The 118,836-nt window shown below is 44.7% G+C and overlaps 1 protein-coding gene across 1 annotated transcript; it reads right to left on the bottom strand.

Annotated features, from left to right (window-relative positions):
• Positions 1-29,674: 29,674 nt before the first annotated feature.
• Positions 29,675-78,948, bottom strand: DNAJC3 (DnaJ heat shock protein family (Hsp40) member C3). The gene is made up of 12 exons (XM_073664151.1): positions 78,737-78,948; positions 75,456-75,566; positions 74,626-74,750; positions 74,211-74,285; positions 52,416-52,568; positions 51,430-51,611; positions 50,295-50,414; positions 47,537-47,642; positions 44,919-45,039; positions 33,411-33,543; positions 32,409-32,557; positions 29,675-32,074 (listed from the first exon to the last, which is right to left on the bottom strand). The coding sequence occupies exons 1-12, from the start codon at positions 78,816-78,818 to the stop codon at positions 31,917-31,919; spliced, it is 1,515 nt and encodes a 504-aa protein (XP_073520252.1). The 5' UTR covers positions 78,819-78,948; the 3' UTR covers positions 29,675-31,916.
• Positions 78,949-118,836: the final 39,888 nt, after the last annotated feature.

Below are 118,836 nucleotides of genomic sequence, written 5' to 3'. Positions count from 1 at the left end.
GAGAAGATCTGCTTGGAGGAGTGGGCCAAGATAACTCCACAGACCTGTGCCGGCCTGATCAGGTCTTATAAAAGACGATTATTAGCTGTAATTGCAAACAAGGGTTATTCCACAAAATATTAAACATAGGGGTTGTATAATAATTGACCCACACTTTTATGTTTAAAATTTAATAAAATTCAACTGAGCAACATAACTTTTTGGTTTGTAAGATTTATGCTTCTGTTCATAAAACCTACTCTCGTTTGCAGTTTGAAGGCTCTAACTTATTTGCATCTTATCAAACCAGCTAAATCTGCAGGGGGTTGAATACTACTTGTAGGCACTGTAGGTGATACTGCAGCAATACACAGTTGCAGTATCACTTATCTATTGTGTAAATATAGCAGTCGAAGTATCACCTATATAATGTATATACTATTGTATATACATTATATAGGTGATACTGTGACTGCTGTGTATACACTGTATATACTGCAGTCTTACTATCACCTTTATAATATATAAGCAATACTGTGTTTGCTGTGTAGAATTGCACCATCACCTTTGTAACACATATACAACCGTATCACATATATAATGTATACACAGCAGTCACATTATCACCTATATATTGTATACAGACTGCTGTATATACATTATGTATGTGATAGTGCTACTGCTGTGAATACATTATATAGGTCATATTGCAATTATACACAGCAATCACAGTATCACCTATGTAACATATATACAGCAGTATCAACTATGTAATATATATACAGCTATCACAGTATCACCAATATAATGTATATAAACTGCTGTATATACAATATATAGGTGATACTGCAACGGCTGTATATAATCACAGTATCACATACATAATATATATAAAGCTGTATCATTTATATATTGAATATACAGCAACTGCTGTATATACACACATTAAAAAAGTTTCCATTTTGGGACTCGCTCAGCAGATCCCTGAGATGGAGGAGGATGAAGAGCTCCAGGTGGGCATTAGTGGATCCCTGGGATTGGTCAAGTGAGTAGAGTTTAATGCAAGGCCAGCCACAGCGCCGCAGACAGGGCCCTTCGCCGCCCGCCACAGCGCCGCAGACAGGGCCCTTCGCCGCCCGCCACAGCGCCGCAGACAGGGCCCTTCTTCGGATCTCCCGCACTCTGTGTCATGATGGCTGGTGACTGCGCATAGCGTGGTGCGTGACCCCGTCTGCTATACAGTGATGCCGCTGGCGGGGCACAGCAGCACGCAGGAGTACAGTGCCGGCCAGCGACTGCTAAGACTGCAGACCCCTCAACAGCTGATCGGGGACCAGCGCAGGCGCAGCCCTCCTCTGGTCATGTTGACGCGATGCTGACACAGTTAAGTGCGGTAGTAACAGGAGATCAGGGTCTGAGGCGCGACACCACTTGCACCAACAATGATGGCACACAAAACATTATAGTGAGGGCAATCTGGCCATCGGGGCCCCGGGCGGTAGCACAGATTGCCCTCATTATAATTCGCCTATGAAGCCATCGTTCACATGTAGCTGTATTACAAGATGCAGACTTGACTTTTCTTTCTCTCTCTTATTTTCACTCTAGAGGAAAATAGCCATATTGTGCAGAAGAATAATTGTTTTGAAAAAAGATCCCAATCTGCAGCTTATCGGTCCCCGTTGTAAAAGAGAACATTTCTCTGTTTCTCAGGTGCCATTGCAGGAAAAATGTTATTGATGTGTCTGTGCCTGCAAATAATACAAGAAGTGTAATTTATACTTTGTCCACTAGATGGTGTTTGTTTCAGATACGGCTTGTTACACCCAGAATTGGTTGCCCAGCACAAACTATTAGAGAAACAAAGGCTTGGAGATGTCACCACTGCATCAGCAAGGTGGAAAGGCCGGGTAACGGCTTAATTTATTGTTTTATACATCTACAGGCATTTCCTCAATTGATAGTTTATCCCAGACAGACCCTTTAACATAACTACCTGCTAGTAAAAGACTCCAGCAATATTGTGTATATAAACATGTGCCCTGATCATTCAATTAGGGGGAAAAGTAAGGAACTCAAACAGCCGAAGCACCAAAATGGGGGGATCCCGATCCCTTCATCTTCAAGAACATAAGAAGGCGTTTAATGGAGCTTCATTAAAAGTCTATGACACTAGTGCCATGGCGGAAGGAGGGCACATTCTCCACTACTGCTCCATTAAAGCCATGTTCACATGCAGCGTTTTTTTTTTTCTCCAGCCTAAATCTGCTCTCTTCACAGTAAACACAAAGTGTTCAAAACGTAGGTTTTGATTCTTTTTCACTGCTTTTTTGGTGCAGATTACACGTGTGTTTTGTCCACAGTACGTGTTTAATAAAATTCATTTTATTCACCAAAAACACAGCAAAATACATAGAAAAAATGTGAAAAAATTATTAAAAAACGCTGAAAGAATTGACATGCTGCAGATTAAAAAAAACAATTGTTATCAAATTCAAGGAAAAAAAAACGTGTACATTACTTTTCTGAAATCTCATGGCTTTGCTGGTATTGTAAAATGCATATAAAATAAAAACTTTGCATGTGAACATAGCTTTATACTTCTATCCTGCACATTTGCTGCTTGAGGGAACCAGGAATAACCCCATTAAGTCCCTTCCTATTCTGTGACACCAAAGTGTTGCAACGGTCTCCTGCATGAGTCGCGTACCTGCCCTATCTTCTAGAAGAAAACAGTCTGGCAAGTGTTTGTGTAGATTAGGCCGGGTTCAGACTACTGTTTTTCAAAAGTGTCCGTTTTGTTATCTGTGTGTCCTTTTTTAATAGCTAATAAAAGTTTAATACAGTTTACTATCTTTATAATTGTAATGTATCCAAAAAAAAAAACACATGACATACTGATGGTGACCTGTATGTGATCTATTTTTTGCAGTCATTGACTTACAATGGGCAAATCTGATCCAGAATACGGATCAAATAAGGGCATGCTGCGATTTCTTACATACGTGCAGCGTTACATGCGTGCAGTCTTGGGCGTCGTTCACAGTCTCAGTATTTGGTCAGTATTTTACATCATTATTTGTAAGCCAAAACCAGGAGTGGGGGAAAATTACAGCAGTGGTGACGTGTTTCTATTTTACTTTTCCTTTAATTGTTCCTCTCCTGGTTTGAGAGCACGTGACCCCCAGCTGCAGCCGGCTCTTGACGTCACGACAAGTGAGACGTGACTCAGCGCTGCGGTCCCCCCGGTAGCTGCTGGGTTGTGGGCGGGGTCATTCCCTGTGTGTCATACCCAGCATCCACCGCGCTTTCCCAGTGAATGGGAAGAGGGAGAGCGTGCAGTGGATGCCAGCAATAGCGCCGCTCACAGGCAGAAACAGCACCAGGGGGTAATTAGAAAGAAGCTTCTATTTATCATTAAAACACATTGGCATATTTTTAAAAGTACTGGACAACCCCTTTAATACCTGGCTGCAGGCTGTTAGAAAGAAAGAAACTGTGCTGTACTCACCTGATTGGGTCCATCAGCAAGTCTCACTACTGCTCTGTGTCCGGGATTGGCTGCAGTGCTATCGTCATGTTGACACCGCGACAGCCAATCGGTGAGCTCCGCATCTCGGAGAGAGGTATTTGTGTGTATACAGAACGCTCTTTTGAGAGCCACTGAGTTCACTGATCCAGACACCCAGAGCAGCGTCGAGACTTGTTGCTGGACCTGGAAAGGTGAGCACAGCGCAACTTTTCTTTATAAAATCCTGCATGTCTGAACAAGCCTTTAGACATAGAGGAGTGAGACATATAGGTGTACAGTGTTCATTTTAGGACATGTAGGACACTGTACAGGTGCATCTCACTAAATTAGAATATCATCAAAAAGTTAATTTATTTCAGTTCTTCAATACAAAAAGTGAAACTCATTATATAGAGTCATTACAAACAGAGTGATCTATTTCAAGTGTTTATTTCTGTTAATGTTGATGATTATGGCTTACAGCCAATGAAAACACAGAAGTCATTATCTCAGTGAATTAGAATACTTTATAACAACAGCTTGAAAAATGTTTTTAAAATCCGAAATGTTGGCCTACTGAAATGTATGTTCAGTGAATGCACTCAATACTTGGTCCGGGCTCCTTTTGCATCAATTACTGCATCAATGCGGCGTGGCATGGAGGCGATCAGCCTGTGGCACTGCTGAGGTGTTATGGAAGCCCAGGTTGCTTTGATAGCAGCCTTCAGCTTGTCAGTATTGGTACTTTTGTCAGTGTGGATAGGTGCCAAGTCCTGCTGGAGAATGAAATTTCCATCTCCAAAGAGCTTTTCGGCAGAGGGAAGCATGAAGTGCTCTAACATTTCCTGGAAGACTGCTGCGCTGACTTTGGTCTTGATAACACAGTGGACCTACACCAGCAGATGACATGGCTCCCCAAACCATCACTGATTGTGGAAACTTCACACTAGACCTCAAGCAGCTTGGATTGTGGCCTCCCCACTCTTCCTCCAGACTCTGGAACCTTGATTTCCAAATGAAAACTGGAACTCTGGGACCTTGTGGAGTGTGTCAATGACTGCCTTCTGGACATCTGTCAAGTCAGCAGTCTTCCCCATTATTGTGGATCCTACTAAAACAGATTAAGGGACCTTTTTAAACGCATCGGAAGCCATTCTAATTTAATGAGATAATGACTTTTGTGTTTTCATTGGCTGTAATCCATAATCATCAACATTAACAGAAATAAACACTTGAAATATATCACTCTGTTTGTAATGACTCTATATAATATGAGTTTCACTTTTTGTATTGAAGAACTGAAATAAATAAACTTTTTGATGATATTCTAATTTAGTGAGATGCACCTGTATATAAAACTGTCCCACATCCTCATCTCTGAGCATATTAATTTCTGGTAAAATGGATTTAATTCAGAATACACAAATTCTGCAAAATATTCCTCCATTAAGTAGCAAAATATATTTAGCGGTAATTTGTCTTTAATGTAATTATTCAGGGTTCATACTGTGGATTGAGTGTGATTAGCGCTGCACATTTCTTTACAGATTTCAGGGAAAAACATCTGAATTTCCAGCTATTTCTGAAATGACAAATGATTAGGTGTAATTGTGGTTGATGAGGCATTGATTACTTTAATTAAAAAACTTGAGTTCCGCTTCAGTGTCATGGTTGTGTAACATTTTACATTCATTACAACACTAAAACATTTACATCCTCAACATTTGGCTGAAGAGAAACTAAAATCTCAAGAAAATGTTTATGGAAAAGAATTTTACACTTTTAATTGCCAAAAGTTTGGAGCTTTTTATGGGATGCCTTATACTTGGAACTTCATGCACAAGCCTGTGCTAGTTCTGATTTGTAGCCAATATTGAACTACCATAAAAGTCCTTGGCAACTATACTGTTGTATACAAAGAAAGGTATAAAGAAGTTTTGGAATAATAAAAATAAAAATTCTCCTTGCTTCCTCAGGCTCCATAGGTATAGAGGTATTCTCCCCAGGGTAGGAGATCTCTGCACAAACTAAGCCCTACAACACCTGTCCCACCGCTCCATGTACAGAGCTCTACTATGTGGGGCTTCAAGTAGACGTTTTCATAAAAAGCTCCGTTTCAGTCAATAAGTATATATCATTGATCACATGACAGATATATTATATTGGCTTTCCATTGCTTTGCCGGTCAGAATAGAACAACGTGCTGTGCCCTATCAGTAAATATTAGAAATGTGATAAAACTTTAAAGAGTCAGTGGAAGAGGTGATGGAACTTGGCATCTGTGTAGATCCTATAAAAATAGTTGCCATGTTTGTTTCTCAGATGTATGATGCTATTAAATGGAAATTCATTAAACTACTATTTACACATTTCAGTTCTTTTTTAGACAAGTGAGCATTTACTGTGATAATTGAGTTAGTAAGAAATTTCAGCAGAGATCTCTATCCTGTTAGGCCACGTGCACACATTCAGCATTCGGTGAGCTTTTTTTTGTAATTCAAAACCAGGAGTGAATGAAAAATGCAAAAGTGGTGACGTGTTTCTATTCTACTTTCCCACTGACTGATTTCACAACTGATTTTGGCTTACACATGCTGACGTAAAATACTGTGCAAATACTGAACGTGTGAACGAGGCCTAACAGTCATGAAAAAAATTAACTACGCCCTATTTGAATTCTATGCTTTTACTTACAGTAGTGTTCAAAATAATAGCAGTCTGTTCAAAAACATGAGTTAAGCACTTTGCACACTGTTTTCTAATTTAAAACATGGAGAAATGTATGTAATTTTTAACTACTTTACAGAAAAGAACAAAAAATGAACATTTTGCTGTTCTAAAAAAAATAGTGTCTGCATCTGTCTTTACAAACTCACAATATGGATTCTCTTTTTTTGAGGATTTAGCATTCTTGTTAATCCCTAACCTAATATTTAATTGTATACCCACAGTTTTTTAGAACTGCTTCACATTTATGTTGCATAGAGTCAACCAACTTCTGGCACCTGTTATTCCAACCCAGGATGCTTTGACTACATCCCACAATTTTTTGGCGTTGCCTCAGAAACGGCATTTTTGATGTACCCCCCACAAGTGTTCTATCGGATTAAGGTCTGGGGATTGGTCTGGCTACTCCATTACCTCACTTTTGTTGGACTGGAACCAAGATTTTATTTGTTTACTGGTGTGTTTAGGGTCGTTGTCTTGGTGAAACACCCATTTCAAGGCCATATCCTCTTCAGCATAAGGCAACATGATCTCTTCAAGTATTTTAATATATGCAAACTGGTCCTTGATCCCTGGTATGCGGTATGCCTGGTCCGGCACCATAGTAAGAGAAACTTGCCCATATCATCATGCTTGCACCACCATGCTTCACAGTCTTCCGAGTGTACTGTGGCTTGAATGCTGAGTTTTGGAGTCGTCTGACGAACTGTCTTGGGCCCTTGGACCCAAAAAGAACAATTTTACTTTCATCAGTCCACAAAATGTTTCTCCATTTCTCTTTAGGCCAGTTGATGTATTCTTTTGCAAATTGTATCCACTTCAGTATATGTCTTTTTTTTTAAACAGTGGGAATTTGTGGGGACTTCTTGCTAAGTGATTAGCTTCACACAGGTGTCTTCTAACTGTCACAGTACTCACAGGTAACTTGAGACTGTATTTGATCATCCTGGAGCTGATCATTGGCTGAGTCTTTACCATTCTGGTTATTCTTCGATCCATTTAAATGGTAGTCTTCCTTTTTCTTCCATATCACTCTGGTTTTGCTTTCCATTTTAAAGCATTAGAGTTCTTTTAGCTGAACAGCCTATCATTGTTTGTACTTCTTTATAAATTTTATCCTCTCCAATCAACTTTTCATTCAAAGTACACTGTTCTTCTGAACAATGTCTCGACCCATATTTCTCAGGCTTTCAAGGAGAAATGCATGTACAACATGTGCTGGCTTCACCCTTAAATAAGGGCCACCTTATTAACACTTGTGTCTTCACAGAATGATTGACCTCACTAATTGAACTCCACACTGCTATTATTTTGAACACACCCCCTTACAATTTATTATTCAAATACACAGACTCAAAAACATGCAGATCATGAATGCGGAGTCTGTTGGTTTTCTTAGAATCTACTTCACCAACTGGTAAATTGCTTGACATGTGGTAATATAATTTATACCAAAAACAGTAAATTAATCTGGTTAATCATATTGGACTACTATTATTTTGAACACTACTGTATCAGGACAAATTAAAATAAAAAACAAACACATCTGGTCCTTAGAAGGTCTAAAAATTAGGGAAATACAACCTCAGATGAACAACTGAACATGATAAATTACAGCATGTAATTATTTACTTACCAAAAACCAGGACAAATTTAAGAAGCGATGTAAAAAATTAATTACTTACTCCTTCTATAGGAATGAAATTGGTACCATGTGCTTTAATGAAATACCCCTGACTAAATGTTCATCAGCAAATGTGACTACTTCTATAAGAGCAGAAGTTTGACTGCTTGCAGTCTGAAGCATTAAGGAATGCGTTCTGCACAATGCCAAGAACGAAAAACCTCAGTAATGATCTTAGAGAGATCATTACTGCTCATTGATCTGGGAACTGTTATAAGGCCAGCTCCAAACTATCATTATACAGTGAGAAAGATTTTAATTTTTCTTTTATGTCCTGATACATAAAAGCATTGAAATCCAAGCGTTTGTACAATTTTTTTTTCTCCTCATGACTATATTTTGGCTGCAGTTTACATTCCCTATAGTTGAAGAAAACAGTCCACAAATTTGGAAGAATCGTAGATGAAAGTTCTGTAATATGTCTAGATGGCTTTATAAAGTAGATTTAGGTGTTGACTGTTAAACAATTTATAATAGAAAAACTGAATGTTTAAAGGTTTTGTCCACTACACGGACAACCCCTTCTAAATTCATATTTTTCCCCTTGTAAAATAACACTAAGGCCACGTTCAGACGTTGAGTATTTGACGAGTTTTTTTTTACCTCAGTATTTGTAAGACAAAACCAGGAGTGGAACAGTCAGAGGAAAAGTATAATAGAAACACGTCACCACTTCTACATTTTCCACCCACTGAAGTATCTGTCCATACGACCACAATAAGCCGTACACTCCATAGAGGTGGCATTTATGGAAGAGTGGGCAGAAAAAAGCCTTTACTTACGCACACACATTGTATGGCTTCTTTTGAGTTTGCCAACTGACGTGGGAGACTCCCCAAATGTATGGAGGAAGGTTTTGTGGTCAGATTAGACCAAATTGAATTTTTTGGCCACCAAGGTAAACACTGTCTGGTTTCCAAACCAACACAGCTCATCACCACAAGAACACCATCCCCACTGTAAAACATGGTGGCAGCATCATGCTGTGGGGATGTTTTCAGCAGCAGGGACAGGAAAATGGTCTGAGTTGAGGGGAAGATGGACGGTGAGAAATACAGGGATATTCTTGAGCAAAACCTGTTTCAGTCTGTCAGTGATTTGAGACTGGGATGGAGGTTCACCATCCAACAAGACAATGAACCAAAGCATACTGCTAAAGCAATACTTGTGTGGTTTAAGGGTAAACATGTAAATGTTTTGGAGTGGCCTAGTCAAAGCCCAGACCTTAATTCAATTGAGAATCTGTGGTCAGACTTGAATATTGTTGTTCACCAAAGGGAACCATCTAACTTGAAGGAGTTGGAGCAGTTTTGCCTTGAGGAATGGGCAAAAATCCCAGTGGCAAGATGTGAAAAGCTCATAGAGACTTATCCAAAGCGCCTTGCAGCTGTAATTGCTGCAAAATGAGGCTCTACAAAGTACTTACTTTAGGGGGATGAATAGTTATGCACACTGAAGTTTTCAGTTATTTTGTCCTATTTTTGTTTGCTTGACTAAAAAGAAAACTAAATGTTCACAGTTGTAGGCTTGTTCTTTACATGAACTGATGCAAACCCTCAAAAAGACTGTGAAATTCCCGGTTGTAAGGTAGGAAAACCTGAAAAATGCCAAGGGGTGTGAATACTTTTGAATGAAGTCAGCTCTGATTGGCCCCAGAAATCACGTGACATAATGTTATGTGATCCCGGGAGAGCCACTGCTGACCATTTCCACCTGACATGACCTCACATATAACTGCCTATTTACAAACAGGTTCTTAGTCATTTTGGCTCCAAGTTTGCTCACGCATGCACCCAAGTGAAATCATTTATTTTGAAGACTTGTCTGATTCTTTTGTGGACACATGGTCCTCAAAAATACAGTGATGTCAGCTTTTAATGGATCTAAAGTAGTGAAAAACGAGGAGGACAATATATGCACAATCTGGTTTTATCCGAGAAATCAGTGAAGGAAAGAAGGATGCGATAACTGCTCACCTTGTGAGGTTGTGTGACCCACAACAAAAGTTAGCGCTAGTAATAAGGTAGTAAAGAGTGGGTAATTCTGTGCTGCTGATTCTATGTTCACAGTAAAGGTCTCTATGCAGTTTTAGTCTCAGCGCTTTTCAAAGTTGACAAACTTTATGTTGGATCTGTCATTAATGGGCAGTTCAAGCCTTGAACTGCCCATCGTGACAGATCTAGTGTTTGGAGGATAGGAGTAGTGATCTGCGTTGCTGACAATGTATTCACAATTAAGACAGAAGACTTTGTGCAGGAAAGACAATGCAGTTTATTCTCAATGCATTTCGAAGTTGGACTGAATTCTTCATCAGGAGAACCACAGTATTTTGCAAACTTCAAAATGCGTTGAGAATAAAACCATATAGATGTTCTGAAACGGCACTGAGACCTTTATTGTGAGCACAGAACTAGCAGCGCAGAATTACCCACTCTTCTCCACTACCTGAATAGCTCAAAAGTACCCATACAAGTCTATGAGTTCATGAAAATCATAGACCGCACATGGGTGGCATCAGTGTGCTTGTCCATGTGTTGTGCTTGATTAACATTGTAATGGCTAGGAGAAGCTTTGTCTTTTATTTCATTGTAATTTTTAAGCGCTATATACATTTTTCTAGTCGAGATATTCAATAACTGTTGCATTTTTTTCATGATGTATGGGGCCTAATTTTTTTTCTTTTTTATGACCACACAGGGCCACTAAAATGCATTGTAAAATGTGTTCCCCTTTCCATGACAATTTTTAGATATCAGAAAAAAAGTCTCTTTTTCAAATCGCAATTTGGATTGGCCTCTGTTTTTTTTTTTTTTATTTCCCTGGTTTTCATTTTTTTTTTTTTTTTTTTTTCATTTATCTCACACATTGTGCCCTCGACCATAAGTTCATAAAAGCCCTTTGGCAGCATTTCAACATTTAAATACATTTTTTTTATTTATCTTATTTCCCCTGCAGTTAGGGCTGTCATATTAGTCCCAGTTACAGTGGAAATTCAACCTCCTTCCTTCATAGCAGAGCTGACTGGGTCACCTAGGATCCAGCAGCTCCTTCTCCCGCCCTAAACCCAGCCATGATGTGATCATTGGATCCAGAGGAGGAAGCGCCGTTAGTACTGTCTGCAGAGTAGAATGCGTACTGCATGGATGTTTATAGTCAATTGGTGGTCCAGAAGTAGTTAACATTACATGGTGCCCTCCTTTTTAAGGCTGCTGCCACTATGTGGCCTATTGTTAATCCTCAACTATGAAAAATAGCCACAAGATTCTCGGACCATCCTATGCACAGTGTGCTTGGCATGGACCAATCCTTCTGATGCCTGACTCTACATGTTCGTTGCTCCAGCTGGATGTTTTAGATGCTCCATCTCAGGAGAAAGACAACATGGTAGATGTGAAGAGCAAGTCTCATAATGCAAGTATAAACATTGCTTTTTACCATGAACTATTGTTGCTTTTACAAGTTTTGGACCTTTATGGTCTTTTATATAATAAAAGCGTTAAAGACCGTTGTTATGAGTTTTTCAATAATGTTTTTTTTAATAAACTAATTTACAGACCGCTTTCCATTTGTAATTGTAAAGGGGAGTGTAACGGGGCCGGGAGGTGGAACCTCTGAGCTGCAATACAAGGGGGAAGTCCTTGTAAGGAAGCAGGTGACTCCCAGGGAAGGCAAGCAGGTAGCCACAGCAAGTGACGGGGACAGTCTCTGGGTAAGCAGGCCGGTGGTCACGGCAAGTGACGGGGACAGTCTCTGGGTAGACAGGCAGGTGGTCACGGCAAGTGACGGGGACAGTCTCTGGGTAGACAGGCAGGTGGTCACGGCAAGTGACGGGGACAGTGTCTGGGTAGACAGGCAGGAGGTCACGGCAAGTGACGGCAGGATCTCCAGGCAGGCTGGCAGAAAGCAAGCAGGTGCTCCCAGGAGAGCGGGCAGACAGACGAGGCGGATACCTGACAGGTAACTAGCGGGCGCTCCCAGGTGAGCGGGCTGACGGAGACAGCAGGTAACAGGCAGGTAACTGGTGGACGCTCCCAGGTGAGCGGTCTGACAGACGAGGCAGGTGACAGGCAGGTAACTGGTGGACGCTCCCAGGCGAGCGGTCTGACAGACAAGGCAGGTGACAGGCAGGTAACTGGTGGACGCTCCCAGGTGAGCGGGCAGACAGACGAGGCGGATACCTGACAGGTAACTGGCAGGCCCTCCCAGGTGAGCGGGCTGACGGAGACAGCAGGTAACAGGCAGGTAACTGGTGGACGCTCCCAGGTGAGCGGTCTGACAGACGAGGCAGGTGACAGGCAGGTAACTGGTGAACGCTCCCAGGTGAGCGGTCTGACAGACGAGGCAGGTGACAGGCAGGTAACTGGCGGATAACAGGCTGGCAGGCAGGACGAGAAGTCAGACTAGAAGCGGGACCTGAGGGCTGAAGCACAGGAAGACACAGTGCAAACAACTTTGCTCGGGCACCTCCATTTTGGAGGAGGTGCCTTCTATATGGGAGATCCTCCGGCAATTGGCCGGGGACTCCTTAGGACGGCGCGCGCGGCCCCTTTAAGAGAGAGGGAGCGCGCGCGCCCTAAGCACAGTGCCTGGGAAGCAGCGCGCGCTGCCAGCAGCGTGGGAGGAGGACGCCGAGCACGGAGCAGAGAGGTGAGGGGAACGGCGTCTCTGCCTAGCAGGGGGCAGAGACGCCGATGCTACAGTACCCCCCCCCCCTTTAGGCCCCCCCTTTCTTAGGCCAGAGAGAAATTTATCAAGGATGAGCGGGGCATGGATGTTCTCCTGGGGCTCCCATGTTCTCTCCTCAGGACCAAATCCCTTCTGATCCACTAGAAAAAAAGTCTTTCCTCTTACCCTCTTGATGGCCAGAATGCTCTCTACCTCAAACTCGTCTTCAGCAGAGACCGGAGCAGGAGGCGTACCTGTAGACTTGGAAAAAGAGTTAAGTACCACGGGTTTGAGGAGAGATACATGGAAGGAGTTGGGGATCCGCAATTTGGCCGGGAGTTTCAATTTATAAGCCACTGGGTTGATTTGCTTGATAACTTCCAGTGGGCCGATGAACCGGGGCCCTAACTTGTAGGAAGGAATCTTGAGCCGGACATATTTGGACGAGAGCCAGACTTTATCTCCAGGATGGAATTGGGGCGGATCCAGACGTCTCTTGTCAGCCTGTTTCTTCATCCGCTCGGAGGACTGAAGAAGTGCAGATCTGGTACTCTCCCAAATGGAGGAGAATTTGCTAACAAGAGACTCCGCGGCCGGGTTGTCCACGGAGGTGGAGATGGGAAACAGGATCCGGGGATTTTGACCGTAGACTGTAAAAAACGGGGATTTGGAAGAGGATTCACTCTCGTGATTATTATAGGAGAATTCGGCCCACGGTAAAAGATCCACCCAGTCGGAATGGTGGGCATTAACAAAGTGCCGGAGGTAACTGGTTAAAATTTGGTTGATCCGCTCTACTTGACCATTGGACTGTGGGTGATAAGCAGAAGTCCAAGGTGACCCCCAGCAGTTTACACGTGGCTCTCCAGAAGCGAGAGGTGAACTGGACCCCTCGATCGGACACGATGTGGAGAGGAAGACCATGGAGACGGAAAATATGATGAATAAAGTCCTTAGCCAACTCAGATGCAGACGGAAGATCCGGCAGGGGAATGAAGTGAGCCATCTTAGAGAAGCGGTCAGCGACCACCCAAATGACTGTACAACCAGCAGAGACAGGGAGATCCGTTATAAAGTCCATGGCTATATGCTGCCACGGGGCAGCAGGTACGGGAAGAGGCAGAAGGCGGCCGGCTGGCAGATGTCTAGGAACCTTGTTGCGAGCGCAGGATGCACAGGCCGAGACGAAGTCTATTACCTCCTTGCGCAGGGTAGGCCACCAGTAATGCCAGGTAATAAGCTGGAGGGTCTTCTTTTGGCCAGCATGGCCGGCTAGCTTAGACGAATGTCCCCAGAGCAGAACCTTCTCACGATCAGGTACTGTCACGAACGTCTTACCGGGTGGAAAACGATTCAGATCCACGGGGGCCACCTGCATTACCTTGGCGGGGTCGATGATGTGCTTTGGCTCCTCCTCAAGATCGGAGGACAGACAGGATCGGGGCAAGGCATCGGCTTTGATATTATTGTCTGCCGGGCGGAAATGAAGAATGAAATCAAAGCGGGCGAAGAACAAGGACCACCGGGCCTGGTGCGGGTTAAGTCTTTGGGCACTCTGGAGGTAAGCCAAGTTTTTGTGGTCCGTATAAGTTATTACCGGATGAAGAGCCCCCTCGAGCAAGTAACGCCACTCCTCCAGTGCCAACTTAACGGCTAACAATTCTCGGTCTCCTATAGAAAAATTGCGCTCAGACGAGGAGAAGAGTTTGGAGAAGAAGCCGCAGGTTACCATTCTCCCGGATGGCGACTTTTGGGTGAGTACCGCTCCGGCTCCGGAGGAGGAAGTATCTACTTCTAAGAAGAATTGTTTGTTGCAGTCCGGACGGTACAGCACAGAAGCGGAGGAGAAAGCTTGTTTCAAAGAAAGGAAGGCCTCCTCTGCCTCGGGTGGCCATTCTTTGGGACTAGCGCCCTTACGGGTGAGCGCGGAGATAGGGGCAGTCCGGGAAGAGAAATGCGGAATGAAGAGGTGGTAGTAGTTGGCAAAGCCCAGGAACCGCTGAATAGCTTTCAACCCCTCCGGTGTGTGGGAAGATCCGGAGAGAAGATCAAGATGTCGTCCAGGTACACCACCACGCAGGAGTAGAGAAGGTCACGGAAGATGTCATTGACCAACTCTTGAAAGACGGCGGGAGCATTACAGAGGCCGAAGGGCATTACGAGGTATTCATAATGGCCATCCCGGGTGTTGAATACCGTCTTCCATTCATCCCCCCGACGGATACGGACCCGGTTATATGCCCCACGGAGATCCAGCTTGGTGAAGATTCTGGCACCCCTCAGACGGTCAAATAATTCAGGAATGAGTGGAAGGGGGTATTTATTCTTCACCGTGATCCGGTTAAGACCTCTATAGTCAATACAGGGATGGAGTGAACCATCCTTTTTTTTAACGAAGAAGAAGCCTGCTCCCGCCGGGGAGGTAGATGTCCGGATAAATCCCCGGGCCAGATTTTCCTCGATATATTCAGACATGGCCCGGGTCTCGGCAGCGGACAACGGGTAAATACGCCCACGGTGTGGAGCAGCGCCGCGTACCAGGTCGATTGGGCAATCGTATGGTCTAGGAGGGGGTAATGTATCCGCTTCTTTCTTGTTGAAAACATCAGCAAAAGACCAATAAGGGACCGGTAGGCCGGGTAGATTGGCTGGAGAAGGAGAGGGACGAGCAGGACGAACAGGAACTAAACAAGTCTTATGGCAGTCCTACCCCCAGCGTAGGACTTCTCCGGTCTGCCAATTCAGCACGGGTGCATGTCTCTGGAGCCAAGGTAGGCCTAACAAAAGGGCGTGAGAGAGTCCAGGTAGAACATGGAAGAAGATGCTCTCAGAGTGCAGCATTCCCACCTGCAGAGTTATGGGTTCGGTGATGAGTTGGATGGTTTGCGGTAAGAGGCCACGGAGGCGACAGATAAGGGTTCAGCCAGAGGTTTAGTGGGAATGCGGTATTTCTCTACCAGGGACTGAGAAATGAGATTTCCTGCAGCTCCAGAATCAAGTTGAGCTAGTTCAAAGTAACGGTTCTCCCCACAGATGATAGAGACCGACAGCATCAGAGATGGAGAGGGTTTACTCTTGTTTAGGACGACCTCTCTGAGCGATCCTAGACACAGGCGTTTCCTGGCCTCTCTGGGCAGGCACGGATCCGGTGCTCCTTACTGCCACAGTAGAAACAGCTCCCCTCAGCATGGCGTGACTCTTGACGGGTTTTGACCATCTTGGTCTGGTCGACCTGCATGGGCTCTGGCGAGTGCGCCCGGGGAGTTACAGATGAAGAGACAGGTCTCTGGAAAGTAGGAGCAAGGCGGGGAAACTTCCTCTCACGGGTGACCTCTTTGGTACGCTCCTGGAACTGGATGTCAATCCGGGTGGCCAGTGTCACCAAGTCATCCAGGGTGGTTGGAATGTCCCGACCGGCAAGTTCATCTTTAATCCGGCCGGATAGGCCCTCCCAGAAGACGGACACCAGGGCCTCGTTATCCCAGGCAAGCTCGGAAGCAAGGGTACGGAACCGTATGGCATATTGGCCCACGGTGAGACTCCCTTGGCGGAGGCGTAGCAGAGAGGAGGCAGAAGAGGTCTTTCGTCCTAGTTCGTCGAAGACTTTCCTGAAAGCCGTGAGAAAGGCTGGCAAGTTGGACACCAGGGGGTCTCCTCTCTCCCATAGAGGATTTAGCCAGGCCAGTGCCTCCCCAGTGAGATGGGACATGATGAAGGCCACCTTGGCCCGGTCGGTGGTGAACTGGTGTGCCAAAAGTTCGAAGTGCAGGGTGCACTGGTTAATGAAGCCCCGTGCCAGGCCGGGGTCTCCACCAAAACGAGGCGGGGCGGAAAGGCGGGGACCGGGAAGGGATGCCATGGTATTGATGGGCAGCAACGCTGCCGCGGTAGTAGTTGTGCGAGTGGAAGCAGCTCCCGATGAGGCAGTCAGTGTGTCCAGACGGGAGTTAACACTACGCAGGTGACTCAGGATGGACTCCTGTTGGGACCTCTGACGGGATAGTTCATGGCATAGGTCCGAGAGTGAGGGAGCTTGGGTGCCACCGGGTTCCATGGCCCGAGCAAACTGTAACGGGGCCGGGAGGTGGAACCTCTGAGCTGCAATACAAGGGGGAAGTCCTTGTAAGGAAGCGGGTGACTCCCAGGGAAGGCAAGCAGGCAGCCACAGCAAGTGACGGGAACAGTCTCTGGGTAAGCAGGCAGGTGGTCACGGCAAGTGACGGGGACAGTCTCTGGGTAGACAGGCAGGTGGTCACGGCAAGTGACGGGGACAGTCTCTGGGTAGACAGGCAGGTGGTCATGGCAAGTGACGGGGACAGTCTCTGGGTAGACAGGCAGGAGGTCACGGCAAGTGACGGCAGGATCTCCAGGCAGGCTGGCAGAAAGCAAGCAGGTGCTCCCAGGAGAGTGGGCAGACAGACGAGGCGGATACCTGACAGGTAACTGGCGGGCCCTCCCAGGTGAGCGGGCTGACGGAGACAGCAGGTAACAGGCAGGTAACTGGCGGGCGCTCCCAGGTGAGCGGTCTGACAGACGAGGCAGGTGACAGGCAGGTAACTGGTGGACGCTCCCAGGTGAGCGGTCTGACAGACGAGGCAGGTGACAGGCAGGTAACTGGCGGATAACAGGCTGGCAGGCAGGACGAGAAGTCAGGCTAGCAGCGGGACCTGAGGGCTGAAGCACAGGAAGACACAGTGCAAACAACTTTGCTCGGGCACCTCCATTTTGGAGGAGGTGCCTTATATATGGGAGATCCTCCGGCAATTGGCCGGGGACTCCTTAGGACGGCGCGCGCGGCCCCTTTAAGAGAGAGGGAGCGCGCGCGCCCTAAGCACAGTGCCTGGGAAGCAGCGCGCGCTGCCAGCAGCTCGGGAGGAGGACTCCGAGCACGGAGCAGAGAGGAGAGGGGAACGGCGTCTCTGCCTTGCAGGGGACAGAGACGCCGATGCTACAGGGAGGTGTTGGATATACACGTGTGTATATATATATATATATATATATATATATATATATATATATAATAAATAAATATAGAAAAACAAGCACATGTATTTTATCTGCATGCATTCATGTGGGTAACAAGTCCTATTGTTTGTGATTAGTGATGTATGTTTTGTTAACCCTTTCGCCGAGTATACTCGGCCGAGCAACGAGTATTTATAGAATGCTCGGGCTTTAAGTTTTCGTCGCTCTGTGAACATGATTTGCAACTGTTTGACAGATTTAATACATGTGAGGAATGCCTGTTTTTCCAGCATTCCTCACATGTATTATATCTGTCAAACAGTTGCAAATCATGTTCACGGAGCGTCGAAAACTTAAAGCCCGAACATGCTATAAATACCCGGTGCTCAGTCGAGTATAATCGGCGAAAGGGTTAACAAAACATACTCGCTCATCACTATTTGTGATTCCTTTCACCAATGTTTGTAGTAGTTTGCAGGAAACAATTCCCCATTATTTGTGGTAGTATATGAAACAATACATACCCTATGGTTAGTGATATCCAGTCCGCCTATAAGATTGTTTGTGGGAGAAGGGATGGATGGTGGATAGAACTGGCTTTAAAAGAGGGCAGTTGTCCATGAGGAGGGAAGTGCAGTATAGTTTAGTGCAGGTTAATCCAATTGGAAGAGAAGAAGTCGTCCTGAGGTTTTCCAAGAGGCTTAAGAAAGAGAGTCCTCGTCATCCATCCAAGCCACTACATAGAGCGAAAACTAAGAACAACCAAGCCACTCCAATCACACGGAGTGTCCAACCCTCTTTTCCTTTCCCCTAATAATTCTGTCAGGGAAGGTTGAGACTTACGGGAAGGGACTATATATGTTTGTGTGTTTTAGATAACCGAAAGTGTAAGGCATAGTTACATAAAATACAGTCATTATCAATAGTAGAGAAGGATACCAATGGATCTCTATAAAATCAACAACTAAATTCAACCCTTTAACACTAATACTGGGGCTTACAGTTGAGACCAGAAGTTTACATACTTACACTATATAAAGACACATATGCATGTTTTTCTCAATATCTGACATGAAATCAGAATAAAGCTTTCCTGTTTTAGGTCAATTAGGATTACCATAATTTTTAATATTTGCCAAATGCCAGAATAATGAGAGAGAGAATGTTTTAAGGAATTTTTATTGCTTAGTGCAAAGTCAAAAGTTTACATACACTAAGATTACTATGCCTTTAAACAATTCTGGACTGCCCATATGATGATGTCATGTGTTTGGAAGCTTCTGTTTTTTTTTTTTAAAACATTGAGTTAATTACAGACACACCTGTTGATGTATTTTAATGCACACTTGAAACACTGCTTCTTTGTGTAGCATCAGGGGAAAGTGTAAAGAAATCAGCCAAGATATCAGGAAGAGAATTGTGGACTTGCACAAGTCTGGCTCATCCTTGAGTACAATTTCAATATACCGGAAGGTGCCTAGTTCATCTGTACAAACAATTATACGCAAGTACAAACAAGATGGGAATGTCCAGTCATCATACCCCTCAGGAAGGAGGCGGGTTCTGTGTCCCAGAGATGAATGTGCTTTGGTCCGACGTGCATATCAACCCAAAGACAAAAGCAAAAGACCTTGTGAGGATGATGGTGGAAGCTGGTAAGATTGTGTCAATATCCACAGTGAAAAGAGTACTGTATCAACATGGGCTGAAAGGCCACTCTGCCAGGAAGAAGCCATTACTCCGAAAGAAACATAAAAAAGCCAGATTAATGTTTGCAAATGCACACAGGAACAAAGACCTTAATTTTTGGAGACATATCATGTGGTCTGATGAAACTAAAATTTAACTTTTTGGGCATAATGACCATCGTTACGTTTGGAGGAAAAAGGGAGAAGCTTGAAAGCCTAAAAACACCATCCCAACTGTGAAACACGGGGGTGACAGTATCGGGTTGTTTTGCTGCAGGAGGGACTGGTGCACTTCACAAAATAGATGGCATCATGAGAAAAGAAGATTATGTGGCATTACTAAAACATCTCAAGACATCAGCCAGGAAGTTAAAGCTTGGGCGGAAATGGGTCTTCCAAATAGACAGTGATCCGAGGCATACTGCCAAAACAATTACAAAGTGGATTAAGTATAACAAAGTCAATGTTTTGGAGTGGCCATCACAAAGCCCTGATCTCAATCCTATTAAAAATGTATGGGCAAAGCTGAAAAGGCAGGTGCGAGCAAGGTGACCTACAAACCTGGATCAGTTACACTAGTTTTGTCAGGAGGAATGGGCCCAAATTCGGGCCAACTATTGTGAGAAGCTTGTGGAAGGTATCCCAAATGTTTGACCCAAGTCATTCAGTTTAAGGGCAATGGTACCAAATACTGCAAAGTCAAAAGTTTACATACATTTCATTAGTAAGTAATAAAAATATCTTAAAAATTCCCTCTCACTCTCATTATTCTGGCATTTGGCAAATATTAAAAATTATGGTAATCCTAATTGACCTAAAACCGGAAACGTTTATTCTGATTTCATGTCAGATATTGAGAAAAACATACATGTGTCTTTTTATATAGTGTACAGTCATGGCCAAAAGTATTGAGAATGAGACAAATAGTAATTTTTTCAAAGTTTACTGCTTCATTTTTTGTAATGGCAATTTGCATATACTCCTGAATGTCAAAGAGTGATCAGCTTAACAGCAATTACTGTACTTGCAAAGTCAATATTTGCCCAGAAATTGAACTTTAACCCCCAAAACACATTTCAGCATCATTGCAGTCCTGCCTTAAAAGGAGCAGCTAACATCGTTTTAGTGATTGATCCATTAACACAGTTGTGGGTGTTGATGGGGACAGGGCTGGCGATCAATCAGTCATGATTAAGTAAGAATGACATCATTGGACACTTTAAAAGGAGGCTGGTTCTTGGTATCATTGTTTCTCTTCAGTTAACCATGGTTATCTCTAAAGAAACACGTGCAGCCATCATTGCACTGCACAAAAATGGCCTAACTGGGAAGAGTATTGCAGCTACAAAGATTGCACCTCAGTCAACAATCTATCGCATCATCAAGAACTTCAAGGAGAGAGCTTCCATTGTTGTCAAAAAGGCTCCAGGGCGCCCAAGAAAGACCAGCAAGCGCCAAGACCATATCTTAAAACTGTTTCAGCTGCGGGATCGGACTACCAGCAGTGCTGAGCTTGCTCAGGAATGGCAGCAGGCTGGTGTGAGTGCTTCTGCACGCACTGTGAGGCGGAGACTCTTTGAGCAAGGGCTGGTTTCAAGGAGGGCAGCAAAGAAGACACTTCTCTCCAGAAAAAACATCAGGGACCGACTGATATTCTGCAAAAGGTACAGGGAGTGGACTGCTGAGGACTGGGGCAAAGTCATTTTCTCTGATGAATCCCCTTTTCGATTGTTTGGGACATCTGGAAAACAGCTTATTCGGAGAAGAAGAGGTGAGCGCTACCACCAGTCTTGTCTCATGCCAACTGTAAAGCATCCTGAAACCATTCATGTGTGGGGTTGCTTCTCAGCCAAGGGAATCGGCTCACTCACAGTCTTGCCTAAAAACACAGCCATGAATAAAGAATGGTACCAGAATGTCCTCCAAGAGCAACTTCTCCCAACCGTCCAAGAGCAGTTTGGCGCCCAACAATGCCTTTTCCAGCATGATGGAGCACCTTGCCATAAAGCAAAGGTGATAACTAAATGGCTCATGGAACAAAACATAGAGATTTTGGGTCCATGGCCTGGAAACTCCCCAGATCTTAATCCCATTGAGAACTTGTGGTCAATCATCAAGAGACGGGTGGACAAACAAAAACCAACAAATTCTGGCAAAATGCAAGCATTGATTATGCAAGAATGGACTGCTATCAGTCAGGATTTGGTCCAAAAGTTGATTGAGAGCATGCCAGGGAGAATTACAGAGGTCTTGAAGAAGAAGGGGCAACACTGCAAATATTGACTTGCTGCATTAACTCATTCTAACTGTCAATATAACCTATTGGTACTCATAATATGATAATATGATTGCAATTATATTTCTGTATGTGATATAAACATCAGACAAACACTAATAAAAACCAGAGGCCAGCAGATCATGTGAAAATATAATTTTGGTGTCATTCTCAAAACTTTTGGCCATGACTGTATGTAAACTTCTGGTTTCAACTTTGTCAGGATGGTAAAGTCAAAGGATATTGCCTATATCTGGGTGATAGCAACCTGATACTGTTGGCTTACTTTCGTGTTTTAGGAAAAAAAAGAAGGGAACCTATTTATTTAAAAATTGTAAAAATAAATGTGAGGCGTGGCTAAGGCACCGAGCGGAGAAGACACGTGCTTGCAGAGCTACCACTCCTAGGCTTCTTTTTAAATATTTCTTCAGGCCAAAAGTGAGATAAAAATAACCCCACAGACCCCCTTACTTCTATGAATGCATCTGCTTCCGAGCCCTGCCAGGGGAGAATGGAAGAGCAATACTAATATCTGGCCTGGCTACAGCAGCTCAGTCTCAAGACAGGAGACGCCGCTCCTGCCGAGAGACCCTCTCTGATAAGCAATGCCCTCCTACTCGCACGGACTCCAGACTAGGACGGACTCCCAACGGCCGAAAGTCAACAATCTGCAGATGTGATGAGGTGGGGAATGGGATTCCCCAGCGACCGCCGGAGCCTGTGATTCCGAGTGCGTACCTGCCGGAAGTCTCCGAGGAGGGTGCAGGAGGACCAGTAAGGGCCCTGGCGGGCCACCGAACTCGATGAGGGGGTAGAGGAGTGAAGAAGCGGCGATGAGAGCTCCCTGACACAACGGGGTTCCCTGTATCGCACCACAATTTGCATTTTGGAGTCAAAATCCCCTATCTTAGAAAAGCGGAATATTAACTACAACCCCCATTTTACCCGCCCACCTCTCCATCCTCTCGACCAGCACTTGCACCCTCCAGGAAAATACTCTAATCTGTAATACCATATACCACTATAACAACCTGCATTGTGAAAAGAAAAATGTATTTCCATAATTATAGACAGACACTTATAATAGAATCTCCTGCATATTACTATTGAGTGCTGCACATGATTACTTCTATAACTACACCACTGCCACCTGGTGTTCAACAGAGAATACTACAACTCTCAATCAGGCAGTGAAGTTTACTATATTCTTCTATCTCTGGTACGCACAATTCAGAAATGACCTGCGTTCCACCCTGAATGACATCATTGGTCTGCAGTAAGAAGCTAAAAGAAAAGTATTTAAACTTACATATCTATGATCAAGTGATTCTTCCTAGTCTGCACTTTCATTCAAAAATGGTCGAATGTAGCAAAGAGCACATAAAAGATTTTGCCGAAAACCTGTTCCTCGGAAACAACAAGGCGAACTAGACAAATTCCTAAGGAAAAAGACTTCTATCCCTCAAGCACCCTCCAAAAAACCCATCTTCCCACTCCATAGATACAGCACCAATGGAGGAATCAGATTCCAGCAATGACGACTCAGAGCGAATCACTATCCACAGACTCCGCTCCTATTTCCAGGTCCTTTCTTAAAAAATGTCTTGCGCCAGCGATGAAACCTTTACTGCAGGAGCTCTCCGAACTCAGATTGGATCTAAAACAAGTGGGACACAGAGTCAAAACACTAGAATCTTCTTAGACAGATCTCATGAACATCTCAAATAACTTAAGGGAACAAGTGATCTACCACCAACACCAGCTTAACACCACCATGCTAGAAGACCAGCAAAACAGAAGTAGACGTAAGAACATCAGACTAAAAGGGATCCCTGAATCCTTTGCCCCAGAAACTCTTGAAATGGTCACAAAAGAAACTTTTACCTCCATCCTAGGCTCTGAAAGAGCCGAAAAAATAGTAATCGAGAGAGAGTCCACAGAGCCTTAAAACCGAAACCAAAACCCTCTGACCCCCCACGAGATCTGATATGCAATTTACTATACAGTTTTGTGGATACCTCCGCTATCCTCACCAAAGCAAGAGAAATACCATCTCTCTTATGACAGCACTCCTATCCAAATCTTCCAAGATATTGCACCCTCCACCTTGGCAAAAAGAAGGAAAATTAAACCTCTCCTGGATGTCTTAAAGGGAACCTGTCATGTCATTTGTATCATGTAAACTGTCCCCAGGTCATAATTAGTGATGCAGTGTGCATCACTAACACACTTTTTTAATGGCACACACACTGGGCAAGCGTGGCTCAGACTAAACAGTGCGCAAGCGCGGGATTGGAGTACGGGGATTCAGGTGACATCGCAGCAAACACTGGGACAGAATTCAAAATGGGGGAGCAGCGACCACAATGACTGAATACAGTAATGAACATCCCTATGACTGAAGGAGCAAGTAAGATATAACTACTGTATATAAAAAGTGGTTTTGACATATGATTTTTTCATTAAAAAAAAAAAAAAAAAGCATGTTAGTGATGCACATTGCATCACTAATTATGACGTGGGGACAGTTTACATTATACAAATGACATGACAGGTTCCATTTAAGAGCCAACAAGCTAAACTACAAGTGGCTGTTCCCCTTTGGCATTGCTGCAATTAAAGATGGGAGACATTACTATACATAGACGAGATCTTCAAAGAGCTTGGGATTCCCTACAAATCTCCCCAATAGAAGTCCCCTTCTGGATGTCACTTGATGCTGGACTTTATTTCCCCCAACTACAGAAAACAGAAGACTGGACCGTACACAAGAAATCTACTTCTACGAAGGCTAGGTAAGCAAGGCTCATGACACCCTCCTCCGGTAGAAAGAGAAGTTCTCCTAGGCTTCACGGTTTGACCTTTGATATAAGGATCTGGGGTTCATCAACCTCTTTTTCCTTACCCCCCCCTTTTTTATTGTCCACTCTCTTTACAAGTTACTGGACTAAAACTACCCCCCCCCCCCCACACCAATTTATCCCATATTTTCCTTTTCTTACCGATTTGCCTCACTCAATCGCTAGAACTGTTTCATTAGACACCATGTTAATGTTTTGTTTATTATTGTCTAATTTTTAAGGTTTCATTAAAGGGGTATTCCGATCTCCAAGTTCTTATCCCAATGTGTAGTAGGTGTAATAATAATATTAGCAAATACCTCCAAGAAGTGTAGCATAGTTTTTCTAATTCTCTGTCGCTTACCTCATGTGCAGACATTGCAGGACCTTAGGTATCCATGGTTACGTCCACTGATATAGTGACAGTTAGTTAGCTAGTTCCTAGTGGCCGTAACCATGGATACCTAAGGTCCTGCAATGCCTGCACATGAGGAAATGGACATAGCCAATCAGCAAATACCTCCAATTAGAAATGGAGAATAGTTTTTCTAATATTATTATTATTACACCTGCTATATATTGGGATAGGATCATGGCGATGGGAATACCCCTTTAAGGATCACTACTTTGACTTTCTTATTAGCTCTCAAGGAGTGCTACGACCCCTTCCTGCTGCAGAGAAGATCTCTTCTATTAATAACTTTTTGTTCTTTATGTTATTTAGTTTTAGGTACCAGCAAATATGCTCATCATAATTTCTAATGGCTGACCTGACTACATGTGACTTGGTTACGGTGGCTTCATTCAGCATGAAGGGCATTAACTCCCCCGCTAAACATAACCAGATTATGACCCTTTTATGTAAAAAGAAAACAAATTGCTTTTTTTGCAAGAAAAAAAAAAGGGACAGTCATGGGGATAACAGCGACAGCGCGGCCAGAAGATTACGGCATCTCCACCATTTGGGGTAATCCAAAGGACAGGGATAGCTTAGGGGCCCCTAGTTCGAGAGATTGAATAGGTGTCCACAGTCCCTGGTCACTATGGGGCTGTACCTTTTTGTATGCATTATGGATCCTATGGCTGCTCTGCAGAACAGCTACAACAACTCTGCCTGGATATAGCAGACTTGTGCTCAGTTGCTTTGCAGAACCCATTGACTCCAGGCTTAGGGCCTGCAGCTCCTGGGCAACCCCTGGTGGAGCCCAAGATCGCTTTGCCGGATAGGTTTTCTCTGGGTCGGGATGAGTTCGTGTTTTTCAGGGAGGCCTGCAAACTTTATTTTAGGTTACGTACTCACTCCTCGGATACAGACGAGCAACGGGTGGTGATCATAATGTATCTTCTCCAGGGTGACCCTCAAGCCTGAACATTTTCTCTCCAGTCTGATTCCCAATCGCTTCAGTCGAAGAATTTTTCAGGCTCTGGGTCTTATTATAACCCCGACCCCGCAAAGCGCCAGTGTCAACGTCTACAGTGAAGAGACGACTCCGGGATGCTGGTCTTCAGGGCAAAGTGGCAAAGAAAAAGCCATATCGGAGACTGGCTAATAAAAGCAAAAGATTAATATGGGCAAAAGAACACAGACATTGGACAGAGGAAGATTGGAAAAAAGTTTTATGGACAGACGAATCAAAGTTTGAGGTGTTTGAATCACACAGAACATTTGTGAGACGCAGAACAACTGAAAAGATGCTGGAAGAGTGCCTGATGCCATCTGTCAAGCATGGTGGAGGTAATGTGATGGTCTGGGGTTGCTTTGGTGCTGGTAAAGTGAGAGATTTGTACAAGGTAAATGGGATTTTGAATAAGGAAGGCTATCACTCCATTTTGCAATGCCATGCCATACCCTGTGGACAACGCTTGATTGGAGCCAATTTCATCCTACAACAGGACAATGACCCAAAGCACACCTCCAAATTATGCATGAACTATTTAGGGAAGAAGCAGGCAGCTGGTATTCTATCTGTAATGGAGTGGCCAGCGCAGTCACCAGATCTCAACCACATTGAGCTGTGGTGGGAGTAGCTTGACCATATGGTACACATCAAGCCAATCCAACTTGTGGGAGGATCTTCAGGAAGCATGGGGTGAAATTTCTCAAGATTATCATAGCAAATTAACAGCTAGAATGGCAAAGGTCTGCAATGCTGTAATTGCTGCAAAGGGAGCATTCTTTGACGAAAGCAAAGTTTGAAGGAGAAAATTATTCTTTCTAATAAAAATCATTATTTCTAACCTTGCCAATGTCTGGACTGTATTTTCTATTCATTTTGCAACTCATTTGATAAATAAAAGTATGAGTTTTCATGGAAAAAGCAAAATTGTCTGGGTGACCCCAAACTTTTGAACAGTAGTGTATATCTCAAGAGGAGGTGGCTGACCGGTTAAGCGAGATCAAACTAGAGTACTCTGATCAAAATACACCAATATCGGTCAGCTACAGTCACTCGTCTCACTGTACAATAGATCAGGTTTGATAATTGGACAAAATTGGGTACTCTGTTGTTGAACCCTGTATCTAATTATAATACACAATCACAGTATCTATAATAATCCTAGGGGCGAGTCCCAAAATTCCAGTCATTAATACAGTCAAGAATGAATCACACGGTTGACAGTGGTCATATGGAGCTTTATTAGCTTAAATGGAGGTGTCATAAAAACTATAGTGGTGTATTTATAATTATTACTACTAATGAAAGATTTGGAACATCCTCACCCATTCGTGGTTTATCACTGGTGGGCTGACATTGGGGACATCCAAGGAGAGGCATCAGATTCTGCCCTATGGCTCCCTGTTAGCTGCACTAACCTAGTACCCCCTTTGCGCTCATCCAGACGAGGGCAGTCCACAGCTAAACCCTTCAGCAGTTGGCTCTGCACTCTCCCTTTAGGCCTCCCGTGTCCCCCGAAGCATTTCTTCCAGAAGAGTCATCAGGGAACCTGTACACATGGTGCAATAGGAGTCTAAACTATGGTGCAAACTATGAGAGCCACACCTGTCTCCTCTATCTATGAGCAAAGCAACAGGGATGTTAATGGGTAGGGGTTATATCATATAACCCATCAATTCAAAAGTAGGAACAGGTGATCAAATCAATCAATTGTCCATGAAAACAAGCCCTTATCAAGTGGCAATTGTACTCATGGTTAGGGATGGGCGAACTGGTGGAAGCTCGAGTTTTGATACCAGACCTGAACTTTTGAGGAAGTTCAGTTAGAATACCCTATCCCCCCCACTGATTCTGCATAGGCATGAAGCTGCCAAACACACCAGGAACCAAAAAAAAAAAAAAAACACCAAGATGAGAAAATCCTAAATATTTCTTTTTGATTGACAGTCCACATTTGGCTACAATGTTTTTATATATATATTTTTTTTTTAGAAAAATCTCATTTTGATAACATTTTTTTGTTTTAGGCTGTGTGCCCACGATGAGTTTTTAGTTCGTTTTTGACACTGCGTATTTTCGTTGTAACAAAAACGCAGCGCCTTACAGTGCTAGCAAAGTATATGGGATTTATAGAAATCTCCCGCTAACTGTGCTTCTTTTTTACTCAGCGGTGCGGGTTTTAAATCTGTAACACGTCAATTTCTCTCGTGGGTGCGCAGATTGTCCCCACTTACAGTAGATGCTGAAAATCCACAGGTAAAAAATGCACATGTGTTTTTAGTGCATTTCCACAGAGGAAACGCATCAATACAATCAACACATGACTGTCAAAGCCAAATACCGGGAAGTATCAAAAACAAATCAGCTTTAAATTTATAAATACAAATTAATGGAGCAGGAAAGAATTGCAGGGAGCAGCCGGTGGAGCCGGAAGAAGCTTAGTTTACGGGAAACAGTTGTCGCCTAATCATCCCTTTTTGTCTCCTCATGGGACGACCGAATAAAGTGCATTTTTTTTCACGCACCAGTGGTGAGTGCCGCTCCCTTCAATTGCTTTTATCTCCATTCATTTGTATATTCACTGCCTTCTTTTTGGGCTAAGCACCTCTAGATCGGGTTGCCCGTTAATCTGTTTGCCATATGTTGCTCCTGGACTTTTTTGTTGCATAATAGTCATAGCAGTGCCAGCGTCTCTACCTCTTTTTTCATGTGTTTATTTAAAAACAGGACATACAAAAGAGAAAAAAAAAAAAAGAGATAAAAACCCATGTACCCCAAAAAAAAAAAAAAAAAAGAAAATCACAAGTAACTTAATTTAATTAATAGATGCATCGTAGGAATGTAGCCTTAAGCTACTTAGAGGGTGCTGCCATATAGTTTTTTTTTTGTGGCAAACAAAAAAGACAGCATCAATAGTAAAATATGAAATGCAGGTCACACTTTATTCCAGGTGGCTTTTTTTCTTTAAAAATAAGTGTATGACAATAGCCCTTGCTGATAAAAGGGCAGGGTAAAGAAACAGTTACATATAGGCCATATTCACACCGTCAATATTTGGTCAGTATTTTACATCAGTACTTGTAAACCAAGGTGAGAAATAGAATAATATAAAAATACTAATTATAATAATAATAGAAACACGTGCACAAATTTTGTATTTATCACCCACTCCTGGCTATGGCTTAAGAATATTGATTTGAAATACTGAGCAAATACTGAATGTGTGAACGTGGCCTTAAAATGAAGGCAAACTACAATGTTATGAGGGAGGCTGGACCAGTGGAAAATATTAACAGCCACTGACACTCATTCAAGCTGGTCGGGGCCAGTAAGGCTATGTGCCCACGATGCAGAAAATTTCCGCTTCATTTCTGCATCTCCTTGCCTGGAAAAACGCGTGCGGAATTTGACACGCGTTTTGCACATGCGGAATTGCCTTGCGATTTCTAATGCACTGTAGATGGCAATTCCGCATGCGTAAACGCACAAATAATGGACATGCTGCGGATTTTTCCGCACATCAAAAACGCATTGAAAGTGCGGAATTTCATTGGGGACCATGAGGGAAGGATTACCAAGTGTTTACGCTGCAAAAATTCTGCAGCATAAACGCTTGAAAAACGCATCGTGGGCACGGACCCTTAGTGTAGTAACTATACGAGTCTGTACAGCACCTGTACAGCTAGTCGGTGCGGTGACTACACATAACTATGACCTTAGCGCAGTACAATTAGAATAATTAGCATCCATTCCCACCCTGAAAGGTAGGTGTGGGAGAGACTGTTCAGCAGCATTTTGTGGCTGGTCTGCATCTTTCTAGACATTGATAACATTATAATCCGACTTCTCGTATGGTGGCACTGGCTCAGCCGTCCGTCCACAGCCCTTTCACTCTCCATTTTATACAACCCATTAGTAGGACATTTAGTATAACACATACACATCAAGTGTTTCAGTTTTATTTTCTCCACCGATACATTAATAAATATTGCAGATTATGCAGTAAAGAAAAAATGTTTCCTGCAACAAAATGTTTATCAAGTTTGATGTTCCGGTATCACGCAGTAATATTTTTCTTGAAGAATTTCAAATCTTCTATAGTCGCCAAGTCTGAACATGGCGTAACTGGCAGGGTTTCGGAGAGGATTATGCATAGGAAGTACAGTACAATACATGTGAATGGGACTTTGAAAAGCTCATGCACATACATCAGATTTTTCCATGGATGTGAAGGTAAATTACCTGGTGGATAAAAAAAAGCGAAAACTGGACAATCTCTTTCATAACATTAACATAACTGGTGATACACACGGGCAATTTTAAGGACAAAACGTATGGTTTAATCCATTTGTGAGTTTATTTGTTCTTCAAGTAGAATTCCAGCATATTAGTGGAAGCTGTAAAGAAATGATCTTCTACCTGGACAGAATGCGGAGAGAAAAGCCACCGCACAATGTCCAAATCCATCAAGTCAACTACTGCAAACAAATCTATGTATACAAGATATCATCCATGGTAATGGGTCCACCCTCTGAGGCACATTTGGCAACTGTCAAGAACCATAATGTAATAATGTAACAAACAGTAAATTTCGTGGGGAAAAAAAAAAAAAAAAAAAAAAAAAAAGACACAAACCCCAACTAATCTGGCTTGATTAGGAGGAAATACATTGTTAAGGAATTACTGAGGGATCCCCACTTATCTCTATGATGTAACTTCGACATTCCTTATAAAGAGCTTTTTAATTTTTAAACAATTCCTTGGATTTTAAAAATAAAAAATAAAGGGTACAGTTTTTCTTTTAGCTTTAGTTAATGAGCCCCAAACTCAATAAGTAATTAAGTCATGAATTAAGCGCCTTCTTGCAGCTATAAAATAAATATGGAAACGTCACACTGCTAAGTAACACACGGAGATGGCGGGAGCTCCACAGTCAGGTGTGTGCAAGGTGTGCACTGAGGCCTTTACAAAAACTAGAGAGACTTAACTCTGCTTATATGCAAGAGACCTTAATATCCCAGCACAATATGCCAGAATCACATGCGAAGGCTACATAATCAACACTGTTAGGAGCGGTCACATGCTGCAGCAACTGCTGGATGACACTAGATGGCAGCAGGAAAGTCTGATAGACTTTCAATAAGTTTCAATAGTACAAAACATTCAATAACTTAGGTGTGTGCCTGCAGGAATACAGCCGGCGTTGGCCTGTAAACCCACAGTCCGCACCAGGTGCCAGCTGACATTCTATCTAGCAGCGGTGACTGAACAGCACTATGCACATGAGAATATAGTCACACTTAATGACAACTCTTAGTCAGGTCACATTCTCGAGATATTATGTAAAGCAGTCAAACAGGCTTAAGAAAAAAAAAGTATAAAAACACACGAGAAAGTCAGTACATGCCATGTACGCTAACTCTTTGGCGCTTACTACATTTCTCCCACTGTCTTGCCATGTGGTAGATTACAGACAAGTACATCAGGATCATGATTAAGATACACTTAGACTTTCATGATATTTGACTCTTCTTCCTAGTTACAAGCTTCCCAAAAACACTGCGTAATAAATCTTCTTTATAACACTACAATCTGATAACATAACACATTGGTAATGGAGTTCAGGAGCACCCTGAAGAACTGCACACAGGCTCATTAGCCCCAGTGCAGGCATGCTGGAACATAAAGATCTTGGATGTAGAACTACACATACATCTACCCTCATTTCATATGTTTGGAAAGTAGCATAATGTATGCAGCACTTCCTTTGTGAACGGCTTAGGTATGAAGTCTTGGCACAGCTTGATACTGTCACTTTAATGTAACTTGGTATCCCTGATCAGTCCTTGAATGACTGCAGTCTTTAGAGCAGTCCCTTTTTACATCATTCCTGAATGAAAATAAATTAATATTTCTTTCTCCAGAAATGCTGTCATTTGCAAAGATCGGGAAGAAAGAAAATAGCTGAACACTAATTCAAGTCTGTCTTCAGTACTCAGAAAATAAAAATGTTTTCTTGACAACATATTCAAACAAGTAATTGTCTGGTCGACTTTACTGCACTTGACTGGAAGCCTGAACAGCAGTCATTCCAAGCAATCTCCTGGGAAAGTTGTACAGCCCTGTAACAAAACATTTCATCTTCTTTGCTCGCAAGGTGCGTGAGAGTGCCACCACTTTAGTCTCTAGTTGAAGTGGAATTTGAAATTAAAAGGTCCTCCTGAGCCGAATGGATTAAATCCCTGCCACTGGTTCCATCCTCGATGGAAGTGTCCTCCACCCCCTCCTTGCTGGCTCTCAGGGTCCAAGGGATCTTCACCAGCATCAAATCGACTTCTCTTCTCTATAAAAATAAAACAAACACCACAACATTTACGTCTTCTCAAAAGACTCCTCTAAGCACATAATAAACCAGAAAACACACATGAAAACCAGCAGTTCTGAGGTTTAGCAGAGAAACATAGATCCACTGTAGTTACTAAAACACGTCATAAGAAAATGCTGTTAATCATGCAGTTTTACTCAACAGTATAACAAAACACCCCACACCATTCTTTCCATCTGTGTCCCTTCAGCAGCCCGACAATGGGAATGATAGCCTGTTTTTGTGGCAAAATTAGAGATGCCACAAAAGCAGTAGGAAGCCGGGATAAGTGATCAGAACAAAACAAGGTCACCTGGATCTGTTAACACTTCTTTGGCAGATGCGATGTCAATGAATTTCTTCTCTGCCTTCTTTTTTTCCTCCTCATTTTGGAAGTTATCTGGGTGCCATTGCTGAGCCAGCTTTCTATAAGCTTTTATGATTTCTTGTTTCTTGGCATTCCTGTGTATTTCCATGAAAAAGGCAAGTGTGAGACAGCTTTCATATTCATACAGGCAGCTCTTGCTTTTCCTAATACCATCAATCGGACTATGAAATGAAATGCTATGTAAGTAACCAGTTCAAGATACAAATAGTTTAGATTCAAAACATTCACAGGCTTCAGAATCATCGCCCTTCTCTCCATAATTGCACAAACTCTTGTTTTCGCATAAAAGTTTTTAATCGGACCTCACAAGGTACAGACACCATTCTTTATCATTGCTGCTCGTTCAAGTTCACCCCACTTTAACAAGCAAAGTTCCTTTGAGAAGTAACCCCCTTTCTTTCCATTAGGATTGATATGGCAATATGTTATACAAATGTTAAAAATAAAAATATGTGAAAATTCCCCATTTGTGTCCTATAAAAGGTATGACTGGCTTTGGCATCACACATAGTGCCCTGATCTCAAGATCAATGAGTCTGTCTTGGTTCATATGAGGACACAGAAGCATTTGAGCAAACCTATATCCACAGATCTGTGGTTAGTTCTCCAAGATGTTTGGAACAAATTCCCTGCAGAGTTCCTTCAAAAACTATGTGGAAGTGCACCTAGAATCGATGCGGTTTTGAAGGTAAAGGGCGCTCACACCAAATATTCTCTTGATTTAGATTTCTCTTTTGTTCCTTCATTTTTATCAATTACTAAAATGTAAAATGAACTGTAACCCGTTTTTAAAGTATTTTAATGAGTATAAAACTTTAGTAAAGTACTGTACAAACCTTTTAGGCCAACTATGAACTTGTAGCAACCTTTTCCTATATTATATTTCTAAACATCCATTATGTATCCCAGGGATATTAAAGAACATACCTTTTTACCCCCAGGATCTTATAGTAATCCCTTTTTTGTGACTGCTTGAGGAGCCTTTGTGCTTTTTCTAGACCTTCTCTTATCTGCTTATCATTTTCGCTATTCTGCTGTGCAGTTTCATAATCCCGAATAGCTGTAAAAAGAAACGTGAAGAATGGTAAGAAAGCTGAATACATCTCCCCAGGTTATATCAGCAGTAGAGGCACTCCGGCAGTAGCAGCTCCCGCGGATTGTGCGAGGATCACCTGCAGAACCCTCCTGATACATTCTCATCAAGAAGCACCATCCTACCACACAGATCTAAGTCTATTAAACCAAACACAGATTTGGCACATTTCACTCAGAGAATAAAATGAAGGCGTTATTTGATATAAATCCTGAATATGCCCCAGTATTTTGTGGTCTTCTATGTGACATGTAACCACCATTTCACTGCTCCGTTCTATTTCAGGCCTTCTACTCCAAGGTGTCTTAAGTAGTGTTGAGCCACCCCCGTAGTGTTCGGGTTCGGTTCGGTTCGTCGAACACCGGGATGTTCGAGGAACTGTTCGTCGAACACCTTAGAACACCGTCGAACACCGTTAAAACCAATGGCAGGCAAACAAAAACACATAGAAACACATAGAAAACACCTGCAAAGGTGTCCAAAAGCTGACAAACTGCTCAGAAGACACTCTCTTTAAAAAAGCCGGCCGGCAAATTCAGCAGCGGCATACACCGGTACCCGACAATTTAGACAAGAAGGAATAGAGCATCACACATAGATAGAAACATGTCAGTCACACATATAAGAAGCACAGTGACAGTGTTGGTTACTGCACTTGTCATTTAGTGTAAAGGATTTATTAAAAAAAATAATAGTGTTTTCATGCACCGTCTCTTTAAAAAAGCCGGCCGGCAATTCAGCATCTGTACCCGACAATTTAGAACAGAAAGAATAGAGCTTCACACATAGATTAGATAGATAGAAACATGTCAGTCACATATATAATAAGTACAGTGATAGTGTTGCTTACTGTACTTGTCATTTAGTGTAAAGGATTTATTTAAAAAAATAATAGTGTTTTCATGCACTGTCTCTTTAAAAAAGCCGGCCGGCAATTCAGCAGCGGTACCCGACAATTTAGAACAGAAAGATAGAGCATCACACATAGATTAGATAGATAGAAACATGTCAGTCACATATATATGAAGTACAGTGATAGTGTTGGTTACTGTACTTGTCATTTAGTATTAAAATAAAGGATTTATTATTAAAAAAATTGGCGTGGGGTTCCCCTTAATTTTAGGCTCTAGCGGAGGTTAAGCAGACGGCTGGGGCAGATGTTTGAAGCCTGGGAAGGGGGTAATACCCACGGAGCTTCCCAGGCTACTAATATCAGCCCCCAGCTGAATACATAGCCTTTACTAGCTATTAAAATGGGGGACCCCCCAAAAAAAATGACGTGGGGTCCCCCCTAATTTAATAGCTAGCAAAGGCTAGGCAGACAGCTGGGGGCTGATATTAATAGCCCAGGAAGGGAGCCATGAATATTGGCCCCCTCCCAGGCTAGAAACACCAGCCGTCAGCCGCCCCAGAAATGGCGCATTCATAGGATGCGCCAATTCTGGCACTTAGCCTCGCTCTTCCACGCTGCCCTGGTGCGGTGGCAGGGGGTAATAGGGTTGGGGTTGATGTCAGCTTATAATGCCAGCTGACATCAAGCCCAGGTTAGTAATGGAGAGGCGTCTATAAGACACCCCCATTACTAACCCCATAGTCAAAGTTAAAAAAAACACAAACACCCAGAATAAAGTCCTTTAATTGAAATAAAGACACAATCCTTTATTGTTCTAAATTAAACCATACTTACCATCACGCCCATTCCAGCTGAAGCCAACGATCTCCTGCAATAAAAGAAAAATAATAAAGCAACCTCATCCTTACCTTTCCATGGTTCCCACGACAGCTTCAGCTCTGCTACATCGAGATGACAGGCTGGACCGCAGCAGAACGCTGCCATCCAGCCTGTCATCCCGCAGACACAGAAGCGCAGGCATGCTTGCGCTGCTCAGCGTCTCTCTGTGACGACATCCAGAGGAGCCGAGTTCATGTCCAATGAACTCGGCTCACCTCATGCACGTCACTGACAGCGTGGGAAAATTCTCACGCTGAAGCGCTGATTGCAGGAGAATTTTCCCACGCTGTCAGTGACGTGCATGAGGTGAGCCGAGTTCATTGGACATGACCTCGGCTCATCTGGATGCCGTCACAGTGAGGAGCGCAAGCATGCCTGCGCTTCTCAGTGTCTGCGGGATGACAGACTGGATGGCAGCGTTCTGCTGCGGTCCAGCCAGTCATCTCGATGTAGCAGAGCTGAAGCTGTCGTGGGAACCATGGAAAGGTAAGGATGAGGTTGGTTTATTATTTTTCTTTTATTGCAGGAGATCGTTGGCTTCAGCTGGAATGGGTGTGATGGTAAGTATGGTTTAATTTAGAACAATAAAGAATTGTGTCTTTATTTCAATTAAAGGACTTTATTCTGGGTGTTGTGTTTTTTTTAAATACTTTACTAGAAATTCATGGCGGTCATGTCTAATACTGGCGTGACCCCATGAATTTTGGGCTTGGAGCCAGCTGATAATACCAAGCTGGCCCTAACCCCTTTATTACCCAGTGAGCCACCGCACCAGGGCCCTGGATGAGTTGGGTACAGCGCCAGAAGATGGCGCTTCTATGAACGCGCCATTTTCCGGGGTGGCTGCGGACTGCAATTTGTAGCGGGGGGGGCCCAGAAAGCTTGGGCCTCCCTGCGCTGCAGATTCCAGCCCCCAGCTGCCTAGTTGTACCTGGCTGGACACAAAAATAGGGCGAAGCCCCACGTACTTTTTTTTTAATTATTTCATGAAATTCATGAAATAATTTAAAAAAAATTGACGTGGGGCTTCGCACTATATTTGTGTCCAGCCAGGTACAGCAGGCAGGAACGGGCTGCCCCCAACCACCAGCTACCTATTTGTACCTGGCCGGACACAACAATATAGGGAAGCCCTTTTTTTCTTAATTATTTCATGAAATAATTTAAAGAAAATTGACGTGGGGCTTCGCCCTGTTTTTGTGTCCAGCCAGGTACAACTAGGCAGCTGGGGGCTGGAATCCGCAGCGCAGGGAGGCCCAAGCTTTCTGGGCCACCCCCGCTGCAAATTGCAGTCCGCAGCCACCCCGGAAAATGGCGCGTTCATAGAAGCGCCATCTTCTGGCGCTGTACCCAACTCATCCAGGGCCCTGATGCGGTGGCTCACTGGGTAATAAAGGGGTTAGGGCCAGCTTGGCATTATCAGCTGGCCCTAAGCCCGAAATTCATGGGGTCACGCCAATATTAGACATGACCACCATGAATTTCTAGTAAAGTATTTAAAAAAAACACAACACCCAGAAAAAAGTCCTTTAATTGAAATAAACACACAATTCTTTATTGTTCTAAATTAAACCATACTTACCATCACGCCCATTCCAGCTGAAGCCAACGATCTCCTGAAATAAAAGAAAAATAATAAAGCAACATCATCCTTACCTTTCCATGGTTCCCACGACAGCTTCAGCTCTGCTACATCGAGATGACAGGCTGGACCGCAGCAGAACGCTGCCATCCAGTCTGTCATCCCGCAGACACTGAGAAGCGCAGGCTTGCTTGCGCTCCACAGTGTCTCTCTGTGAGGGCATCCAGATGAGCCGAGTTAATGTCCAATGAACTCGGCTCACCTCATGCACGTCACTGACAGCGTGGGAAAATTCTCCTGCACTCAGCGCTTCAGCGTGGGAGAATTCTCACACTGAAGCGCTGAGTGCAGGAGAATTCTCCCACGCTGTCAGTGACGTGCAGGAGGTGAGCTGAGTTCATTGGACATGAGCTCACCTTATGCACGTCACTGATAGCGTGGGAAAATTCTCCTGCACTCAGCGCTTCAGCGTGGGAGAATTCTCACGCTGAAGCGCTGAGTGCAGGAGAATTCTCCCACGCTGTCAGTGACGTGCAGGAGGTGAGGTGAGCTGAGTTCATTGGACATGAGCTCACCTTATGCACGTCACTGACAGCGTGGGAGAATTCTCCTGCACTCACCGCTTCAGCGTGAGAATTTTCCCACGCTGTCAGTGACGTGCATGAGGTGAGCCGAGTTCATTGGACATGAACTCGGCTCATCTGGATGTCGTCACAGAGAGACGCTGAGCAGCGCAAGCAAGCCTGCGCTTCTCAGTGTCTGCGGGATGAGAGGCTGGATGGCAGCGTTCTGCTGCGGTCCAGCCTGTCATCTCGATGTAGCAGAGCTGAAGCTGTCGTGGGAACCATGGAAAGGTAAGGATGAGGTTGCTTTATTATTTTTCTTTTATTGCAGGAGATCGTTGGCTTCAGCTGGAATGGGCGTGACGGTAAGTATGGTTTAATTTAGAACAATAAAGGATTGTGTCTTTATTTCAATTAAAGGACTTTATTCTGGGTGTTTGTGTTTTTTTTAACTTTGACTATGGGGTTAGTAATGGGGGTGTCTTATAGACGCCTCTCCATTACTAACCTGGGCTTGATGTCAGCTGGCATTATAAGCTGACATCAACCCCAACCCTATTACCCCCTGCCACCGCACCAGGGCAGCGTGGAAGAGCGAGGCTAAGTGCCAGAATTGGCGCATCCTATGAATGCGCCATTTCTGGGGCGGCTGACGGCTGGTGTTTCTAGCCTGGGAGGGGGCCAATATTCATGGCTCCCTTCCTGGGCTATTAATATCAGCCCCCAGCTGTCTGCCTAGCCTTTGCTAGCTATTAAATTAGGGGGGACCCCACGTCATTTTTTTTGGGGGGTCCCCCATTTTAATAGCTAGTAAAGGCTATGTATTCAGCTGGGGGCTGATATTAGTAGCCTGGGAAGCTCCGTGGGTATTACCCCCTTCCCAGGCTTCAAACATCTGCCCCAGCCGTCTGCTTAACCTCCGCTAGAGCCTAAAATTAAGGGGAACCCCACGCCAATTTTTTTAATAATAAATGACAAGTACAGTAACCAACACTATCACTGTACTTCATATATATGTGACTGACATGTTTCTATCTATCTAATCTATGTGTGAAGCTCTATTCTGTCTGTTATAAATTGTCGGGTACCGCTGCTGAATTGCCGGCCGGCTTTTTTAAAGAGACGGTGCATGAAAACACTTATTTTTTTTGATAAATCCTTTACGCTAAATGACAAGTACAGTAACCAGCACTGTCACTGTACTTCATATATATGTGGCTGACATGTTTATATCTATCTAATCTATGTGTGAATCTCTATTCTTTCGGTTCTAAATTGTCGGGTACCGGTGTATGCCGCTGATGAATTGCCGGCTTTTCATGTTTCACTGTTGGCACTGTTCCCATCGATTTGGGCAATCACTGTAATGCCACAACCACCATGGCTGTGGCATTACAGTGAGTGGTAGACAATCCCTGCATGATTGGTGCTCTAAATAGCGCCAGACATGCAGGACACGCTTTTGGTGCACGAACAGTTATCGAACATAACCTCGAACAGCCGAATTTTTTGCAAATCGTTCGGGTTCGTCGAACAACTCGAACACCGCCCAAAACAGCTCGAATTTGAGATTGGCGAACAGTTCTAGTCGAACACCGCTCATCTCTAGTCTTAAGTAAGACAAAGTATTTGCATCAGATGATTTCCAAGCAGATGTTCCCTCTCAGCAAGTGTTACATTTGTCTTTTGTGCCGTTTCCCGGCAAGACAGCGGGAGGTGCCGACCAATTTATATTACTTAGACACTTGACAGCTCAGTGCAAATCTGTCCTGAAGTATGACATGAATCTGCAAACATTACATCTGAAATCCCGGTAATAAAAAACCGAAAGGGCACTAAAAGAAAAAAAATCTGAATTTCTCATGAGTGGAAGCTTTTTCTACATGCTGGAGCCAACATCAACATGCATCAATGTCAAAACTAGCTTTCCTGGGAGGCTTCAAGCAATACCTATAAATATGTTGTATTCTCCACCAACAAGTGGTTTGATAAACGGCAAAGCAAAAAAATAAAAACAACTAGTGTTCGCCATCAGGTGGAGATAAGCAGATGCTCTCGCTGACATTTACCACTTTGTCAGCAGCAGGTACGCCGAGGGTTTTGACAAGTTAATATACTGTCCAGTTACTTATAAGCGCAGTAGGAATCCACTACTTCATTTGTACTAGGGGGGAGTAGTGGAAGAATAAAAGAGCATAGCTCTGCTCCATCTGTGGTCGTGTCAGCACAGACACACAGGTGTTTAACAGTCATTTAACACGTAGAAAGGATTCTATTTCCACAGTCTGGAACATCCGAACGCTGTCAGACAGCATGGAATATCAGACTCCGCGCATACAGGCAAGTCTACACTGAGAAACAATCTGAAGGCAGGAGACGGGCGGCTGGAACATTCGAAGCCCTACTGATCACAAGAAGAGCCATCTTATGCCCCGCATCCACATTGAGTTGCAGACTACAATAAGTACAGTATGTGCATATATCAAGTCTACCCGACAGATTGCCAACAGCGCTCAGGCAATCACCATCCGTCACATAGACTTTGCATAAAGCAGCACCGCACATGATTGATGGCAGCTCCATTCAAATTTGGGGCACAAGACCGTGCTCAATGGGGAGTCCCAGTGATCAGACATCACTACTTCTCTGACTACTTGCAGCGTCTACTAGGAGTGGACTGGTTATTGTTTTATTATGGAGTTAATGGTAAAAACCAGCGATCACATTTTTTTTTTTTCTATACGACTTAGATAATTTTTTATTCTATTTTTTGTGTCAGTATAATGAAATGGATTAAAAAAATTTCCTTTTTTTTGCAATTTTATTGTACAGGTCTTATAGCTTGGGTCGTTCTGAATGTAACAATACCAAACGTGTACTTTTTTTGGTTTACTTTCATGTAAACGAAACAGCGTTTTTAGGGGCAAGGTTTTTTTTTGTTGTTGTTGTGTTTGTTTTTTTAAGGTTACTTAGTCCCTATATGGGACATTAACTTTTTACTTGTCTGATCACTGATCTAATATAATGAAACACTTATGTACTACAGGATATTAGAATTTTACACTGATTTCGCCTTTTAGGCACTGCTTATTGCAGGACCATATGGGCCACTGAAAGGCCATTTCTAGGCCTCTGGTTGCCATGGCAACTAAGACACCTCGCGTTTGAAGAGTGCCGATAGGCTTAAAGAAACAGCCATCAAATAACCATCTAAATACCAATGGCACTAAAGACCAGGACTGTGGAGGCGTGAACTCGGAGTCTGAGCCCATTTTGGTGGAGTCGGTATAAAATGGACCGAGTCCAACTCCTAAAATAAATAAATTAGGTACAGTAATTCAGTGCAGTTTGTGGGGAATATTTTGTTCATACGCATTTGGGAAAGAAATTAAATATCCTATAAATGTCTGTCCTATTCCTGATCTAAGGGTCTAGACTTTTAGCTGAGATGAATCTGTGCTACAGTAAATTTATCACTTAAACATGAGCCATGTATGAGGGAGTCGTGGAGTCGGTGTCAGGGAAATTGAGGAGTCGGAGGTTTGGCTTACTGACTCCACAGCCCTGCTACAGACAGTGGTATATAAGGAGTTTAATATTTCCTGTGGCCCTAACAGCAGGGTCTCAGCTATGACATACACCTGGCACCCACACTACTGGTGAGTTTGGTGCCATCATGGTGCCTACATGAACAATGGTTTGTGGGAAATCACCTCCCACTGCATCATACACATACAGCAGATGCCCTGAAGGAGTTAAAATCCTCCTCTCCATATTCACCTGCCACCAGCGATCCAGCAGAGCGGGAAGGAGATGCCTCCTCTGACACACTGCTCCGGCATGATGGAGTTAAGGGGAACAGGCATGCCCCCTCTTCGGATGTCTCGGGAGCTACAGTGCCTCTTGGGCCACAGATGAAAGCAACAGGGGCAGCAAGCTTAAAACACCTGGTATAAATAAACTGAATGTTTCTCTTAAAGGGGTTGTCCATGTTTGGAGAACTTCATTTATTTTTTTTTCAACTTAAGTGCCTAAAAATCATTTTTGAAATTGAGTCTTTACAAATGTTGAACAGTTTGCCTTCTGTCTATTGCTGGCTGCAGAACGAGTTAATTGAAAATCAGTCTGAATTGGTATTTTTACTAATGGGCATGTTTCCCGCGAGAAAATAGTTACTGTACGACCACCTGAATGACTATTGAAAGCGGCAAAGCAGAATATTTAGCTTCAGTTTCTCCATCCCATCAATTGCGTCATCTGTAGAGCAGGACAGCCATCTGTGATGGCATTTATGAGCCTTGTAGCATCCTTGCTTTGATCTAATAACCACAGCTTTCATAACAGGTGCCGAACTAGAAGTAACTTTCTGTACTTCGATCAGGTTCTCTTCGACTGCAGCCCAAACCTCTACCATGCTCTGCGCCAACAATGCCGTCTCCATCAGAACACTACAACATACACTAGAAGGTCTACCTAGTTTTCCAAGACCTCCACTAAGGAGCAGAGGCCTCTGGCAATGGGGGATAGTATGTACAGTGCTGGGCAGAGTTACGCACTTTAACATCCCAGCCCGCATTTGTCAGTATATAGCCCACAGCTCTTCACTGCAGCTACAAAGATCCTATATTCTGCCTGGGAACATGGATAGTAAGAATAGCACAGTTCTCAGGATCACGGATAATAAATTCAGCTATGCTGATCCTATTTATCTAGTCTCAAGAAGCGGATGAGGGGAGAAAAAAAAATTCTTGTGATCACCTCTGTAATAATTCACAATTTGAGAGGTTATTTCTGTGCGAATTATCTGAAGGTGACATAAATCCTGTCTTATCCTGACTTACATGCCCATTTCTCAAAGTAGAGAGCGGCTGGAGGGTGCTAAACTAGGTGTCCCCATATAAACAGCTTTTTGACTTGATTTAGTGACAGCGGAGGTGACATATATATCCGCCAAAGCCAGTGTGAATCATTTATAAAGGAACTTATAGCACTGGCTGATAATATTAATAAGCGGTCGCTCAGAATGAACAATATACACTTATATGGAGAAGCCGCATCCTAGTGCAGCAAACATACCGGAGAAAAATATTAGACATGGCTCGCATACAAGCAGAAGAAAAGGGCTGAAAGCCAAATAAAGATCCATTATGCACAAATACGATTTGGCATTATGCACACAAATCCCCATGAGTAAGCCAGTCACAATTTTCCTAACGAGAATCAATCAGCTTAAAATTCAAATGTCAATACGACATCTTTCATATTAGCATATCTAGCTGGCTGCGAGTGTTAACCTCTTCATATATCATCAAGGATCAGGAGGCTCCAACGGCACTTTCAGAAAAGACAACCATTAGAAGGGACAGCACCAGCCAGCCTCATTTTCTCGTACACACACACACACACACACACACACACACACACACACCACTTTCTCTTATCTACGAGCCCATGAAAAACATCTTTCACGGACCCTTCGACTTGCAGAACAATATTGGACAGGTCTCTGTAATTTTTCATGGTTCTTTTGTCCTCAGAAAAGAACATCACCCATGTGAACAGACCCATAGAACTCGTGTCGTGTCTAGTGTAGCCTACCTATAAAAAACACGGGCAGAACTCTTATGACAAAAAGGACATCTGAATGTCGGACACTGAATTAATAGGATTATAGCAGTTATACCAGCTTCCCTTTAATACGGGAAGCAACACATGGGGAAGCAATGGTCTTCATGTCCTTAGGTAATATGGTGATGTATTTACAGCAATTTTCAAGGCAGCTCTGATAGCTTGGGAGCGAGTAGACCCTTACACTGCTGTGAGGGGTCTGTACAGTCCGATCCTTTCTCTATTGGTCGGCAATAGCAGTACATGGTCCCCTAAAGGTGAAATGACCCTTCCCATCATGCTATACAAGCCTGAAGACACGTATACAGACTTCTCAGAAACAAGCTGTCTGCTTTCTAGATTCATCCTAATGCACATTTACAAGTCACCATAGAAACAATAGAAAGAGAATTACAATAACTGTAAAATATTATTTTACATCTTTAGGGTTTGCCATTATTTCAGCCTTAGTAATTATGCAGAATAATAAAATGGCATTTTGTTAGTTATGTAAGGAATAAATAGTTTACAGTGAGTCTGGGGTTATTCTCATCTCTTTAAAATGGGTAAAATTGCAAAAAGAGCTTGATTAAAAAAACAAACACAAAAATACCAAAACAATGCAATTTACCTCTTATTCAAAATCCTCTCCAGTCTTAAAAAAAAGAAGGGGTTTTAATCCTACATAGTTCACGCCACATTGCCTAGGTTACTGTTTGCCTCAGCAGTGTATCAGAGGTGGTCGATTTTCTAGGCAAGAAGGAAGCGCCATCAAGCTCTTTGCTTTAGAACCTGTAAGTGCTGCTCTGTAGCCTGCTGGATCGCAACAGCCAGTGAACGTCAGTGTCACTAGTCTACGCCTATGCCACAGAGGCACAACCATCACATCATCACTCCCCGGAAGCTGGGAGGCAGAGGAGCAGTGGGCTTCTGAAGAATGATCGGGATACAACCCCTTTAAGAAAATAAATTATCTACGAGAAAGTGTCTCAAATAATTTGTAACCCTGAATATCACATTGAGTAGGGCAGGGTTTAATTTTCTATTTATTTTGTAAAAGAAATAAAAATATATATATGCAACATTTTCTGCAGCACTTTACAATGCAGTGGGTAAGTGTCCCAGCAATATCAGACAATTCAAGAAAGCGGAGTGAGGATCCTGCTTGTAACCACTTCATCTCGATTATCCTGTTAAGCTGGGTGTCTGACCAACGCATATTAATGATGGCTTATTGATTCATTTAGTTGTAATTAGTGCACTTTATACGAGATGTCAATTCTTGCATTGTGCAATTAGGAGCAGTTATGTATATCTATATAGTCACAGGAATTATCTGTACTCTCGGTCAATACAAGAACTAGTCTCTATGGTTGACCCCCATCGTCTATACAGGTTTATTGGCATTGGAGTTTTTGAATATCATTTCAGACACTAAGAGGCACATTTAATCCAGTAATCTTTGTATTTGGCTTTGTAGTTGTGTGTCTGTACCCCCAGCACTGCAGGGTGGGTAGAGCTGGAGAGGACGCTGCGGCGTCTATGCCGGACTTACCGCTCGGCCTACCTTAGTGTACAGATTCTGCAGATCAGCTCTTCACTTTCTTCCTGCAGTAATCTATGATTAGAGGCTACAGCCATGGAGGCTGGGCTAAGAAATTGGGATTCTGACCACGATCAGAATCCTGGTTCATTGAAATGGGAATAACGAAATTAATGGGATTAATCACCCGGCATTACTTCACAGAATGAAAACTGATGACAATACAGATGCCTTCTACAGAGTGTCTGATAAAACAATGTATTTCTCTCTTCAATAAACAGGATTAATATAAGAAAAAATAAATGAGAAAAGTACCTTCTTCATACATCTCTTCTTGTATGTAAGCTTCTGCTCGGTCCTTTAGTGCATTCACATTATTGGGGTCTTGCTGCAGGAACTCTGTGCACTCTTTAATGGCTTCGGTAGGCTGCTGATTCTGGAATGAACAGGAATATAGCACATTTTCCTATCGTCAACAGTACATTACAGAAAATCATTGTTAAACCTTTTTATTACCACTGTGATACATTAAGAAGGGTATACATTATGGATCAGCCAATACCAAATAAAAGTAGATACAGACCAAACGCCATTCATAGCAAAGGAGAATAAATATTAATGGAATATGAGAGGTTAAGTTTACAATTCTGCTGATCACACCTTTATGAAGATTTCATAGACTTTGCCATAAGCAGGAAGGTGCACAGAGTAAGGGATACAGCACAGGCTGCACGGTAATCCGCGCCATGTCAGCTGCTCAATAGGAAATTAGCAGTTCCAGCACTGGCTGCTTGCGGAGGCAGATGTCAGGATACACCGAGCGGAGGAATCCAGCCGGCGTCTGTCAGCGCTGCCTCACACTCAGGGAAGACAGCACGTTTTGCAAGATTGTAACTGTCAGCGGGAGAATGTGACATATCACGCTGGTACATAAAAAGCAGACGTGTCAGGCGAGGAGAAATGGAGGAACAGACGAGGAGGTATAATTACATCTTAACCGCATCATCTTCCTTTGTCATTAAAGGGAATCTGTCACCAGGTTTTCTGTTACCTAATCTTAGAGCTGCATAATGTATGGACAGAGACCCTGATTCCAGCAATGTGTCACTTACTGACCTGAGTGTTGTAGATTTTCATAAAATTACTGTTCTGTCTGCTGCAGATCTACCAGTTCACTGAATGCTGTATAACCTGGCTCACACCACTGATTGGCAGCTTTCTGTGTATACTGTGCATAGGCAGAAACCAGTCACAGTGGTGGATGACACTGCAGCAGGTTCACTAGTCCTCTAGTAATAATCTCCTGCTAATAAAACTGTGATTTTATCAAAACTACAGCAAGCAGCACAGTAAGTGAAACAGACCTAGAAATCAGGGTTTCTATCGCCTCGTTGTGATGCGCTCAGATTAGATGGCAAAAACTTGCTGACAGATTCCCCTTAAAAGCTATGAACAGCTCTGGCATGGAAGAAAATGGTTTTAAATGTTAGTTAAAAAAAAAAAAAAAGCTTGAGCAAGCTTTATGCTGCAGTCTTCATTAATTTTAGATTAGACCCCTGATATTTAGTTTGCAACCTGCATTTAGGCTTTACTATGGGGTCGTTCCTCCCCTATAAGACATCCTCCATGATTTCAGTGTGTCATTGATACTGCTGCCGTAACTGCCTGATGTACAAGTCACAGCTCCATGCCTGGACTGCTTCATGCTCCTACAGCCCATAAGATCTCTTCTCCCATGTGCTGCCAGACAATGAAGCCATGTGCCATCCACTTGGCCCTCCTGCAGAGCCTGGAGGGCACATCCCCCCTCTACACAACTTATGGGGATCACTCTCCTGAAAGTTTGTGTGCGCTTTCCTCCCCATCTACACTGTGATGCAGTACAGCCTGTGTGACCTGCATGCTTCCACAGCCACTCATTATCTATACAGTCTCCTTCCCCACCCTGCCGCTGCGTCCACATTAACAAAATGGTAGAAAATGTGTAAATGTAGAATATTCTGAAAGTTGCTTAATTTTGCATTTACATAGGTTGAATAAAGACCTAGATCAACCTTCCCCACCAAATTGTACATTTTATCACTAAATTATCTATAACTCACAATGTTATGTGTATTGGGGAAATCATCCCGCCCTTTTTTAAAAGCTGTTATAGTGTCTACCATTTCTATCTCTTGTGGTCGGGCATTCCACAGTCTGACTGCTCTGACTGTAAAGAACCCTTTCCTATTTAGCTGCCGGATCGCCTTTCTTCCACCCATAATGAGTGCCTCCTGGTCCTTCGTATGGTCTTAGGAAGGAATAAGTCATGTGCCAGTACTTTGTATTGACCACACATATATTTATACATGTAAATGAGATCCCCTCTGGAACGTCTTTTTTCTAAAGCTAAAAAAAACGAGCAAAAAAAGAAACAAAAAAAAAAAACGCCATGACGCTGACCAGCAATGTAGATCACCCCACTGCTTGTCAGAAAGCTTATAAAACAGGCTACAGTCCTTCTGTCAAAGTTGCTGCAGCCATAAAGTTTGCTATAACAATAATAAAATTTCAATGGTAATTAAGATAGTAATTTCTTGGGGAAAAAATGGTGGAAGAGGTAGCTTACGGTGACCATTGATCTCTACACAGGGCACGTCAAATTTTATAAACCATTTTCACCACACTTTTTTTTCTAGGAATGAATCCCACCATGTTTTTTCTGCATACAAGTTAAAAGGGCTGTTACTGGACAACCCCGTATTACTGGGTCCAGGAAGTGGAAAGAAAAAATAAAATACATAGCTCCCACACTTTTGTCTCTCCTCCATGCTCATGGCTTCTTCCACTTTGACAGAATGTGAATACTGCAGCCGATCAGAGGCTTTCATACATTTTGCTGCCCTGCCGTTATAGCAATCACTGTACGGTCACTATACTTGGTCATCACTTACTTTTGAGTAACAGTGACACAGACGTTCCTGAACCAGTGCAGCGTACGTGGGGACATTTGGCTCAGTTTTCAAAACGGCTCCATATTTACCGATAGCATCTTCATACCTGCAAGAAAATGGCTTAATACTTAAATCCAGACTGCAAGTAAAATCTATTAATTCTGTACTTCTGCAACGGGATACACACTCCAGCCACGCCGTGCAACGGGATACACACTCCAGCCACGCCGTGCAACGGGATACACACTCCAGCCACGCCGTGCAACGGGATACACACTCCAGCCACGCCGTGCAACGGGATACACACTCCAGCCACGCCGTGCAACGGGATACACACTCCAGCCACGCCGTGCAACGGGATACACACTCCAGCCACGCCGTGCAACGGGATACACACTCCAGCCACGCCGTGCAACGGGATACACACTCCAGCCACGCCGTGCAACGGGATACACACTCCAGCCACGCCGTGCAACGGGATACACACTCCAGCCACGCCGTGCAACGGGATACACACTCCAGCCACGCCGTGCAACGGGATACACACTCCAGCCACGCCGTGCAACGGGATACACACTCCAGCCACGCCGTGCAACGGGATACACACTCCAGCCACGCCGTGCAACGGGATACACACTCCAGCCACGCCGTGCAACGGGATACACACTCCAGCCACACTGTGAATGGGATATATACTCCAGCCACACTGTGCAACAGAGAAATCCTGTTCTGTTATATATGTATATCTAATCTTTCTAGTTCACTTACATTAAGACCTACAGACCCTAAGATTGAATACAATAGTATAGCTCACAAAAAGGATCTATATGGAGAGAGTGACAAAATGATGCTTGCCCTAATGGGAGCACCAACCCAGGCCATTTAACTTACCCATCAGGAATATCGCTGCGTACAGTCCCATGCCACAAGTAACGCCCCAACGTGCGTTTCGCACATCCAGTGCTTTCTCAAGGGGAGTGTGTAGTCTCCTACACACTCCCCTTGAGAAAGCACTGGGTGTGCAAATCGCGCGTTGGATCTATATGGAGAGCCCTAACGCGCGATTTGCACACCCAGTGCTTTCTCAAGGGGAGTGTGTAGGAGACTACACACTCCCCTTGAGAAAGCACTGGATGTGCGAAACGCACGTTGGGGCGTTACTTGTGGCATGGGACTGTACGCAGCGATATTCCTGATGGGTAAGTTAAATGGCCTGGGTTGGTGCTCCCATTAGGGCAAGCATCATTTTGTCACTCTCTCCATATAGATCCTTTTTGTGAGCTATACTATTGTATTCAATCTTAGGGTCTTCACTAATAAGGCATACGACCTATGACTTCATTTGTATGGCCACATTTTCTAGTATATCATTAGCTGTCACTACTATTACTTTACCTAGTCCTTTTTCTATGAATACTTACCCATAGGAATTAGAATCCACTGGGAAATTATTATTGTCTATATGTGCTTGATTTTTTTGTTTCATCCTTTTCCTCTTAAAAATCTTTTTAAACTTTGTGATCATTTAATAATGATTTTTTAATTATTATTTTGTCAATAAAGAATGTTATATATTTGCAAGTGGTATTTGGAATTATTCCAAGTTTAGGTGTTATGATTGGGGACCCACTGCATAGTTTTGTCTATGTTGATTAAATGGGGAGATATGATATATTTTTCTCTAGCTAATATGTACTATATATGCCTTTGGAGTAGTGTTTTGTTTTTAAAGTCTTAATATTTACAGCATTGTCTCTTATTTTTCAAGACTTCTCCCTCTCACCCCGACATGCTGGATGTCAGCTGCTGGGCCCAATCCTGACTGATAGCAGCACATTCTTGTATAATTAGTGCTTGGAGTTATCACAATTTCTGTGCTTTGTCCACCTGCTTCAAGGATTAACAACAGGTTCTCAGAGGGATTGAGATCTGGTGGGGACAGTCCTGGCAATAAGCCCATAATGTCAACCTTTTGGGAGAAGTTGACTTGGAGGACATTTAGATACCATTCTTTATCCATAGCACTATTACTAGCAGGGTTGCCAACTTGGCTTATTATTTTTTTCTCGACAGCTTATGAAAAAAATCACAGACAGACAATATTTTTTTTTTATGGACACATTGGAAAACCATAATAAATCATTATGATCAGTGATCCATGTCTACAGCTCATAATTCTGATATGAACAGCTGCAGTCACTGCAAACTGTAAAATGATAAGGCAAAATAATCTGTATAAAGTTTCTTCAGCTTCAAAATAATCACCAACGCCTTACATTTTTTTTTTTCTTTTAAAAACAGGGGAAAACGTGCCCTATATTTATGGACAGTCCTATAATTTCCGGGCGGTTGCAACTCTGGTTCCTATGCATTTCATTCATGATTCTGGCACTGGCCTTAGCTCGTATGGGACAAATCTGGTGACAGGTTCTCTTTAAGCAAAACCCCAATGTATCATTGTCATCTAGTAGGTTAATGAATTTTCTAAGTTGCTACATTTATAGTGTGAACTGAGGTGTTGTCATGTTTGTGTTAAGTGCAGATTCTTCCTTTTGAACTGCAACTGGCAGACATTTGCATCACATCCATGTCCTATAGGAATTCTCAGAAGTAGTGTTTTTTTCCCACTCAAAATTGTGCTTTTTAAAACTAAAATTTGCGGTAGATTCTCTATTAACAATGTTCTGTAGGGAATCCACCAAGTGTGAACACACCTTGTAATGCATACAGCAGTTTTATTCCAGTCAGTATCATGTACCTTCCTTCCTGTATATGCTCTTCAGCGGTCTGAATCTGTTTGTTCAGCTTCTTCACTTGTTTATAATGGGAAAAACAATCTTTGTGGTCAGGATCAAGTTTTAAACACTCCCGGATTTCACTGAAAATTAAAGATATATTTTTATAAAAATTACCCTTTTCTATTAACAGAGCAAATCAAGACAATACAAGTTATAATCTATCTATATACACACACTTAAAAGTTTTGGCACCCCCCTGGTCAAAATTAGTTATTGTGAACAGTTAAGCAAGTTGAAGATGAAATGATCTCTATAAGGCCTAAAGTTTTACAATGGTCCAGCGAGTGATGAAAGATCCGTAATAGTTGTCCCGTGGATATAGCAAGTAGATTCAATTCAATCTAGCCTTTTTAGCCAAGGGGGTGTGGTTCTCAACCTTTCCGCATTGGAGTCATGCCCACTTGACTGAAGACTAGATTTACATACAGGGGAGGGTAGACCTATATCTCGGGAATGGAGAGGTGCCGGAAACAAAAACACCATATTCGGAAGAACAGTGGAATTTATACCAGGTGAAAAACTATATTTATGACAAATGATATCCTCTTTAAAACAGAATATATCGTTAGAATATAATTGTTTATGGGAAATTTATTGTTTCATAAAATGTTTTGTATTTATTTCTCTTATTCATACTTCCTGATCCTTCAAAAAATCCACATGTACATTATCAGCCCCTACGCTTTTATTGATATATTATATAAAGTCATTGTGAACTGAGGTGTTATCCGTCACTGTAATCCTGCCTGTCATGAGACTTCAGAAAAGTCCAACTGTTGGGATATCCACTGATCTCAAGAATAGAGGTCCCCTAATCCCTTGTGTGAATAAGTGACCACTAATTCATGCTCTTCTATAGGACTGACAGCTCAACTCGCCCTAAAAGTGCCAAAATTGAATGGAGTATAGACTATACATACAGACTACTGCTCCATTCACTTCGGCATCACCGGGACGCCCAGCAGGCTGACTCCCAGCAATCATGCACTTGTAAAGGTGATAATGAGAACACCCCTTTAAATGTCACAGCGGCAGTAAATGTCACTTTTAGGAAATGCAGCAATAAAACAGATCACTGTGCAAACAAAGACTCACCTGAGCGACATCTCATGGTCCCCTAAATTATAATATATGCGGCTGACTTTGTAGAAGGCTGCGGTATTATCGCTCTTCAGCTTGGAGGCAGCTTTCAGGTCACTGATGGCTTTCCCGGGCTCTCCTTGATTGATGTAGCATTCTGCCCTCAGCTCTCGCATTTCTGCATCCCACACACAAGTCTTAAAGAAAACAAAACAGTCATTATTCACCTATGCAGAGTGCTGGTAACATCTAAACAAGGATCAGCGCAATACTGAAAAAACAAAGCACTACAGACGCTCTTTATTGTGCAAGTAATTACAGAGAAGCAATAAGAGACACACTCAGGAAGGGACCTTAAGAAAAAAAAACATCGAGACATAAACAAAAACAACAATTTTAAAGAGTTTCTCCATTTCAGTACATAAACCACTCAAGGTCTGTTAGCTAAAAGGAATCAACTAAATGCTGCTCACATTTCCTCTGGAGACTGGAGGCAGCGGATGTCTTGTAATCAAGCTGAGGCCATAACGCCGTGCAGAATAAATGTGCATAGTATACGGACCGCACTTGAATACAGACTTGGGCTGCCATGTGGCTTTGGCAAGAGAATGTAATTTTGGATTTAAGAGGGAATATTTACATATAAATATTAACTATACAAAAAAACATAACTAGAGATGAGCGATTCCATTTGCAGGACTCCGGTCCAGCGCCCAGTTCAGTGGTACCCAGTATCTAGACGGGAGGCCCGTAAACTCTTACCTTAAGATGTCCCCAGCGTGACTTAATTAGCCAGATGACGTTGCGTCAGCCCTTTCGAATCAAATGCTGTGCCGGGGAAGCCAGAAGGTGAGATTTGTGGGTCTCCTGTCTAGCCGCCAGGTAAGACTGACCTGGATGCTGGACATGCGTCCCGAGAATAGATCTGCTCATCTCTAGGTGCAACCAGTGAAAGCCTTCAGCCACGTGGCAATGTTAACCAGCATTTGGTGGCCACTTACCTCTAAGACCACGTTTAGCAAGCTTTCTGCAGTGGTGTAATCATTTTGGTCGTAGGCAGCTATTCCTTGTGAACGCATTCGTTGAATTTCATCTGACTTTGCTAGCTGGGCGGTGGCTTCTTTCTCTTCGTGATCGCTTGGATTAGACTTCAGCTTTAAGAAAACAACAAGATCAAAGCAGAAAGTGAGAACATCTTAAAAAAAAAAAAAAAAAAAGTCTGGCCATGATTTACACAGTACACTGTGTGGCAAAAATCAATAAGGCTCCCAAAGTTAGGATTCCTTAAAATAATATAGGATAATGGCCATAATCATGCACCTGTCAATTAAGCTTTCGCGTAATCAAGCAAATACAACAGACTAGAAGGGGAGGAGGCTGGATTGGCATTTTGAAAACAAAAATGCATGAAACATCCTGGATTGTATCCATACACTGCAAACATTGCAGCCTATGGGTCTAAATTGGGACTACGTACTTTCAAGCTTTGTTTGGAACAAGACGTTGCTAGTAGCGAGTCTATAAATGTGAAAAGAAAAGTAACAACCCTGGGGATTGATCATGCTCAGTTAATAGAGTGAAGGAAATAGAGCTGTCAAAGGAGGGGGAAAACAAGTAGGTGGGAAGGTGCACTTAAATGTTTGGCCACACCAAGGGTGCACCGAGCGCAAGTGCTTGGCTTGAATAGTCATTCAGCACTGATAAGTCTCCCTTTAAAAGGGCTCTGCCAGCACGAACTGACAGTATAGACAAAGAACATAGTATTGAAGGGAATACAGTCCCTATGAAAATCACACCCTTAGTGTGCTAACTGCTGCCTCCATTCTGCAGAAACTAAAGTTTAATCAGACATGCTAATTAGGCTGGTTGGTGCACCCTGGGCATGATCAGGAGGCTCAGGGCACAGTTCCACCCACTGGTTTTACATGTCACCACCTACCTCACTGGTGATTGACAGCACGGGCTTGATGAGAAGCAATACTAAAGGTCACATTTTTATAGGTGCTACACCCCATACAAGGCTGTGTGCTTAATTTATAATTTCAGATTGGGTTGAAGGACTCCCTTTAACCACCTCAGAAGAGCGCCATTATGTGCTCAGGACCCCTGAGGCTTCCCATTTGCATGAGTTGTAATAAAGAGGATTCCTATCTTTTGATCTATATTTTACTTAATCTCCCCTGTGACATACGATTTAGCCAAAGATAAGAAAGACCACCTTCAATCCATTGGGGACCATGGCACATAAGTGGTTTCATAGTGAAAGTAAAAAATAAAGATGTGAAAACAAAAATGTGAAAAAAAAAAACACACAAAACTAAAAACAAAAAAATTGATTGATTTCTCGGTCACTTCATTGGAGGACAAAGAAACCGTGAATTAGCCTGCTGCCACCTGGAGGCTGACACTATAATTACATCCTAAATGAAAATGGCTCCTCCCCAGCAGACTACACCTCGCCTCCAAGCCTCAGGCTCCTTCAGTTTTTTTTGTGTCAGTTAGAGGCAAAAGGGGTCTGCGTCCCTGACCCAGTTTGAAGGGGTTGTCCGGTCCAAACCGATAAGTCTGCAGTCACTGTGTATGACTGCAGACTTATGAATTCCCCCAGGGCAGGCACTGTGCACTGCAAGGATTTGCCGGTTTCAGATCCGGGACTAAAGGGTATGTATGAGTTATACATACTCCTGGACAGTGGGCGCAGCCTCACTCCCATATACTTGCTCCATACAAGTGTGACTCATACATATCCTCCAGTCCCGGGTCTGAAACCGGTGAATCCCCGCAGCGCACAGTGCCTGCACTGGGAGGATTCATAAGTCTGCAGTCACACAGATGTTAGGTTTAGACTCTCTAGAGGTTTAGATTTAGACCGGCGCTTAGCTCTCTCAAGGGACAGGTCTCCACCATGGCTGTTCTTTTTCAGACAGACCAGGCTTCTAATCACAGGTCAGAACATTTCTCCAAGGACTGGCGCATACTAGGACATGGCATCTATCTCCCCTTGACCCGTGGGATCTTAGTCTTGTTTTGGAGGCTCTTCAGTCTCTGCCTTTTGAGACCATTAGGGAGATCTCTGTGCTACAGCTTTCTTATAAAAGATAGTCTTTCTTATAGCCATTACTACCATCAGAAGGTTATTGGAGCTGGCAGCTCTCTCCTGCCACGCTCCTTACCGCATCCTCCACCAGGATAAGGTAGTGTTGAGGCCGGTTCTGTCCTTCTTCCCTAAGGTGGTTTCGGCTTTCCACCTTAATGAGGACATTGTTGTGCCTTCATTTTGCACGGCACCCTTTCATCTAATTGAGAGAGCCCTACACAAAATGGATGTTGTCATGCCATACGGCAATAATTATTGGCCATTGCTCCATTCAGGCAGTCAGACTGTCAAACCGGAAGGCATGGCTGCCTCTAAGGCGACTATTAGCCTCCAATAATGACTATTCTTAGCCTAATTGAGCACTGGCTAGCACCCCTATTTTAGGACTAAGGTGCATTCTACACAGGCGGTAGGGGCTTCCTGGGCGGTTCGGCACCAGGCATCTGCTCTACAACTCTGCAAGGCAGCTACTTGCTCCTCAGTGCATACCTTCTCAAAGTTTTACAGGGTTCACACCTTTGCTTCCCCAGATGAAAGCCTTGGCAGGCAAATACTGCAAGCGGTAGTCATCCAGGCAGCAGTTTGAGAAGGAGTGGAAAACTTCTGTAATAACATATAACAATGCATAACATTTAATTTTCATTACCACCCCAGGGACAGCTTTAGGACAGCCCACTGTTGCTGTGTTCCCCAATGAAGTGACCAAGAAATTAAGATTTTTGGTACTGTAAAATATTATTCTCGTAGTATTCATTGGGGGAACATAACATCCACCCTTGGTTGCTCGGTTGTGCACTTATGTTGGTTTCTATCTCAAGATGTAATTGGATTTTTTTTCATGTTCTATTCTTTTTGCTTCTCCTACTGCTTTCTCACTAACCTGAGGAGGCCTGAGGCTAGCAGGCAAGGTATAGTCTGCTGGGGAGGAGACCATTCTCCTTTAGTCCCACAGTAAAGCCCTGACTGCTTACTCTATGATTATTAGCCATCTTCATTTCTGGGAAAGCTGGGCGACAGACATTTTGACATTACAGCTGTGTGCCAGCATTCACAGGAAACACTTTCTGACTGTAAGGGTCTTCGCTCCGTAGGTTGTTCTTCAGACGTTTAAGAACTTGGTGGGAAACCCTGTGGAAGCTGTAATGGCAGTAATGTTGCCTGTCACCCAGATTTCCCAGGAATAGACATGACAGAGTGGAATTTCGCTGAAGTGTTTGCTGGGTGAGCCATATCTCATAGTGACCTCATTCAATCCACCATATAATGGCATAATACAACGGTCTACAAATCCCCGCACTGATGATTGTGCAGTGGCAGGAGCCATTTTCAGGCTGAAAGTTATTTTAGCTATTTCATACTTTCAAGGAGAATATTAGATGTTCCATCGCAGCAGAATGAATGACATTAATCTGTAACACGACATCCATGGACTTGCTGACACCATGGAGCCTGCCTCGTCTTAATCAAAGTATGAAGAAACCTTTTGCCACAAGCAGCTGAGATGTGATAGCCGGGAGAAGCCGGTACACCGGTGGCTTCATACACCAGTGCCACTCAAAGCCAACTTAAAGCAGAATAAATAAACCCCTCTGTACACGGCCGGCTTATTGTTCAAGAACGCAAGCACAAAAGAAAAACAAAGTCTAAGACCCTAGCAAAAAAAATAACTAAAATTTGATTCATTACAAAGGTTTTTGTCCGTACGAATCAACAAACAGGTAACTATTCCCGCCAACTGGTAAAACACAGGCAGCATAAGTTTTTCCATTAAAATATCATAATTTATTCATGATAAATATTTCCCAAATGTGTTGGTTTCACAGTCCTGAGGGGATACAGCGAGTAATAAAAGAAATCCGACAATAAGTGCATAATTTGATTTTCAACACCTTCTCATAAATACAAATCTTAGCAGCCTCTATAATTGGATTTGTGACTGTAGTACGGCTTACAGAGACCTGTTATCACTATAGGTCACTGGAAAGAAGATTTATCAGACCAGTGCTTATCACTATGGCACACTGCAGCAAGTGGAGAGAGGGGACACAGCAACTAGGGTTCTGGCGCCATCTGCAGGAAAATAACTAAAACTGCACCATGTGGGGAGGAGAGAGTTTTACAAGTAAACATCTTTCTATCTATACAGGAATATGCATCACCCATGTGGAAAGAAGCGGGAATATTATCAAAAAAGCTGAAACAAAAGCAAACAAACAAACAGTCTCCTGTCAATTAATCTCTAAAACACAAAATGAGAACACATTAACAGATTAGTAGCAGATTGACGTTATCGACCAATCAAAGTCATAATACTGCAGTCCGAGCCCAAAAAAGCCATCCTGTCTGGGGTGGAAGAGTCAAATAGAAGACAGTCACCATTCAATGGCTGCTGCATTCATGTAACATCCCCCACTGGTGTGAGCAGGCAGTCAGGGACATGGGCAATGCTGCGGAGTAACAGCAAGGGTCCCGTAGGGAAGGATTTTTTATATACTGTATAAAAACTAGTAGTGGATAACCCCTTTAAGGTTCTATATACACACACAAACGTGATAAAAATTTAGCGCACTTTCACACTAGTCCACCCCTCTCCCCTGGTATATTTCTTGAGTACACCAATATTTTTGCACATTTTGTAGAAAGGATGATTTTTAAAGTAAAAAAACACGACTATTTTTGACTTTAATATATTTGATTTAACTAGCGCTGGCTCCTTTAGAGTGTACCTCAGGAACCCACGACAATCTAAGATGAATTTGGACTTCTCTACGGTGGACCTTACATCCAATTGTATTAATGCACCTTATCCGACTTTTTAATAGAATCTTTTAAAAGAAATTTTATTGAACTTCTATTTCTTTTATAAAATCTTCTACTTACTTTTTACTCTAAACGCCTAACCCTAAGGAACCAGCGCTAGTTAAATCATTTATCTCATTGCACTTCCTACCGAGCGGTTCTTTGATTACAGCTAAGGCTGCGTGCCCACGATGCGTTTTTCAAGCGTTTTTTTGCTGCGGAATTTCTGCAGCGGAAATGCTTTTAAGGGTCTGTGCCCACGATGCGCTTTTCAAGCGTTTTTTTGCTGCAGCGTAAACGCTTGTAAAACGCTTGGTAATCCTTCCCCTATGGTCCCCAATGTCATTCCGCAACTTCAATGCCCATGCTGCAGAAGTTTCCACAGCGTTTTTGATGTGCGGAAAATTCCGCAGCATGTCCATTATTTGTGCATTTACGCATGTGGAATTGCCTTCTCAATGCATTAGAAAAACGCATGGCAATTCCACATGTGCAAAACAAATGTCAAATTCCGCATGCGTTTTTTCCGGGCAAGGACATGCAGAAATGAAGCGGAAATTTTCTGCTTCATTTCTGCATCGTGGGCACATAGCCTTAAACGCTTGGTAATACGTGCCACATGGTCCCCAATGACAATCCGCATGGTCTGTGCCCATGGTGCGGAATTTTCCGCAGCAGATTTTATGTGCTGAAAAATCCGCAGCATGTCCACTACTTGTGCGTTTACGCATGCGGATTTGCCTACTCAATGCATTAGAAAAACGCAAGACAAATCCGCATGTAAAAACGTGTGTTAAAATCCGCATGCATTTTTACTGGCAAGGAAATGCAGCTGAAATTTTCCGCTTCAATTCTGCATTGTGGGCACATAGCCTAACACTATCTGCAGACCAAGGTGGAACCCACCAGCGTCTTATCACTTATCCCCCCCCCCCCTATTTCTGACTTTGCATCAGGTTAATGAATCCCATGCGCCACTTTGAAGAATTTGGCACCAAAAAAGGCAACTAATACCACAGTACACCTAAAGGTGGTTTGCACGTTAATGATCAGGCCAATTTTTACAATTCTGACCACTGTCACTTTATGAGGTAATTACTCTGGAACGCGTCAACGTATTCCCCTGATTCTGAGATTGTTTTTTCGTGACATATTGTACTTCATGATTGTGGCAAAATTTCTTCAATATGATTTGCGTTTATTTGTGGGGAAAAAAAAATCAGAAGTTTGGTAAAAATTTTGCAATTTTCAAACTTTGAATTTTCATGCCCTTAAAATCAGAGAGATATTTCTTAACTATTTTGTGTGACATAACATTTCCCACATGTCTACTTTACATCACAATTTTGGAACCAAGATTTTTTTTTTTGTTAGGGAGCTATAAGGGTTAAAAGTTGACCAGCGATTTCTCATTTTTACAACAAAATTTACAAAACTTTTTTTTTTTGGGACCACATCATATTTGAAGTGACTTTGAGGGGTCTTTATGACAGAAAATACCCAAAAGTGACACCATTCTAAAAACTGCACCCCTCAGGGTGCGCAAAACCACATTCATTAACCCTTCAGGTGCCTCACAGGAATTTTTGGAATGTGGAAGAAAAGAAATTAACAATTAACTTTAACAAAAATGTTACTTTAGACCCCAATTTTTTTAATTTTCGCAAGGATATCAGGAAAAAAATGGACCCCAAAATTTGTTGTGTATTTTTTCCTGAGTAAGCAGATATCCCATATGTGGGGGAAAACCACTGTTTGGGCACACGGCAGGGTTCAGAAGGTAAGGAGCGCCATTTGACTTTTTGAATGTAGAATTTGCTTGAATAATTATATTGTGTTTGGAGAGCCCCTGATGTGGGGGGTTTCCATTGTTTAGGCACAAGTGACACCATTTTGGAAACTAGATTTTATCAAGGGGTATAGTGAACATTTTGAACACACAAGTACAACATAGAATTTGATAACATTAGGTCATCATATTGAATAAGTTGTCATTAGTCATTAGCTACTTGAGTTTGCATCGGGTGCTCGGGTATGCACAGAGTATAGCGGGTGCTCGAGTGACGTGCTCGAGTCCCCGCCCCGTCTGTTTTATGGTTATGACACCCAAAAGCAAACATTTGGGGGATCGCTCATGCATGGCAGGCAATCCCTGCGCAAGTTTTATTTGGCTGTATAACAGCTGCAACACATATGGGGTGGAGACTAGAGCATGTCACCCGAACACCCGCTATACTCTGCATACCCGATGCAAACTCAAGTAGCGAGCACCTGCACTGAACATTAGTCGCCATATCGTCATAGTCTTTTTTTTTTTCTCTTTACTTTTGAAAAAATCCCAACCCTAGCACAACCCAAACCCCAAAACCACACCCAACACACAACCCAACCCAAACCACAACCCAACCCCAGAGTTTATTTTTCATGCTGTTCCTCATGCGGTATAAGTGATTAGACGATTTACTCTTCAAGTCCGTGCGATTACAGCGATACCAGATTCATATCGGGGTTTTATGTTTGGCAGCTGTCATACACTAAAAGACGCTTTTTTGCAAAGACTAGTTTTTCCAATCATTTTTCCATACTTCGGCCTACAGAGTCGTCATGTAAGGGCTTGTTTTTTGCAGGACGAGTTGTCGTTTTTTGTTTTTTTTTTGGTACCATTTTCGGGCAAATTATATATTTTTTGATCGCTTTCTATTCCGATTTTTAGGAGGCAGAATAAACAAAATATAACAATTCAGGAATTTTTTTTTTTTTTTTTTATGCTGTTCCGCGTGTGGTAAAATTGATCAGGCAGCTTTATTCTTGCCGCTGTTACACAATAACTATTTTATAGAAAAAAATATATATTTTTGCATCGCTTTATTCTGAGAGCTATAACTTTTTTGTTTTTCAGCTGATGGAGCTGTATGGCGGCTTGTTTTTTATGGGACAAGATGACGTTTTCAGCGGTACCATTTTTATTTACATTTATCTTTTTCATCTGGTTTTATTCCATTTTTTGATTGGCGGTATGATAAAGCATTGTTTTTTTTACCGTGTTCACTAAAGGGGTTAACTAATGGGACCGTCTTATAGGTCAGGTCCTTCTGGACGTGGCGATACCAAAAATGTGTACTTTTGTTTTTTTTCATAATAATATTTGTTACAGTATATTTTTAATTATTTTTAAATTTTTTAATTTTTTTTTGTTATATATATTTTTTTTTTTAAAAATTACATTTTGTTTCCACTTTTATACTTTGTCCCAATATGGGAATTTCATTTTTTGCAGGCTGATCGCTTGCATAGCATAGAGAGGCAACAGCGTCCTTATGCTATGCGGGCTGTCAGCCCTGCACTGGCACAAGTTAGATAGATCATGCACTGCGCACGATCTATCCAACTTCCTTATGCCTGGTGACCTGGATGTCGTCATGACGACATCGGGTCACCATGGCAACGATCGGGACCCTGCGCTGACAGTGTGGGATCTCCGATCCAAGGTAAGAGGGGCGCTCTTACCTCTGCCTGCTCCCGCGATGCTGTGATGAACTTCGATCGCAGCATTTCAGGGTTTAGTGTGCCGAAAGCGGTTCGGGACCACTCCTGGCACATAGTAGCGGGTGTCAGCTGTTAGAATCAGCTGATACCCAGAGGCATTCGCACCCGCACAGCCTCTGCCAAGGTGTGATACGTACCTGGTCAATAAGGCCCAGGTACGTATTATTACACCCTACTCCAGCATTTTTTTTTTTTTCATTTCAGCGCTGGAGTTGTGCAACTAATGTAAGTTCCCTGCCACTAGTCTTATACTTCCCAGTTGCCGTCGTCATCTTTTATCGGCGCTGCTCCAGGCAGTTTGTGATGGAGCTCCAGTGTTTGCTGGGTGAGCTGGAAGTCACTACTCGGTGTAGCTCTATGAGGCCAGAAAAAGGATCTCATAGAGCTTGTGGCCATTACCTATGACTTCCCGTCAGTCAGGAGATGTGGTGACAAGATGGTGGCGCGGGACTGGAGCAGAAGACAGCGGCTGGTAAGTATAAAACTAGGGTCAGGGAACTTGGCGCTGAAACAAAAAACGCTGGAGTGGTGATTTGAAAACCCCTGCAAATGAGTAGTGAAATGATATATATAACTCTAAACCCAAGTATAACAAAATGTCCAATGCAGGTCATACACAAACACTAGAAGAGCCTTGTGTGCTGGACATCTCCAGTCATTGACAATCCAAGTATAAACAATACATAGGAGCCCATGCTTGTCATCCTCATTGTCTGTGTAGGTTTGAAAAGGAGTTGACACATTAGCAGACCAATAAACTTCAGAACTCCAAGTTGCAAGTAAAATGAAAGTTTATATATGAACTTGTATCACAGACATTCAGATCAAGCCAACGTTTCGGTCCGTATGTGGCCTTTATCAAGGTAAGCATGATCCCGGTTAGGATATCATTAAACCCTCTGACACGCGTTTCGCCAATTGGCTTCCTCAGAAAGGGTGTCACTTGGAGTGCTGAAGTTTATTCTTCATTTAATGTGACTTCCATACTTCTGAGCACCCCCTCAAGTACAGTTGAGCGACACCTATCATCTAACATAACAGACCAGTAATAAATCTTGTACAACTAATCAGCATTCTCCTCGATCATGTGCTAATAGAGATGTCTAGATAAGGAGGTGACTACTAAAGACCCCGTCACACATAATGAGATCGCTAGCGAGATCGTTGATACGTCACGGTTTTCGTGACACAATAGCGATCTCGCTAGCGATCTCGTTATGTCTGACAGGTAGCAACGATCAGGCCCCTGCTGTGAGATCGCTGATCGTTACAAAGCTTCCTGGACCATTCCTGGGTCGTTGCGCTCCCGCTGGGCAGTGTGCATCGCTGTATTTGACACCTTATCAACGACCTCATTAGCGATTCAGAACTGAGACACGTAGGCGTGCATAAATTGGACTTTTCCGCGCCCCTCGTCCCCGATTGGTGGTCGCTACTGCGTCCTTGTTTTTCGGATCCCACCAGCGTTCTCCGGCTGTGACTCCACTTTGAAGAAATCAGACATCTTTAGCGAGGCAAGTATTGTTTGGGGTCTCAAATGAGTTTCCATTTTTAATTCATTTATAGGACATCTACCAATTATCTGCTATCATTGCTCTTCAGGGAGGGAGGGCTTGGCTTCTATCTGTATATATATGCTTTTGCATGGGCAGATATTTTAGGGGTCTCGTGCACACACACCCACACAGCACGTTTTCTGACATGCTGTCCTGGCCAACCGCTTCAGAGTATTTCACACGCCAATTAACATGAAGCTTAAATCAATGGACTGTTGTTTTGGCCTGTTGCACGCTTCACAACTTTCTTCGTCGACGTGATGCAATTACGTACTGTCCGCCTGGCTTCGTGGACTCTGTGGTCCGAGCCAATGGGGAAGTGGAGCTCGGTGAATGGCGTGCAAACGATCCTGCAATTGCAGGCCTTCAACCAGTGGGACATGGCAGAAGCACCCATGATGCGAAGACCTGCCGCGACAACTACTGCCAGTATTTTAACGGTCCTGGTGCTGTTCCTTGGCAGCATCAGAACCTATAGTGGGCAACTACTCATGTTTCTACACTACTGACATTTCTGTACTGATGTGTCTAATAAACTGTGTGTTCTACTATGCAAAAGCTTTGTTTCTCATTCTTTCAGTAGTAGCAGTAGTCACCGCAGTAAGCAGTCTATAATAAATATATATGTATGTATGTGTGTGTGTGTGTATGTATATATTTATATATTTATTATACACATACATACATATACAGATACATACATACACGCATATACATTCGTGTACTCATATGTAAACAGATTCATCCATGTACTCATACATATTTTTAAGTACATAAATATATACACACACACACACACACACACACACACACACACACACACACTCATATACACATAACTATATATACACATACATACTCTCAAACATACAGATATGCATACACATAAATGGCCATTTACATCTCTATGTATATATTCATATAAATATATGGACATCCATACATCTGTACAGGAACAATGCACACACCAGTGTTCCCGTCTGACCGGAAACGCAGTAGCGATCCCATCTGACCGGAGAAGCAGTAGCGATGTTAAACCAAGGCCGCCCAATCAGAACGCAGTAGCGTCCACCAATCGGAGATGAGGGGGCGTGGAAAAGTGATTTTATGCACGCCTTTGTGACACAGTACAGTCCCTATCAAGGTGTGGATATTTCAACTATCCGCTGTGTGAAAGCGTCCCAACGACCGCCGAGATCGTTAGTTAGATCGTTGGGAAGTTCTGCATGTTTGACAGCTCCCCAGCGATCACGAAACGACTGTCCAGCGATCCCGAAACCGTGACGTAATAACGATCTCGTTATGTGTGACAGGGCCTTTAGGGAGACTAAGCTGGAGAATGTCTTAATGCGCATCACAGGTTTCTTAAGCTTTGTCTTAATCAACACTGTATGAGTAACATGAGCAAATATTCCCAGGAACGATAATAGTGTATTCTAAAACAGGCTGCCAATTAGCAAAATGCTCCGTTGTCGGGTGAAATGATCTTCTGGTTTGAACAGATCATCATTCTCAGCAACAAGCTGTCCTGTGTAAACATGACCTGCACTGCTGAGAACAATGGCAGCCTAAACACACTGAAGGGTCTACTACACATCTGAAGCGGAGCGGTCTGCGCGGGTATTACACAAAGGATGAGAAGCAAACATGTTGCTGGTGGGTGGTGGTTTAATGCTGCGCGTGGTACAGTGTAGATCGCCCTTAGACGGGCCAACCGCTCTTCAGATGCGCAGTGAAAAGTCAATAACCAATCATTCAGGGCAGACATTGCACAGGGCGATGAGCTGCCGAGAACAATGATCTTTTGGTTCTCTTCTTGGTCGGTGACCGGCAGCCAGTTTACATTCCACAATTTAGTATTCCTAGGAAAGCTCGTTCACCATAATCGTGCAGTGTAAATGCCCCTTATGACAAAGCTGAAGAAGGGAAGAAACCTGCGATGCACTCAAGACATTTTCCAGCTGTCTGCTTTCACTCCATGCAATTGTCTAGTGATTTACCGCCTCCTCCCGATGTCACTTTTGATCTGCTGACATTCTGCGGACCTGTAAAGAATGGCTGTGACCTAGATGTGCTGCCAGAAACTCAGCCCACGACTACCAGGGACATGTTTAATGGAGGATCTGAAAGTTAAGATATTGAATTTTCCCCAGGTAATTACTTGTTTTGAAGACTTTGCTGAACTTTTCCTCTAAGTGATGTCTGCTGTGGCCGGCACAAAGACTGCTCTTCTTAATCTAACTTTCACTCCTTGATAATGATTTACAAAAAATTGTGACATGATTACAGGGAGGAAAAGGCCGGGAAACACTTTATATTTCCCAGTTTTACCTTTAGTGTCTTTCCCTGATTTATATAGTGTGTTATACTAATGGTCAATCAAAGTAATACTAGTCTGTGCCAAATGAAAAGAACTAAACTCGCATCTCTGGAGTTTATCATGTATTACTGAGCAGACAACGTTATCAAATGAGGAACCAAATAAAGACTACACATAAACTGTTGTGCAAGCAACACATAATACCATCCAGCCCATGATAATGACACGGACAATTCCGAACCTGGTTCATCAATCTCATCAGAACAGAAAATAAATTAGGTACAGTCACATTTGTTGTTATGTAGTTGACTTGGCCGATTTTGCAATCATTTAGGAAAGTTGAGTGGAAATTAAAATAACGCCCATATAAGTTGTAACCCAACTTTTTAAAGAAAAGAAATAAAAGCGATGTGGTAAATCTTCTACAACTTGAAAAGGTGGAATCTAAGAGGAATATCATAATCTTTGGATCATAAGCGAGAAAAGGAGATTTTTGTGTACTCACTGTAAAATATCTTTCTCTAAGCCTCTAATTGGGGGACACAGGACCTTGGGTGTATGCTGTCTGTCCAATAGGAGGCGACACTAAGCTTAAACTGAAAAAGATTAACTGGTGGCTCCTCCCCTGCAGTATACACCACCTGAGGGCGTTAGCCATCTTCAGTTTTGTGCAAAAGCAGTAGGAGGAACGTAACATGGATAACATAAATATGCCTAAAAGGCAACTATGTATCAACATGCCTATAAGGAAACTATGTACGAGCTCAAGAAAAAACACCAATATGAGAACTCAAAGGCCCGATACAGGCAACAAGGTGGGAACTGTGTCCCCCAATTAGAGGCTAAGAGAAAGAGATTTTACGGTGAGTACACAAAAATCTCTTTTACTCTGTCGCCTCATTGGGGACACAGGACCTTGGGACGTCCCAAAGCAGTCCCTGGGTGGGAAGCAATGGACGAATATTGTGTAGACAGGCCCCTATTATTGGGGCACTGCCGCCTGCAGGATACGTCTACCCAGGCTCGCATCTGCCAAGGATTGGGTATGAACGCTGTAGTGCTTGGTAAACGTGTGTAGACTAGTCCAGATGGCTGCCTTACACACTTGTTGCTCCGAAGCCTGGTGCCGAATGGCCCAGGAGGCCCCTACCGCACGCGTAGAGTGTGCCGTAATACCTGCTGGAAGAGGAGAATTTTTGAGGCGGTAAGCCTCTTGGATGGTGGATTTGATCCACCTAGCAAGGGTAGCTTTGGAAGCTGGCAGACCCTTGCGGCCGCCTTCCAGAAGAATGAAGAGAGAATCAGACTTCCGGAAGGGCGTAGTCCTAGACACATAGATACGCAGTGCCCTGACAAGGTCAAGCGTATGCAAAGCCTTTTTCACTCTATGAACCGGAACCGGACAGAGGAATGGTAGTGAAATTTCTTCATTGAGATGAAAGCTGTATACAACCTTCGGAAGGAAGGATGGAACCGTACGAAGGACTACCTTGTCCTGGAAAAAAATCAGGAAAGGCTGTCTGCAGGAGAGTGCCGTGAGTTCAGACACCCTGCGTAGCGAGGTGATTGCCACGAGGAAAACCACTTTCTGGGATAGAAGACGGAGTGGGACTTCCCTAAGGGGTTCAAAGGGTGTTTCCTGTAATGCTGTCAGAACCAGGTTGAGGTCCCACGCTTCTAGAGGTCGTCTGTAGGGGGGAACCAAATCGGGAAACCCCCTGGAGAAATGTTCTTACTTGCGGTTTATGAGCAATGCATTTTTGAAAAAGCACTGAAAGAGCTGACACCTGGCTCTTAAGGGAGGCCAGGGATAGTCTGGATTCCAGACCCGATTGGAGAAAACCGAATACCCTGGGTAGGGAATAAGGGAGTGGGGTCTGGTTACGAGGTTCGCACCAGGTAAAGAAAGTTTTCCAGGTACGGTAGTAAATCTTGGCAGAGGTTGGTTTTCGTGCTTTGATCATGGTTTTAATGACGTCTGGCGAAAAACCTGCCTAGGTTAGAACCCAGGTCTCAATGGCCACGCCGTCAAATTGAGGGCCTCTAAGTTCTGGTGATAGAAAGGGGCCTTGTGACAGAAGATCCGGGCGGTCGGGAAGATGCCAGTCGTACGATGTCGGCGTACCATGTACGCCTGGGCCAGTCCGGTGCGATTAGGATGGTTGGAACTCCCTCCAGTTTGATCTTTCTCACCACTCTGGAAATCAGGGGGAGAGGTGGAAAAATGTACAGGAGCTGGAACTAGGTCCAGTCCTGAACCAGGGAATCCGCCGCTAGAGCTCTCGGGTCGCGGTTCTGGCCATGAAGTTGGAGACTTTGGCATTGAGGTGAGACGCCATTAGGTCCACGTCCGGAGTGCCCCAACGATGGCAGATCTGTTGGAAGATTTCGGGATGGAGAGCCCACTCTTCCGAGGCTATTCCTTGTCGGCTGAGAAAGTCTGCTTCCCAGTTGTCTACACCCGGAATGTGGACCGCAGAGATAATGGAGCTCGTTTTCTCCGCCCAGTGAAGGATGCGTGTCACCTCTCGCATCGCTCTGGCACTGCGGGTTCCCCCTTGGTGATTGACATATGCCACGGCCGTGGCATTGTCCGATTGTACTCGGATGTGAGAGGCTGCCAGTAAGTGATGGAAGACTCTCAACGCCAGGAGGATGGCACGAATCTCCAGGATGTTGATGGGCAAGGTTACTTCCGCTGGGGACCACTTGCCCTGTGGTGTAGGTGTACTGCACCCCAACCCGTTAGGCTTGCGTCGGTGGTCAGGACCTTCCATTGACCTGGGAGAAAAGATTTCCCTTTTGTTAGAGAGGTCCGGTTGAGCCACCAGTGAAGGGACTTCCTGGTTGACGACGTCATCTGGAACTTCCTGTCGAGAGAAGAAGGGTTCCTGTCCCATGACTTGAGACTGTCTAGTTGGAGAGGTCTGAGGTGAAGCTGGGCAAATGGAACCGCTTCTATTGCCGCCAGCATCCTGCCAAGGACTCTCATTGCAAACCGGAGAGATCGAGGGGGTTTGCTGAGAAGGGTGCGAACTCCTAGATGGAGAGGCAGTGCCTTGTCTTTGGGGAGAAGCACTAGGCCTTTGGAGGTATTGAATAGCATTCCCAGGAATGTCAGAGACTGGTTTGGGGTTGGTGATGACTTTTGTAGGTTGACTAACCAACCCAGACGACTCAGGGTGTTGATTGTGATTGAGACACTGAGCTCGCAGTCCTTGAAGGTAGAAGCCTTGACGAGAAGATCGTCCAGGTATGGAAAGACTACTATGCCTCTGGAGTGTAGAAAGTGCATGGTGGCTGCCATGACTTTGGTAAACACTCTGGGGAGCCGTGGCGAATCTGAACGGGAGAGCCACGAACTGGTAGTGGTCCTGGTCGATTGCGAACCTGAGAAATCTCTCATGGGCAGGTGCAATCGGTATATGCAGGTATGCATCTTGTATGTCTATGGAGGCGAGATATTCTCCTTTTTCCATAGATGCAATGATTGACCGGAGGGACTCCATACGGAAGTGACGTACTCGTACATATTTGTTGAGTTGCTTTAGGTCTAGTATGGGGCGTACCCCTCCTCCTTTCTTGGGGACTACGAAAAGATTGGAATAGAACCCCTGGAAGCGCTCGGCTGCGGGAACAGGTATTATGACTCGTGCTTGAAGAAGCGATGAGACCGCTTGGTGGAAGGCGCAAACCTTTACTGGCGATTTTGGGGGAACAGATATAAGGAGTCTGTTTGGTGGGTTGGAAGTGAACTCTATTTTGTATCCTGAAGACACTAGTTCCCTGACCCACTTTTCTTCTGTAATAGGTAGCCAGACTTGATGGAAGAGTAAAAGTCGGCCTCCTACAGGTGGAGTGTCTTCCTGAGTCCGTGAGTCATGATGAGGAGAAATTCTTAGATTTTCCTCCTTTTGATTTTGAGTGGCCTGCATTTGACTGCCAGGATTTGTCAGACTTTTGTGTCGGCCTCGAGTCTTCCTTGCGTGTGAAGCGGCTGTTATTTTGTGGTGGCCGTGAAACGGACCAGCCGGAAGAGTTCCGAAAGGATCGGAAGCGAGCTTGGTTACGCTTGTTATAATTGCGCTTGGGTTTCAGTTGGGGAAGAGAGGTACTCTTACCCCCTGTGGCATTGGATATCATCGTGTCCAAGCTTTCACCAAAAAGTCGACTGCTGAGGTATGGAAGGTGCGTGAGGGACTTCTTTGAGGCTGCGTTCGCTTTCCATTCACGCAGCCAAAGGATACGCCGAATTGTGATGGCGTGTGAAATTGCGGCTGCTGCACCCCTTGCAGAATCCAGAGCTGCGTGAAGCATGTAATCTGCCAAAACTGCTATCTGAACTGCTTGGTCCGACAGTTCAGGGGCAGAAGCTTGGAGGCCGGTTTGTAGATTTTTTGCCCAAGCCAGTATGGCCTTGGCTGCCCAGACTGAAGCGAAAGCAGGGGCTAGGGAGGCCCCTGTGGTTTCACAAATTGAGCGAGCCATACTTTCTACCTGCCTGTCTGCTGCATCCCTAAGGGTTGAGCTATCTGGCAGTGAAAGAAGGGTCTGTGCTGCCAGTCTGGAGACTGGGGGGGTCCACTGCTGGTGGGTCTGCCCATTCTTTGGTGGTTTCCTTTGGAAAGGGGTAACGGGCCTCCAGAAACTTGCGATTGTTAAGCTTCTTGTGAGGCTGTGAGAATTGTTTTGTGAGGATAGATTTAAATTCTGGATGATCCAAGAAAACCTTAGGTGGTTTCAGAGCTCCTTCAAATGAAATCTTATTTTGTGGTGCGTCCGGGATCGGATCAGAGATGTCCAGCACCCGTTGTATGGACGAGATTATGTCCTCAACTAGCGCTGCATTGCTAGGTGGGATTGGAGTTAGGGATCCATCAGTTTCCTTGTCTGAGTCAGAATCGCAGACGCCTTCTGACTCCTGTGTATCACTAAGGTGTGTCCTAGGTGACCCAGAATGAGGGATTTCTCTGGACGGAGATTGGTGCGGAGAAATATCATGTCTGTGCCTGGTAGGGGACTGTGTAGATGATCTGTGACTACGGTATCTCTCCCTAGACAGGGATGACCGTGTGCTATGGGATGACGCAGATGAGCGTGACCTATGGGTGCGCTTGCGTCCTGACCTTGACATGGATGTGCCTGGGTCAGTATGTGACTGAGTCCGGCTTTCCCTTTTTTGGGTAGCATTCATAGTCGAGGTATGGCTTTGCAGAGCCTGAAGCAATTTGGAGGTCATGTTATCTATGAACTGTGTCATAGATTTTGACATTTGAGTGACCCATTCCGGCGTAGCATTAGACACTGAAGGGTTGGTAGGGGCTACTTGGGACTCTGGCACAGTAGTGTGAGTACAATCCTTGCAATGCAGATATGTGCTGCCACTGGGAAGAGCATTACTGCAGGCTTCTCACCACTCTGGAAGAGCAGTCCTGCCTGGTTTTCTTAGACTTTGAGCCCGGCATAGTGCACCTGGAGTGGCTATGCAAGAGGGCTAACTGTGCAGAGGAGGATACAGAGTAATAAAATTCACAGCTGAGGTAACTCAGACTGTGAACTTACCCCACCAATGTGCCCCTGTGAACAGCGCTGAAAGAGCCTGGTCCTGTGCCTCCCCGGAGACTTGGCTGGCCTGTATGCGTCCTGCAGCTTATGATGGCCACCGTGGCTCTTCTCCTGCTTGCAGAGATGAAGGCGAAGGGGGGCGGAACGCTGCAAGGGCGGCAGTTGCTATGGAGATGCGCGCCCTGCAGCCTAGATCCGCCCCCTGTGTGACACCGCAGTGAGTAAAAATAGTCATCCGGGGGGGCAGAAAATGGGCGGCAGCTTCGGCTAGGCCGAAGCCGCGGTGTAAATTTATTTTCTATGCCCAAAAGGGCTCCAGGCCAGCGCGGTAGTCGGGGGGGGGGGGGGGGGGGGGGGGGTCGGATCAGAACCGGACCCCCCCCGGATTGAAAGGCAGAATGGCGGTGGGGACATAAGTGGAAAGGGGTCTCTGAAAAGAGTCCCCCTTAGGCGCTTAAGATGAAAAGCTGCTGCAGGTGCAGGGCCTGTGAAGGTCTGTGCCTGTGTGTGCCATGGCTGCCTGCACTCCCCCCGGCTCCTACAGGATCTCACAGACAGACTGGGGCTCCTGTATTGCTGCTGGTCCTCGGCTGCGGTGTGCTGGCTGGTGAGAGCTGCAGATGCTGCCATCCAGGCCCTACCTGATGGTGTCTCAACCTAATACTCCCAGGGGGGATTAGGGAGGGTGTCGCTGTCACCTGTCAGGGGGCTTTGTCCTCGCCTCAACTTCGGACCAAGACCGAGGGAATTGGGGAAGGAGGGGGGTTCTCAACTTCGAGCCCGACCCGAGGGGCCGGAGAAGGGGCAGCATGGTGGCTACGCCATCTCAATTTCAACTGTGCACCCCTAGTAGGGGGCAGAGGAAGGAGCCATGCCGGGGGTCTCTTAAGAGACCCTCTTTTCTTCATCTGTAATCCCGTGCTGAAGCGAGGGACGAGTGAAGGTCTGAGGTGTGCCTCCTTGCGACACTAAGCAAAAACTGGAGTAGGCTGATGCCGTCCGGGGGTGTATACTGCAGAGGATGAGCCACGCTTAATCTTTTTCAGATAAGCATAGTGTCGCCTCCTAGTGGACAGCAGCATAACACCCAAGGTCCTGTGTCCCCCAATGAGGCGACAGAGTAAAATAAAATATCTTGTGAAATGACCCTTAAAGGGGTATTCCCATCTCCAAGATCCTATCCCAATATGTAGTAGGTGTAATAATAATAATATTAGCAAATGCCTCCAATTAAAAATGTAGTATAGTTTTTCTGATTCGTTATGTCTTTCCTCATGTGCAGGCATTTCAGGACCTTAGGTATCCATGGTTACGACCACTAGCAGCTAGCTAACTAACTGTAACTTTATCAGTGGACATAACCCTGGATACCTAAGGTCCTGCAGTGCCTGTACATGAGGAAAGACAAAGCAAATAAAAAAAAACTATGCTACATGTCTAATTGGAGGTATTTGCTAATATTATTATTACTACTACACCTACTACATATTGGGATAGGATCTTGGAGATGGGAATACCCCTTTAATCTTACAGTCAGTCCCTCACTGCTACCTTTAAGATCAGCCATGGTCTTAAGCCCCAGTCTCACATAGTGAGATCGCTAGCGAGATCGCTGCGGAGTCACGGTTTTGGTGACGCAACAGCGACCTCACCAGCGATGTCGCTATGTGTGACACTTTGCAGCGATCAGGCCCCTGCTGTGAGGTCGCTGATCGCTGCAAAATGTCCTGGACCATTTTTTGGTCTTTGCCCTCCCGCTGGTCAGCACACATCGCTGTCTGTGACCAGCGTTCAGGCTGGTAACCATGATAAACAGCGGGTTACTAGGGGCACACGCGCACTTAGTAACCCGCTGTTTATCATGGTTACCACTCTGCTACGGTGAGCGGTAACCTCCGGCTTCAGCAGGCTGGTAACCAGGAGCAGGACATCGTGGAAAGATTCTTTCCACGGTGTCCCTGCTCCCCTGATCGTTGGTGAGCCTGCCTGTTTGAAAGCTCACCAGCGACCACATAGCGACGCAGCAACGATCCCTGACAGGTCGTATTGTTGTCGGGATCACTGTGGCGTCGCTAAGTGTGACGGGGCCTTTATTCACAAGCTTCAACAGATGGATTAGTGCATCTCTGCAGCACGTAATGCTGGCTCTGTCTCATGATTGGTAGTCATTTACCCTCGATAGTTATTACAATGTATCAATAATGTTTAGACTACTCTAATATTAACCTATTAATGAATAACAGGTTTAGTACATTTCCAGTTCCAATTTTCTCTAGTCTAAACCCTTGTGCTTCCTGTGGTCTGAAAGATAAATATATTCAAAGCTGTGTTTATTCAATTGAACAATGTAAGTTAAATCTAAAATAGTCGATAATAAAGTTGACAAACCTACATAGACTCCCAGTACATTTTCTATAGGCTGATTACAAGGCTCAACGACAGCATAACCGACGGAAAGAATAAGAAAATGCTTCTTCATGCCGTTATCTCAAAGATCTTCAGCAATGATAAGCAACTTGTACTACAGGTTTGGTGAGCATAAAGGACTCGGTATGAACAGTCATTCTGTGCTGACAAAGTACAGGCGCTGGGTGCACAAAGGTGTGGCCAATCATTTACATACACCTTCCCACCATCTCCACCTCCCCCCAATCCTTTGACTTCATAGGGCCAGAGAAGGGTGGCGATAAATGGAAAACAAGCAGGTTGGAAGGTGTATATAAAATGAGTGGCCCCGCCGTGAAGCACCAGCGCCTGTACTTTGTTTGAACAGTCATTCAGTGCTGACAGATTCCCTTTAAAGGAAGTTTGTCACCACACAATGACTCTCTGTGCATCATGGCAGGGTCAATCATTTAATTGTACTCTACTATTTGTTTTCCCCCCCTCTATCTCCACCACCCCTCTTTGATTGACAGCTCTGGCATTATAGACAGCGAACGATGGAAAACAAGTAAGTGGGAAGGTGTAGTTAAATGTTTGGTCACGCCAAGGGTGCACTGAGTTCCTGTACTTTGAACAGTTATTCTGTACTGAAAGACTCCCTTTAACTATTTCAGGACCGCCCGTAGACTATAAACATCTGGGCGGACCGCATTCAACTCTGCAGTGATGTTCTAAACAGCAACTACAAAAGATTGTGCAGTTGCAGCAGCCAGATGTTAAACACAGCTGGACTCCCATAGAGAAGGCAGAGAGGGTTTACCACCTTCTCTATTGCTGTATACACAGCGCTGAACAAATGCTGTATATACAGAATAGGAAGCTCTGACACCGCTTCCTGCTCTGTACTTTATAAAAAAGTAATAACGTAAATGGTCTGGTATTAAACTGGTTAATGAGGATGGACCGGTCACCAGCAGTGACCAGTTTTTGCTCTTATTTTATTACTACTGCTCCCCTGTGTGTTTTTTTTTTCTTTTATGTAGTGCTAATTTTTATGGTCTTTACCAAGGGGACTTAGCTCACAGGATTCTCTGGGGCATTTCTTTAGCCTGCTCTACATTCTTACCCTGTGAGCCACATCTTCTTGTAAAGAACATAAAATTCACACTAAATAAAAAAAGTCCCTATATTTCAAGAACTGTACAGAAAATTAAAAAAAAACAAAAAAAAACCTAATACTCAGAGGAACAGCGGGTATAAAATAAAAGCTGGTGACTTTGATCTGCTGAAAGGACCTCTTTAAAAGATTGTATAGAAGCAGAAAAACATGGCTGCTTTTTTCTAGAATAATAACGCCACTGTCCATGGTTTGTGGCAAGCATTGCCACTAGGGTCCACTGAAGGGAACTGCAATATTGCACAGAAGCTATGGACAGGTATGTTGCTGTTTACTGGAATAACGCAGCCATGCTTTTTTTTTTAATCCTGGACATCCCTGATAAACCTTCGTATTTAGGAATAAACTTACCACTTTTTTAAAGTCCTCTTCTGCTTCATCCAACTTCCCTTGTTTCAATAGTAATTGCCCTCTCTGTAATCTTGCCTTAAAAAAAAAAAATATATATTACTTTTAGTCAAAATCTTCAGTAACATACAAGTCCCAAGTGACCTTATACAAGTTATAACCAGAAACTAAAGATGTAAATATAATTGGCTGCAGTGGTGTCTTATGCACAATAGCTACATTGGCTCTGTCATGTACAATTTACCAGTGCGCACATCTCATCTCGGTCACATCCACCATAACTTGAAGACTCCCTAGTTATGTTTCACATATTTTAGCAAAGGTTTAAGCTTTATGAAGTGGAGATTACAGACAGGAGAATACTTAAGAGGAGGTCGTCTCCTCTGCCCTGCAGTTAAGCTTTGGTGGCAGTACGTACTGATGTAAAGTCTGGTTTCAGCTCAATCACTCGACTTAAATCAGGAATGGCAGCCTTAGATTTGCCCATGGCCAGGTACGCAGTCGCTCTTCTGTAGTATGCTAGGTAGTTATCTGGATCTCCATCTAAAAAACACAGCAAGACACCGAGCTGAAATCCAACAATACTTTGAAATGATTCCAAGCCATAGTATAGAAAGAGAAAGTGCGGTACGTGTGTAGCGGAGTATGAGGCCTCCATAAGGTCCACCACGGAGGAGTGGAGAATACATGCAGACATCACTATAATGGACTGTACTCTAGAGATCAGGGCTGTGGAGTTGGAGCCCATTTTGGTGGAGTCGGTATGAAATGGACCAACTCCAACAATATATAACAAATTGGGTACAGTAGTTCAATGCAGTTTGTGGGGAATATTTTTTCATAAGAATTTGGGAAAGAAATGAAATATCCTATAAATGTCTGTCCTATTCCTGATCTAAGGGTCTAGGCTTTTAGCTGAGATGAATCTGTGCTACAGTAAATTTATCACTTAAACATGAGCCATGTATGAGGGAGTCGGAGTTGGTGACATGGAAATTGAGGAGTCGGATGTTTGGCTTACCGACTCAACAGCCCTGCTAGAGATGCATCATGGGAAAGCTGTACTAATACATACTTCTATACAAGTGCCACAAAATCCCCAACAAATCTGTCGAACGATAGATATTGTCCATGTTGGGTTCCAACAAAAGATAATATGGATAGCCCCTTCAACTTGTTTGTAATAGTATTGTTCTATCTATGGTCACCATTTATCGGCATTAGCTTCATCATCTGCCCAATACTCACCGATAGCAGAATGGAAATGGGATAGAGCATCGGCAAGTTGCCCAGCCGCTAACAACTTCTTCCCCATTTCAAGGTGTTTGTCGACATCTGCGTTTATTCCGCACTGAACACCTGTGTGATAGAATATTAGGACATTATGTGATAATTATCAGCACATTGTGATGATCAGCGCTGAAGGACATGGCGTCTGTTCTGAAAGGCCTGACACTGACACTATTATTACAGTCTATACTGGTTTAAAGGAAACCAGTCATGTTCAAAGAGGTATCTGACCTGCAGGCAGGATGTTATAAAGCAGGAGGGGAGGTCAGATAGTGTCAGTAGAACTTGTATTTCACTTCTTGGAATCCCTTGTATGTGGACGGGCCTACTCAGTGATTGAGAGTCTTCCCTGTATGACTGCATGTAGAGACAGCTGTCAATCACTGAGTAGGCCCGCCCACATGACTCCTATACATATAAACACCAGGGATTTCACTGAATAAAATACTAAATATACTGAATGTGTTCCCACAAATCTATATAATCAATCTGCTCAGCTTCTTCTTTATACCGTGCTGCCCACAGATCAGACTGCATGTACAACATGACAGCCAAAAAACAAAACAGTGCTGTCCATCCCCTAGTGGATATGCTTGGTGTACACACCAGGAGCTTCCCATGGCTTATATGCCAATATTGCTAAAATAGATTATTTCAACCAGCAGTTAAACATACGCTGTTCCTTCTCCGTGGCCTATGGAATACTTCCCATCTCAAAGACGTTTTTGCACTTTAAAGCCACTTTGTGTTATGCAGCAAATTACAGCTTTCCTTCCATTCTCTATTGCTTGTTAACAAGTCATTCAGTTAAGCTGATGAGAAGGCAAAAGGCTTTCATGTTTTTAGCAGGTTCTCATTAAAGGATTGGTCATGTCACTTCTTACCAGCCTGAACACATGGTGTCAATAAAACAAGATATGCTTTCTATAATTAATGAAACCTAATATCTACGTGGGCTTAGCCAGAGAGGTATCACTGTAGGTAATAACTACCCCGGAAGCTTTACCCATGTAATCACTCCAGACGGAGCGTCTGTACACACGAGCAAGACTCTAAGAATGGGGCACGAGAAGTGTTCTCATTAGCTGCATTACCCTTTCAGTACCTGTGGGTGCTACACAAGTACAGACACCACCCACCAAAACTATGACAACTATTTACAATGGTGGCAAGGTATTAAGGAGCACTAATTACCAACTAATACCATATTTTGATGCTCCATTATAACATTAAAAGAAGGTTTGTAGCCGGTGTTTTTTTTCGGTCATAAATTATTTAATGAATGATACAGATCAAAGGCTGGGGGCATTGGATCCCTGTGAAAAGGTAATTGAAGCAGGTTATCTGATGGGGAGCAGACATGGAGTGTGTACACATAGTATTTAACAAGTAGATAACAGTTGTTGGAAGAGCAAACTTTGACTGTGTACAGTCATTGATTACCAAAGAGATGTTAATCAATGCAAAGTGAAGATATCAGCCCAAAGGCAGACAGTCGGCCTCCATATCAGAGACACAATCCATGGATACATCCATAAGCAGGGAACATATTCGTATCTGTGGAAAAAATTGCAAAAGTTTTGGTAGCTGGTAACCCACAGGCGTGCAATATCTCCCTAAATTATGGATATATTATATCTATGTGTGGTATGTACAGAATGTTTGAAGGATGTTCGGTAACATGACTGCCATATTATTTTTCTAGGAAGATCCTGTGGACAAATAAGGCAGACAGTAGAAATATGGCCTAAAACTGGATTAGAATTGAATCTAATCAGCTCTCCCTCTCTTACCTCAATAAAAGGAGGAGTAAGGGGTTTGGGGAGACCCTTTATAACATCTCTACCAAATTTCCTTGTCAGATCTCAGGAGAAGCAATGAGTAATGCAGATCTGTCCATATTCCTCATGGCGTTCTCCTCTGCCAGAAACGCTCACGGATCCAATTTATAAGATGTATCTGTATTTCATCCCTTTTATTTTTATTTATTTTTTGCTTTTATGTACTTATGTCTCTATTATTTCACCTTTTGTAACCTTTTTAAGAACTGTACTCTTTTTGTATACTAAATATAAAATGTAATAAGTTTGGTCCATGTTGCTCTAAACGTACCCAAAATCCCGAGGAGGGTGAATACAGCTTGGTTGTGTTACCCTGTGTATGTCAGAATGCAAGAGTACCTATCAGGAGCTCAGGAAAGCTGGGTGGAATGTGTACCCCAGTGCAAGTGTCTCGCTGGTCGTTCAAAACGGCTAATGGTGGCAGCGAAAAGTGTGGTGTGGATACGAGAACTGGCTGTGGGGTGGGCTTAGCTCACTGACAGACTATTGTGAGAGGTGAGTGGACGAGTGAGTGTGGGAAGCGGAGTCCCCCTTAGCAGTAGCGTCCGAAACACGTGTGTTGCGAGTGAGTCCTGTTTATGACAAATAGGGGGAAGCAGGACCATATTCCCAATAGGAAAAAAAAATTATTGTGCTTTTCTATACAGATGTATGATGGGGCGCCGAAAATACACTACTGTCCTCCATCTGTTGAATGGAGCCACATGGAAACACTGAAGTGCACACCAAAATCTTTTGGATGGCAGAGGCGCATGGGGTATGGACGCTACCGGATAGAGGAGGCGTTGCCCCCCCCAGGGTACGGACGCAACCGGACAGAGGAGGCACTGCCCCCCCCCCCTGGGTACGGACGCTGCCGGACAGAGGAGGCACTGCCCCCCCCCCCAGGGTACGGACGCTGCCGGACAGAGGAGGCACTGCCCCCCCCCCCCAAGGTACGGACGCTGCCGGACAGAGGAGGCACTGCCCCCCCCCCCCCAAGGTACGGACGCTGCCGGACAGAGGAGGCACTGCCCCCCCCCCCCAGGGTACGGACGCTGCCGGACAGAGGAGGCACTGCCCCCCCCCCCCCAGGGTACGGACGCAACCGGACAGAGGAGGCACTGCCCCCCCCCCCTGGGTACGGACGCTGCCGGACAGAGGAGGCACTGCCCCCCCCCCCAGGGTACGGACGCTGCCGGACAGAGGAGGCACTGCCCCCCCCCCCCAAGGTACGGACGCTGCCGGACAGAGGAGGCACTGCCCCCCCGGGGCACGGACGCAACCGGACAAAGGAGGCGCTCCCCCCCGGGGTACAGACACTGAGTACTGTGGAGGGTCCATGGGGAACCCAGCCTGGCAGGTCAGGACTGCACCATACCACGCCTGGGCACAGGACTGCACGGCCTCTCCTCTTACCTTCATACTGGAGATCAAACAAGACAAGCAGGAAGGGGAAGAAGGACAGCAGCTTGCGGGCGCAGGCGCTGGGGGCCACCATGTCTGCACCGTGTGGACCGACACCGCTCGTCCCCGGGACACTGACAGGGAACTGTCCTGCTCCACTTCAACTAGTTCCCAGTAAGTTGAGCCCTGGTCGTGGTGAGCTGCAATTGGACGGAAAGCCAGTAGCTCCACCTCTCTTCTCCAATTGGAGAACGTGGAGCGTTGGCCGCGGAGAGAGGAGGAGCCTAGCGTATAGCTCCGCCTCCTCGCCAGCTTACGGCACGTTGCTTTGCAGAGGTAAACACGCCTCCTCCGGCTCACACTATCGACGTGTGCTGACGTCATGGCTGAGCGGTCCTCTTGTCTGCAGTGTACAGGCGGCCCTCGGGGAGGCGCCATAGAGCAGCGATGTAACGCTGTGTACACGTGTGGTCTGTATATACGCCATTGCGGCCGGCAGCAGTGTGCTTCCAGTCACTGACGGTGACAGACAGTTCCCGGACAGTGCTGCAGGAACAGCTGGCCTCTTAGTGTTCTGTGCCCACCTTATCTTCTTAAAGGGACCACGTACCAAGTGCAGGCGCTCAGTGCATCTTGGGACGGCCAATCATTTATAAGGGCTGTCCACCTCTATGACAAGCCCTTCTTGATCTGAATGTTTAGCGCCTCTAAAATAAAAACATCGTTCCGGCATTGTCGACACTTGCGGTCCCGGGGTTCTCGTGCTGTTGTTGTGACAAGTGACCCCAGTGCCCAATCAGCCTGGCGTCACTGGCCCCGGCTTAAGACAAATTGCACATCAGGAGGAAGTGGGAGCAGCCGGACTCGCTCTTGATTTGTCCTTAGGTGAGTACAGTGACCCCGGTATAAGTGGTTTTATTTTATAGGGGCTAAACATTCAGATGGAGAAAGTGTTGTGGTAGTAGGAGGCGACCCCTCTGAGGGGCAGTTACACTACAAGATCATCGCGAGCGAGCGCTGGACAATCATTTCACCATTATCTTGCAGTGTATACAGGCTGATGGGTAAATGCTCGTTCATCAGGTGAAATCTTTTGGGCTGCGTAAGATCATCGTTCTCGGCGGTGCGTCGTCCTTTGCGGGCAGTGTGACGCCTCGCTCCCGCTCGCTGGCCCTACTCTGAGAGATGGGGGTACTCGGAACCGGGCCTCCTGGCGTACGGTGGATGCAGTCGTGGCCTAGGCCCGGCCCGTGCCCAGGGTCGTCACAGTAAAAATAAGGGCCCGGAGGGACGGTGGTAATCGAGTGGATTAAATGACTACGCCACCTGTGGTGCCTGGTGATTCGCCACCAGCGCTGCGGCAGTCCTCTGAGGCGGGATGTTGTGGCAGCAGAAGATGGTACTACTCCCCACAGGCGGAGCAGGGCCTCAGGGCAGAGAAGACGGATCAGGGGGGTCGTAGTGGGTGGTGCGGTGTGGTGTCGTGCTGAAATAAGGGACCGGAGGCAATGGATGCAGTCTTCCAAGCTTTACTCACGTTGTTAGGTGTCCGCTGCAAGGCTTCTCCTTGCTCCTCACGGCGCGCTGCGGCCACCAGGAAGGGGTTCAGCACACTCCGGGTAGTTCGGGTGCATCAATCAGGACCCCCTGCACCAGAGTGTTCCTAGACTTTCCCACTAGGTCCTCTCCTGTCCGTATGTGGTGCGTGTTACAAGGCTGGGTCTCCCTCTAGCTATACACAGAACAAGGGTACGGGTGGCGACTCCTCTCCGTCCGTTACCCGGTGGGATCCTCTAAGCCTCCGGGCTTTTCTGACTAGGACGTGAAGTAGCAGAGTCAGATATCGGGGGCCGGTACCCCTCTTACGGAGCTTTTCTCCTCTACTCCCCGCCTACGGAGCTTCCTCCTCAGCTCCCCACCTACGAAGCTTCCTCCTCAGCTCCCCGCCTACGGAGCTTTCTCCTCTGCTCCCTGCCTTTGCTTTCTTGCTTCTGGGACCCTGGCCGGGGTGGAGGCGCCAATACTCCACCGCCGATCACTCCACCCCGCTCCTCGTCTCGAGGCCTGAGACCAAGGACCGTAAGCCTCCAGCCAGATGAGGCCCTGCGCTGCCTTCCAGCCGAAGACCCACAACCAAAGACCCTGAACTTAAGATGGCCGCTGGTTAAATATGAATTGGATGAGTGTAACCTAAAGGTGCGTCCTCCACCCTCACCCACTACATGGTTCCCCCCTATCTTTGGTTCCCCCCATCTCCTCTATCCCGGCTGGGGCAGCACTATGGTGCCTTAAAGCCCCCCTCAGGACAGGAGTGGTGTAGTGTTGAATGGATGGCTGAGTCCTGAGAGGTGCTCCACCCTTACCTCGGAGAGGAGATACCACACCTCGGTCTGAGGTGCAGTACCCCTGTGGCGACTGAACCCTCAGGGGCGCCACAGCAGCATGTGCATCCTGAATGGTCTGGTATAGATCGCTCAGTGTGAACAGGAAGGCAAACAATCTCCAGTCTGTAACCGTTCACTGATCGGCGGTGGTGCAGTGTTGCCGGTCAGTCCGGGTTACAGAACTATAGAAATGAAGGGGAAGAACTGCACATGCAGCATACTCTTCACTGGCCGCGGTCACTGCTGCGCCCTGTTCCCCAGATCTCTGCTGGTGTTGGTGCAGTATGCGCATCTATCATATATTTATGGCACACTCTGGATATGCTAAAAAAGAGAGCGATATGACAGCCCATCTCTTGCTCATAAAATTGTGTTAAATACTTTATAAAAATCTCTGTCCTCCCCTGATTCTGCCACTCTTTTCTGGTATGGGCTGCATCACTAGATTACAGAGATATTCATATTTGTTGATTTTGGAGCGCAGTATGTGAAACCTCTGCTTGCAGACCAACTGACTGTTTCTTCAGTCTTCTCTGGGGGCGTACACTTTCACCACTTCCTCCCAGAGGATGCCAGTCACAGCTCAGCAGCATCGGAGACTAATAGACTGTTAGGTCAGCTGGCAGGCTGTGATTGACAGCATCTGAGGGAGGGGTGAAAGCACATGCCCCCAGAGAAGACTGAAGAAACGTTCTGTTGGTCTACAGACAGAGATTTCACATAAAGCGCTTGTAACATCCCTGGCGGCGTGCTTGCATAGTGCACCACCTCCCACTATGCAAGACCGCAATCTTACCTGTCAGTCCAGCCTGCAAACCGTGCTCCAGTTCATGCTGTGTGCATGTCTCTTGACTGACTGCTTAGGGCGGCGGCCCGGTTACTTCCTGATTCTTATAGCTGCTGTGGGCGCACCCCTAATGTGTCTCCAGCCTATTGCTGTGAGTCACTGGATATTTAAACCCCCTCCACCCAGAAAGAGGGGCCTGAGCAACACCTTCACTCAGTTAGTCTTTGCTACTGAATTGCCAGGTCCTGTCCTGTTTCTAGTCTTTCCGCCACTCTGGGGGCTGCATACCCAGACCTGTTATCTCTGACTTCTAGTCTGTTTCCGCCTCTCTGGGGGCTGCATACCCAGACCTGTTATCTCCGACTTCTAGTCTGTTTCCGCCACTCTGGGGGCTGTATACCCAGGCCTGTTACCTGTGACTTCTAGCCTGTTTCCGCCACTCTGGGGGCTGTATACCCAGGCTCGTTCTTGTTTCTCATTGCAGTAGCAGTTCCTGACTGAACTGTATCCTAGCCTGTTACCTGTTTGTCTCTATGTCCGTACCTTCCCTTTTCCTGCAGTATCTGAACCTGCACCTAACTCCAACTCATTGTCTCTGTACTTCTGTTTGTGAGTTTTGTGTCCACTCGCTACTTCATAGGAAGTACCTTGTGTGTATCTGGTTCTGCTTGTCCCTTTTCTCTTCCTCCGTATCTTCCTCCTGTGTTCTAGCCATCTTCCTGTATATTCCAGTCTGTTCCATGTGAACAGAGCCCTGTCCTCTCTGCCTTGTCCACCGCACCTGCGGTTTCGCTCCGCTCTGTCTTGCCCACCGCTTCGGCGGTTTCTCTCTGCTCTGACTTGCTCGCCGCTCCAGCGGCTTCCCTCTGCTCTGCCTTACCCACCGCTCCGGCGGTTTCTCTCTGCTCTGACTTGCCCACCGCTCCGGTGGCTTCCCTCTGCTCTGCCTTGCCCACCGCTCTGGCGGCTTCCCTCTGCTCTGCCTTGCCCACCGCTCCGGCGGCTTCTCTCTGCTCTGACTTACCCACCGCCCCGGCGGCTTCTCTCTGCTCTGACTTGCCCACCGCTCCAGCAGTTTCTCTCTGCTCTGCCTTGCTCACTGCACCAGCGGTTTCTCTCTGCTCTGACTTGCCCACCGCTCCGGCGGCTTCTCTCTGCTCTGCCTTGCCCACCGCTTCGGCGGCTTCTCTCTGCTCTGCCTTGCCCACCGCTCCGGCGGTTCCGCTCTGCTCTGCCTTGTCCACCGCGCCTGCGGTTTCTCTCTGCTCTGCCTTGTCCACCGCTCAGGCGGTTCCGCTCTGCTCTGCCTTGCCCACCGCTCTGGCGGTTTCGCTTTACTCTGCTTGTCTACCGCATCTGCGGCTCTGTACCTGTCTCCCAGTCTGTACTGGACCCTATCCAGCCTGCGCTCCAACCTGCTAGTACCTCCCTGTCTGCACTCCAGCCGTGCTTGCCAGTATCTCCCTGTCTGCATACCAGCCGTGCTTGCCAGTGCCCACCTGTCTGCATACCAGCCGTACTTGCCAGTACCCAACTGTCTGCATACCAGCCGTACTTGCCAATACCTACCTGTCTGTATACCAGTCTAACCTGCCTGTTCCTGCATTCCCCGGTGTGGGTCAACAACTGTGACCGGGGTCTGACCTGGAGTCGCACCTGGTCTCTGCTCGGTTCCTCCTTGGTCCAAGGAGTCCACTAAGCCGCCGTGCGACCTTGGTCGGATCGGGTTGATACTTAATTACGCCCCTCCAGGCACTCCTCGGTTCATGGTACAGTGGGATCACTAATCACGCTCACGCCAGTCAGTCCGGGCGCGAGCTTAACAGCGCTCCGAAATCAACAAACGTCAATATCTCTGCAATGGAGCGACACAGCTCAAAACGGAAAAGTGCAGCAGAATCAGAGGAGCTCAACCTTTCACAAGCTTGCCATATCTAAGTGCTCTTCTTTTTTTAATTTTCTACAACCCTTTTGGAACCAGCTCATGTTTTTCATTTTTGTGCTCTCTTTTTTTCCCTCTTCTACCAAGAACTATATCTTTTTTATGTTTCCGTCGATATAGCTGTATGAGGGCTTCTTTTTTTTGTGGGAAGTGTTATAGTTTTGAATGACACCATTGATTTTACTGTATCATGTACTGAAAATTTTGGGGAAAAATGTGCGGTGAAATTGTGACAATTGCCCTCCATGTGTTTTAAGGTTTTGTTTTAATGACGTTTGTTGTGCTGTAAAAATGACCTGATAATGTGATTCTCCTGCAGCAAATCGCACAAGAACAGAAACTGTGCATATCCGTGATAAAACACAAAGTGACATGCGCTCATGATGTATATGCATATGTAGTACATATAGTGTTAAGGTTTATCTTCTCAATTTGTGGACATCCATGACTACCAGAGGTGTATCTTTGAACTCCTGGAGCCAAATGCAAAATCATTCACAGAGTCCCTTCACCTAACATGTTCCATTACAATACTGGTGCGTTCCTATGTGGCTGAGGGAGTTTTAGGACCCCGGCAACACCTGAAATTCTGCTACTTCTCAATTACTCAGATTTCTCCATTAACCCCTTCCCAACATTTGCAGTATATATACGTCATGGTCGGGAAGGACTTCCCTGCAAATTCAGTATATATACATCATGTCGATCATGTGATCACTGTGACTAAGCGCACTAAGTTTCTCACAGCAGGGAACATGGCGGTGGTGTCCCAGGAGGTGGCGATGCTCCCCCGCAATTACGATCGCTGTAATTGGCTGTTCAATTCTGAACAGCAAATCGCAGTGTTTCTCAGTATTTCAGGCAATCAGAGTAACTGAAACACTGATGTCCAGCCTAGGATCGGTGCTGTAAGAGCACCGATCATAGGCTGGTGTCTAGCAACGCCGACATTACCAGGTCCAGCTTTGATTGGTGCGATCAACGTCATTAAATTCAATCATCATTCAATCAGAGCGCACAGACGCGGTGTAACCTGGCAGTGACCGCCCTGTACAAATCCGTAGCTAGACTGAGGAAGAACAGGGCGGTCACTGCCAGGTCACACCGCGTCTGTGCGCTCTGATTGAGACTCTGTCTGTCTGTACGCCGTGCTAGGCCTTGTGGTGCAACAGAAGCCTGTGAATCGCTGCTTCTACTGATCCTGCTGAAGAAAGAATAGTTACCCCCCCACCCACCCCCAGTTCTGATCAGTACTTTATGGCTGTTTGATTGCTCAATTTTTGGCAGTTTTTTGTGCATCCTGTAGCTGCCGAGCGCTGATCAGTGATGCAAATCACTGATCAACATCCGTGCTCGCTGTTTTCCAGGAATATTTTTTTGTCCCTGTTCATTTTTCTCCCTTCCCCCTTTGCACTACCTCCATGCGTGCATCCTGCAGCAGCCGAGCGTTGATTAGTGAAGTGACATGGCGTCTGCTCTCAATTCCAGTCAATTTTGCTTTGAAAAAGTCAAGCACCTCCTTTCCTTCCAAGCCCTGCCATTGGCCCAAACAGTGGCTTTCTCCCACATATGGGGTGTCAGCGTACTCAGAAATTGCACAACTTTTGGGGTCCAATTTCTCCTGTTAGCCTTGTGAAAATTAAAAAATTGGGGCTAAAAGATAATTTTTGTTGAAAAAATTAGATTTTTTATTTTCACGGCTCTACATTATAAACTTCTGTGAAGCACCTGGTGGTTCAAAGTGCTCACTACAAGTCTAGATAAGTTCCTTTTTGGGGTGTAGTTTCCAAAATGGGGTCACATATTTTTTAGTCTATTTTTTCCTATTACCCTTGTGAACAAAAAAAAAATTGGGGTCTAAAGTAAAATTTTAGTGAAAAAAAGTTAAACGTTAAATCTTCCACATTGCTTCAGCTCCTGTGAAGCACCTGAGGGGTTAATAAACTTCTTGAATGTGGTTTTGTGCACCTTGAAGGGTGCAGTTTTTTTAGAATGGTGTCACTTTTGGGTATTTTCTGTCATAAAGGCCCCTCAAAGTTACTTCAAATGTGATGTGGTCCCATAAAAAAAATGGTTTTGTAAATTTTGTTGTAAAAATTAGAAATCGCTGCTCAACTTCTAACCCTTATAACTTCCCAACAACAAGAAAATTGTTTAAAAAATTTTACTGATGTAAAGTAGACGTGGGAAATGTTATTTATTACCTATTTTTTTTTTTTTTTTTTTTTTACATAACTCTCTGATTTAAAGGGGTTGTCCCATGAATGAAAGTTCATTTTAATCAATAGATCTTGGAATAATAATAATTTCCACAATTGGATGTGTTTAAATAAAATGTTCCTGTGCTGAGATAATCTTATAAATGTGCCCCTGCTGTGTACTGTGTAATGGCTGTGTCTGACCGTGTACGGAACATGGTCTGATCATACCACAGCTCCTGGACAGGGGAGGAAGAAAAAGACTATACAAAACATTTCTCTGTCTGTTTTTAAACAATGTTTTACTTCAAAGAAAGAATCAGCGGTGATCCCCTGCTGAAATGTCTGTATGGTCTTTTGCTTCCTACCCTGCCCAGGAGATGTGGTATGATCAGACCATGTTCCTGCGTGGTCAGACAGCCATTACACAGTACACAGCAGGGGCACATTTATAAGAATATCTCAGCACAGGAACATTTTATTTAAATACATTCAAATGTGGAAAATATCATTCCAACATCTATTGATTAAAACGAACTTTTGTTTGTGGGAAAACCCCTTTAAGGGTAGTGTTAAGCCACCCCCGTAGTGTTCGAGTTTGGTTCGGTTCGTCGAACACCCGTGTGTTCGCCGAACTGTTCGTCGAACTGTTCGTCGAACACCTTCGAACACCATTAAAACCAATGGCAGGCAAACAAAAACACATAGAAACACATAGAAAACACCTTCAAAGGTGTCCAAAAGCTGACAAACTGCTCAGAAGACATAACTAACACATGGAAAAGTGACAAGTACATATAGTCATGCGAAAAGAAAAGAGGTGGAGGAGTAAAAGGAGGGGGAGACACAGATATAGGCATGTCATGCCCTTCAAAAATCCAAAAAGTGAGAAGCTGACACGGCCAGTCCGCTCCTGCCAGTGCCACCTCCGTGTCGCCGGGTTTGTGCCAGAGCCGCGGTGAACCCTGACGGCCAGCCCCCCTCTCCCAATACTGGTGCCTGTCCGCTGGTCGGTCGAGCGAGCCCCCCTGTGGTGGAGGCAGCTCTAAGCTTTTTAATTTAAATTGTCTCTCTAATTTGAATGAATACACTTTAAATCCATTTACAAGGATCTATTGGAGGGCAAGTCTCATGCCAGCAGCCGCGTAATTCCAGCTCCAGTAGCGTCCACTAAAGCTGCTGCAGTTAAAAAGCTTTTATAAGGATCGAGCTCGGCTGTCCACCGCAAGGCATCCTACTGCCAGTCCCAGCCCCTATGCCTTGAGGTGCTTCTTGATGCTCTTCGCTGAGTATCCCATGGTCCCGAAGCATTTCCTTTGAAAAAATTAAGTGTCCAAACTACAGGTGGTGTAGCTTGCTTAACAGCCGGGATAATCCGCTGACTAGCGGACACTGCTACTAGGCACAAAGTATTTCCTGGGCTAGATGCAGTTAAAAATTTGTAATTAGATACTCTCGGATGCTGAGAAAGCATTCCATAGAGTCTCCTGGCACGCCATATATTATTCTCTTAAAAAGTTTGGGGTAGGGGTCTAGGGGACCCTTTTATAGCCAAAATCACAGCCCTGTATCGCAATACGTCACCTAGGCTGAAGATAAATGGAACTGTAGCACCCTGAGGGCTCGGTTGCTACAGAGGTATTGCACCTCACCCAGAGGTGTGATATCTCACTCTCAGGTAAGGATGGAGTGTGGATCAGGACCCGACACCTGCATGCATTACACCACATTGCCGTGGGGCAGGGCGACCAATATGCCCCTGAGATGGGCACGACAGTCCCTGTCCCTGGCTGGAGTGGGGGGAGGGAACACTGAGGAAGTGGAACCCTGTAGTGCAGGAGCAGGGAGGAAGCAGTTCCGGGGTGCATTGAGAAGGGAGTATAAAAGGTGGGCACCATCTTAGTTCAGTGCAGAGAAGTCTGAGCAGAAGTGACAGGGAGCAGGGGCTCTGCATGAGCTCTGCTCCGGAGGCGGGCCTAGTAACAGAGGCCCAGGCCTGGAAGAGGGAGAAGGAAGGAAGAGGAGCGGAGAAGGCTCCAGGAACGAAGGGATCCCAGGGGTGCGGACGGGCGAGTCGCCACCGCACGCCCGAATCCACCTGCGTGGAGGGGTCAGGCCAAAGGGGGAGACCGGTCCCTGAAACTAGTGGAGGCGGGAAACGACCCTCAGCTAAAAACCGGAGGCTGTGACATTTTATGTGGCGCAGCCCCTCGCTACACCCGCTAGGAAGGCACCACATAGGGTCAGGGAAACTGGCGCCAAGTTTACCAAGAGGAGGCCCGAGGCAGCCGGACAGAAGGGTTGGTAAGAAAGGCCAGACAAAGGACACACAAAGGGGGTCCTGTGAAGCGCTCCAAAGTTATCTGGGAGTTGTCTGAGCCCCTCACCTGGTGAGCACAGTACGACGTGGGCAGCCGTTACCTGCAGACGTGGTCTGGATAATAAGAACTGTGAGTAAAGGCCCTGGACTGCATCACTGACTCCGTGTCATTACTGCTGCTGCCCTGCACCATAACCCCCATCCTCCGCATACACTGCCCTGAGGCTATACTCCTCCCGTGGGGAGTTATGCTACGCTCTGCTGCACCAACAACACCAGCCTCAGCGGTCTGCCCTGCAGCGGCGGTTCACTCTGACCGCAATCCACGGGTGGCGTAGTCGGACATTTAAACATCAAAACCACATAAATAGTTCCGCCACTGGTTTGACCGCCCTGAGCCACGGAACCGGGTCGCCGCCACGGAGACTACAACCACCAGCATCCACCAAAAAGGGTCCGGCTCCGGGTGTCCCAAGGCCCAGGGGGCGCGTCAGAACATTTTCATCACCTTTCATAATCACCAATGGGACAAGGCAGGGATGTCCTCTGTCCCCTCTCTTATACATCCTAGTGACGGAGCATCTGCTCTCATCAATTCGCCATAACCCCAATATTAGGTGGATTGAGGTGGGAGGCACCGAGTACAAGTGCTCTCTATTTGCTGATGATGTCCTAGTATATATCACTCAATCACATATATCCATCCCTGCTGTTATGGCTGAAATAGATCACTTTGTTACATGGTCAAATTTTAAAATCAATGCAGCGAAGTCTGAGTCCCTCGATGTCTCCCTCCCCAAATCCATACAGGATTCCATCCAGTCCAACTTTCCCTTTGCCTGGCCCTCACAGGGTATCAAATACTTAGGAATTCCTATTCATAGAGACCTCTCCCATCTATGTTATCTTAATTTTGGGCCCTTTATTGAACAACTCCATACAGACCACGGTTGGCAAGTTAGAACTGTAAGATTCACTACGTGAACCACTGGTGTTTTGTGGAAAAGCACATGTACACTGTGTTCCAAATTATTATGCAAAAAGTGTTTAGGAGTGATAAGGGAAGAATTTGTTTGTCAGTTAAACTCATTGATGGTGATGTGTGTCAGGGCTCTTTATATCACTGTAAGCAATTGCAGACACCTGTGCTAGATAGTTTGGCAGGTGTGTCCAATGAAAGGCAAGACTACTTAAGAAGGCTGTCCCACATTATTAAGCAGCCTACATTTTCTGCCAAAATGGGAAAGAAAAAGGATTTGTCGGCTGCTGAGAAGCAACAAATTGTGGAGTGTTTAGGTCAAGGCATGACTACAATCAACATTGTGCGATGATCAGGATGAAGTGTCTTGGCAATCAAGAAGTATGTAGCTGATTCACAGTACACACGTGTGCGTGCTGATAAGGGCAAATTGAGGACTCTTTCCTACAGGCAATTACGTCAGGTTAAAAGAGCAGCGGCAAAAAAGCCTTGTCATAGCAGCAGACAAGTTTTTGAAGCTGCTGGTGTCTCTAACGTCCCCCGAACAACAAGATGCAGGGTCCTTCAGAGGTTTGCAGCTGTGCATACGCCATCCTGTCGACCTCCTCTATCCACTTCACACAAGCAGAAATGGCTCCAGTGGGCCAAACATTACATGAAGACTGATTTCAAAACTGTTTTGTTCACGGATGAGTGCCGTGCAACGCTCGATGGTCCAGATGGATGGAGTGTAGGATGGCTGGTAGATGGACACCCCATGCAAACACGGCTACAGCGCCAACAAGGAGGAGGTGGAGTAATGTTTTGGGCTGGAATCATGGGGAGAGAGATTGTCGGCCCCTTTAGGATCCCTGAAGGGGTAAAGATGAACTCCATAATGTATGTGGAGTTTCTCAAACAGCACTTTCTGCCATGGTTCAAGAAGAAGAACCGTGTATTCCACAGCAAGATCATTTTTATGCATGGTAATGCACCGTCTCATGCTGCACATAACACATCTGCATCTCTGGCTGATATGGGCATAAAAGGGGACAAACTTATGGTGTGACCCCCATGCTCCCCTGACCTCTACCCCTTTCAGAACCTCTGGAGCTTCATCAAAAGGAGTGTCTATGATGGCGGGAGGCAGTTCACATCTAAGCAACAGCTCTGAGAGGGTATTCTGTCCTCATGCAAAACAATTGAAGCAGAAACCATCCAAAACCTGACAAATTCAATGGACGAGAGAGTTCAGAAGCTCCTTTCGAACAAGGGGTCCTATGTGCAAATGTAACATCACCTAGAATGAAGTTTTGATTTGAAAACTGTTTGATTTCAGTTTCTAATAACCTGCTAATGCTTATAATTTCAAAAATGACCATTTTTTGGTCTTTATTAAAATGAAAAGGTTGATCGAAGAGTGTGGGGGATCTAAGAGTGTGGCAACCCAGTAGTCAGGATTACTTCGAATTCTGACAATCTGAGGGTCATGTTGCAGGTAGTGCAGCAAGAAGGCACTTATGTGTCTTGCGCATCTCGGAGCCCCAAAATTATTTTCCGGGCTAGATGCAGCTAAAAATTATTATTAATTTTAAATCTGGTGGAGCTTAGTATAGATGGCCTAATAGAATCAGTACTGCACACTGCTACAAAGCCCAAATTATTTTCCAGCCAAGATACAGATAAACATGATTAGTAATTTTAAATCTGGTGGAGCTTAGTATAGATGGCCTAATAGAATCAGTACTGCACACTGCTACAAAGCCCAAATAATTTTCCAGCCAAGATACAGATAAACATGATTAGTAATTTGAAAGCTTAAAATGGTTGGTGAGGTGATTTTAACCAATCATCAAGCTTTTTCTCTCCCCAGGATGACACAGGGGTAGAAAAGTCGTTTCGGATCCATGATTTGTTCATCTTTATAAACGTGAGTCTGTCTACATTATCACTGGAGAGCCGCGTGCGCTTATCTGTCAGCACACCACCAGCAGCGCTGAACACACGTTCAGACAGAACGCTGGCTGCGGGGCATGACAAGATCTCCAAGGCGTAAGTGGCTAGCTCCGGCCATTTATCCAGATTGGAAGCCCAAAAAGAGCAAGGGTCCAGTGACACAGTCATGGCTTCAATGTTTACTTGGAGATACTCCTGCACCATCGTCTCTAGGCATTGACTATGTCAGACTTCTTGTCTCCTGTGGCCTTGCAAAGGATGGGCTAAAAAAGTGGTGAAATGATTCCGCAAAATTGATGTTACCAGCAGATACTGTGTTTCTGTTACGGTTTGAGTGCTGAACACTCGACGGTCCCACGGTTGGCAAGTTGGAACTGTGAGATTCAGTACGTGCACCACTGGTGTTTTGTGGAAAAGCACATGTAAGATTCTGCAACAGTCTCTGCTGATACTCCTGCATGCGTGCATCCTTTTCTATGGCAGGAATAATTTCGGCAAATTTACTTTTGTACCGGGGATCTAACAGTGTGGCAACCCAGTAGTCAGGATTATTTCTAATTCTCACAATTCGAGGGTCATGTTGCAGGTAGTGCAGCAAGAAGGCACTCATGTGTGTTGCGCATCCAGGAGCACCAAGTCCCTGTTGTGTTGGTGGCGAGGTAACAATCATGCTTCCTTCCTCTGTCCTCTCCCCCCCAACCTCGCACAACAGAAATGTGATCAAGGTCTCCCTCATCTGATGAGTCTTCCATCAGTTCGTCCTCCACTTCTTCCTGGGCTCCTGCACCTTCCTCACTAGTTTGGCTGCTACCATGCGCCCTGGTAAAACCATCTCCCCCACCCTCACATGCCTGCCGCCTTGGTGCTGCTGACCGTCTGGACCTTGCAGATGTTAGCCCTTCCGCATACCACTCCTCCTCCTCTACTTCCTCCACCTCCTCTTGTGCCACCACCTGACTGCGAATTCTGTTTAACATGTGCTCCAGCATGTAAATCACCGGAATAGTCATGCTGATAATGGTATCGTCAGCACTAAACATCTTCGTCGCCATTTCAAAACTGTGCAGAAGGGTGCATAGGTCCCTGATCTGAGACCACTACTCCAGCGTGATTTGCCCCACCTCTGGATCTCGTTGGCCCAGGCTATACGTCAGAACGTATTGCACCAGGGCTTGTCGGTGCTGCCACAGTCGCTGCAACATGTGCAGAGTTGAATTCCACCAGGTAGGCACATTGCATTTTAGCCGGTGAAGTGGCAGGCCCAACGACTTCTGTAGAGATGTAAGTCGCTGAGCTGCGGGATGCGAACGGCGGAAGTGAGCACAAAGCGACCGTGCCCTCTGCAGAAGACCATCTAGTCCGGGATAGTGGGCTAAAAATTGCTGGACAACCAGGTTCAACACGTGAGCCATACAAGGCACGTGTGTGACATTGCCCCTGCGAAGGGCCGCACCCAGGTTTGCAGCATTGTCGCACACGGCCTTCCCTGGTTTCAGGTCCAGTGGAGACAACCATTCATGAAATTGGTTCTCCAGAGCTGACCACAACTCCTCAGCTGTGTGACTCACATTTCCCAGACATTTCAAAGTAAAAACCGCCTGATGACGTTGAGCCCTACTGCCAGCATAGTAAGGAGGTGTGCAGGATCCCTTCTGCGCAGTTAGAAAGCTTGTGGCATGACCAGACAGGCTTTGGGTGCAGGTGGAGGACCGAGAGAAGGTTGAGGAGGCAGAAGCAGTGGAGGAACTTTGAGATAAAGAGGATTGACGCACAACTCATGGGGACGGCAAGACTTGGACAGCAGCCCCTTGTCCTGCTGTCACCATAGATACCCAGTGCCCAGTCAGCGACATGTAACGCCCCTGTCCATGCCTACTCGTCCAAGTGTCTGTGGTGAAATGCACCCTGTCACACACAGAGTTTCTCAAAGAAGCGGTGATGTTGTGTGCGACATGCTGGTGGAGCGCAGGCACACCTTTCTTTGAGAAGTAGTGCCGACTGGGCATCTGGTACTGGGGCACTGCGACGGACATAAGGTCTCAAAAATCCTCTGTGTCCACCAGGTGGAAAGGCAGCATTTCTGTAGCCAAGAGCTTGCAGATGGTGAAATTCAACCTCTTAGCTTTCTCATGGCTAGGAGGAAATGGTCTTTTACTTGTCCACATCTGAGGGACCGAGGGCTGGCTATTGTGCTTAGGCGGGGTTGATAAGGGTGTCCCCGGCAAACTGCCGGTCTGTGAGGAAGATGCAGGCGGACATGTTAGGTTGCCTTGATCCAAAGGTGGTGCTATCGATGTGGGACAGCGCTCAACACCAGCTGGTGTTACCACCTCCAAAGAAAATGATGACCTGCCAATCACGCTGGCTGTTGCGGGTAAAGAGGTGGCAGGTCTGCGCCCCAAAACAGGTGTGACTGCTGTCCCCCCAGTCACAGAGGATGAAGAGGCCGCGGATGCACAAGATATGGCAGACGGTGGTTGGCCCGGCCGGCTAGGCCGCATTGTAGCACAGTGAACTTCCCACTGCAACTTATGCTTCATGTCCATGTGCCGGTTCATGCATGAAGTACTCAAACTATGTATTTTTTGGCCTCTACTTAGCTTTTGCTGACAAATGTTACAGATAACACGAGTTGGGTCATATTTATCGATCTGAAAAAATGCCCAGGCTATGCAAGGCTTAGCACCCATGCGACCTGAAGAGCCACCACGACTTGTGGTGAGAGGCAGAGTTGTGTTTGAGGATGCAGTTGTTGACGTGCTTCCAGTACTACGTCTCTGTCCAGGAAGGCGCAACCTGACCTCGTCGTCACTAGCATTCTCCTCCACCTCCTCTGCTGACCTCATCTCTTGGCTGACTGTGGGTTGACAGTAAGTGGGATCTCCAACCTCATCATCATCACCCTGTGCGTTATCACACCCGTCGTCCTCAGAGCCAACCTGTTCCTGCCCTGACAAAAAACTAAAGTTGTCGCTCCAATCAGGTATTTGAGTCTCATCATCGTCTTCCTCATTGTCTCCACCAACAGGAGTTACAGTTTGGGAATGAGGGTCTACATTATGGTCAGAACCTTCAGCGTCTGGTCCTGGATCCGACTCATAAAGATTCTGGGCATCAGTGCAGATCATTTCCTCGTCTGGATTCACAGAAGAGCTGGAGCCGACCTCTGATTCCCAGGCTGTAGTATGAGTAAATAGCTCTGCAGACTCAACCATCTGTTCTACCTCATACTCAGACGGGCAACTGGAGATTTGGGAGCTGTGAGGAAGCAAGTGCGATTGGGGTGACACCTTTGAGGACTGGAGTATTTGTGATGTTGAAGTTGATGTGGAGGAGAGCCCACTTAAAGGAACACTTGATATCCATTGAAGCACCTGCTGTTTTTGTGCCTCATCTGGAATTTGTAGCGATTGGCGTGGCCGTAAGAAAGGGATCTTATCACATTGTCCGCTAAAAGAAGTAGACATTTTAGTTTGGCTGGAAGATGGTCTTTCTTCTGCAGATGTTACTGTTGCTTTAACACCTACCCCACGGACACAACCTTTTTTCCCCTTCCCAACACGCCTATTCCCCTTTCCACCAGCAGCAGGCCTTTTTCCACTCATTTTGGTGGTTAACTAATTCACAACTCTGGAGTTGTTTGCACAAAAAAACAATGGATGGGAACCGAGCAGAGCTGAGTGGCCAAACTGTGGTATTAGGCCAAAACTATTGGCTGGGTTAGATGCAGAAAAAAATTATATTCGATTTGCAACCTGATGGAGGTCAGTATAGATGGACTAATAGAACAAGTCCCACACACAGATAGAAGCCCAAATATTTTTTCAGAGGTAGATGCAGAAAAAAATTATATTCAGTTTGCAACCTGATGGAGGTCAGTATAGATGGACTAATAGAACAAGTCCCACACACTGCTAGAAGGCCAAATATTTTTTCAGAGCTAGATGCAGAAAAATATTATATTCAATTTGCAACCTGATGGAGGTCAGTATAGATGGACTAATAAACCAAGTCACACACACTGCTAGAAGCCCAAATATTTTTTCAGAGCTAGATGCAGAAAAAAATTATATTCAATTTGCAACCTGATGGAGGTCAGTATAGATGGACTAATAGAACAAGTCCCACCCACTACTAGAAGGCCAAATATTTTTTCAGAGCTAGATGCAGACAAAAAATTATTTTGAATTTGCAACCTGATGGAGGTCAGTATAGATGGACTAATAGAACAAGTCCCACACACAGCTAGAAGCCCAAATATTTTTTCAGAGGTAGATGCAGAAAAAAATTATATTCAGTTTGCAACCTGATGGAGGTCAGTATAGATGGACTAATAGAACAAGTCCCACACACTGCTAGAAGGCCAAATATTTTTTCAGAGCTAGATGCAGAAAAATATTATATTCAATTTGCAACCTGATGGAGGTCAGTATAGATGGACTAATAGACCAAGTCCCACACACTGCTAGAAGGCCAAATATTTTTTCAGAGCTAGATGCAGAAAAAAATTATATTCAATTTGCAACCTGATGGAGGTCAGTATAGATGGACTAATAGACCAAGTCCCACACACTGCTAGAAGCCCAAATATTTTTTCAGAGCTAGATGCAGAAAAAAATTATATTCAATTTGCAACCTGATGGAGGTCAGTATAGATGGACTAATAGAACAAGTCCCACACACAGCTAGAAGCCCAAATATTTTTTCAGAGGTAGATGCAGAAAAAAATTATATTCAGTTTGCAACCTGATGGAGGTCAGTATAGATGGACTAATAGAACAAGTCCCACCCACTGCTAGAAGGCCAAATATTTTTTCAGAGCTAGATGCAGACAAAAAATTATTTTGAATTTGCAACCTGATGGAGGTCAGTATAGATGGACTAATAGAACAAGTCCCACCCACTGCTAGAAGGCCAAATATTTTTTCAGAGCTAGATGCAGACAAAAATTATATTCAATTTGCAACCTTATGGAGGTCAGTATAGATGGACTAATAGAATGATGCTATGCCCAAAAGGTTTTACTTCACTAGGTGCAGTAAAAAAATTGGTATTCTATACACAGGTGGTATATCTTGCAACACAGATAGGCTACTCCACTGACTAACACACTCTGCAATAGGCCAAAAAGAATTAGCTTTGCTAGATTCAGCCAAATGCTGTGAAAAAAACTTGCACAGCACTGGCACAGACCTGCCTGGCAAAAACTGATAGGAACTGATGTAACCTAGTCCTGAAAAGGACTGCAATTACAATTAGTCTTTACTTCCACAACCTATCTATTTAAGAGCACAAACCAGCCTGATAAAAGTCGTAGGAAATGCTGTAACCTAGTCCTTAAAAGGACTGCAATCACAACTATTCCCTACTCCCAAGCTATCTGTAGATTTGAGCGAAAATTGGCTTGAAATTAACAAGGTATAGCGCACACAGCAACAGCGGTGCCGTCTAACGCAGCAGCAGCAGTGAGAAAATGGTGGCGATGGGGAAAATGGCTGGGTCTTATAGGGCAAGGACATGTGACATACACTGCCAATGACACATGCCCTTGCCTGTGTGAAAAAAAGCACTTCGCTCCGTGTGTGCGCTGCTGATAGGCTGACAGATTGCACCTCCCCACTGTAAATGCGGGAAAGAGAAAAAAAAATGGAGATCTTCATTATTCCTGCAGAGATCCATCCCCTGCCCCTCCCCCCACCCCGCTGTACACTCAAACTGCGTATTAACATTAATTTTCATCATTACTGAGAAAAAATCCAGTTATGATTTTGGTGCACGAACAGTTATCGAACATAACCTCGAACAGCCGAATTTTTCTCAAATCGTTCGTGTTCGCCGAACGGCTCGAACACCGCCCAAAACAGCTCGAATTTGAGATTGGCGAACAGTTCGAGTCGAACAACGCTCATCTCTAGTTAAGGGTATAAGAATTCAAAGTTTGAAAATTGCTAAATTTTGGCCATATTTTTTCACAAATAAATGCAAGTCATATCGAAGAAATTTTACCACTATCATGAAATACAATATGTCACGAAAAAACAGTCTCAGAATCAGTGGGATCCGTTGAAGCTTTCCAGGCTTAACACACTGATGGTAAAAACGGACACACTGATGGATGATATACTGAATTTAAAAATGGACACACCGATGATACACTGATGGTAAAAATGGACACACAGGGATGACACACTGATGGTAAAAACGGACAGATTGATGACACCGGTATAATTTTTTCACTTACGTGGTTAAAAACGGACTTGTGAATGAGAACTCAAGCTGTATTTAACCATCCGTGTGAAATTTTTGTCTGCAGTCTGATTTTTTTTCTCAGACAGCATAGACCCATAGAGTTGAATGGATCTATTCTCAGATCTGTGAAAATCAGGGATCCGAATGTGAGATCCAGGAGATGATATGTGTTTGCTGATCAGACCCAGCCATACAAGTCAATGTGGATCCATGAAACACAGCTGCAAATCGGAATTACTTAAATATAACCTGTCATCTCATTTGTATAATGTAAACTGCCCCCAGGTCACAATTAGTGATGCAATGTGCATCACTAACATGCTTTTTTTCCATGAAAATCAGTGGTATAGTCATTTGCCAAAAGCACTTTATATAGTTATATCTTACTTGCTCGTTCAGTCAGAGGGGTGTTCTTTACTGTATTTAGTCATGCTGATCGCCTCCCACTCAATTTGAATTCTAATTCTGGGCTTGCGCACTTTGCTGTATTAGCCAGCTTTCTCAGTGTGTTTGTGACATTACCTGTGCTTGCGCAATGTGTAAGTTTAATCCGCGCTTGCGCATTGACCCTGGGGTCACCGCACGTGCGCCGTGACCACCATGACGAGCGGTTCCCCCGTGTGCTTAGTTCACAGCTTCACTGACTGTGTGCGCACGCGTGAGGAGCCGCGCATCACCATTCTAAAAACTGCACCCCTCAAGGTGCTCAAAACCAGATTCAATAAGTTTATTAACCCTTCAGGTGCTACACAGGAATTAATGGAATGTGGAAGGAAAAAATTAACATTTAATTTTTTTTTCACAAAAGTTTTACTTTAGATACAATTTTTTTTATTTCCCCCCTCAATGAACTAATCTAGTTGTGTAGTGAGCAACTTGAACCCCCAGGTGCTTCACAGAACTTTATAACGTTGAGCCATGAAAATAAGAAAAACAAAACACATTTTTCTGACAAAAATGTTCTTTTAGTTACAATTTTTTATTTTCACAAGGAAACACGAGAATATGCACCATACAATTTGTTGTGCAATTTCTCCTGAGTAGACCAATTCCCCATATGTGGAGGAAAACTACTGTTTGGGCGCACGGCAGGGCTCAGAAAGGAAGTAGTGACGTTTTGGAATGCAGATTTTGATGGAATGGTCTGCGGGTGTTATGTCACGTTTGGGGAGCCGTTGATGTGCCTAAAACCTCCCGCAATTGACCCCATTTTTTGAAACTAGCACCCTTAAGGAATTTATCTAGATGTGGTGAGCACCTTGAACCACAGGTGCTTCACAGAATTTTATAGAGTTGATGTGTGAAAATGAAAAAAAAAAATGCTTCCACAAAAATATTGTTTTAGCCCCAAATCTTTTCATTTTCACAAGGATAGCTGGGGTAAATGTACAACAACCAATTCATTCAAGGAATCGGCACAGGATAACAATTAATCTATTTACAAATTGCCAAAGGCAAATAATTCCTATCTAAAGGTTCTTAAAGTAAAATATAACCTTTATTAATTTTAAATAATATAAAGTATGTGCGCTAATAAAGTTAAAATTATATATATTGTGTGAGGTCAATGTATTCTCAGTCTTTTTATTATGACCTGGACATTTCCAAACAGTAATAATTTAATGATCCTTATCAAGATCTTATAAATAGTGGTATTAATTGGATATAACTGTAAACCACTAGATCATATGGGCTATGTGGTACTAAGGTAGTTGATCATCTCTGTGAATCAGAGAGAAGACACTAGTGGTCCCTTTATACTAACCCAGTGAATATTGCTCCTTAGATCTCAGAGTATATGAGGCAGTTTGTACAACAAGCACTAAATAATAGCCATTCACAAATCACTGGAATATATATATACAGTACAGACCAAAAGTTTGGACACACCTTCTCATTTAAAGATTTTTCTGTATTTTCATGACCTTGAAAATTGTACATTCACACTGAAAGCATCAAAACTATGAATTAACACATGTGAAATTATATACTTAACAAAAAAGTGTGAAACAACTAAAAATATGTCTTATATTCTAGGTTCTTCAAAGTAGCCACCTTTTGCTTTGATGACTGCTTTGCACACTCTTGGCATTCTCTTGATGAGCTTCAAGAGGTAGTCACCGGAAATGGGTTGGGACCATCAGTTGTGTTGTGCAGAAGTCTGGTGGATACACAGCTGATAGTCCTACTGAATAGACTGTTAGAATTTGTATTATGGCAAGAAAAAAGCAGCTAAGTAAAGAAAAACGAGTGGCCATGATTACTTTAAGAAATGAAGGTCAGTCAGTGCGAAAAATTGGGAAAACTTTGAAAGTGTCCCCAAGTGCAGTTGCAAAAACCATCAAGTGCTACAAAGAAACTGGCTCACATGAGGACCGCCCCAGGAAAGGAAGACCAAGAGTCACCTCTGCTTCTGAGGATAAGTTTATCCGAGTCACTAGCCTCAGAAATCGCAGGTTAACAGCAGCTCAGATTAGAGACCAGGTCAATGCCACACAGAGTTCTAGCAGCAGACACATCTCTTCAACAACTGTTAAGAGGAGACTTTGTGCAGCAGGCCTTCTCTCTAATCTGAGCTGCTGTTAACCTGCGATTTCTGAGGCTGGTGACTCGGATAAACTTATCCTCAGAAGCAGAGGTGACTCTTGCTCTTCCTTTCCTGGGGCGGTCCTCATGTGAGCCAGTTTCTGTGTAGCGCTTGATGGTTTTTGCAACTGAACTTGGGGACACTTTCAAAGTTTTCCCAATTTTTCGCACTGACTGACCTTCATTTCTTAAAGTAATGATGGCCACTCGTTTTTCTTTACTTAGCTGCTTTTTTCTTGCCATAATACAAATTCTAACAGTCTATTCAGTAGGACTATCAGCTGTGTATCCACCAGACTTCTGCAGAACACAACTGATGGTTCCAACCCCATTTATAAGGCAAGAAATTCCACTTATTAAACCTGACAGGGCACACCTGTGAAGTGAAAACCATTTCCGGTGACTACCTCTTGAAGCTCATCAAGAGAATGCCAAGAGTGTGCAAAGCAGTCATCAATGCAAAAGGTGGCTACTTTGAAGAACCTAGAATATAAGACATATTTTCAGTTGTTTCACACTTTTTTGTTAAGTATATAATTCCACATGTGTTAATTCATAGTTTTGATGCCTTCAGTGTGAATGTACAATTTTCATAGTCATGAAAATACAGAAAAATCTTTAAATGAGAATGTGTGTCCAAACTTTTGGTCTGTACTGTAAGTGCTGCCAAAGATGGTTGCCATTTTGAGTGCATGGTTCCTGAGATTAGGATATGTCTCAGAGGGGAGAGATGCATAGAAATTAGAAAGGCTGCTTTACTTGAATGCATCTTTCAGAGTCACAGTTCTGCAGTTCAGCCAGTTCCATTTGGTAAATTGTATCCACATTTTCAATGTCAATAGAAAATGGGTTACGGAAAAGCTGTATGTCCTGTTCATGGAGATGAAGCTCTTTAAATCTACGTTGGAACTCCTTTTGTAACTTCCAGTGAATCCACACATGTTTTGTTTGGGAATGCAACCAATGGTTTTTCCGCTAACAGATTTTGAGTTGTGGGGAGATGGCAGAAATTTTCCTCCTCCACTTGTTTGATGAGGAGGCCTAATTTTACTTCAAATGCTTTCACATGTGATTGCATATCACAGATGAGCTTCCCCTTTCCTTGAAGTTGCACATTGAAATTGTTAAGTAACTCTCCCTTGTTAAGTTACATCTGTCAGAAAGGCAAGGTGCCATTTCCATTCCGCATCATTGAGCTCCGGTTCTTCTTTGTTTTTTGAAAGCAGAAAAGCTGTAATCTGTGGAAGTAAGTCATAGAAATGTTTCAAAACTCTCCCTCGACTCAGCTAACGGATTTCTGTGTGGTACAGAACATCTTCATAGGCAACATTTAGCTCAGACAGAAATTCTTGAAATTGTCTGTGGTTTAATGCATTAGCTCTAATGAAATTAACACAGGATTCCACAATTTTCATAACAGAGTCCCACTTCAGTGATTTACTACACAGCGCCTATTGGTGGATGAGCCAGTGTATGGCTATTGGATGAGAATGGTTATGTTTGTCCATCTCTTGCTTAATGTGAGCAATTACTCTTTTCTTAGACTGTGTGCTCACGATGCATTTTTTAAGCGTTTCCGCAGCGGCAAAAACGCTTAAAAAATGCATGGTAAAAGGCCTGCCAAGTCCCCCAATGATAATCCTCATGTGCTGTGCACATGGTGCGGAAATTTCCGCTGCGGATTATCATTGCGAAAAAAAACGCAGCAATACCAATTATTTTGTGGAAGTGCTGCGTTTTCGCCGCCATTGACTTGCATTAGAACACGCCAATTCCGCAAGACTGCATCTGTACTTGCGTAATTGACGCGTTCTAATGTGTGGATGGTATCCGGGTGTAGAGGAGAGGAGAGTCTCATCCACACCCTGGTACCATTAAAAAAGCTGTAAAAAAAGAATAAAATAAAAAATAAATGTATGCTTACCTTCTGGCGGACCGCTCTGCGCTCCTCCTTGCTTCCCAGCACTTTGCGATGGAATGAAGGACCTGCGCTGACGTCAGAGTCATGTGACGGGTCACGCGACGCTGATGTCGGCAGGTCCTTCACTCTACCGCTGCCGGCAGCCGGGACCGAGTGAAGCAAGACAGCGCAGGCCATCGGAGGGTAAGTATATATTTATTTTTATACATTCTCTCCGTCACAGTATATAAATCCATGCCGTTTGCATGGATTTATATAGTGTGACCAAGTTGTCAAGCACTTTCCTAGTGATGCTAAAATCGTTTGGAAAGCGCTTGTCAACCCGCATGCGGAAATGCAAGTGAAGAACGCTTCACATCCGCATGTCCCTGGCAGGAAAACGCATGTACAATCCGCATGTACAATCCGCATGTACAATCCGCATGCGTTTTTTTCTGCCAGGGAGATGCAGAAACGCTCAGGAAAAAATCCTGAGCATTTCTGCATCGTGGGCACATAGCTTTAGACCCCACCATGCTAGGAGCACCATCAGTTGTCACACTGGCTAGTTTAGCCCAGTCCAGCTCCAAACCATTCACAGTTTGGCAAACCTTTTCATAGATCTCCTCTCCTGTAGTTGTACCTTTCATGCTTTGCAGTGCAGCAAGCTCTTCTGTGACTTCGAAACAGTCATTCATCCCACAAATAAAAATTAGAAGTTGTGCAGAATCACGAATATCATTACTTTCGTCGAGTGCCAAGGAAAAATAGGAACGTTTTTTTGCGGAGTTTTGCAAATGCTGATGCAAATTTTCTCCCATTTCTTCAATCCTTTGTGTAATTGTAGGTCCTGAAAGACTCACTGTACTAAATAAATTGGCCTTCTCTGGACACATCTCTTTGGAAACAGAAAGAAGGCATTCTTTAACAAATTCTCCCTCCACGAATGGTCTGCCAGTGCACGCTATTAGCTTGGCAACTTGAAAACTTGCTCGTAGTGATGAGATATTTAGCTGCTTCTGCTTCACAAAAGTATTTTGCTGAGTTGTCAATGTATTTTTCAGTTTTAATATTTTATCTTTTCTCCTTTCTCCGACCAAACAATCATATTTATCTTTATGTTGAGTTTGATAGTGTCGACGCAAATTGTATTCTTTGAACACAGATACTATATTCTGGCTTATCAAACACACAGCTCTTTCCTTGTACTCCAGGAAAAAGTGATCATAAGTCCACTGTTCTTTGAATATCCTACACTCCGCATCAATTTTTCTTTTTATTAATATCATTGTTTCCTAGGGATTCCAAATTGCTATTAGTAAAATACCAATATATATACAGCGCTACAAAAACAATATACCAGCAATAAAATTGCCCACATAGAGACATACAGACTGCACTGCCCATCAATGCAGTCTGATCAGTGCCCATCAATGAAGCCTTACCAGTCTATATCATTTCAGCCTCACCAGTGCCCATATTGGTGGAACTCCGCTTTTACCTCAGGCTCAGACTGGTGTGGTGCGAGAGTCCCCAATAGGCAAGTAACTGTCCCCAATAGGCAAATAAATATCCCCAATAAGCAGCATAGGTTCCTAATAGGCAAGTAAATGTCTCCGACAGGCTGCATAGGTTCCTAATAGGCAAGTAAATGCCCCCAATAGGCAGGTAAATATCCCCAATAAGCAGCATAGGTTCCTAATAGGCAAGTAAATGTCTCCAATAGGCTGCATAGGTTCCTAATAGGCAAGTAAATGCCCCCAATAGGCAGGTAAATGTCCCCAATAGGCAGCATAGGTCCCCAATAGGCAGGTAAAGGTCCCCAATAGGCAGCATAGGTCCCCAATAGGCAGATAAATGTCCCCAATAGGCAGCATAGGTCCCCAATAGGCAGGTAAATGTCCCCAATAGGCAAGTAAATGCCCCCAATAGGCAGCATACTTACCCAATAGACAGGTAAATGTCCCCAATAGGCAGGTAAATATCCCCAATAGGCAGCATAGGTCCCCAATAGGCAGGTAAATGTCCCCAATGGGCAGCATAAGTCTCCAATAGGCAGATAAATGTCCCCAATAGGCAGCATAGGTCCCCAATAGGCAGGTAAATGTCCCCAATAGGCAAGTAAATGCCCCCAATAGGCAGCATACTTACCCAATAGACAGGTAAATGTCCCCAATAGGCAGGTAAATATCCCCAATAGGCAGCATAGGTCCCCAATAGGCAGGTAAATGTCCCCAATGGGCAGCATAAGTCTCCAATAGGCAGGTAAATGTCCCCAATAGGCAAGTAAATGCCCCCAATAGGCAGCATAGGTACCCAATAGGCAGGTAAATGTCCCCAATAGGCAGCATAGGTCCCCAATAGGCAGGTAAATATCCCCAATAGGCAGCATAGGTCCCCAATAGGCAGGTAAATGTCCCCAATAGGCAGCGTAAGTCTCCAATAGGCAGCATACAGTACAGACCAAAAGTTTGGACACACCTTCTCATTTAAAGATTTTTCTGTATTTTCATGACTATGAAAATTGTACATTCACACTGAAGGCATCAAAACTATGAATTAACACATGTGGAATTATATACTTAACAAAAAAGTGTGAAACAATTGAAAATATGTCTTATATTCTAGGTTCTTCAAAGTAGCCACCTTTTGCTTTGATGACTGCTTTGCACACTCTTGGCATTCTCTTGATGAGCTTCAAGAGGTAGTCACCGGAAATGGTCCCATAGTGGGACATAGTGTACAAGTAAAAAAAAGTGCCAGAAAGTGAAAAAAAAAAATTGTAAAAATATTTAAAAAAAAAATAAAAAATAATCCCCCAAAAAATAAAAATATACTGTACCCATAAATACATATTATTATGAAATAAAAAAATAAAAGTACACATATTTGGTATCACCGTGTCTGGAACGACATGCCCTATAAAAATGGCCCACTAGTTAACCCCTTTAGTGAACACGGTAAAAAATAAAAACAAAAAATGAAGCAAAAAAGACTATGCTTTATCATCATACCCCCAAACAAAAAATGGAATAAAACGTGATCAAAAAGACAAATGTAAATAAAAATGATACAGCTGAAAACGTCATCTTGTCACACAAAAAACAAACCAAAATACAGCTCTATCATGCGAAAAATAAAAAAGTTATAGCTCTCAGAATAAAGTAATAAAAAAATAAATATTTTTTCTATAAAATAGTTTTGTGTAAAAGCGCCAAAACATAAAAAAAACAATATAAATGTGGTACCGCTGTAAACGTACTGACCCGAAGAATAAAGCTGCCTTATCAATTTTACCACACGCAGAACGGCATTAAAAAAAAAAAAATCCTGAATTGTTGTTTTTTTGTTTATTCTGCTTCCCACAAATCGGAATAAAAAGCGATCAAAAAATGTCACGTGCCCGAAAATGATACCAATAAAAACGTAAACTTGTCCCGCAAAAAAACAAGCCATCACATGACTGTGTTGGCCGAAATATGGAAAAATTATAGCTCTCAAAATATGGCGATGCAAAAACTAGTCTTTGCAAAAAAAAGGGTTTTTTAGTGTGTCAGTCATAAAAACCCGATATGAATCTGGTATCGCTGTAATCGCACCGACCCAAAGAATAAAGTCATCTGATCACTTATACCGCATGAGGAAAGGCTATAAACTCTAGGGTTAGGGTTGTGCTAGGGTTAGGGTTGTGCTAGGCTTAGGGTCGGGCTAGAGTTAGGGTTGTGCTAGGGTTAACGTTAGGGTTAGGGTTGTGCTAGGGTTATGGTTGTGCTAGGGTTAGGGTTGTGCTAGGGTTAGAATTGTGCTAGGATTAGGGTTGTGCTAGGGTTAGGGTTGTGCTAGGGTTAGGGTTGGACTAGGGTTAGGGTTGGTCTAGGGTTGTGCTAGGGTTAGGGTTGGGCTAGAGTTAGGGTTGTGTTAGGGTTAGGGTTGTGCTACGGTTAAGGTTAGGGTTGTGCTAGGGTTAGGGTTATGCTAGGATTAGGGTTGGACTAGGGTAAGGGTTGGTCTAGGGTTGTGCTAGGGTTAGGGTTGGGCTAGAATTAGGGTTGTGTTAGGGTTGTGCTAGGGTTAAGGTTAGGGTAGTGCTAGGGTTAGGGTTGTGCTAGGGTTAAGGTTAGGGTGGTGCTAGGATTAGGGTTGTGCTAGGGTTAGGCTTGTGCTAGGGTTAGGGTTGGGCTAGAATTAGGGTTGTGCTAGGGTTAGGGTTGTGCTAGGGTTAGGGTTGTGCTAAGGTTAGGGTTGAACTAGGGTTAGGGTTGGTCTAGGGTTAGGGTTGGGATTTTTTCAAAAGTAAAGAAAAAAATTACAACAATATGGCGACTAGTGTTGCATGCAAGTGCTCGGGTATGCACAGAGTATCGTGGGTGCTCGAGTGACATGCTTAAGTCTCCACCCCATATGTTTTGCAGCTGTTATACAGCCAAAAAAATCTCGCGGGGCCCCATATATAGCCACATACAGTGTGGGCCCAATATATAGCCACATACAGTATGGGCCCCAGATATATATAAAATATATTGCACCTCTCCTCTCTGGTGGCAGGTCAGGACTCCTTCATAATCTTCCCGCAGTCTGCACTGTCAGAGCAGAGGGTGCAGCGTAGTGACATCATCGTGCCCTCTGCCTTGACACGTCATAGAGTCAGGAGATGCGGAAGATGCCAGTGCTGCGAAGGAACGGGGAGAGGTACGTTACTATGGCAAGTGCTGGGGCCCTGAGGAAGCGGGGGGGCCCACTCACGGGTGCTGGCACCAGGCTTTCCCGACTCACCAAGCCCATAGCGTGCCGGGGTCTCCGACGGTGAGTGGGCTCCCTGCTTCCTTAGCGCCCCAGCACTTGCTGGGAGAACAGCTGTGCCATGATGAGACGCGGGACTGAGCCTTCAATTCGGGACAGTCCCACCAAATACGGGATGGTTTGGAGCTATGTTTATATGTGTACTATAGATTTCTGAAATAAAAATTTAAATGATGGTTACTCTTTAAGGCCACGTTCACACTATCAGTATTTAGGCAGTATTTTACCCCAGTATTTGTAAGCCAAAATCAGGAGTGGAACAATCAGAGGAAAAGTACAATAGAGATGACTCGCCCAGGGGGATATGGGGGACTCGGTACCCGGGCCTTTACCTTCTTGGGATGTCACGGCGGTCGGCTCCCGGGCCCGTACCCTGGGGTCACTCTTAAAATGGGGTTGTTGCTTGAAGGGATGATGAACGGTTTTGTCTCGTGATGCCACCTGTGGTTCCTGGTAATGGGTACCAGCGCTGCTGCAGACCTCCGGTGGTGATGGGATGGCAGCTGAGATGTCTCTGCTCCCCACAGGTGGAGCGAGGCCCCGGGGCAGGGTTGATAGAAGGGATGCAGGTGAGAGGTGGCCCGGCCTGTCGGGAGAATAACAGGCACGCAAACAGGAGATTCGCTTCAGTACCTTTACTGGTGTAAACAGCAGGTATGGTCCAGGGAACTTAGTAGGAAGGGTGCACTTCTGGACTCTCCCCAGTGAGCGGGTAGTAGGCCTCCTGATCCGTTTCTTCCTCTCTCTCTTTGAAGCTCCTGACCAGCCTGGAACTAGGCCTAGCTTTTGTACTGTTTCACTCTCTCACCTGTTTGGTTGGTAGTAAGAACTTTTCTCTGGCTACCACTATCCCTGGAAGCTGGGGCCTTCGTGGTTCCTAGTTCTGTAGATGATTGTAGCTTCAGGTTGGCAAGGGGTCTGGAATTCTCCTGGTATACCGGTTATTCCTACTGGGCGTAGAGGACCCTGTAGGCGCTGACCCGGTGTCCGGCTTGTGTTCTGGGGTGAGCTGAAGATGCTCCTCTGCCCCCTTAACTCCTCTCTCCTCTCCTTGCCTCTGGCCACGCTCTAGGCCCTAAGGCTTCAGCACGTGCTTTAGGCCTTGGCTTGCCTTCAGCACAGCAGCTCAACAGGTGCTGCCTCTTCACTGATCTCAAGTGCCAGCACACTCTGCCTACCTAACTCCTCCCTCCTGTATATATATCCCTAACAGGGCTCCCTCTGGTGGTATGAGTTGGAAGGGTGGAGGTGTCTGTGTGTACTGAGGGCCTCTTGCGGAGAAGTCCGTCCATGCACCCATTTGGGTCCTGTGGTACCTGTGGGTAGCAGGGTGCCACAGAGACACATCACCACTTCTGTATTTTTCATCCACTCCTGATTTTGACTTACAAACACTGAGGTCTAAGGGATAACCTCAGTCCCTCTCATCTAGCCAAATCAGTTCTCATACTTTGCACTGACGAGGGCCAACAGCCTGAAACACAGTGTCTACAAATTGAGATTCTGATTCGGCTATTATCCTAAGTCATATTGCATTACTCGTTAAAGGGTTGATTGTTACTTGTAGGATTGCTGCTTCCAATAGGTGGCGCTATAGAGTTCAAGTCCTCTTTTTCTCTAAAGAGGCAATTTGCATATTAAACACTGAGGTAAAATACTGACTAAATACTGAACGTGTGAACATGGCCTAACTCTAGCATTCATGTCTCACATATCTGTTTCCTAGTAATACATTTGAATTAAAAACAAGCGCTTCCAGTTGTTTTTTTTATTGGCTTGGGAACAAACACACCTCTTTAGTGAAAAAAAAACAACAAATGACCCATGGATGCAACTAGGAAGACACCTGAAGAAAAAAAACGGTCCACTTCTCATGGTTGCCAATGCTCATGCGAATGCTCCCTAAGGCCCCAATACATCAAAGTGATTAAAGTGGTATTCCCGTCTCCAAGATCATATACCAATATGTAGTAGGTGTAATAATATTATTAGCAAATATCTCTGATTAGAAATGTAGCATAGTTTTTCTGATTCATTCGCTATTAGTGATGAGCGAGCATGCTCGCTACTGCTCGGTGCTCGCCCGAGCATCTCACTGCTCGAGATGCTCAGCGCTCGCCGAGTATTTCCGGGTTGCTCGGGTGGGAACTCAGGTCCCCTCCCTGCATGTTCTTTAGAGAGCCAATGAACATGCAGGGATTGCCTGCCATGCACTGTAATGCCGTAGCCATGTTGGTTGTGGGCATTACAGTGATTGGCTGGCCGCACAGCGTCATCTGGTCTATATCAGACCTGGCGCCGCCATGCTCGTCACAGTCACTCCGGATCAGACAGTGTAGGGAGAGCTGCTGCTGTGTCAGGGAGAGATTTGATCGTGTATTAGGCAGTGTAGGGAGAAAAACCGTACATTACACATATCCATCTTAACAAACAGTCCTTCTGAGGACTAATCCATCTGCAGAGATATCAGGCAGGCTGGGTGTATAGGCAGGCAGTGTATATAGCAGACGGCAGTGCATATAGCACAAGAGGCTCCATTCCAATTCTGCCTTCTGCTGCTGTTAGATATTTCTATACAAAGGCCCAGGTCTCAGGGGCCAGGAATACTTTTCTTTGAATCTTAATCCTCATTATTTGCTTAAAAAGCAATCCAGAGAACACCGTTTTTCTGCGCCATTTGCTTGTTTTGGGAGAGGTGCTGCTGCGTCAGGGACAGATTTGCTTGTGTATTAGGTAGTGTAGGGAGAAAAACCGTACATTACACATATCCATCTTAACAAACAGTCCTTCTGAGGACTAATCCATCTGCAGAGATATCAGGCAGGCAGGGTTTATAGGCAGTGTATATAGCAGACTGCAGTGCATATAGCACAAGAGGCTCCATTCCAGTTCTGCCTTCTGCTGCTGTTAGATATTTCTATACAAAGGCCCAGGTCTCAGGGGCCAGGAATACTTTTCTTTGGATATTAATCCTCATTATTTGCTTAAAAAGCAATCCAGAGAACACAATTTTTCCTGCGCCATTTGCTTGTTGGCACTGCAGAATACAGCCAGGTCCTTTCCATATTAGAGCGCTAGAAACCCAGTTATTTAAAACTGTGTTTTCTCCGTCAAACGGATCACATATACGTTGTCAGAAAATACTGCCATTTCTAGCCTCCATTAAAAATTTCCTTTAGGCTGTGTGCCCACGATGCCTTTTTAATGCGTTTCTGCAGCGTTTTTGCAGCTGCGGAAACGCTGCAGAAACGCATTAAAAACGCATGGTAGAAGGGCAGCAATGTTACCCAATGATAATCCGCATGTGCTGTGCACATGCTGCGGAAATTTCCGCTGCGGATTATCATTGCGGAAAAAAACGCAGCACTACCAATTATTTTGCAGAAGTGCTGCATCTTCGCCGTCATTGACTTGCATTAGACCGCATGGATTACGCATCACTATATATGTACATGCGTAATCCAAGCGTTCTAATGTGCGGATGGTACCCGGGTGTAGATGAGAGGAGAGTCTCATCCACACCCAGGTACCATTAAAAAATCTGTAAAAAAAGAATAAAATAAAAAATAAATGTATATTTACCTTCTGGCGGCCTGTGCTACGCTCCTCCTTGCTTCCCGGCACTTTGCAGTGGATTGAAGGACCTGCGCTGACGTCAGAGTCATGTGACGGGTCACGCGACGCTGACGTCGGCAGGTCTTTCAATCCACCGCTGTCGGCAAGGGAGAACGGAGTGTAAAGCAGGACTCTGGGGGCCATCGGAGGGTAAGTATACATTTATTTTTTTATTTTTACCACTCTCTCGGGTCACACTATATAAATCCATGCCGTTTGCATGGATTTATATAGTGTGACCTAGTTGTCACAAGCACTTTCCAAGTGATGCTAATCGCTTGGAAAGCGCTTGTCAATCCGCATGCGGAAATGTCAGTGATAACGCTCCATTTCCGCATGTCCCTGGCAGGAAAACGCATGTACAATCCGCATGTACAATCCGCATGCGTTTTTTTCTGCCAGGGAGATGCAGAAACGCTCAGGAAAAAATCCTGAGGATTTCTGCATCGTGGGCATATAGCCTCAGTGTGTGATTGAAGCAATTCACCGCAGTTTGCTGTTCAAACTACTTACCTACAGGCCAAGTATTTAAAACTCTGTTTTCTCCGTCAAACAGATCACATATACGTTGTCAGAAAATACTGCCATTTCTAGCCTCCATTAAAAATTTCCTTTAGTGTGTCATTGAAGCAATTCACCGCAGTTTGCTGTTCAAACTACTTACCTACAGGCCAGGTATTTAAAACTCTGTTTTCTCTACCACACGGATCACATATAAGTTCGCTCCAAACTCAGTCATTTGTAGTGAGCGTGGAAGATACTGTCCTCCATTTAAAATGGGCAAGGCACGTGGCAAGGGACGGGGAACTGGACATGATGGTAAGGGCAGCACGGTGGCTCAGTGGTTAGCACTGCAGCCTTGTAGCGCTGGGGTCCTGGGTTCAAATTCCACCAAGGACAACATCTGTAAGGAGTTTGTATGTTCTCCCCGTGTTTGCATGGGTTTCCTCCAGGTTCTCCGATTTCCTCCCACACTCCAAAAACTTACTGATTAGCTGTTCACTTTTCCATGTATACATTCGGGCCTCTCGCCCAGTCCACTTGAAGCGGGGCAAGAGGAGATCGCATGTAGCGATGCCCAAATATTTGAGCAGCCACGGTCACACAAAGGCGACGGTGGGAAAGTGTCACAAGAGGTGGACGATGATGAGACACAATTTCCAGAAAGTCAGGAGGAGGACCAGGGTGTGGAAGTGGAAGACGAGGTTGTGGATGATATAGTAACTGACCCAACCTGGCAAGAGGACATGCAGAGTGAGGACAGCAGCACACAGGGGGAGGGAGGCAGAGCACCCCAACAGGCAGGAAGAAGCAGTGTGGTGGATGCAGACAGAAGGCAGGCAACCGTTCCCCGTAATACCAACACGAAGGAAGTTGCCAGTACAACTGTTAGGTCTTCCCGAGTCTGGTTGTTTTTTAAAGACTCTGCCGATAACCCCAAAAAGGCCATTTGCACCACCTGCCAGGCCAGCATCAGCAGGGGTGGCAAAACGACCAGCCTGACCACTACCAGCATGATCAGGCACATGGCAGCAAAGCACCCAACTTTGTGGGCCGAACCCCAGGGTCCAGGAACAGTGTCTGCGGGTGGCACCTTTGCTTCTTCCGCTGTTGTGCATGCAAATCAATCCCCTGTCCATGGTGCATGCGAATACACCTCCTGCCCTGCACCTGTCGTTGCACACTCTCAAGTAGCAGCATCAGGAAGCACGTCCATGTCCTTGTCCCAGCGCAGCGTTCAGCTGTCCATACCCCAGTCCTTGGAACTCAAGCGCAAATATGCAGCCAACGTCCCACAGGCCACACTACTAAATTCTCACATTTCACGACTCCTTGCACTCGAAATGTTGCCTTTTAGGCTCGTGGAGACGGAAGCATTCCGAAACCTGATGGCGGTGGCCGTCCCTTGGTACTCGGTCCCCAGCCGCCACTATTTCTCCCGGTGTGCCAACCCTGCATTACACAAGCACGTGTCCCAAAATGTTAGCCGTGCTCTCAACAATGCAGTCACCGGTAAAGTCCACCTAACCACGGACACGTGGACAAGTGCTTGTGGGCAGGGACGGTACATCTCGCTGACGGCACACTGGGTTAACATAGTGGAAGCCGGGACCCAGTCGGACCTTGGGACGGAACACGTCCTCCCGACGCCAAGGATTGCGGGCCCTAGGTCAATCAGGGTTGCCCCCACGTTCTACAGTTCCTGCACCTCATCCTCCTCCTCCTCTTCAGCCTCCATCTCCGAAATGACCACATCAGTCACAAGCTGGAAGCACTGCAGCACTGCCTCGGCCAAGCGGCAACAGGCTGTGCTGAAGCTAATATGCTTAGGTGAAAAACCGCACAATGCTGAAGAGTTGTGGACAGCTCTGAAAGAGCAGGCAGATCTGTGGCTGACACCGCTGAACCTACAGCCAGGCATGGTCGTGTGTGACAATGGCTGGAACCTGGTGGCGGCTCTGAGGCAAGGCGACCTCACATACAGTGGTGGCCAAAAGTATTGGCACCCCTGAAATTCTGTCAGATAATACTCAGTTTCTTCCTGAAAATGATTGCAATCACAAATTCTTTGGTTTTATTATCTTCATTTAATTTGTCTTCAATGAAAAAAACACAAAAGGAATTGTCCTAAAGCCAAATTGGATATAATTCCACACCAAACCTAAAAAAGGGGGTGGACAAAAGTATTGGCACTGTTTGAAAAATCATGTAATGATTCTGTAATTCTTGTAATTAACAGCACCTGTAACTTACCTGTGGCACCTAACAGGTGTTGGCAATAACTAAATCACACTTGCAGCCAGTTAACATGGATTAAAGTTGACTCAACCTCTGTCCTGTGTCCTTGTGTGTACCACATTGAGCATGGAGAAAAGAAAGAAGACCAAAGAACTGTCTGAGGACTTGAGAAACCAAATTGTGAGGAAGCATGAGCAATCTCAAGGCTACAAGTCCATCTCCAAAGACCTGAATGTTCCTGTGTCTTCCGTGCGCAGTGTCATCAAGAAGTTTAAAGCCCATGGCACTGTGGCTAACCTCCCTAGATGTGGACGGAAAAGAAAAATTGACGAGAGATTTCAACGCAAGATTGTGCGGATGGTGGATAAAGAACCTCGACTAACATCCAAACAATTTCAAGCTGCCCTGCAGTACGAGGGTACAACAGTGTCAACCCGTACTATCCGTCGGCGTCTGAATGAAAAGGGACTGTATGGTAGGATACCCAGGAAGACCCCACTTCTTACCCCGAGACATAAAAAAGCCAGGCTGGAGTTTGCCAAAACTTACCTGAGAAAGCCTAAAACGTTTTGGAAGAATGTCTCTGGTTAGATGAGATTAAAGTAGAGCTTTTTGGGAAAAAGCATCAAGATAGAGTGTACAGGAAAAAAAAAGAGGCATTCAAAGAAAAGAACACGGTCCCTACAGTCAAACATGGCGGAGGTTCCCTGATGTTTTGGGGTTGCTTTGCTGCCTCTGGCACTGGACTGCTTGACCGTGTGCATGGCATTATGAAGTCTGAAGACTACCAACAAATTTTGCAGCATAATGTAGGGCCCAGTGTGAGAAAGCTGGGTCTCCCTCAGAGGTTATGGGTCTTCCAGCAGGACAATGACCCAAAACACACTTCCAAAAGCACTATAAAATGGTTTGAGAGAAAGCACTGGAGACTTCTAAGGTGGCCAGCAATGAGTCCAGACCTGAATCCCATAGAACACCTGTGGAGAGATCTCAAAATGGCAGTTTGGAGAAAGCACACTTCAAATATCAGGGACCTGGAGCAGTTTGCCAAAGAAGAATGGTCTACAATTCCAGCAGAGCATTGTAAAAAACTCATTGACGGTTACCGGAAGCGGTTGTTCGCAGTTATTTTGGCTAAAAGTTGTGCAACCAAGTATTAGGCTGAGGGTGCCAATACTTTTGTCTGGCCCATTTTTGGAGTTTTGTGTGAAATAATCAATGATTTGATTTTTGCGTCATTCTCTTTTGTGTTTTTTTCCGTGCAAGCAAATTAAATGAAGATAATAATACCAAAGAATTTGTGATTGCAATCATTTTCAGGAAGAAACTGAGTATTATCTGACAGAATTGCAGGGGTGCCAATACTTTTGGCCACCACTGTACGTACCATGCCTGGCCCATGTGCTTAACCTCGTGGTTCAGCGGTTTCTCAAATCCTACCCGGAGCTGCCGGATCTGCTTGTTAAAGTACGCCGCCTGTGTGCCCATTTTAGAAAGTCAGCTACAGCTTCCGCCGCCCTTGCAGTGTTTCAGCAGCTTCCAGCTCACAGACTGGTGTGTGATGTCCCCACGTGTTGGAACTCTACACTGCAGATGTTGGGAAGGATTTGTGAGCAGAAGGGGGCAGTTGTTGAGTACCAGCATCAACAAGGCCGTCGGTATTCAGTTCAGACTCCACACATAAAACCTCAGGAGTGGACATGGATGTCAGACATATGTACCATCCTCCAAAACTTTGAGGACTCCATCAAGATGGTGAGCGGCGATGATGCCATAATTAGCGTCACCATCCTGCTTCTCTGTCTTCTGAAACGCTCTCTGCTCACAATCAAAGAGGATGCATTGCAGGCAGAGCACTATGAGATGGAGCAAGGAACCATACAGGGTGATTACACACAGCCAAACCTCACCTCATCCCAACGTGGATTGGGTGACAATGAGGAAGAGGAGGAGGAAGGACAGGAGCTAGTTTCATGCACTATAGATGGTACTACGTGCACAGCTGTCATACTGTCTGTTCAGCGTGGATGGCCAGAGGACAGAGAGGAGGAGGAGAGCATGGTCAGTCATCCTCTTGGTGAGGACACGGAAGTCTTGCCCGTTACCAGTCTGGCACGCATGGCTGAGTTTATGTTATGCTGCCTTTCCCATGACCCTCGCGTTCTCAAAATTTTGGGTGACAGTCATTACTGGTTGGTGACACTTCTAGACCCACGCTACAAGGAGAACTTTATATCTCTTATTCCTGAAGTGGACAGGTGTACAAAAATGGGGCAGTACCAGAATACCCTTGTTGCGGAACTATTAAAAAAAATCCCATCTGAAAATGCTGGCGGCAGAGGGCACACTTCGTTGGACAACCTAGGAGTACAGGCGAGAGAGACACAACTTTAATCCAGCAGAGGCAGGGGAACACGGTCAAAGTTCTGGGAGAGTTTTCTCAGACCCTCCCATCACACAGGCCCTGAGGCGCGGGGTACTCTCGACATAGTCAACGGGATAAATAGTAAAATATCAATATTTGCAGATGACACAAAGTTATGTAAAACAATTAATACAAAAGAGGACAGTGCAGACCTACAGAGGGATTTGGATAAGCTGGGTAGGTGGAGCATTAAATGGCAAATGAGGTTTAACGAGGAGAAATGTAAGGTCATACATATGGGAAGGAAAAATGGAAGTCACCAGTACTCACTGAATGGGAAATCATTGGGGAATTCAGAGATGGAGAAGGACTTGGGCATCTTGATTGATAGCAAACTAAATTGGAGTGCCCAAAGTCAGGCCGCTGCTGTAAGGGCAAACAGGGTAATGGGATGTATCAGAAGAGGTATAGCTGCAAAGGATGAGAACATTGTTCTTCCACTGTACAAAGCACTGGTCAGACCACATTTGGAATACTGTGCTCAGTTATGGGCCCCAATATATAGAAAGGATATAAATGAGATTGAAAAGGTACAAAGGAGGGCAACAAAATTAATAAAGGGAATGGAGGGACTGCAATACCCAGAGAGGTTGGCAAAACTAGGACTATTCAGCCTGGAAAAGAGAAGGTTGAGGGGGGACATAATAAATGTGTACAAATATGTTAGGGGACAGTATAGAGATCTTGCCCGGGATTTGTTCAAAAGGAGGGATATTACGGCAACAAGAGGGCATTCACTAAGACTGGAAGAGAAAAGGTTTCAGCACCAGCATAGGAAGGGGTTCTTTACGGTAAGAGCAGTGAGAATATGGAATTCACTGAGTGAGGAGACGGTAATGTCGGATTCACTAAACCAGTTCAAGCGGGGACTGGATGCATTTCTAGATACCAGGCAGATTTCAGCATATACTTAAAAATAAAATAGTAGGTTGATACAGGGATTTATTCTGACTGCTGGTTTCAGAGTCGGGAGGGAATTTTTCCTCAGGTGAAGATTGGCTAAATCATTTGGGGTTTTTGCCCTCCTCTGGATCAACTTTAGCAATTACAGAACTAACAGGTCGAACTTGATGGACGCAAGTCTTTATTCGGCTTTACAAACTATGTTACTATGTTACTATGAGGAGTGCAAAGTTTGGGAAGATGCTGAGGGAGTACCTTGCCTACCATACCAACGTCCTCCGTGATTCCTCTGTGCCTTATAATTATTGGGTATCTAAGCTGGATACGTGGAATGAACTGGCTCTCTATACCTTGGAGGCCCTGGCCTGCCCTGCTGCCAGCATTTTATCAGAGCGGGTTTTTAGTGCCACTGGTGGAATTATAACTGATAAGCGCATCCACATGTCAACTGAAAATGCTGACAGGCTGACTCTTACAAAAATGAGGGCTGGATTGGGCCAGACTTCTCAACACCACCGAATGATAGCAGCGTAAAATAAACTCAAATCCAGTGTCTTTTCTTGGGAGGTGTATTCCCATGCACCTTTTCACACCCACACATTGTCCTCCTCCTTCTCCTCATCCTCCACCACCATATCACCAGGGTGACCGTGGTCCGTGATGCAACACCCACATAATTGTTTTAAAGGGTGTTTATGAAGCCCGTAAAAAAAATTTTTATACAGTATGCTTATGTATACCCCCCAGGGGTAAATGTTTGTCAGCCCATACACTTAGTGCATGGGCATTACAAGTATAGGAGGCCCGCTCCTTTCTAATGGGAACATTTTTTTGAGGCCCTCCTCCACGTCTCTTCCAAGGGGCATTGAAGTGCCTCCAAATTTTTGGCAGCCCTTGCATTCACTGCATAGGCCAACACTATGGGAGACTCTCTCCTTTCTAATGGGAATTTGTCGTTACTGTGGCCCTGCTCTATGTGTCTTTAAATTCTTAGTGGGGTTTTTCCTAAAATTGGTCAGTCGTTGGACTCACTGCATACCCCATAACTGTATAACAGACCCTCTCCTTTCTAATGGGAACATGTCATACTTGTTACTGTGGCCCTGCTCTGTGTGTCTTTAAATTCTTAGTGGGGTTTTTCCTAAAATTGGTCAGCCGCTGGACTCACTGCATACCCTATAACTGTATAGCAGACGCTCTCCTTTCTAATGGCAACATGTCGTACTTGTTACTGTGGCCCTGCTCTGTGTGTCTTTAAATTCTTAGTGGGGTTTTTCCTAAAATTGGTCAGCCGTTGGACTCACTGCATACCCTATAACTGTATAGCAGACTCTCTCCTTTCTAATGGCAACATGTCGTACCTTGTTACTGTGGCCCTGCTCTATGTGTCTTTAAATTCTTAGTGGTGTTTTTCCTAAAATTGGTCAGCCGTTGGATTCACTGCATACCCTATAACTGTATAGCAGACCCTCTCCTTTCTAATGGGAACATGTCGTACCTTGTTACTGTGGCCCTGCTCCGTGTGTCTTTAAATTCTTAGTGGGGTTTTTCCTAAAATTGGTTAGCCGTTGGATTCACTGCATACCCTATAACTGTATAGCAGACCCTCTCCTTTCTAATGGGAACATGTCGTACCTTGTTACTGTGGCCCTGCTCCGTGTGTCTTTAAATTCTTAGTGGGGTTTTTCCTAAAATTGGTCAGTCGTTGGACTCACTGCATACCCCATAACTGTATAACAGACCCTCTCCTTTCTAATGGGAACATGTCATACTTGTTACTGTGGCCCTGCTCTGTGTGTCTTTAAATTCTTAGTGGGGTTTTTCCTAAAATTGGTCAGCCGCTGGACTCACTGCATACCCTATAACTGTATAGCAGACGCTCTCCTTTCTAATGGCAACATGTCGTACTTGTTACTGTGGCCCTGCTCTGTGTGTCTTTAAATTCTTAGTGGGGTTTTTCCTAAAATTGGTCAGCCGTTGGACTCACTGCATACCCTATAACTGTATAGCAGACTCTCTCCTTTCTAATGGCAACATGTCGTACCTTGTTACTGTGGCCCTGCTCTATGTGTCTTTAAATTCTTAGTGGTGTTTTTCCTAAAATTGGTCAGCCGTTGGATTCACTGCATACCCTATAACTGTATAGCAGACCCTCTCCTTTCTAATGGGAACATGTCGTACCTTGTTACTGTGGCCCTGCTCCGTGTGTCTTTAAATTCTTAGTGGGGTTTTTCCTAAAATTGGTTAGCCGTTGGACTCACTGCATACCCTATAACTGTGTAGCAGACCCTCTCCTTTCTAATGGGAACATGTTGTACCTTGTTACTGTGGCCCTGCTGTATGTGTCTTT

The sequence above is a fragment of the Phyllobates terribilis genome, unplaced genomic scaffold (genome assembly GCF_046119375.1).
Source record: "Phyllobates terribilis strain yellow unplaced genomic scaffold, ASM4611937v1 Scaffold_2__4_contigs__length_985480577, whole genome shotgun sequence".
Lineage (NCBI taxonomy): Eukaryota > Metazoa > Chordata > Amphibia > Anura > Dendrobatidae > Phyllobates > Phyllobates terribilis.
This window is presented reverse-complemented; position numbering and strand designations above follow the sequence as displayed.

What these genes read in the sequence shown, in the direction of transcription:
- DNAJC3 (XM_073664151.1), bottom strand. Translation starts at nt 78,818, where the DNA reads ATGGTGGCCCCCAGCGCCTGCGCCCGCAAGCTGCTGTCCTTCTTCCCC. An exon ending in TGAAACCAGACTTTACATCA is followed by an intron (nt 74,286 to 74,625) that starts GTACGTACTGCC and finishes TTTTTTTTTAAG; the next exon opens with GCAAGATTACAGAGAGGGCA. An exon ending in GACCATGAGATGTCGCTCAG is followed by an intron (nt 50,415 to 51,429) that starts GTGAGTCTTTGT and finishes TTTAATTTTCAG; the next exon opens with TGAAATCCGGGAGTGTTTAA.